Source organism: Pezoporus wallicus, unplaced genomic scaffold, assembly GCF_028554395.1.
Source record: "Pezoporus wallicus isolate ANWC-B61680 ecotype Strahan unplaced genomic scaffold, APGP_CSIRO_Pwel_v1 contig_5879, whole genome shotgun sequence".
Classification (NCBI taxonomy): Eukaryota; Metazoa; Chordata; class Aves; order Psittaciformes; family Psittacidae; genus Pezoporus; species Pezoporus wallicus.
The window spans coordinates 1,513,785-1,657,963 of NW_026637549.1; the positions used below are offsets into that span (position 1 = coordinate 1,513,785).

General features: G+C 38.2%; 1 protein-coding gene and 1 long non-coding RNA gene across 11 annotated transcripts in view; both read right to left on the reverse strand.

Annotated features, from left to right (window-relative positions):
• Nucleotides 1-37,837: 37,837 nt before the first annotated feature.
• SNX13 (sorting nexin 13) lies at nt 37,838-104,157 on the reverse strand. Of its 10 annotated transcripts, none has more exons than XM_057406201.1 (26): nt 103,926-104,157; nt 82,859-82,971; nt 77,929-78,031; nt 74,224-74,313; nt 73,722-73,843; nt 71,300-71,421; nt 71,051-71,146; nt 70,258-70,346; nt 69,791-69,874; nt 67,234-67,372; nt 66,735-66,823; nt 65,441-65,540; nt 63,600-63,793; nt 62,004-62,108; nt 61,323-61,455; nt 60,566-60,603; nt 57,388-57,457; nt 54,691-54,863; nt 50,353-50,460; nt 49,401-49,511; nt 47,971-48,132; nt 46,707-46,778; nt 45,027-45,172; nt 43,219-43,287; nt 41,865-41,977; nt 37,838-41,381 (listed from the first exon to the last, which is right to left on the reverse strand). In XM_057406201.1, the coding sequence occupies exons 1-26, from the start codon at nt 103,935-103,937 to the stop codon at nt 41,134-41,136; spliced, it is 2,901 nt and encodes a 966-aa protein (XP_057262184.1). In that variant the 5' UTR covers nt 103,938-104,157; the 3' UTR covers nt 37,838-41,133. The 10 variants fall into 10 exon arrangements, 9 of the variants coding, with proteins under 9 accessions (XP_057262184.1, XP_057262185.1, XP_057262183.1 ...); XM_057406202.1 differs by having other exon boundaries at nt 54,691-54,830; nt 71,051-71,152; XM_057406200.1 differs by having other exon boundaries at nt 71,051-71,152.
• A 39,718-nt stretch (nt 104,158-143,875) lies between these two features.
• The window catches only part of LOC130597578 (uncharacterized), a 6,223-nt gene continuing 5,919 nt past the window's right edge, over nt 143,876-144,179 (reverse strand). Inside the window, exon 3 of the long non-coding RNA XR_008971809.1 lies at nt 143,876-144,165. This is a non-coding gene — a long non-coding RNA (uncharacterized LOC130597578). The remainder of the gene's footprint in view (nt 144,166-144,179) is intronic.

Sequence of the window (144,179 nt, forward strand, 5' to 3'; positions counted from 1 at the left end):
GAGGCTGTAAACCAAAAGTAAAAGTAGAGCTGGCTCTTACTTAAGTCAATGGTAAAATTCCTTTAAACTGCAGTAAGACAAGACCAAGCCCCAGCAGCCTGGATTCACTACAAAGCCAAGGGAGATTTCAAAAACATAAGTAATAAAAATAAGAAACAGCAAAACAATTATTAATGTTACAAAGTTAGAAATGATGCCTATTAATATTTAAAATACTTCCTCAAATGCACATTGTTTTTTAATTTTAGGATTAGTAGGCATGTTATTAATACAAGGCAAGGATCTATTTTTTTAAGTCTAATTGGGTTTTTTTATTTCACAGCACACATGCAGTGTCAATGCATTCATATTTGTATATATCTTTACCATGTGTGCCTGCAGAGAGGGAAGGACCATAGTTACACGGGCAGGAAACAGAAAATGTTCCATTTTCCAAGCTTATCCTTGCCTTCAAATCATTACAATGCCAGATTTTATCAGGAACGCTGCTTTAAAAAAATTAAAGAGAATTTTAGTTCCAGATGGAGTTTATAGTGATGTTACAAAGATAATATAAGGAACAGAAAGTGGAAACAGATGTGTCATTTTTGCAGAGATGGATTACATTAGCGTAAAACCCTCCAAATGTTATGTGAGTTGTGACATCTGCAGCAATATTTTCAGACCTGGGTAGATCTCTTCCCCTCACCCTGTGGATTTCCTGGTTTGGATGGTCATTTCTTTCTTTACAGCTCCATAGACTGCAATGGGCTATCTAGCCTGACCCTCTCACAGGCCAGGGAATTAATTCTGGGAAGAATTAATTCCCCAAACAGGCTTGCCTTCAATTGCAGCAATAGACGACCCATGACTACTTGCTAGCCATTCCAATGAATGTTTTGTTGTTAGACTGAAAAGACAAAACCAAACTTCTCAGAAGAGCCTGCTCACAGAAGTGTCACCACTTCTGCAGCTCTTCTGTTGCATTGCTGTAACTTTTTATTCTTGGATGATTGACATTCCTGTATGAAAATATTCTCTCTCTGTCTCTCTTTGCATCAGTACTCTGAGCCCTTCTTTTTGTAAGGTTTGCTTTATGCCCAGTCTCAGTGTTCTGTGAAAACCCTATCAGAAAGAAAATCCATGTCTTCTTTATAAGAGTGATGAAAATATTTTCAATGTTAAGGCCAAGAACCACCTGTCCTCTTGTTAATGCCAGTTTACCATTTGAGACTTCATGCTGAAGTTTTAATCTATGCTGTATTACTGATTGTCCCTTTCATGTCTTGACCAGAACACCAAACGCCAAAGCACTTTGGTATCACTGTCTTTATCAACCAAACTTTTTTTCACTTTTTTTAATAAGATATCAAAAGCTGTTTTCTCTAAACCTGTGTCAATTGATGCCGACACTAGGATCATCTCTTCATTTTTCATGTAAAAGTTTTTCAGCAACTTCCCACAATTCCTCCAACTTTTGGGGCCACCCTCCTGATCTTTTAAAATATTTGTCTGGGAATAACTTTTATCAGCTCTAGATGAGAAGAAATATTTAGATAGAGGTTTTTCAGCTGGCTGATTCTAAAATACACACTTTGAACGGAATCAGTTTGATGTCCTTGAATACTGGATGACTGGTGTAAATATATTTCTTGGCTTTTTCTCTGTATTCAGGACACAACTACTCTCTGAGCAGTTCTGCCTTTTTGTCTCATTAGAGACAATTCTACGCTTTATTTTAGCAATGGAATAATACAATTGTAAAATTTCTTAGTATATTTTTAAAATCCCTTCTTACTCTCCAGACCTTATCTGGAGTTCTCTCTTTGTGTGTTGGGATTTTTTCCTTAACAAATGTTGAGTGTTTCCTACTTTTTGACTTCTACCACTGTCAAGTTTGCCTTTCTTCCATTTTTATATAAGTTTTCATTTTTCCTGTTTGGGTTTTTGTATGTGTGTGTGTGTGTGTGTGTGTGTTTCATATCTGTTTCCACTTTCCCTTTGAGCCAGGGTTTTGTTTTGTTTGGGTGGTGTTTTTTAAAAAACAATATGGCCTTCTCTCTCAATTGTGGCTTTTGAAGCATTTTGTAAAATGCAGCTCCCAATTATCATTCACATTTTTCTGTTTAAATGCTTTCTCCCAAGTGATTTAGCTCTTAATTGTTTTCAGCTTTATGAAACTGCTCTTTCAAAGCACTAAGAGAAGGGGTGTGTGAAATTATTTTTTACATTTTTTTCTAGTTCGAACAGTTTTTCTTTCATATGTAATTTCTTTTCTAATATAATATTGCTGAAGAAATATAACTAAGTATTAACTATAGCAGGGCTGAATTTCCATTTTACCTATCAACGTAGAGTGCAGTAGAGGACTCAACATTCAAGAAACATTTTCACAATTAAGAAATGGGTAAAAAAAAAATCCTACAACTTTTATAATGCTGCAAATAGGTATTTAAAGCACCAGTTACCATGGTCTGTCCTGTCACTTGGTGCTGCAAATTCTTACAAGAAAAGCTAAATTAAAGACAGGCTTTGATTTGTTACCTTTGTTATCTGTTATTTGTTACCAGATAAGTAGATAAATCTTCCTGCAAGCCTGGTCAGATCTTTTCAAAAAACACACTCACCACTGCACTTCAGGTGTCCACCATTCCTCTGAAATATTCTTGAAGCATCTTGACTGCTGAGGGATGCTTGGTGAAAAAGCAGGCAGGCTTTTCAGTTGAAGAACTAATCTCTTCGGGGAAACGGGGGTAATGGGGTCTGAGAGAGAAATAGTGCATCAGTTTCTATATTTTCAAGCAATGAAATTTACATATTTGAAAGAAAAATACAATTTGATTTTTCAAATGCATTGAGTGCTGGATTGCAAAAAAAAAAACCCAAACAGATCAATAGTCATCAACCTGAGTTGGCAGATGTTTCTGTTTGCCCAGAAGAATTGCAACTGGGTGGCAATTTTTTGGATTTTAGAATCCACCCAATCCCAAATTTTTAAATTAATCCCATGGTGACATAAGGAAAAATAAGAAGCACTGTCAGAACAACATCCTTCTCTGTGCTTGTAGTCAAATACATTTGAAACTGATATTCACTGCTGATCTGCTGGAACAAGCACAGAAATTTTTCCCAAGTGTTACATAATTCAATTATGAGCTTTGTTTAATGATTCAGCGCACACTTTAGATCATTTCTCCAATGAGCTCCTTAACTAAATAATTACTATTCTCTTCTTAACAGGATTAAACTATATACAGTAACTCACATGAATTACAAGAGAATTAGTTGAAGTAGTCACTTGAAGATACCCTGTGTGGAATAAGCAGAAGTAATTTGGATGCCAAGATCAATTTCCTTATTATTCTAAGGGTGCTGGTGCTTCTGAAGCTAATGACACTGAATTGAAAGACTGTCAAGATTATACTGCTAAACAGTTTTAATGAATTAGTTGGAAGGGGTGAGAGGTGGTCACCAAAAGAAGTAGCTTTCAGTTTTAGTGACACATCAAGTGTTTCCAGGCAACTTTTACAGTTTGGGTTCCCCTCTTCACATAATCAAGTACATCTGTGTCGTGGTTTAAGCCCAGCAGTAACTCAGAACCACGCAGCCCCTCTCCCACTCCCCCCACCACCACCTTGCCCCCTGCCCCTCCCCCCCCCCCCCCGGGAGGTGTGGGGAGGAAAATCTAAAGAATGTAACTCCCACTGGTTGAGATAAGAATAGTCCAGTAACTCAGGTATAACACAAACCACTGCTGCTACCACCAATGATAACAATGATAAGGGAAATAACAAGGGAAGAGAATACAACCGCTCACCACCCGCCGACAGGTGTCCTGTCTCTGCTTCCTCCCAGCTTCCCCTCCTCTCTGGCAGACCATGAGGGTCAGAAAGTCCTTGGTCAAAGTAAACATTACTGAACAGCAACTAAAAATATCGGTGTTATCAACACTGTTCCCAGGCCAAAAGTCAAAAACACTGCACTGCACCAGCTGCTAAGAAGGAGAAAAATGACTGCTACTGCTGAACCCAGGACAATCTGTTAGTGCTGACATGTTTTATCATAGAATCATAGAATGGTTTGGGTTGGAAAGGACCTTAAGGTCATCTAAATCCAATCTCCCTGCCATGGACAGGGACTCCTCACATTAGACCATATCGCCCAAGGCTCTGTTCAACCTGGCCTTGGACACTGCCAGGCATGGAGCATTTACCACTTCTTTAGGCAACCTGTTCCAGTGCCTCACCACCCTCACAGTAAAGAACTTCTTCTTTATATCTAACCTGGACTTCCCCTATTTAAGTTTTTACCCATTACCCCTTGTCCTATCACTACTGCAGTCCCTAGTGAAGAGTCCCTCCCCAGCATCCTCATAGGCTCCCTTCAGATACTGGAAGGCTGCTATGAGGTCTCCACGCAGCCTTCTCTTCTCCAGGCTGAGCAGCCCCAACTTCCTCAGCCTGTCTTCATATGGGAGGTGCTCCAGTCCCCTGATCATCCTTGTGGCCCTCCTCTGGACTTGTTCCAACAGTTCCATATCCTTTTTATGTTGAGGTCACCAGAACTGCACACAATACTCCAGGTGAGGTCTTACAAGAGCAGAGTAGAGGGGCAGGATCACCTCCTTCAACCTGCTGGTCATGCTCCTTTTGATGCAGCCCAGGATACGGTTGGCTTTCTGGGCTGCGAGCACACACTGAAGGCTTGTGTTCAGTTTCTCATCAGTTTTGTCTGTGCCTGGTCAGTAATAATGATGATGAGGGGACCTGAGTGGGTGGGGGAGGGACAGTGTTTTACAGTGTAGGCATGGAGATGTTTACTCTTCAGTTGGAAACACATTGACACATCAACCACTGTTTTGAATGTTCCCAGTCGAGATTTATTTCAAGAACAAGCACAAACTCAGTCTGGTCAGCCACTTCCATTTTGTGTTCCAGAAGAAAAGCACAAAATTTTTCAAAGGAGTTAGTCTTCATTTCACTTCTCATGGCAAGAGATGAATGATTTAAACAGGTAAGCAGAAAAGTTCAAATAATTACTTTTTGCAGTTTGCTTACTGATTTGAAGGAAACAAAACGTCACAGAGTGGTTAAAAATGAAAATACTGTTTTGGTTGAAAAAAATGAGCTTTTTTAGAAGAAGGTGTTACAGACTGAAAGGAAAGTTCCATTTAGAGAGTATTTTTCTCAAACTGTCTGTAGTAAAAGCCTCAGAAACAAAAGCTAGGTTTAAGGAGATTGACTAATGCTTTCCCCTAGTTGCTCAACAAGTAAAATAATGCCCACACCTATAGGGACTTAGGCTCCGTTTATTAAGAATTTTCTACTCTACATCATATAGTTCTTTAATAAATGTCAGAAAAGCCAAGCTGTAAAATGGTATTGGGAAGGGTACCTTCAATTTCCCATTGCATTTCCTTAGTTTGTATCAAAACTCAAGGTAATAATTGGAAATTTCTAGTAACAGATTGGAAATCTGCTTTCCCATCTCCCAACACAATGGATTTGATTATTGGGCTGGAAAGTATTTTCTCTATTTTCTAAGCTTCAAAAAAGATTTAGATAATTTGCATTAAAAAAAACACCACTGGTAGAAGAGGGCAGCCTGTATCAGGATACTTTAGAGAAGGATCACTACAGCACTCTTCCAAGTGCAGGTTATCCATTTTTTGTGTATAATGCTGTGCACATTTTCCCCTTTAGAGTTAAGAAGTGCTTAGGAACTAAATCTCCTACTTTCTGAAAATGTTCTCTGATTTCTCACTATTATTCAAAACATCCACCCACCAGTGTCAAGATGAATCCTGTATAATTATTATGTATTAGAAATCTTAGAGAGCATATGTCTGGAAACAAAATTTTCGGAGAACTAAGACAAGGGGAAGTCAAATTTCTTGACCCCAAACATCACTAAGCAGAAGGCGGGCTACTGACAGTTTAGTCAAACCAGATGAGCTTCTGGTGCACACCCAGTCATCATCTCAAGTGACCAAGAATGGCTTTTTGCCAGGCATCACTAGGAGCTGTTGCATCAGATAGATATGCTCCCAGGGGCTGGATCAGATTTCTAGCTCTCCATCCTCTACTGTGTACCACAATTACAGGTTAGCTTCTATTGCAAGTCTTGCCCACCATGGATTTATTTAAAGCTTTGCAGTTATCAAAGTTACCAAAGTTATTGCTGGCTCTGCACACACAGATGTCTTGAGGAAGACCCAGTAAAACCATTCAATATTCTCCCAGGCTTCTGCTGGATTTCCGCACACCAGCTGTGTGCTCCACTGGAGCTTGACCTTATGCTGAAGTCTCTCCACTAATGAAGCCTGCAACAGTCTTTCTCTAACACCTACATTATTTACACCAGCCCAAGAGTTGTTCTTCACACTATCCATTTCCATTTGATAGGTATTACTGTCAGTCTGCAGCTGCCTGGTAAACTACCTTCTTCCTTAGCATCTGCATGCTAGGCAGTGGTACCAAAATCCTCAATTTTTCAAAAAAAAAGAGTAAAAGGATACTCCTAAGCATATTTTTTTGGTTCCAGTCATCTCCTCAGTAATAGAACAGCAGTGTGATTAAGGACAGGAGAGATGACAGAGGATAAAAGGGAATGGAGGCCTCCAAAGATGGAGAGACACAAATGCCAAAACAAAACAAAGATACACATAAGCAAATAAAAATGAAAGCCAGTAAGAAGACATAACAAACTGAAAATACAAAATCCAAAGAAATATAATAGAAAATATAAAAAAGAGCAACAGAGTGCAAGAAACCCTTCAATCAATCATATATTTGAGTCAGGCTGAAATTCAAAGTGAAAAAAAACACCACTTTTTCTATTAAAAAGTCCTGTGCAGAAAATACTTTTCTTGGTAAAAATATTACAATATGAAACTATATTTTTGTAATGTCTTTAAAAGCTATAATTGTTTTTAATTGTTTTTTTTTCTTTTTTAAATAAAAAGTACTATCAAAAGATATTACAGTTTTTCTGTTGATACAGAAAAATATCCTTAGCTCCACCAGAGTGAATGGCAAAAGTGTTTATGACCATTTCAGTATAGAAACGTCATCCTTGCTTTTACAAAAGATACAAGCAGAGCGCTTCTAATCTGATTGGACTATCAAAACTTGAAAACTTACAAAAGGAGGGGAAGAAATGCAACAGCTTGGAGGAGTTTAATTAGGAGATCCTGAAGGACTGTGTCAGCTTTCCTTCTATCCAAAATTTAACCTGGGGTAAATCTGAAGCTGACATGGATAGAGTAATAACAATTAGGAGAAAATATAAAACAAATGCCCTTCTCATTTCATTCTCACTTATGTACGGTTGTATGACTCAGCTGGCTCTCAGACGGGCAGTGGGAGAGATTTAAGAGAAGTAGCAACTCATCTGAATGGCAGCAGCTTCCTAGAATAAAGAGGAAAATGCATTTTATTTACAAAAACTCAGCTGCTTCAAAGTGGCAGAATATGTCTGCGAGAAAAAACATCTATGGTGAATATAGCTAAGAGACTGAAGCTTTGCAACTAAAAAAGCTCCCCTCTAAATGAATAAGACATATAGGAGATCTCTTTCCTTTGCTGGTAATAGGCACAGACAGTGATGCAGTGACACAGCTGTCCCTCTCCCCATGCCAGTGATAGCAGTGATGCTGCTGATGAAAGTGAGATTTCCCTGGGTGCACATAGTGTCTGAAAACCAAATCGGAAGTGACAGTGTCAATGAGGTTTTTAATAATCATAGGAACCCTTCAGAGATCATCAGGGAAAGGAGGGTTGTAGGAAGACACTGAATTGAAGACTGAAGGTGATGTCTTGAAATTCTGGAGTCAAGGACAGAACTTCTGGCATCTGCAGGGCCAGGAGCTCACCCTCAGCATGTAAAACAGTGAAAGCAAAACTTACTAAAGGGAGAAAATCATTTCCACATCAGAAAGAATTCTGTCAAGGAATCACTGCACTCATTAAACCTACTATGATTATTTAAAAGCAAATCTTCTCATTGCCTCCTAATGGTGATGTAAAGGAAGCATAAAATGACCAGAGAAAGAAGCTTCTGAAATTATGGAATGCTTCATACAGCAGCATGTTAATTTTTGACAGGAATCACAAGACTTCTCCCTGGGCTGAATAATTTGAAATAAACTTCAGAGCACAACAGAGGTATGTCGCTTCTGGCATGTCAAGGGAGATATTGTGTAACTCCCTCTATACACCCATTATTAGTGAGGGTCTTACTAAGATCCAACATAATTGAATAATATATCTGTAACCAATCTTGGTCAGAATATGCATATTAATAATCTTATTTTACCTAGTAACAGGAGTAATGTTACCACTGAAACAAAGTGTTAGGAACACCAGCAACCCAGAAGAGAATTAGCCTGGATGAAAAGCTTACATCCTAGCTTCCAAGAGCTAAAATCTACCCCAGCTTCTTCCCTCTCCCCTTGTTTTCATCTGCTGAAAAGTGACAGTGATTGATGTCTTCTCCCACCCAAAGTATGTTGTGGTTATAGCTCCTTATGGTTAGAATTAAGCTAACAGCCCAGCTCAAACACTCACCCATTTAGATGAAGTATTTATTAGCCATGAATCCCTCTGTTCTTACACCACCTCAAAGTTCTTGTGTACGTCACTGAGGAACACAAAAGGAAGGACTCTGGCGTTCGGCTGGAGGCTCCATTACCAAACCCTCTAATAAGGCAAGCAGGCATGGAACAGCTCTGAAGGCCCAGATGTTTAAACCATATGAAGCTGCAGAAAAAATAAAGAGCAGATGAATTAGAGAGAAGAGATACAATGTTTGTCTATGGTTAAACTACTGTAAACTTTGAAATCTGTATTATTGAATCCATTAGAAAACCCATAACTTTGATTTAAAAGTAATAGTCGTAAGGTTCTTACTTTGCCATTTTTTATGGTATATTGAGAAGGTACATTACTAGAATCCCACAAACTAAATAGATGGATTTCATTAAAAGTGTCCTGATGAAGAGTAGAATTGAAGGAAAAAGGAAATAACAATTTTTATTTGATGCCAATTTATTTTCATAGAGCACTTTATGCGGCAGAAACCTAGAAAGATGAAAAGACAGGAGAAACTTTTCCCTTTCTTCCATAGCAGAGTGGAGTTTTTAATGGTATTTGGAGGGCGGAAATGACCTACTTCCAGTTGCTTCTATATTAAGAATCTGGCTAGATACCCAAGGCTTGCCTGAAGAATCAAAGCAGTGTACAAATTCAGATCAGAATTGATTTGTCAACACATCGGTTAAATAGAAAATTCATTGCTAAAGAATGTGCTGTAAAAATGAGTACTTGAAAGTCTGCCCCGGTAGGGTCCTTCAGGGACATAACTCAGATGCTCGCCTTGCCTCATTTCCTCTCTCCACTCTGATGGCTGTCCTATGGAAGGAGAAATCACAGTAACGTTACAGATTTGTGCCCCTCTTTCGGGTTGACTTTTCACTTCTGCATAAAGTAAATACAGGCTTGTTGTGGATCCCCTTCCCACTGGATTCAAATTGCCCCAGGAGCTCACCCATCCACCCCTTCCCCAAAACTGCTTCTGACACCATGTTTTTTCATAAGACATGGCTCTTCCAGGAAGACTACCATGATCAGAGCAAAGTGACTGACCTATCTGATGGCTTCAATTTCAAAATAAGCACCAGATGAAGGGCAATGGCAGAAGCCTGGAGGCCATACCTTCTCGCTGATAAATCACACTGATGCCTGCCCAGGGTGTGCAATGGAAAGACTGGTCTCCTCTCCCTCCTCCCCAGGAACACTACACAGTGGCCAGTGGCTTATACTCGGACATCGCTTCTGGGGCTGCACTCAGCCCATCTGGAGTGCAGGTGAGAAAAGGGATGAATGATCCAGTGTTTACATACAATTACCTCATGGAGACACAGGAAGGACACAGGCACTCCTGAACTGTTAACTTGTGTTCTAATTAAGGAGATAATTATAGACTATTGTTATTTTTACAGTAAATAGTGGGAGTTCTGTCCCCAAACTCCATCTCTCTAGTTCAACTAGCCAATATCCAGTGACTAGGTCTATGCTGGCACTCTCCTGTACCCTAAATCATGTTTCTGGCATGTTACAGTTGGCTTCCCCAAGCATGCTAATGCCTTTCTTCTTCCAGCCTGCACTCACTCAAGGCAACACGCTCGCCTCCCAGCGCAAGGGACCAGAGCTGGGTGCAGCCTTCCAGATGAGTGCTCAGTCAGCCTCAGGTCAGAGGTGCTAAAGCTCTTCTGGCTTCACTGGAAACAACTCTTCTCTTTGTTTCTAGGCCATGCTTATATTTTTCAGTGACAGATTGTATCAGTGGCCTATGAGTCACTGCCATTAACTCGAGCTTTCTTCTCCTCACTTGCTGCCTAATGATGCACTTCAGGTTTTCTGCTCCTAAGTGTGAGCCTTTGCATTTCATTTTAATATGTAATCCCATTTGGATGACTGGAGCAGTCATGCTCATCCACCTTTGCAGCACTACGTTCTAGGCCTTAAGCACATCAGCAACATTTCCCAAATCTGTGTCACCCACTCATTTCTTAAGGGCCTCTGGTGCACTGTGCTGAGACCCGCAGTGTGGTGGAAGCTGAAGCCAGGAAACAAACCACATCTCACTGAATACCTGCAAAAACAAACATTTTGTTTGTGGCTTTTCATAACAAAGTTACATCTACTGGTGTGCACATGTGCTTCTCAGATGTACCCTTATGTGTGCACACAAAATATGGGCACTGAAAGAGCAGGCTTTAAAACTGCTCAGTCATTTTGGTAATTTCACACTCTCAGCTATTCAACTCATGGCCCGAGCAGCTGACTTTTCTTTGGGATGACATGTTCTCAGACAAACTGTAAATTCAAGTTATAAAGAAACTTTGATGCTCCCATTTCTTCTTCCTATTTTAATGTTTCAAACTGTTGATGTTGATTTATTAGGAGTTAAACAATCATTGCAAGAAAATACGAGCCATGAAGTCCTTTCCACATATTTATTTATTTATTTTAAATCTACAGACTTTTTGACCATCACTGCCTTACAGTGACACCTTCTGGAAAATCTAGGAGAGGGAAAGCTGATTCATAGAGGAACAGAGTGCATGTGGAATGGGTGTGAATCTGGACTGATCACTTTGGAGCATTCATTACTGGCAGACTTCTGGTGTTAAAATACCTGTGAAGTGTTGTTATACCATCCTATGGCTTCAGGTCTCATTGAGAAAATGAATCTATCAGTAAGACATTAATCTGGTTATCTTTGTTTTCTTCCATAAAGAGTACTTAAGTGCAGGGTAGAAGTAGTATCACATTCTTCTTAGCATCTCACAGAAGTAAAAACAAAATCAGCAGAAATTATTTTTCAGGATCAAAATTTATTCTCTCTCAAATACTGTCTAAAGATATTTATATATGCTGAGAGGGATACTTGTGTTAATACTAGAAGTCTTTAATAAGGGAGAACAGTAGCCAAAGTACACAGACTTCTAGCTTGGTTAGGCAGGCAAAATGGGGAAAAAAACCTCAAGATCCATTAAAGGAGAATAGCAGAAGATGTGAAAATAAGTTTTCCATTTCTAGACAGCAGTTCAGCTGCTGACAATCCATGGCGGTGGCACGGCTCACAGTTTCATTTGCTGCTCCCTCAGTGTTTTACTCAGATGGGAGTTATGCCAGCATCAGCAGGAGTTTCTGAGGCTGCTTGCAATACACTGTCACAAAGGGTGGCCATGCTGTGTCTCAGTAGACTTACAAACAAAAAGGGCTATGAGGTTTCCATTTAAGCAAATACAAGTTTTACAAATAAGGTCTGGGATCTGGGCATGGCCATGTTCGGTTCCTTAGCTAAAGAACAGCTTGTGCAGGAATGGTGTAGGAGTAGAGGCAGTTTATTATACAATGCTGAAATCTAACTGAAAGCAGAGCCGTTAGGCCCCCACAAAGAGGATGGTGGGGTAATTTTCCAAATTCTCAGCTATAAATGCACAACTAAGAACTCCAAGATGTCTCAACATCCTTACTCACATTGTCGCTGGTGACCCCAGAAGCGGAAGTCTCCATCCACTTGTATAATAGTGCTAGCTGTAAATTTCCAGCTCATTAATTAGTATACGTAAGCATGAGATGAGCACAACCATGATGATTTAAACCAGATGAGGGTCTGACATTTAGTTTGGACACAGGATCACATGGGAGAGGAAATTGTATTACATGGGAAAGAACCATTACAACTATCAAAACAAAGCATTCATCAGGTGAGCTCTGCTGTAGTCTTAGGGGCCCGAACCCTGTGCTCAAACCCACCAGGCTGGCTGGCACCAAACTCAGCCCAGAGCACAACATGGTAAGTGCTGCTACTGCGAAGCCCTCACCCCTGAAAGGTGGGGCAGGCTGGCAGCACAGCGTGGCAAACCCTGGACTGATCTGTTGCCTGCACCTCATATGGGGACATCCCAGGTTTCTGATTGCCAGAGCAGTTCAGGATGCAAAATTGGCTCATCTGGACCCACTGTGGAAACGGCATGTGGCCAAAGCCTACTTTCAGTCTCCAGAAGCTGAAATTCATCCTGGTACTAACAGCAGAGAGGACTTCAGTCTTCAGGAGTCTGCTGAATTCAGAACAGAGATCGTCCCAATGCTAATTAGCCCAATTATTCATTTATTTCAAAAGGTTTCCATTCTCTTTAGTGTTTTAGTAGTTTCTTTTTCTGATTCCATCTGAAAGAGGACTTCACCAGTCCGCAGGTTATACTTGCATCACAAAAAGGAGCCAGGGAGACTTTGCTGTGCAGGCACCATATCCAGAAGAAAAAAGGAGCAAAGTCTGTGAAGCAATGAAAAGAAAGATCTCGTATAATCAGGGTTGATCACAGATTTAGTCTAAACCTCATGAAATTTCCAGACTTGTGTTTTCCCTTAGCATTGATTGTTAGGTTCTCCAGCCTCACCCAAGAAGGTAAGCTCCTCAGGTGACAAGCCCTCAGCAGCTGGGGGTTTCAGAAATACCAGGTACAGCAGGATTTGCAATAAAGCAAAGAGAAGTCAATGCTGATTTCATCTCTATATAAATCTAACCTCATTATGCCTCTATGTTATTCCAAAAGCTGTGCCGTCACGTACAAACCCACTTCAAAGGAGGTTGCAAGGTTGGTTATAATAGATGTATGATGGGGAGTGTAAGATGGAAGGAAACATAATGCACTCACTGGAATTCATGGGGGCAAAAAGATGAAAAAAAAGCAACAGGAATGATCTGAAACTAGTGAGGAGAAACTACCATGGTGATTTAAATGAAAGGGGCTTGAAGCTGGAATGCAGGCAGATGGCTATCTAAGAATTTGCTTTTCTTTAAAAAAAAACCCCAAACAAATAAAACCCAGTAATCAGATTTGTCACAATAACCTCAAACCATTTTTTGAAGACTTGTAATAGCTGTCCTTGCTGAGACTCCAGAAACACCACTGCAGTAGTCATTAGATAAACTGAAAGAAATCCTCATAAGATATTTACATGTAAGTTTCTTTTTAATTCAAGAAGCAATCTTCAAAAAGGACCCTTTTACTGTAACAGCAATCCATATTAATTTACTACAACAATAACACAAGTCAGTTTGCCAGTTGGTGCTTTGCTTTTACTATAAAGCTTGAAATGGAAACTGTGGCCTTGATGAAAACTGTAAAATTCCAGTAAATGGGATTAGTCATCCTTTTGTGTGCCCCAGTTCCACATATCAAATAACAAGCAGTGACACCCTCAGCTACCAAGTGGAAGCAAACCTACTTCAAAAAGGAAAAAAAAAAACCCACAGAGAGGATGAGTAACATTTGACATTTTCATGTGCAGAATTTCTGTAAATGTTTCCCTCCCAGAGGAGAAATACCTTCCAAAACATTAAGTTCACTGTGGTCTTTTTCTTTAATAGAGTACTGAGAAATCCAGAGGGGGGAAAACCCTTAATGAAAATGTCTTAATATTTAATTAACTCTTTACAACCTGGGGCCATTTAAGGCATTTCAAACTAAGATCAGTATAGCAGATGGCAATGGGGAATGGATTTCAACCTAAAAGACTTGTGACAGTTGTGGAGATCTTCACTGCCTGCTCTTTCCCCATCAGATAGTGTCCTGAGCCTTTTAGTTTCATCCTCAGTCAAAGAATTCCATTAAACAAGAAGCTATTGATCACACAAATATTGTATGCCTAATCTCTTTGGGTTTCATGGAATACAAATTGTATCAGCCTTTGGAAAGTATTACTATTTCATCCTAGGTCTCACTACCCTCACTGGAAACCTGGAAGACCTCTATATTCACTTTCTCCACGTCTTGCTCACGCAGAATATTGAGTCAAAGCCTGATGCATTCTATTGCTTGTGCAGGCAAGGCAACCACATTGAAAAGGTTGCATATGTAAGTTTCTGAAGTAATTGTCAGTTGTTATTGACAAAGCATCCACCTTTCATAAGATTTCAACATACTAAATGGATCTTAAACAGATTTCCAGTGCTAACATGTTTCCAGTGCTAACAAGGTTTTATTATTCTGATCAAATTACAGGACAATAAAAATACATTTTTAAAATGTAGTTACAAATTTTGGCAATTAGCTCAAAATGAAATCAACTGTAGCAAATCCTTGCGAGTGCTTTTGTTATTCTAACTTCTTGCCATGCATCAGAAATGAAAATCCCAACATAATACATCACTAACATCAGTTAAATCCTCACAAAGACTGATAACTCCATGGCATTAGAAACACACAAAGTAATTTATCTTCTTGCAAGAAAGCCAGATTCCACAGCAATCCCACTATTCCTCTAGAAACTCAGCCCTGGATACCTCCCCTTGGTAATGTTTATAAGTCATAATGGCAGAGCTCCAACCTCCAGGATGCCTATGGCCCATTTCAAAGTGAACAACTGAAGCTCAGAGAGTGATCTCTCTTCTGCAATGGCAGGATGTCACCACAAAGGGCCACATCCCAGTTGTCCCACTCTAACCAACTGGTCCAACAAAGCAGTGTCAAGAATGGACTGAAGCCATCATAAAAAAATACACCTGCTCTGCTTCTCTTGGCACCCACAGCCAGAGCAGTAAGTTTACACCTCAAAATATTTTGGTTTAAATAATAGTCCCAGATGGGAGGTGATCCTGTGCATTTGTATTTGTATCCTTGCTGTCACAGGCATCAGCTGCATCACATTCCTATTAGGAAGGATGAAAATTTACCTTGCTTTTTGAGATGCAAGGAAGAATCCATACTATGCAACCAGGTAATTCATTATACACTGCATACAGGCCTTTTGTAGGACTTCAGGTTGAAATCAACAGTATTTCAAAGTGTGATTTTCACAAGTTTATGTCTTACATTTGATTACAGCTCTTTCCAAAGGAGTAATAAGTTGAAGAAAGAAGATTAAGGTACCCTTCCTGGCATTCACTCACAGACCATGCCCTGTAATATCTGTGGATGAAAGCACAGGCTGACGCAGGCTGGCCAAGGTAGCTGGTACAACAGCAGGAAAAGGCTGTGTCTTCCAGGCTCATGGTAATGACAGCAGTGAGAACAGAGAGAGCACAGACGCCTTGCACGAAGTCTGGCAAACCTAAGTGGGGCTGCAGGCAGAGCTGGCAGCGATGCCAGTAGAAAATCCCAAATGCCCTCAAACCTCCCCTTTTAAGTTACAGCTGGTTGCCAACTGTTCAACAGCTGCAGAGAAGATGAGGAGGAATAGGGAAACTTTACAATTTTACAGCATATAGCTTTGGTACAGATAATTTCAGGCAGAAATGCAGGGAGGAAGAAAATACATTAAATGTATATTGTTCTCCTATTATAAATGGAAATAAGAGAACTGCAGGAAAATGACATGGCCATTTACAAATACCAGGTTGCTGTACTAGCTGAAAGATCAGTGATAGCAGAACAGCACAGATTATATTACTTGCTAGAGAGGAATAGAACTGGAGTTCAACTGCCATACAAATATCCAAAGGAGACTCTTCAAAGTCTAAAAACCACAAATGCACAAACCCCAGAAATTTTGACATTTAAAGAAATCAAATGAATACAAAAGGATTACTCAGGACACCTGAATCAGAGCATGATTACCAAATGAGACACAAGACCCATCAGTACACTGCTCTAGGCTCATAGCGTCCACTGATAAGATGTATCACCTATTAAGCTAAATTAAGATGCACAAAGGAAGAGTGGCTTCTGGGATAGAATTTCCAGTAAAGCCACACTGGCATGAGTAGGACAGACCTTATAGTCTGACACAGACCAGACCCACCACAGAACAAAAATTAGTATCAGAGCTTCATGGTTCCCCAGGCTCCCTGCTAAAGGAGGCAAATAAGTAAGGCACAGAAGAGAAAACACAGAGCAGCATGTTACTGCTTTTCTAAGCATACTGATATGGGAGATTTAAACTCATACACTAATGATTTCCTTATTAGAACAGCTCTATTGCACTATTTGCAGGCTAAGTTACTACTCAGCCTGTGCGCTATGTCCCCAAACTGGCTCTTAATAGGAACATATTGATATACACTTCAGCAGATGGAATGCATTAGATGTTAAATATAAAAGTTGGTTTTGTTTTTAGAAGTTTATGTAACTTCACACACACAAAAAATATTATCCCTCAGACTATATATTAATCATGTTTACTGATCTCTGTAGAATATTAGTACACTTTGAAGTCAGCCTACTGTGCCAAGCTTCTGTCAGCTGAAGGCATAAATTTTCTTCTTTTCTCCTTGTGTAACTTTTTTCTTTCTCTCCCCACACCCAATCCCCAATGAAGCAAGGTTAGACTTGAACTAGACACATTTTTATATTAGCCTGCAAGAGCTTATGAGATGTGTGAATGGGTGACTTCACTTTGAAGGTACATGTTGTAGTTCCCAAACCGTCTTTTCCACTCGGTAAACTTCTCAAACGGGCATCTTTTTTGAATCATTCTGTAGCAGAATGAAAACTTCCCAAAAGTACATTCTACCCATATCATTAGTTAGGCAAGCTTCAAGCCTAAGGCTGCAAGTTACCTTTAGAGAGCAGTGATTATGAATAAGGCATCTGAGAGGGAGTTTCCCCCATGTTGTGATATGCAATAATAACACACCTCCTTTAACTGAATAGGTATTTTGTATCAGAATGCAAGAAATATAAATTCCAGTGAGAAAAAAACAAACAAACAAAACAGCTGCTAGAATATAATGAAATTTTGTGCCTATAAAACTGATCAGTTACCCCATTTTTCCTGCCTTAAGACACAATGCCATCTAGCAGTGAAAAAGATGTTATCTTTCAGCCATCATTAGTATCAGGTTGGTGTGTATTCCACGCAGAGTCATGGAATCAGCAGGGACATGGCATCAGCCAGTCAGCTAGGCCTCTCTCTGCAAATCCTGGTACAGTGGGAACATCTCTTAAAAGTCTCTTACTAAGAGTCACTGAAAACTATTACGAATACTGTTTATGAAAGCACTTACTGGACACCAAAGTATAAGCACTGCTTGATAAGAGCAGCTCAGGAAAGTCAGTCTAAACTATAAGTGCTCCCAACATTAATACCATCTGCAGCACAGCAAACAGTAAATGCAATATTGAAAAACACCTAATCCTGTTCCTTCACTCAGAAAAGAAACATAGGCCGCATACAAACAAGAAAAGCACACAGTCTGAGGTGTAGCTCGCATGCAAGTCAAAGTTAAGGGAGCAAGATGAATTTTCCTTGCAAGTTGCATCAGCATAAGTATTTGTGGCTATGCATAGTTGATATCTATATCCATCTGCATTGTATTTGAAATTTAGTCTTCTGATTTTGACCCTCTGAACTGTACAGAAGCTGCTTATCAGCATCCTGAAACCAGTGATGAACATGTATGACCCTCAGTTTATTTTTCACAGTCACCAGCTGCTATCTGACTAGAGTTGTTTAGAACCAAATCAGCTATCTGAGCTGGAAAGGACAAAAATCAAATGGCCTTGAAAGCTTATTGAGACTTTTTCCTCTGCCTTCCAAAAAGACAGCCTGCACATAGCTGGGTCTCAGAAAGAACAGATTTGAAAGGTATATATCTCCACCCCCTTGGAGCTGCCTCTTCTGTGCTATGCTTGCGAACAGTGGGTGCCAAAACCTTACCCCAACCTGGAATATTCATCATTTTCTACTTTGCTTTTTTCTGTCATTGTCTGAGGACAAGAACCTCAGAATTTAGTAAAACATTGTTAAAATATTAAAGAAAAATGCTACTGTTTTGAAAGTCTGAATAAATCATAAGACTTTCTAGCCTGCTGTCTTCCCATTATACCCTAAACACATACACACTGAAGAGGGAAAATTAAATTATGAACATACCCATAAAATATAGGTCAGACTAGTCAGTGTTACATGATCTTGTCATGAAATATCCTGCTACCAAAGAAGATGCACATTATTCCCAAGGGAGTATTATTAAGGTAATGACAAGCCACCCGAACTCTAAGTTCCCACTTTTTGGATTTATATGTGTAATCTAACCTTATAGGAGTATGATTTAGTGCATTAAACAGAACAGCGTCTTAGAAAAAAATAATCACGAGCACACTGCATCCCTATTCTTAGCATGCTCAGAGTACATACGCTCTTCCACTCACAACCCAGTATGGATAAAGATAAAAGATCAGAGACTCTTTTGAAGGCTTTACAATTTGTTTCTACTTTGAACGGGTTAGTTGTCAGGGCTACGATACAGTTCAGAGGCAGTTTTCTGATGAAGCTGAAATGGCCACTCTCCTGGGCTGGGAAAGGATGTTACTCAAAGGGCTCCATTAGTCACCAAAGCATTTTTCTCTTAAATGTACAAGTTTTTGACCTTGGAGGTCAGCAATAGACTGTGCATCTGTTGTTGGTTGGTTTTCCTGAAGACTCGCATCTAAGCACTCTGGCTGACGTTTCCTTAATTGCATTTCCCCTCTGTAACAGTTTGCCATGGCCTCATTCAAGAAGGGTTTCATCCAGCCTGGAAGTGCTTTTTGAGTCACTCAGGACAGAATCTGCTCCATTATTTCTTGTTGAGAAAGACGTGCCAAGCAGAGCAATCACAGACCTTCACATCCCAGTAAAACTAACCAGAGAGATCCATTCAGAGCAGGGGAGGGGAGAAAAAGGAACAATAATAATATGTAACTAAACCAGAGCCATCCCACAACGGGGTCCAGTCAGCATGTGCCAGACAAGGGAGCTTTTATTTGCATTCAACTACAGACAAGGAGCTCGAACAATGGTATAAGAAGGTGAGTTACAGCAATTACTATGAAAATCAACAAAAAATGCAAGACAGACAAACTTCTTTCCCCTAAATAATTAAAAAAAAATGGAATAAAACTACAAAGAAAAATTTCTTCTTTAAGAATCTCTCTTGTTGCAAAAGACAAATACATCAAAGCAGGGAGCAAGCAGTGTGACGCAGAAGGTTATTGATGGTAAGTGTTCTTGTTTCCAGTAACTATTTTGATCTCAAATGTGTGTTTCAGATGGCTTAAATAGAAGAAAGAAGAAAAAAGCATACAAAGCCACTTCAGATAAATACAGAGGGGCAATATTTTCTTTCTTGCTTTTCCCTGCATGTTACTTGAATCACTCCTTTTTTTGTGTGTGCTTATTTCAAAGCAAATACTTTCAAAAACCTGTTTACATTCAGCCAAGTTGTGATATACAAGAAAGGCAAAACACTGAGTATCCTCAGTATATAGCTCCTGCATGTGCATAAGAACTGATGCTTTACAGTGCATATCTCTTTGCAAAGTTGCACTATCAGGCTATGATGGAGAAACTTAGCTTCTGTTTACCCTACCAGCTGAGCATGTCATTAGTAGTAGGATAGTGCATGTAATCACTCAGGATTTCATCATATTAAACACAGCCTCTCAAGGAACAGAAAGCACCCCCCCCCGATCACATACCAATTCGTATTTCAAATCAAAATCAGATTTCAAAGTTCCTTTTTCTTAAAAAACTAAAAGCAACAACAAACCAAACCAAACAAGACAAAAAAAAAACAAAACAAACCAAACCCAAAACAAAAAGAAACAAAGAGGAAAAATCTCCAGCTGCACTTGATTTCCTGTTGTCATATCCTTAAACCCTGCCAGTGAAAATGTCACTCAGGAACAGCATTAGATGCATGTTACCCTGTGTGCATGCTTTAACATAAAACAAGTTAATACAGAATGGGAAACTTCTCAAAGAGGTCATGAAAAATAAATCACACTGGCTTTATTAGAAAATACATATCTGAAAAAAAAAAAACCAACCCAAAAAACTCCATGATGTGATATATATCACCTTGTGGCAATTAGACAAGCCTTATCACAGTACCATGAATACAGTCTGTTATTTGAGGTCCAACAGTTTCAGGCTTGAAATCCAAGGAAAAGAATGTATTTCCTTCTTAAAGCTACTCTTTTACACTTTATGTTATAATTGTAGAAACTGTAAATTTATTTAGTAGGGAGTTCTATAAATTTGTTAATTCCTTCTTATTCAGTAGGTGGCACTACTAGTCCATCAAGCCTATGCTCATCAGTGTTTAGTCCTGTTGAAGCCATCTGTCTGAAAAGCAATGTTATGTTTTTAAGCTTTCATTAAGAGCCCTTCTGGGTTTTAACTTGACATGTAATCTTGAGCAATTTTTCAAAAAAAACTGTAGACATATAAGCCACAAATGCAGCACATTCATATATAGATTTATATTTATGTTGATGTCGTGGTTTAAAACCGGTCAGGCAGCTCATTCACTCACTCCCCCCCTTCTTCTCCTTCTCCTCTCCGTCCCTCCAGGAGTTGATCTAAATGGTAATATAACCACATGAAATGGAAGATCCCCATTGTGGGAGAAGACACTAAAGTGTTTCTGAAGCTTCACCTAATGTGGTTTTGCTTTACATAAGTTTTCTGTGAAGAAATTACTGAAGAATGGAAAAAAAGAAATAATAAAATTCTGAAGCAGCAGAAAAGTCTATCCATTTCTAAATGTTCAATTATGGAGCTTGAGCTGTAGTAATATACAGCAAGGTCGAGTAAAATGCTCTGAAACCTTGTATGATCTCTAATGTTGGCTGGGTCAGTAAGCCAACAACTTGCAAGGCTGAGTAGAAAGAGAAAGCCAGAAAGAAGCTGATGAAAGAAGTGATGGCAAAGGAAAGTGACAGCCCCTGTCACTGTTTGCCTGTGCTGCTTCTCCAGCATCCTTAATGGATTAACTTTTCCTGGAAACCTTGCAGCTTGTCCACAGGCTGTGGACATGTCAGGTACAGCCAGGATCTGGCATGGTCAGTCCTCAGCATCACCCCATGCAGAAGGAAAAGGCAAAGGAAAGCCAAAACAAGAAATAGCTGTGGCACTGCTCAGTCCAAGTGAAGACCCGATGATTACCCATGAAAGGATAGTGCCTGCTCCACTTGGAAGTCTTCTCCTTGCTGTTAAGGTCACAGACAGGTTCTGTTACAAAGCGCTTTTCCACTTTTACAAGAGAAAGGGCCTGTATGCGCAAGGAACAGGTTTTATGTGGTCTGGGTTCTGGCTATGAAATAGAGTTAATGCTGGAGGCTAACGCAGGTGAAACCTGAAGAGGAGAGGCCAGAGTGCCAGGGCAGGTCTGACAGGTAGCCAGTACTTAGGGAGGAGGTACACAAGCTCTTGCAAGGGCGTATGAAGGCCACAATTCACGTCTAATCGGTGCGTCACAGAAAAGAAAGGTCCATTCACATGTGTGTCCCAGACTTCCCACAGGACACACTCCAGCCTTGCTCAGAGAGTAAATCATGCACCAGGCTTCCGAATTACCAAGAGGCCTTTAGGATTATATTTTCAAAGCCACTTACCAGTTTGGCTGCTTCTGAAAATCTGGACCTCAGGTGATGAAATAAGAGATGGGATAAATCTGACTCTTAGAAGGTTTCAGAATCATAAATACTAAAGATGAAAATCCATGTTAAACCATCCCTTCCCTACGAAACATATTTCCAGTGTTTCCATGCGGGGCCTTTTTCTTTTAATCAAATATTAACGTTCACAGGAACAGGAACTTCTCAGTAATTCCTGAGGTCCTTTAAAAGTATTTATTTGAATGTTTTTCTTCTTCCAGTTTGTCACTTGCTCACATATCAGAAGTTTGGGGAAAAGCACAGAGAACCACTGTGCTCACAACCAGCTCCCTGAATAGTCCCTCTGCAGCTGTAACTCAGCAGGAATGTGGAGTTGCTTGGATGTGTTAATTAGTTGGCAGCTCTCCTCAAATTTTCAGCAGTAATGCTTAGTGCTATAGGCCCGCCTCCATGCATATACTTCAAGTTTGCTGTTTCGCCAAGCAGATCCTGTAAGAGGAAGAACAAGCGCTGAGTTTAATAGGAGTTAATGCATTACTTTACAAGTGCTTCATGTTTGGAAGTTTTAAGTCTTCCTTTCAGTGATACGAAACAGCTGCAAAATAACCTCTGCTAAATTGAGTCAGTTAGTTCAGCACAACTTCCAGCAGATAAATAATGGTAGATATATCTACCCTTCAGCTGTTTGACCCAGCCTCGGGAAGGAAACTCTATGTGAGCCTCATCCTGCTCTAGCTGCAGACAAGCATCTATACCTGAGAGCAAGTATTAAGTTCAACCCAGAACTGTGACCTCACAGTCACAGCAGGGCCTGATGTGTCTGTCACACAGCCCCCCTGAGAGCATTAACAGTCTCCAGCATGGCATCAGTTCATGAAACATGGAACCTGGACAACTTTTTGTTCTGTTTTGCGCTGTGTTAGTGGCTCATTGCACCACCTCAGCCAAATACATCTTCACCATGAGGATTTTTTTTATGCTTTATTTCTTTCTAAATTCAAAGTAGTATCTGAAGTGAAAAATCAGCTCCTGATTCTTTTACAAAGCATGATTTCAGAATTGCTTATTTTGTACATTTTATAAGCTAGCTTAAACACATTTCAGAGTGCCATGTTTGATCTCCTCCACCCAGAGTATTTTCACACAGTCCATTACCCCGCACCTTCCACACAACATACACTGCAGGAGGCTACCTCAGCTTTCAGAAGCAGCATTAGACAAACCCAGTCACCTTTGAGCACTGTAAGGGTCAGTTTCCAAAAGCTGGGTTGTTCATTTTTCCTCTGTTTCATCAATAAGCAGTAAATAATTAGCACCTTACCATTATTTCTACCTCTCTTTTCTGTACTCCGTGAACAAGCTGAAAAAGATTTTCATGAATAGGTTTTCTTCTGCAGCTTTAGTTGTACTGATGCCAAATAAATGCATGAGGTAAAAGTAAAACACAGGCACTAACATATTCAGAGGTCAGCTAAGGTTAAATGGAGATTGCCTAGTTTTGTTTGAACGATACAGCATTTAGCCACTTCTTACACACTTTCAGTAAGTGGGTTTCCCTGTAGTTTGGATGTATGTCTATACAACTTCCATACAGGCTGTTTGCTCTTCCCTTACAGTTGAAAAAGAGGTCAGAGGAGCAGCTTCAGATTTCATAATTGAATTTGTAATAGAATGGTATAGCAAAAGCTCCATTTCAGGTATCATTTGAATGTCAGAAAACAGCTGACAGTGAGTGTGGCCTTCAAGGCAACAGGTCAAGAAGGCTGATTAATCTTTTTATGCAAACGGTGAAGAGTCAAACATGTTGTTTATCTCTGTTATTAGTGTCCCAGGGGAGAGATCAGTCACAGCAAGAATCAGTAACTGAGAAACAGCACAAATGTAATTTGGCAACTGGGGAGAGGACTGGCCACTCTCACGAGTGCCCATGGCCAAAGCAAAGGGACCCACCAAGGCAGAGGCTCTCCATCCATAGTGGTCCCAGGCAGCTCTGAAAAAATGCTCTCTTCAGAATTATTAGGGCTATAGTTTGCTTATAAAATACTGTGTTTAAAGGTCTGTAGGCTCACTTTCGTCAGACTGACTTATGCCAACTGTTAAATACGTGCCTTTTAAAACAGTAACTGCAGTAGGAAAACAAATGTGGCATTGTTTTTTCTATGATTCTACGATTGTTTGCTCCACTGGAAAAATGCCAGTTTACCTGACCGTGAAATGATTCGGTTCTGATATTGCACTTTCTGCTTTTGAAAGATGTCCCCTTTGGCTTGGAGCTGAATAGAGCTGCAAGTGTTTACCCACACAGCCACACACTGAATACTGAGGTATTATCACAGTGCTTAAAACTACATTCACTAGCTTCATTTGCAGGCTTTGAATTGAGGAATTAAAAAGAAATTCTGAAAACAAAGTGTTACTGGTAAACTCGCACATTGCACACCACTGTTTTTTCAAAGAGATAGTTTAAAGAGACCAGATCCAAAATATTTGCCCTTTCTTATCCCCATAGGAATATTTGAGGAACAATAATTCTCAATTGTTTATCCATTTTTAGGGCAGAAAACACGGCTCTAACTGGTTGCACTTTCCACACCTATAATTAGTTAATATCTTTAAATTGTTTGGTGTGTATTCCCCCCCCTGTATTCTATGGCTTAAAGGAGTCACCAAGCTGGCTAAACACCCTCACTGCCATTGCAGCAGATTCTCTGTGTGATACCCTTCTCCCTGGGAATCACAGGCTCATTATGAGGGAACTCAGCCTTTGACCAGACATTCAGTTAGCTAGCACATAGCCAGAAAAGTAGACATTAATACTTACCACCATCTTAAACCCATTTAAACAAAAACATCCCAAATTCCAACGCATCCGGTTCACCTCAGGTTCCAAAGCTTTTCCAGAAGGTGGCAATCTTGCTTCATATTTGTGCCATTTCCAGCCAGACTCCGGTAGCACGACTCCAGCCTGTGTGGAAAAAATAGAGTAAATAACTTGATTTTAAACTGGCAGCTACAGGCTTATCATGGGCACAAAATCAAAAGGAAAGGAAAGGAAAAGGAAAAGGAAAAGGAAAAGGAAAAGGAAAAGGAAAAGGAAAAGGAAAAGGAAAAGGAAAAGGAAAAGACCCAACTTGTCTCTAGAGATAAAGATATTATAAAGTTGTGCATTTTGCCTGAAAACTGTATAATTTTAAAAAGTTGTTCTTGGCAGCTACTGTCCTTTTATTATTTATAGCTACATTTAAGACTGAGCAACTGCTCATCAGCCTGTTTTTATAGAGAGAACTTTTTAAGTGGAAGTACTTGCAGTGTAAAGCTTTTGTTTCTTTACTGAAGGTGTGACTTGCTTACCTCACAAAAGAAGCACAGAGGAGCTCTGTACAGGGAAAATACCACAAACTTTGCTTCCTGGAAGAACCTGAAGTAATAAAAAAGTAATAGGTGCCTGAACACACAAGAAAGTTATTCAAATATGTATTTGAAATAAATGAACCAAAGCAATTGAGCCTTGGTCTGCAGAGAAATGATAATAACTTCCTACAAATAAAGGGGAAGGGGTTACTTCTTGCACAGAGCCTAATCCCACCTGCAACACCTTAGTGAAGGGAATGGGAGATTTTCCACAGCAAAGCCTGCTATCTTCATTGAACTGGAGGAAATAGAAGTCTGGGGTGATTTTTCACTCCTCAGGTCTATTCTTCTCTCATGGCTTTTCTGTTCATCTTGGGATGGTTTGGCCATTCTGCCTTTCCAAGGTCCTGGATACAGACAGAGACAAACTCAAAAACAAAAGTGCAACAGGAAAAAGTTTTACCGGGATCTTCTACAGGTGTCACAGCCTGGTTATAGCTTCTCCCAGTGCATGTGCTCTCTGAAGGCATTGCTGTAATATGCGCAATACTACACATAATTTGGTATTTTGCACCCCAGAAATGTTCTCCAGACTGAGGCTGCCTTGGAAAAAACCTCCTTCTCACAAGCTGTGTGTAAAACCCAGAGATCAGTTGCTACAGAGGTCTAATCTGGCAGTAAAAAAACATTTCTGATTTTAAATATTCCAAAACATTTAGTGTTAAAGGAAGAGTTTGTGCACAAACAGCACCAGAAGCTGAAGTTTCTCAGGAGCATGTCATAATGTGTCTGCTGTCAGGATTTCCTGTCATTCACACAGACACATTCTGAGTAAGGCTTTTGGTGCATTAATTTCCTTCTGAAGGCAGCTGAAATGGGTTGTTTTCTCCAATACTCAGCTGTGCCTTGTGGCAGATGCTTTTTCGTCATAATGTAAATACTTTCAATGATCCCCCCTAACACCGTAAGCAGTTGTATTTTAAAGGAAATAAGAGCACACAACAGTAAAATAAAAGCATTTCTGGTTCTTTGAGGCATCATTTTTTACATTCAAGCCATGCTGTGGCTGCTGAATGGCTGAAGTCCTCATCTTCTGCCTCTAAAAATACTGAATTAATTGTTGATATGCAGAGGACATGCTTGTGCTAGTGTCTGCAAGAGCAGCGATCTCTCCATCCTCTGCAAGCAGCTGTTGTTCTGGGCACCAGTAAAGTGCAGTAACTCTAAAGGATGGAAAGAGAGAATTAGAACAACAACTATATATTCCAAAGCACAACAATCATTATGTTGTGCACTGGCATTTGCAGTTAGCGTAATCAAATGAGAGCGAAGGCCCTAAGATCAAAGAGTGTGGATATATTCAATCTGGAGACATGCAACAGCAGCAACCACCCAACTCAAGTAGATGCCAAAATAAATCACAAAGAGAAGATAAGATTTCTCCAGAAGACTGAAAAACACTGGAACATCTGGAAAGAAAACAAAAAAAGACTTAGCTGAATGTGTGTTTTGGATGTTTTGTAGGAAAAATGTCTGCAAGAGACTGTCTTGTCTTTAAGTACTGAATATTGAGACCCAGGATGTTTCCTGGGCATTAATAACTACCTAGAAGAGTTAATGACTCAGAGAAAAGCTGAGGGTCATTAAACCAGTCAGTCATCAGCCCACCGGGAAATGCCCTCTGCTGAAATTTGTTATGGTTGCTGCTAGCACCTGTCCTTCATGGTAAACACAAGAAAAGAAAAAGGTAGCAGCATGCTTCTTTCTGCACAGCCAGAAAGCTCTTCAGCTATGCTGCTGTGAGGAGAAAGGCTGGGGGGGAACCACCATTGTGCTGAGCTTTCCAAAGACAGCAGTAAAAATTCTCCTCTTGAATTTAGATTATGTCATATAAGAACTTGAATAAAACAGCACTTTTTAAAAAGCATTCAACCAACGAAGTACCAACGAGGTATATAAAGAGGAGAATGTCGCTAACAGTGACAGAAGCTTGCTTGCTTTCTCCTCGCTGTTAGAAGAGCATCGTGGGCTACAGGGAAGGGATGAAGAAAAACTTCTGCTGGTGTTTTATGTCTCCAGAAGTGAGCACGGTACAACTCAAATTATAGAGGAGCTTGAAACCTCAGGACCACAGAAACATTTTGAGACCTGAGAACAGTTTCTTCCTCACTTTTGCTCAGCGAGCCACTGGCCCACTCCCGCTTCAGAGTGCTCCCTGCTCTGAGCTGTGCTGCCCATCATGTGGGGAATCAAAGGGACACCCCAAAGCCGGATCACCCCCAGCAGCTCTGTCTCACCTTGAGATTAGGGCACATGTGAGAAACAGAGACCTGCCAGGGCACAACTGGCTGGGGCACCACCAGTAACACACTCAACCCCTAGCAGAGCCCTATGAAAAAGTGAGAAGAAAGAACAACAGCATCATCTAGAATACATGGTGACAGCATACATTCCTTGCCAAATTTTGTGTAACCATCACTTTCTTCCCAGTTCCCTCAACTCTGAGGCATGGAGAGGCACAAAACGAAAAGGCATGTTATAATTTGAAAGAGATTGAATACAGCAAGTTATAGAGCCAAGCAAATCTGTGGAAAATGAAGTATTTCATCCATAAAATAAGATATGTATGATTACTAAGGCATTTACTAGCTTGCAGTTTGTGATACACTCAGTATCTGCACATTTCAAACATGAAAAGTATATTTCAGTGCCCTTAGAGTAGGTATACTGCAGCTGGAAAGCCTCAAAACTCTTCCAGTAAATGCTAGATATCCATTGGTTCAAGAATTTCGAAAGAGCTTCTTTACAAAAAATATTAACTTATTAATAAAGTGTACTTACAGTTATTAATAGCACTTTAAGCTGAGTAAGGACGGAACAGATTTCTGTCTTAAGACAGCCAAATTATTGTCAGTTACTTGAACTCTGGTTTGACAATGAATATTTGGAGAAACATGCTTATTTGCACAGTTCATTTGTCTGAGAGTTTGCCAGTAACAAGGACAAGCAAAAAGATAGGTAATGTATTTCTTTCCTTAGTAATATGTCATGATACTGTTGCAGGAGCCAGCAGCCAAAAGCAAAGTCGCGATTGTTCTGGAAAAGAGGTTCTTTCAGCAAAACCTGCATCTCTGTTTAAGTTAAGGTAGTCAGCAATAAAAACTTGAGGTAGCAAAGTTTCCTTTAATAAGTAGATTCGGTAGTGAAGCATGGCTAATCTAAAAATGCATCTTTACAAAACCTGAGCAGTAAAGAGGCAGGGGGGCCACGTTTAACAAAGTTAGCTGGAGCAAACAGCAGTTATTGGGTACAGCCAGCAAAAGACCTTAAACACCAATTTTAATTACCAGCCATGCAGAAAGAGCCAAGTGGGCATAGGCAATAGTGAAATAGCGCAGGCACTACATGACTGGATTCCTCCATATTGTCTTTAAGACAAATAGCAGGACAGGAAGAACCAGGCCACCTCCTTAAGCAGCAGAGACTTCAGATAATATTCGGAGACACATAGAACCATGTAGGTTGGAAAAGGCCTTTAAGATCATTGATTCCAACTAGCACTGCCACCACTAAATCATGTTCCTAAATGCCCCATCTACAGGTCTTTTAAATACACCCAGGGATTGTGACTCCACTTCCCTGGGCAGCCTGTTCCAATGCTGTGAATCAATTGTTTCATAATATCCAATCTAAACTTCCCCTGGCACAACTTAAGGCCATTTCCTCTTGTCCTATCACTGATTACTTGGGAGACAAGACTAAACCCCACCTCATTCCATCCTCCTTTCAAACAGCTCTAAAGAGTGATAAGGTCTCCCCTCAGCCTCCTTTTCTCCATACTAAACAACCCCATTTCTCTCAGCTGCTCCTCATAAGATTGTGCTCTAGACCCTGCACCAGCTTTGTTCTTTTGCTGCGTAGTAAAAGGGCTACTGAGTTCTTCCCCAGCCATGCTGGGGTGGGCAGTGAAGTTGAGTATGAGCAATTTGAGAAACACAGGGCAGGGGTTGCTCATCTTAGGCAGAAAAGAATTATATGGGCATTGCAGTATCTACTCAGTAGGGACCATCTGGAACAGAGAGGCAATTCTTTTAGAAGTGTCATTTTACTGATTTGGGTAAATTGTTTGGAGCTGATAAAAGGAATCTGTTTCCTCCTGTACAGAATCTTGCTGCACTTCCAACTATGAAGACTTCTTGCTTCTCTTGTTTGAACACATGGCTCCACTCAAGAGAAGCCTTCCACCAAATTTCTCTTCCTCCCCATGCCTCACAGGAAAAGGATGCACAACTTCACCTTACAGATTTTGAAGGTTACTTCTCATGACTTTTCAAGATGTGCTGGGGCTGAAATACTTAGGATAGCAGCTTTTACTGCAGGAAAGGGATAAGACTTGCTTTTAAGTGGCCCTGCTTTTGAGCCAAATGCCTTCATCTTTGGTTGTTTTTTTAGTCATGGAATTTCTCTGCACTTAGAAAAATAAAAGTTTGCCAGGACACAGAAGGATCTTAGGAAGTTCACTCTAGCCTGCTCTCACCAGTACTAATTAGGAGAGTGTATTTCCCCAGCTTTTACTTCCCTTCCAAGCTTCGCTTTCATGTTTTCTCTCTCAGCGAGACAACCTTAGCATCCTTTGTCAGAGAGAATGGAGAATAAATTCAGAAGTGTCCCCATGAGATTAACCTGCTCATGCTGGAGTTTTTTTCCTGGCATTTTTGACATCAGCACAAGTTATTTGCCATATCACCCCTGTGACAACTCTTTGGAAAGGGCAGGGTTCAATGTAAGGGCTAAAATAACCATGGCAAAGTGGGGCAAGGGAGAGAGAAGACTGCCAGTGAGTCAAATCTCTTTCAACATTTTATATAAATCTTTCACTTTGAGTTCAGCTGGAAATCTGTCAAAATAGGGTGCTACCAACCACACATTTTTGACTCAAAATAGTGGCATTCAGAATGAAATATAGGCAAACAAACAAGAAGTACTCAACCTGATAATTCTATTATGGTAAATCTGCAAGACTAGCAGACAGGAAAAAGAATATGTGGAAATTCAAAACAGAGAAGTGTCCAGTTTCGGTGTCATAGTCTTGCCAAACATCAGGAATGACATGGAAAATGAATATCAGTGAAATGAACCTTCATCACTGAGTAGATGGATCTCATGCATTGCACCAGGGTGAATAGGAAGATGATGCCATGAGCAGACCCAGGTCTCCTACCAGCTGCAGCAGCAGCCACCGGACTTCAAGTGAAGTGAGAGACAGCAGACTCTGCTCCACATTTGCTTGAAGAAACATTTGCTGTGGACAGGGAGTGGGGCTAAGAGGAGTATAGAGAAGTACAGCTGAGAGAGTTTCTTGAAAAAAAGGTCAAGTGCAAATCAACCTGAGTTTGTGGAGTATTTTTAAATACCATGTGCCAAAAACTGACAGAGGGCTTTTCAGATGTTGTTGTCAGATCTCCCTGCAGCTTAATTTTTCCTGTTACAAGTACTGCTTCTACAGGTTCTGGGACTGGAAAGACCATGTACTCTGAAACAGCTATAGACAGCAGAAAATTATAAGAGCCTACGTTAAAAGGATGGTCTTTGTGTCAGCACTCTGGAGAGGTAAGATTGCACTTGTCAAGACCAAGGGAAAAAGCAGGCTACAATAACCTATTTGACGGTAGCTTTTACATGCATTTTAAGTTTCAAGCTTCAAGCAGTAAGCGGCTGTGACAAGAGTGACTTTTCTAAAAATTCCTCTTTAGTCATCTTGTGCAAGCAGATACTTACTAAACATCAAAACCTGGGGACTGAAAGATGGTTTCTTCTCAAATATCCATCTTACATCCATGAGAAACCATGTAGAATGAGGGTAACATTTTAAAAGATGTAAGTTCCTTTGCCCACCAGAAGCTTTTACAGGCACGTGGAGGCAAGAAACCGATAGAGAAAGGCAACAGAGAATGACCTGCTGAAGCTAAATGTGATACCAAACAATCCTTAATATAAACAAAGTAATCATTTGGGGTTTTGGGGAAATATGAGTAAGTTTCTAGAGCTTCTTCACACAGTCTCTATGATCTGGTAGGGGTGGTAGCAGTCACAGCTTCCATCCAGGACTAGAAGACCATGTATCTGATGCCTCATCTGCCAACACCATCTGCAACCACAGATGGTGCTGACCAAAACTGCTTCTAAATTCAGTGTGGTTCAATGTTCTTTCTCATGAAGCCCCAAAACCAAAATGCAGCTCCTCAGCTCAGGACCCATTTCAGAAATATGTTTTCAATTTAACTTATTATTCAAAGACAACTGTTAACATATTCACTCTCTGGAACAATTTACAGGGAGGAAAAGCAGCAGTTTCATTTAACATAGGGAATGTTCTACTACACAGGGCTTTCCCCAAATTAAAATGGCAAAGCTTGCTAACAGCAGTCATTCTTGCAACAATAGCAGCAAAATAGTAATGGTGACAATGAGGTTTGTAAGAAAATGATCTTATCAGGATAGAAGTATCCTGAACTGAGAGGCTTCAGTGGTTGTCAGAGCTGGCAGCTTAGATTAGCAGAGCAAATTAATAGCCTATTTATTAATATACACCACCGCATACAACCACTGTAATTTTTACAAGTTCACAGAGCTGACAGAAGACAAGAAACATTTGTTCAGGGGGAACAGGGCTGAGCAATTTTCTTCTTTCTTGACCTGAAACACTGAGATCCTCCACAAAGGGAAGCTCTGGAGATAACACTGGCTTCTGTATCTTGCAAAGTCATCATCTTTCAGTTAATTTTGCCAGACAGCCATGCATCTTATTTCTGAAGATAGCTGTTCTAGAGAGGAAGGATTAAGCTATCATAACCTGAGGTCCAAGAAATTAAATTTGCTACTTCTCTGACCGTCACTTTGGGACTGCCTTAAACTTTTCTGGGGCACAGGGGTGGGACGCTGGATTTCTCGAGCCTTGCTGCTTTTTCATGTGCTTGTACACAGGAGGGAAGGAGAATGCAGCCCTTACACGTGACACCCTCACAGTGCATCTGCCAGCCTGCCCTTCTGCAAATACCATTAGGAACTTTCCCATTCAAAAAAAACAGACTTAAATCAACATTAGCACCGTAATTACTGCAAAGCTGTTGAATGGGTTGCTCTGTTAGCTGAAGCCCATTTTAATCCCAAACCAACATGGTTAGGATGGGAAAGGCTTCTTAAAGGTATTTGAAATATGTATACTCTGTTTCAGGTCCTGGGAATCAAGTTACCAGCCTGTAAGTGAGCTAAAGCAGCGAGAGAGTGCTGAGACCAAGAGCAGCCACAGGACGTGGGTAATTTGCTGAGTTCAGTCCTCGGGCCAAGCAGAGCCCCCGATTACAGCAGCTGGAATGTGTGCGCTGCAGCCCTGGACAGCTGGGGGAGAAAGGGCCGGTCACAAATTAAATTAAGAGGTGTAATGTGGTGTGAGAAGAAAAACAAATTGAGATTGTGAAAACAGGTGCCAGCCGACATTTACCCAGTGCTCAGTCACACTTTCCTTTCTCTTGGTGTGATTAGCAGCTAAGCTGAGTTAGGATAGATTTCATGCTTCTGTGACCTTTGAGAACCCCTCTATGGAAAAAGAAAAACACCTGTAGCTTGAGGGTTTTTCCCAAGAGGGTAAAAGGTCCCAACTACTGTGGAGCTGGGTTGGCCAGACTGATACACAGGCAAAAATACACATATGTTGGGTGATCAGTCAGATTAACTTTTCTTTTCTTAAATTAGTCCAACACGTAGCATTAAACACAGGGCATTAAAGCAACACCAGGGTGGAAAACTAATGCATTTTGTCTGCGTCATCAGGGCTGTCTTAATTGTTGTTCAGAGAAGACTGTGGACACTATCTTGAAGTGCTGGGAAGGACCAAAGCGAGACACATCAGGCCCAGTTGTTCCCCACAGAGCCTTGTGATATTTCTGTGTCGCTGAAAGCAGGACTGACTTTGTATTAGTTCCATTCAGGGCTCCCTGAAAGAGAAGTGAGGGCACAGGAGATCACCCCAATACCACTACACCTAAACATTCCTCCGTCGGAGCTATATCTGGTACAACCACATGGTGGGAAATTTACCCTTCTTCCACTGCCTGGGCAGCCTCTCCTCTTGGAGCCACTCTTGGCTTGAGGGCTCACTGGAGGTTTCTCAAGGCTTCTTCCACTAGTGCCCACTCTGCACAGCCAGGTCCTACTCCGAGCCTCTCTCCTAGCAGGGAAACTACTGTAGATTGCCAACAAATTGACCTCCAAACACATTGGTCATTTCTCTCAATCTGATTCAGATGCCAAGGAGGTCCCCGACTCAAAAGAATCTTCTAGTGTGGTAACATGAAGTAGAATATGTGCCAGGTCTACCTGCTAAATCCAGGACAACCTCCTCATACACCCCCAGCCCTGGCAATTTCAGAAGTGTCACCCCTGAAACAAAATGGTTGTTAGGTGTTATGTAGTGTCTGTGGCTACAGAGAAACTTTCCAAGCAGCCATCTCCCTCTTTCCCAAATGCATCAGAATCATCAGAACAGAGGATTTTGGTGGTATTTACCCATGGCTCCATATGGATATGGCCACCCTGCAGCATGCTTGGCTGCAGCTAATACTCAGCCCCATCCTGTGGGGTACCAAAACACACTTGCTCCTGCCCCCTCAAACCTGCGAAGCATGAACTACCCCCCCAAACATGCTACAATGCGCAGATCCCAAGTGCTTTGGGAGAAAATACTCCAGCTACACCTTCTGCTCATTTTTAAGGTCACTGACTTCCATGTGCTGACATGAAGTTTTGGGACTGTTAAACACAGCAGCATTGAATTAACATTTTTTCCTCAAAACTCTCCACAACTGAACAGATGATGGCAAGCGTGTACCGTAAGACCACTTGATGAAAATATCAGGGGCCTTACAAATAGTTTGCATTCTCTGGCCTTCAGTTTCATGATCATTATCATAGTAAAATGTTTTTTGCTTATTCCTTGCACACCTGCTGTGTGTCAGTTTTCCCCCTTGCAGCTTCCTTACTGCATGCACTGTTCATACTGACATATACAATCACTTTCTTTATACCAAGCAGATCTTGTGCAATTGGCCCATCACATACTGATAAAAAACACAGCACATGAAACGCTTTGTAAAGGGAGAGGAATGCAGGCTGGGAATGTGTTTCAGGGTTAGATTAAATGAGAGGTCTGGAACTTGCTGTCATGAAGTTTGGGATCAAAATGTGTACATATTTCCAAAGTATTTGTTTTCATCTCATACAACAAACTGTTCTTATGAAATGTCAGCAGCAAATCAAGCCAAGAGACCAGCTCCTTGAAGCCATGAAGCATAACCAAAACACTCTGCAGGGAGCAGGAAGGATGGATAGATGGGTGAAAATCCAAGTGCTGCTTCACCACCTTACCTCCTTTTTAACCTCTACAATTCAAGGGTGGCTATATTTGGAGTTTCAGCTCCTTTACCCCACTTCTTCCTCGCTGCTCCCAGTAACTTCATGCCAGTCCAAGATTACCCTCATTCAGCCCTCTACACGTGCACTATTCCTCCAAAATTAATTTGCTTTTAGAAGCATGTCATCCTGGCTGTGCAAACTGGTCTTAGGGATAAAAACTGGTTAAATATTGACATAAAATTGAAACAGAACACATTTTAAATAGTGTTTTATCTGGTTTAAATGCATTTGGAAGTATCTTTTTTCTGTAAGTTGAGCTAGTTTAACAAAAGCCAGTCTCTCATACATACTCCAACCCTGAGTAAACAATAGCTGCTGCATCCAAACCCACTAAGAACAAACAGGCCTAGAAACATCTGGTTTACTTCAAAGACACTAAAAAAGAAGGAAAACAACAAAAAACCAAACAAAAGCAGGTTTTTGTTGTTTTTTTTTTAAACTTGACAAGTTACAGTAAGCATATGTGGAAAATCGCAGGTAGTTATCCATGCAATATTTTCTTCCTGGGTCTTGTGAACTGAAATGACCCAGAAGATGCAGCAGCTATTACTATTAAGCAATACAATTTGTTGTTGTTAATAGTAAAGAGAAGATGTATTTAAATAAAATTATTCCAAGCCCATAGAGACAGGCCCAGAAATAGAAGTCCTAATGGGGTGTTTTTCTCAGTTACCTTAAGGAACTGCCACCATGTAAAAGGCAAAAGCATATATGGTTAAAAAAAAAAAAAAAAAGGATGTTTATACTGAATATGTGTATTTTAGACTTCCTTGTTTTAGCTTTCCTTGGAAGAAGGAAAATGGGATTTGCCAATTGGTAAAAAAAAAAAAACAAAAAAAAATCAGAGAACAAGCATATATTACCTCTGGCCATTCCTAGTAGTGACACTCCGTCCTTTTTGCCTTTAAACAGCAAGATAAATATTTTCTAGCTAAGCTGACTAGGCAATGAAGATTTAACTGACTCCTGATGTGGTTAAAAAGAAGCAGTTTGCAAAGACTATGCAGTTTATTTGCAGTGATCCTGCCCCTCTACTCCGCTCTCATGAGACCTCACTTGGAGTATTATGTGCAGTTCTGGCGTCTTCAACATAAAAAGGACATGGAGCTGTTGGAACAAGTGCAGCAAAGGGCCACAAGGATGATCAGGGGACTGGAGCACCTCCTGTATGAAGATAGGCTGAGAAAGTTGGGGCTGTTCAGCCTGGAGAAGAGAAGGCTGTGTGGAGACCTCATAGCAGCCTCCCAGTATCTGAAGGGGACCTATGAGGATGCTGGGGAGGGACTCTTTGCTAGGGATGGTAGTGATAGGACAAGGGATAATGGGTTCAAACTTAAGCAAGGGAAGTTTAGATTTGATATAAGGAAAAAGTTCTTTTCTCCCCGAAATACCTTTTGTGTTTTTACACTGGGTATAAGCAGGCCTCATTTGTTTGCAAAAACGATGTTAGGGATTACTGGGAAACTAGGGATTTAAATCAACACAGGCAATATAAAATTGATCAGGTAAAACATGACACCATTTAAACAGACTACAAGGAATGTTAAGAAAAAGGCAAATATTGCCTTTGATGATCAAATTCTAACTTAACCTTCACAATGAAAAGTAAGAAACCTGTTACTTGGTCACATGAAATGTCTTCTGCAAATGAAGTTTTGTATGTACCATAGTACAAGCCAGCTATTTTAAGAAAAAGAATAGGCAAGTAGAAGTTTCTTTCAAGTTCTGGCTATTCTGTGTATTGAATAACCAGGTAACTCACAAAACCATCTCCCACATATTCTAAATTAAGAATGGTGTTCCCAATTCTAAAATTTTTATGAGAATCTCTTGCCTAAACCTCCATTAAGTTGCTAACTGAAAATTCCATCAGTATCTCTCAATTCAGAATTACCATGTTTCTTTACCTCATGATGAGAAAATTCAGCACAAAGGCTGAAACAACTACTTTTAAAGCTGTTATAGTAAGAAAGAGCAAGTCTGTTTTTAAAAGCTACATTCCTTACACCAAAATAGTAGCTGTTGATTACCAGTAAATTCAATACAGCATTCTTTATTAAAGCCCAACCTCAGAATTCATTTATGTACTATTCAATTCTAAAATGTCAAATTGAGAGTTCTAGTTGGCCTTTGCTCAACCAGATACCAAGTAATTTAACTGACCCATGCAGATTATCCCAACCCCAACATGGCATAGTAATTCAGAGACATAGCATGGCAAACAGTTATTTCAGATATTTGAATATGAAAGTATTCAAACATATTTCTCTGTGCATGTGGGGGAAACTGCAGTGGCAGTGAAAAAAAGGTGATTTATTTCCAAATACATAAAAATTTATTATATGCTTTCAATATATAATTTCCTTCTAAAAGATGAATCATGAAATCTTTAGTTAAATAAGTCAATGCAGAGTGATGCTGACTACTGATCTTTTTGTGATGAACTTCACAAAAAAACTTCAGCAATCTTCACACATTCATCAGACAGCAAACCAAAATAAACTGGATGTGATAAATAGACTGGAGATTTAAACAATACATGAAAACATATTACCCCCACTAAGCAAATGGCAGATAAAGACTTGTAGAAGAAGTTCATAATGGTGTGGATTTCTTGCCATGAAGTTATCCTAGCTTCACCAAGACCTTGCAATCAGCTAGTGAAATTTCTGAGATGGGTCTATATCCTGTAGCAAAAGTAAGTTAGTGGAAGTGGTACACACTTTACCCCAGGGTCAAAGAACTAACATCTCCATAGCTCAGGACGTCTTTTTGATGAATGTGAAACAGCTGAAATAAATATATCAAGGGTAACAATTGCGCTCCCATGGTAGATCCAGCTGCTGCAAAAATAAACCTGGGGGAAAAAAGCCATAGAGTAAAAAAATGCAATATAAAAAAACCCCTCCTACACCAAACAATCTCACCACTTCTAGATAAATCCTTTTAAAATACAGGACTCTTTGAAAAAGCTGGTTGAAGATGAATGTAGAGATTAACTGGTTAAAAGCAAAACCTTCCAAACACAGAAGGATTGCTTTAAAAGCAGTATTTTTATCTTCTTCAGTGATTTTTTTCCAGACCTGAGGAACATTCGTACCTGTTAGTAAGTTATTTTAAAAACAAACAGACTGGTCATAATCCTGTTAATACTTTATTAGTGTAATTTTTTAGCTTTCTATTGGACAGAACATAAATGCAAACTCAAAAAAAAAAAAAAAATTCAGAGTCTTTTGCTATTCAGTAGAAGTGACCATGGCAGCCTGGTTCATGTTCATTCTTTGTTACAGAAACAAGAGGAAGGGAAAGGGAGGGAAAAAGCATCAATAGAACAATTAGGCACACAGCTGACACTTACTGTACAATGATATGCACAAGTAATTCATAACAGCTATATTCATGAGATGTGCTCTTCAGATTTTTCCCTTGTAATATATGAGCTTTGCTCAGATGAGCAAGGATCACTGAGAACAAGGGTAAAATTAACAAACGAGTAACAAATAAGACTTTTAAAACAAGTCCTTAAATAAACTAACGCAACAACAGAATGCAAAATTGTTCAGCTGAGAAGATATTTTTAACCTAGACTTCAAAATATTAAAAATTCATTTATTTTACAGTTATTCAAATACACATGCAGTAAATGAAAATATTGCACAAAATTAAAATTTAGATTGTAGAATTCATATATTTTTATTTTGGTACGCATTCTGGTAGCACTTAAAATTTACTGTATAGTTCTAACAAACACCAGCAGCACAAGCTTGAGGATGAACCAAATGGAAAATTCAATTGCTTGTTTTCTCTTAAAAATAATTAAGGCTAAAACAAGTGCATTTGTTGACAATGGCACAATTTTCAGCAGCCAGTCACAGCACCCAAAGGCCAGAAGATACACCCAGACAATTAGGTGCTGTATATTAACATTCAGTTTTGGAAACTTTCTGGGATAAGAGGCTGCTTGGGTTGACAGGGTAGGTATTTCAAGCTGTCAACAGGAAAAACATTTAACTAGAGATACACACAAACTCTTTTTAACAAAAAGGTTCATTTCTGATTATTCTTGTCAGCCAACAGGCACCACTGAATTAGGAAGCCACATTCTGTAATTAAGTACAGAAGACAAAACTTCAATACATATATACATATGCACACATAGGTATACAAGTGTGTGTATAGGTATATAGAGGTAATAAATTCATTAAGTAAAACTAATAAACATGGTGTATTATGTTCACTTCACATTCCTAGAGATATTATTTTATTTTTGTATAGAAATGTACCAGATAATAATAAAACAAAAATCCCAAATTCGCACATTATCACTATTCTCTTGAATTTTTTAATGGTACCTACAGATACATAAAAAGTTCCACAGATCTGACAAAACAGTATTTGAATTTCCTGCTTTCATACTGCATAACAAATTCAGTGATTTAAAAGTCATAAATTACATTTGGTAGGCTCAAGGATGTATTTGCTATATCGCCAAGAACAATTGCTGAATGATGTTTCATCAGTCAGATATCAGGAATGCTTGAGCACCCTGACATTAGAGGAAGATACAGGCTTGTAAACAACAGGAGCTGGCTACACTGATTACTTAACACAGAACTCAATAAACTTGTTAAATTCAACACACTTCTACAGAACCTGCAGAGAGGAAGGGGGACGGGTTCTTACATATTTAAGCAACTCGTCTTCCTAGGGACTATAAAAGAAAAGGATTTAATTTACAGTATTTAGTTCTGCAATAAAGAAAAAAAAACAACGAAGTGCACTTGAGTCCATGCATACTGTATGAGAATGTTAACAGTACAATATGATCATCGTTAAGTAGTATGATAAAAGGCTACATTGCATTAGAGTCCATGAGAAAAAATGATCTATATAGAGGCTTCAGCCAATTTAACTAGGTCCTTTGAGAGCCTTCGTCTACTCTTAGAACGCTTTCATAAAAGGTCTATGTTCCTCCCTCATGTAAAAGGATCGTTTGTTCCCATAACGACACAAATTGCTATAAGGATCCTTGATCAATTGCTGTATCTTACCCTGTGCTTAGCGTTCAGAAAAGTACTGGACTCTGTAGGATTACTTCCTATTTATATCCAGATAGCCGTGCTCAAACAGTAGGGGACTAAGGAAAACACAAACTGAGATACGCTGTGGCCAAACAGGATTATTTGGTTGTTACTTTATTTTTAATTGGACAGAAATTCTTCACTGAAACTAAACAGATGGATGTGGGGCCTTGATGTCAAATTTTTATTAAAATTTTACATCAAAAAAATAAAAAAAATATTTAAAAAAATATTCCAGTTTTATCTCATTTTTATTTTCATATATACACTGAGATGCATTCAGGATTTTCCAAGTGTTTGCATATGACTAATGAAATCTTTTACCTGTGAGGAACCAACTAATTTAACGTTTTCCATTCGAGGCTTACACACTAAAAGGTAAGGAATCTTTCACTTATGTAGGACAGTCTTTCACATCCAAAAAAAGTTTCAGAATTTAGTGGGGAGTTGTGTGTAAACTGTGTCTTAGTGCAATTTCCTCATCTTCTAACATGTCTATCCTCTTTTTAACATGTACCCCCTTCCTTCTACAACTATTAACTTGACATGTTCAAATATGTCAACCAAACATAAATATGATGCCACTTCTCCACTGAAGTTACATGCAATATCTATGCCAGGTGCTGTAAGAGCAGAATATGGCCCTTAAGCTACAGAATAATCAAAACAAAAGGTTTGTTTCTACTGCACCTCTGCCTTTACTAAACCCCCCATTAGATCTGATGTTATTCTTTAAAACATGAAAGGTGTTATGAATGAGGCATAAAAGCCACATTGCCTCTATTTTTCTTTAATAAATGTACTTTTATGATAGGGCTATAACTATTTCTCCCCTCTCCTACGAACCTGCTATTCCGGAGACTGTTTTTCCTGTTAGCTCAGCCTTTACAGGAATGTTAAAAGAGAGCCCTACAGAGCCTCAACAGTCATAATTATGTTGAACAATTCCACCCGATTCTCACACATTGCACTATCTCCCAGTGCCAAAACATCCTTTCCTTCTATTGTGTCACCATAGTTGTGCTTTACTTGAGCAGTCTGGCACTTTTCATTGCTGGCAAAACATCGACTCAGGAAAGGAAGGAATCAGCGTTCTTATATATTGGGCCAGTATTCCTCTCAATGTTGCATGAAGACGCACCAAATCATTTAAAACACACAAACCCTTCTGGTAGTGGTTGAATTACAAGTGAAGATGAGAAGATCCACAGGTCTTACAGATGCATTAATAATCTAATATGTGACACTAGAAGACTGGTGCAGAAATAACAGCATGTGAGTTTGAAGCCCCAGAGAATCTGCCCAAGTAATTAATCCTGGACAAACATACACCAGCTTTGCAGGTTTGAAGTGTCACCTTTTCTGTAAGGAAGGCGCTTGAGTAGAAAGTAGTCTCTGCTTATACCTCTGCATCTGCTTTGACCGTGAATGCAGTTTACTGAAGAGCTCAGGGAACTTATTTTGTGGAAATAAGGTTTCTAGGAATCTCTCCAGAAACACGTACACCATTCTCTTGTTCAGCTGAGAGTGCTGGAACATTTCAAAGACCCGAAGAATGCCTTTCCGTGTAGTCTCGGCACCGATGATATGCTTCAATTCATCTACAAAAACAAAGGTTACACACAAGTTTAATCTAAATTCTGCTTCTGTGTTAATAAACTGAATACTAAGTCTTTCAACTTATGTAGCCTGGAATCTGTAGTAACAGTGCCTCTATTATACACAACAGAACTAAACTGAAAGTTCTCTTACAGCAGAAAGGATTTCTGAAAATTACTTCACTTTTACACTATATATGCGTAACCATGTTATTTTACATGTAATCATGGTGCATTGGAACACAGGTATTTCATCTGCTAAACTAAGTGAAGCTAAATACTAGGTGGTTCTAAGAGAATTACAGTTGCAAAGTCATCATACATGTGAAAATATGCAGTGCTTTAATAATAAAAAACCTTTTTATTTAAATACAGTTCATATGTCAAAATTTCTTGTCAACATTTTAACTATCAGTAAGAATACTGACTAATTCCAGCAACAATATATGGTAAAGATTATTAGCCTTCAATTCCAGACTCACTTACCTGGCATTACCTCCAGTAATTTGGTCTTCCCTGCCACTCTTGTTCTCATTCTAATAGCTTTGTCCCTCCGCGGAACTGTCTCTGCTAAAATGCCATTGGGCCAGAAAGCATCTCTGTAACAAAAGCAAATCTGTCAAAATACATAAAAATTTTATCAAGTGAAAGGCTCTTTTTAATCCCTCAAAGCTATCTCATGAAATAAATACAAGAAAGTAATTTGCACACCACCTAACACAGACTTCAAATATTAGAAAAGGAAAAAGGCAAAAAAGAAATCAAAGGCAAGAAGTGCAATACACTCAGTGTATTAGTAACTACCCTGTACTTTTTTAGCACAATAATCTGATGCAGAAAATTGTAAGAAAACATTACACACCAAAAAGCATTCAAATACCACATAGTTGTTACACAAAACGTACTTCAGATTTGCTTCTACCAACCAGTGTCTATCACCACTAACAGACTCTAGGCGTAGGCCTATTAAATGCTTCATTAGATCTGACAGTATTTAGCCTATGAACAAGCTAAAGCTGAGATGTTTCAGTATAGCTTAAAGGCCAGTGCAAAAGACATGACTGCCTGAAAAGCTATTTGCCTCAGTGAATAACATCCTCTTTCTTAATAAGAAGCAGAGATTCTTAGTAGGTTTTATTGAAGAATAACAGAATACCTATAAAGCATGTATTCTAATGGCTAATGTTACCCTACTTTATTTGTATTTTACCTAATATGTTATCCTGTGTTATCTCCTTTACTCCATCAAAATAAAACAACAAAAAAACCAAACAAAAACCAAACAAAAAAAAAAACAACAAAAAAAAAACAACACCCCCCCCCCCCAAAACCCGAATAAAAGAAGAGGCAAGGGAGACAGCTCTTGCTCAACAGTGCTGCAGAAGCCATTAAGACTTCTAGGAAAAGGAACAACAAAGCCTTTGATACAAGGGAACTGAAGCCTGAATTTGAAAGTATGTGCCCACATATGAAACATATTGGCCTAGAGCTAGGGGATTTTCTTAGGAAAAATTGTTTGCCTTTTTAAGGTAGGTCATGCAACTGCCTTCACCAAGGCAAACAAGACACTTGATCAGTAATGTGATGAAATTTGTAAGTATACAGCTCTTTTCGACTGGTTAACGAAGAACTTCTGAAGAAAGAGGACAGAACTCAAAAACATTCTTCTTCATGTGAAATTTACTTTCTCCGACTTAATCCATGTAAAAAGCAGTGTATGCTCCAGCTGGAATTCTGTACACAAACAATTTCCTCACATAAAAAGAACAGGAGGAATACAGAGATACTAGACACCAACTGGCAAGTAGTTCATATGCAACAGCTATGACAAAAGACATACCTGAAGCGTTTCACCGCATCTGCTACTTGCTCAGGAGATGTCATCCAATCAACATGATCGACTATTTTTCTAAAATCAAAGCAAACAAGTCTCTCATTAATTTTTAGAACAGGGACAGAAGTACAGCATTTTAAAGAGCACTCTAGGGCAAAGTACAACTTCAGCTTTCTCCAACTCCTTAAGTAGGTTTCATAAACTACACACTAGGAAGGCAAGTGCTGATTCTAAAGATAAAAATCTGAGGTCACTGATCACTCCTAAAGCTAACACATTTCCCTTTTTAAGTAAATATATGATGACTAAGCAGGCTGCAAATTCAATCCTGCATCTCCCATCAGCATTATACAATTGTTCTGCCTGTAAAGGGCTCCTCTTCATGGAGCACTCTTCAAGTTCCGCTTTTGCAAGCAAAAAGACAACTTCATCTCAAATTACATACTTATCTATGCGCTTACTTCAGAATCTTTAACAGGAAATACAGACTGATCATAAACTTTGACCTTCATTCATCAACACACACAGATCAATATCCAAATCTAGGATATTTACAAAAATTATATACACGTCTATCACCACTATCCTAGGATTATTTCCTGGGAAATAATTAAACGTAATTTAAATTTAGTTTTCTAAGAAATAAGACAATAATACAAAAAAGTAAGAAAAACAAACAAACAAAAAAAAAGAACACGATTTGTTTTTAAACCCCAAAAACCTGACAGGACTGATGAACCTGACTACAACTGATGAACCAGAAGAAGTCATGAGTATCTGGAACAGCTCTAAAGGTAGAAGCAGAATATTTCTGCAGTGAGTAAGCAGCAGCCTGTTATATATTATGGTCTGAAAACAGCAACAACTATTGTTCAAAAAGCCAGCATACTTTTTGAAGCACAGGTCTCAAAATAATTACCTGAAAAAGACCCAGTGCTGCTATTACTATATGGTTGCATCACTACAGGTACCAGAAGAACTGTCTGTATGTTTAAGAGTGATAAAAACATTACAAATATACTTGTGAGGGGTAATAAGTATGGTGAGGAATGTCCTGAAAATGCAGTAAGAAACTACTTCCCACCTGCCAGAAATTAAGCTTTTGATCCATGGCACTAATCCAAAATGGCAATTTAGTGACAATTCTGTTTCTACAAATTTGGGTTTTATTTATATTTTTTTTTACATTTCATAAGCAACCTATTAGAAGGAAAAGCATGAAAACAGATTTCTAAGCTGAGGGTAAGAAACATTACTTATTTAGCACCACAAATTTGCTTTGCATTTGCATGAATAAGCACATATGAATTACAAAGAACACAGGGGGAGAGAAGAAGGAAGGAAGAACAGACCCCATAATAGTCTTTTCCCTTCCTCCCCTCAATCTTTTAAACTGTGAGAGAAAAAAACATAGCAACTCAGTAAAATTCACATAATTTGACAGTGCCAGTGTATCATTTGTGTCACTGAAGAGATGTAAACAGAAATAGCACAGAAATTAATAAATAGTATGAAAGTATAGTGTAAAACACAAGGCAAGAAGCACAGGCACCATCAATATTAAGTTACATTCACACTCTTTCTGATACATTAAAACTCTTTGGAAGCTCTCTGGCATGTAACAGTTACTGCACTCTGTCTTTCAGTAATACCTTATCTCCGTTTTACACTACATTTCTACTTGGTTTATTGATCCTCTTCAAAGGCAAATGAAAGCAGATCTAAACCACAGTAATTCAGTAATATCAAAAACGATTTATAGACACAGTCCACAGTCTCACGCACATAATCACTCTATATAAGAAAAGCAGTACCTATTAATTGTGTCACCATATGTTGCTCTAATAAGTTGCTGAAGCAGGTTTTTTATATTTCTTCTTAACCACTGATTTCTTTCCTTTAAATCAAAGACTTCATCCATAAGGAGGAGCATCACTCTCAGTGGAATATTGTCATCCACCTAACCACCAAGTAAAAGTATAATTAGTAAACATTTATTTCAGTTCAAGACAGCTACAGTATTAGTAGTTACTTCACAGGTCAAACACTTCAGTATAAGCAGAACAATGACAGAAACACTTTGCTCTATATTTTACTGTAATAGGAAATCTTCCCTAAATCTCCTGTAACATCACTAACAGCAAAGAAAGCTTGAAAATTAAAGATGAACTAGGCTTAAAGCCATTGACTTTTTAAAGTAAGACAGAAATAGTTATTTCACCAAAGCTGAACAGAGTTAGGAGTGAACATGTCCTAAAGGGAGAGTTTGTCCGTGAACTCTCCCTTTGTTAGCTATTCTAATTGCCTAATACGAAAGTCTAGAAGGAGCGTTCTTTGGCATGTTTTTCTTATGGATGCACTGTGCCAAATTCAGAACAATTCCAAAGAACAATGACAATTCATTGCAATGAACTGCCTTTTATTTAGATATCATTCAATTCTGCATGGATATAAGTGATTTTACGCTTTAGATGAAAAGCATCATCATTTTACTATTTAATAGATGATGTGACACAGATTAGCTTACAAAAAACAGCTACGGAAATACTAAAACAGAGGATTCAGTAGCTATGTAGAAGTTTTAAACGATGGATGGCATACATTTGTAGAAACTGTCAATATTTTTTCTTTTTCAAATATTAAAATTTCAGGGAGAATTTACTAAATTCTGTAGTATGAAAGTATTAGATTTTCATCTTAGTTGTTATTAATGCTTTTACTATAGAAGCCGCCACCATAGCAGTTATGCACAGGAAGACAAACTGGAATGCTTTGATGTGACCAAAAACCCAAAAAGTGAAGGGCAGAACAGGTGCAGATTTATGACCATAGCAAATTGCATATAATCACTGGTAATCTCAGGGCCTTTCTGTCCTCCTTAGAGATAAAAGGTTTTTACCAATTGTTTTCACATATAAGATCAATGTTTCAATCAAAACAATAGCAAAATACCATAGCTTATGATAGCATCAAAAGCTTAAACTTCACTTTCAAGTTTCTAATATTACTACTTTATACAATTTAGGTATCCACATACTAAGCTTATTATTTAGGAAAACATTCCGAAGATGTTTTCCACAACATATCAAACACTACTCCTGATCAATTAAATAAATGCTTTGTAATAGGTCACATCAGAAATCAGAATCTGTAAAATACCAACTGAAATGATGCTAAATCTGGTACCATACTAACTTTGAACATACAGATATTGGAGAGAGGAGTGGAAAAAAGAAAAATTCAAAACCAAAACCCCACCCACAAAACACAGAAGTTGTAGCATGAGCAATCTAAGTTCTCACTGCTGTGCAAACCATTTTAGTACTAAGAAAGACGGTAATTTTAGAAGGAAGCATTTTTTTTAAACAGTTTGGAACTGTTTGTAAGTGCCTAGTATATTATCAGAAAACAATAAATATGTAGCTTAATACAGAATAAGAACACATTTTTTTGGTTTTAAAGGAGTCAACTGAAAGGAAGAATGTCAGACTCACATTGTCATCAATTGGTGCTGCAACACGGCAATGGTCAGGATCTGAATAGGTTTTCTGGATCAAAGGAGGCACCTACAATGAAAAAATGTAATGCTTATAAAGGAAATAATATTTCATAATACCAATAAATCAGACCAATTTTTTGCAACCTGCCAAAAGTCAGTTGCATACTACTGCAGATAACCACACAGTAGTCCTTTCATCCTCTGCAAATCAAGCCTGTAGGTATTCTCATACAGTTATCCAAGTTACCAACACCTTTAAGACTATCCCCTTGCATTCTCTCAAATGCCTAACGCTTCAACTGGAAAATATCTAGACATTCGTATATGTGTCTGATATTTCTTCTCATATTTCCCCTTTATCTGAAGTCCTGCCTAGCCAGACACTTCCCAGTGAGTATAATTGCAGATATATTGTTAGTCACACACCAGAAACGTTACCAGGAAAGAGAAAGTCCAGAGCCACTCATTTTTTATTGTACAAGCAATTAAGAAAAACCCTAACTCCTCTCCCCCTGCCCCAACCAAACAAAAACAATCAAAAAAACCAAACCCAGAAACCCTCCCCAACACCACCACGGATTAATTATTCCCTTTCATGGTTTAAGGGTTCTCATTTTGGTTGCTGTCCTACATCTGCCACATGTAACTGCTTTGGAAACACAAAATAGAACAATCCCTGACCACCAACCTTACAGCTACACATAGAAAGTGAAGGAATGGAAGGTAAGATGGACATGTTAGGATTATTATTACTTTCATAGGACTTATAAATAGGATGCCATGCTACCATTCCCCACCTGTAAGGTATTATATTTTAGGAAGATGAGAGAAAAATGGCAGGAAAGACAGAAAGAAAATTTAATTAAAAAACAGAATTCAGCAAGGAACAAGCAGAAAAGAGGCTACCTTAAGTTTCAAAATATAGTTGTTGGGGTTTTTTTTCTAAAGAAAGCAGCAGATGCAGCAAGCTAGCTTTATGAGAATGGTTGCTAAAAAAAAATTTCATCAAGAGGCTGCACTGAATTAAGTAAAAAAGTATTGCTCTAACAGTCTGCAGATGCTATCTTAATATGTTACTTAATAGCAATGAGAACTCCGTGTTTGTAGTATAACTGCTGAACCTTATTGAAAGGGTATAAGTATAAAACAAACTTCTGTCTAATGACTTGACTCATTATGGTATACGTAAGTTTCAGTGAGTCAGTAGCTAATCTCCTATTAATTTACTACTATGTATTAACTACCAAATATTTTCTTACCTTGAAAAATGATTGCTTTATGTCTTGTCCCAATCTCTCTGACATTTTACCCATGTTGTCTGACATTTTAGTCATTCCCTCTGCCAGGCTGTCAGGGAGAGACTTGACTGCATTTGATACATTTCTCATAGAGTTACGCAGTGGGTTTACAAATGTGTCCATCTGAAGAGGAAGATGTTTAACCAGAATTGTATAATCTATGAGGACACCAGTGTATTAATACACTATGAGAAGTATCACACTGTTCCAGAGAACGATAATATAAAGAACAACTCAAACTGCATAACTGCATTACAGAAGGTAGAATAAACCTTTTGCTTCACTTTCATTTATATTTCTCACTCCTTATATCCCTACTGTAGCTATTTACATCTTTCAACACTACTATTCTCTGAGTCCCATTTCCAATCCCTCAGCTTCTTAGCTTGAACTTATTTTCCTTTTCTTCTCCATTCAATGCCATTTCTCCCTTCCAAGCTTCCTACTTCCAGATGTTTCACTTCTGCTTTCAACTCTTCATCTCTGACACATGCCTCTTTCAAACAGCACTGGAGTAATATTCTTTAATATCATGGCAAGTATAATTAAAAACAAAGTAGTTTCATAGGAGCTGTTACAATTTTTTTTTTCAGTATATACTCTACATTCAGTTCAAACAGAGGCACAAATACTAGTGTGATGCCTTTAAAAAGTTATGAAGAACCTGATACGCTGGAAATCAAATCCTAATCAGTCATTACATAAACCTTAATAACTGTTTCACGCTTAAGCAATTAAGGCATATAGGTAGAACAACTTCAAGTGACAACGGAATGGCAGATGCTTTTTGTATCAAAACCACTAGAAGTTTAGAAATAGCTATCTTTGCAAAGCAGATGCCCACACAAACTGGTCAACTGAACAAGGAATCACTTGTCTGCTGAGAGTTCTAGTGGCTTAACAAAAAAGATGCACAGCTCAGAGCTCCAAATTCAATCAATGACTTTGAATGGTTACAACAACTAAATACATAATGTGCTTTTGAAGGGAAATGCATTTCATCTTTTGAGCTGACGAGTGGAGAGCATGGTAACAGCAGCAAATACAGAGTAAAGAACTGGAAAAAAGAAATCAGAGAGAACGAGACTATGGAAAATAAACAAAACACAACACAGATGTCTGACAAAGTAACTTTTAAAGTAGTTTTGGTGCAATACACTGTCCGATTTGAAAAATTTATTTCCTTGTCATACAAATAAATTTACATGCTATAAAACTGGCAAATATTTGGTTCCACAGGTCCTCAGAAACTTTGCCACTCAAGGTATTAAAGCAACTCACTTGCAAGTTGTTTTGAAAAACACTATACAGTTGTTCAATCCCAGTTCTCATCTCTGTTTAAATCAATCATTGCACACTAATGAATGTTCTGAAATTCTGTTTAGTCTTACCTTCCTTGCAAAATCCCCCTTCCCTTTGCTGTAGGCTTTATTCTCCAGGAAGTCATACACATAGTGGGCTAAAGCTGGAGAAGCTTTCATCATTTCTGGATTTAACAAGAGCTGAGTAAAATATTAAAATGCTTTTTAATAAATAATGAAAAAGGCCAGACCATTCAGCTTGGTAAAAGTACCATGCACAAACACACTGCATCTTGCTATGCATTTTCTCTTTCATTCTCTAAATTTTATTACAACATTACACTGTTATCAAGATGGAAACAGTGCTTCTTACTAATTCCCATAATTTTGATAGTATGCTAATTATAGTATCTCACAAAAAAAATGCACATATTTATGACCACTCAAACTGCTTCTAAAACAAGCAAACAAAAAGTTTGAAAAAAACCTGCTATTAAAAATAGGGCACATCTCAAAAGAAAAAATATATGCACTCTAAACAGAACAATCAGATTTCACAATGCTTTATTCTTCTTCATTATTTACTGTTAACATGTGCATCGAGTTGGCCAACATATTCTAGTTCTAAATGACCTGACTTCATAAGGACTTTCCGGTAACTGGATTGCTTTTGCTCTGCTAATGCAGGCCTTATCTGAATGGAGAAGCTGGGTGGTTTGCTACGCTGCTGGATTGGGTGCCACACCAATCCTTATGCAACAGCACAAGCAAAGTAACCACAAACACAAGTGTAATGGAAGAAAGTTAATTGTATAGGCCTCAAAACCAGCACAGGTGGATCTCACCAGCTCAGGAGTTGTGACAGAACTGGCTGAGAATAACAAAGAGGAAAAAAAACCCTGAAACAGAAAAAAAAAAACCAAAAAAAACCCCAAAACACCATCACCAAAAACACACCACACAAACAAAACACACTACCATATTTTCTACCTCAGAAAAAAAGAATTCCAACCAAGAAAACCAAAGACCCCTAATAGCTTACCTGCAAATATGCATTTAAATCTTTTTTCCTCTTTTCCAAGAATTCTCTGTCCATATTGTTAAACGTTTTTTTGCCGGGAAGTTTCAGTATATTTGCAAGGTTTTCAAACTAGAAAAAGAAGATTTTTTTTTTTTCTGTTTTCAAAAGTTTCATATCACCACATAGGCTCAGAAATTACAGGGTTCACTACATTGACCTTTTCTCATCTGACAAATAATTTCTGCACCAAGCCCGGAATTCGGACTCCTTGAAAAAGCCAAAACGAGCAGCAAGCCATCAAGAACAAAGGCACAAAACTTCTCAGGAGACTGTCAAGGGCAAAATTTAATTTCTGGACACAGATGCGATACTCATTTTTTAAATACAGGCTAGCATAATGTGCAAAAAGTTTAGTATCAAGATTCATTGTTAAAGTTAATAGGGTTATGAGACTACATCAAGAGAACCGGTAAATCCTTCTAAAACATTTCTCTTCCTCTCTTGATCATACCTACTAAGGAAATGATTACGCTTTTATTCCTAGAACTCATGACAGCACCCAGTTTATGCATACATTATCATACCATGCTTGTTACCTGGGGAAAAGGCACGGGTGACAGCGTAACAAGTGACTGGCACTGGTTGAAATGTATTCCAGTTTTACAGATAGAATTTGTGTTCCAGAGAAGCAGCTAGGAAACAAGAGGCCCTAGCACTTAAGAAGGTTGAACGTATTTGCTACAGTGCACAAAAATAAAAAAGTGACAATAATAAAACTTTAAGAATCAGGATTATTCACATATAGAATCACAGAACAGAATCATAAAAAGGTTAGGGCTGGAAAGGATCAACCCTTCCTGCCATGGGCAGGGACACCTCACACTAAACCATATCACTCAAGGCCTCATCCAACCTGGTCTTGAACACTGCCAGGGATGGAGCATTCACAACCTCCCTGGGCAACCCATTCCAGTGCCTCACCACCCTAACAGGAAAGAATTTCCTCCTCATATCCAATCTAAACTTCCCCTGTTTAAGTTTGAACCCCTTACCCCTTGTCCTGTCACTACAGTCCCTAATGAAGAGTCCCTCCCCAGCATTCCTATAGGCCCCCTTCAGATACTGGAAGGCTGCTATGAGGTCTCCACGCAGCCTTCTCTTCCCCAGGCTGAACAGCCCCAACTTTCTCAGCCTATCTTCAAACAGGAGGCGCTCCAGTCCCCTGATCATCCTCCTGGCCCTCCTCTGCACTTGTTCCAACAGTTCCATGTCCTTTTTATGTTGAGGACACCAGAACTGCACACAATACTCCAAGTGAGGTCTCACGAGAGCAGAGTAGAGGGGCAGGATCACCTCCTTCAACCTGCTGGTCACGCTCCTGTTAATGTAGCCCAAGATACAGTTGGCTTTCTGGGCTGCAATCACACACTGAAGCCGGCTCATGCTCATTTTCTCATCAACCAACACCCCCAAGTCCCTCTCCACAGGGCTGCTCTGAATCTCTTCTCTGCCCAACCTGTAACTGTGCCTAGATTGCCCTGACCCAGGTGTAGCACCTTGCACTTGGCATGGTTAAACTTCATAAGGTTGGCATCAGCCCACCTCACAAGTGTGTCAAGGTCCCTCTGGATGGCATTCCTTCCCTCAAGGGTATCAACCAAACCACACAGCTTGGTGTCATCGGCAAACTTGCTGAGGGCACACTCAATCCCACTGTCCATGTCACTGACAAAGATGTTGAACAAGACCGGTCCCAACACCAATCTCTGCGGGACACCACTCGTTACTGGTCTCCAGCTGAACACTGAGCCACTGATCACAACTCTTTGTGTGCAGCCATCCAGCCAGTTCTTTATCCACTAAGTGGTCCACCTATGAAATTGATATCTCTCCAATTTAGAGACGTGTGGGACAGTGTCGAATGCTTTGCACAAGTCCAGGTAGATGACATCAACTGCTCTACCCCTGTCCATCAGTTCCATAGCCCCATCATAGAAGGCCACCAAATTGGTCAGGTAGGGTTTCCCCTTAGTGAAACCATGCTGGCTGTCACCAAGCACCTTGTTGTTTTTCATGTGCCTTAGCATGCCTTCCAGGAGAATCTGCTCCAAGATTTTGCCAGGCACAGAGGTGAGACTGACTGCTCTGTAATTCCCCGGGTCATCCATTTTCTCCTTCTTGAAAATGGGGGTTATATTTCCCTTTTTCCAGGTGTCGGGAACTTCACCTGACTGCCATGATTTCTCAAATATGATGGCCAGCAGCTTAGCAGCTTCATTCGCCAGCTCCTTCAGGACCCACGGATGGATTTCATCAGGTCCCATGGACTTCTGTAAGTTCAGGTTTTTAAGATGGTCTCAAACCAGATCCTCTCCTACAGTGGGTCTAAGGTCTTTCTCACAGTCCCTGTGTCTGCCCTCCAAGACTTGGGTGGTGTGATCACAGCATTTGACAGTGAAGACTGAGGCAAAGAAGTCATTAAGAATCAAGTCTTTGTGTAAATAATAAATAATAATTTGAAGGTGGTAAAGAGAGAGAGGTATAGTATCCAGGCCTTAAGAAAAAAAAAATGGAAAATGTTCTTATCCTTTTCTCCCTAGGGAAGCCCACAAAATTACAAATTTAAGGAGCGATTTAATTCAGTCCCTGCAAGCTGTGTTTGTGCAAAAACAGCATTAAACTTTGGAAGGTCACAAAGCTCTTGTAACATTTATGGCCTGTAGGAAGCACCAAGGAATAAATTTCTAACTTTAGAAACAAATAGGTCATGTGGGGAAATAACAGAACAGAAAACAGTCTAGTTTTTATTTGGATACTTGTAGTTTAACGGAAACAATGTAAGCAGAGAAAAGCATCTCTTTTAAATAGAGATTGCTACTCCAAATGATTTTTATTACATTACTGACTTAAAAAAATTGATGTGAATGTCTTCAGTACTTTAAGGAACAAAAAGCTCATACAGATACTATACACAGCTAACTTCAATTCCATTTTGGATCAAGTACCTATTTTCTCTGAAAAAAAAAACAAACAATAATCTCTGCCCTACTTGTTAATTTTAAATTAAAAAATCCAAACCTTTACCCTTAATATGTCACCATAATGTCTCAGACACGCACACAAGAAAGGGTGTTCAGTGTATCAGTGACATTTCTGTGCCTATAAACTCAGCAGAAATGTCTATTTTATTCTTGCAACAGAGCAAAATTGTTAGGAGTTTCCAAGATGTCACAATGTAGCACAGGAATTTCTTTACTTTTTTCAATTTTTGTGTTCTAGGATAGCATCTAAATTTTCTGTAAATTCAAAGAAATCAGATTTAGCAACAAAAAAAATCTGAGCTTTTATATTTTGAAAAATTTTGCTTCTGACATATTTTCTAGTAATTTCTTGGTAGACCATTTTTAAATAACTGCCCCACATCAGCAGAACATTCACTCACTATAAGATCTAGGAAGGCATAATTGGCCATTTGATGAAGAGTACAAAAACTGGTATTTCGAATTTAGTGATAGCACACTAACATAATGAGAAATGCAAAGCAGACTTCGCTTATAATACAAATATTCAACAGAATGTACGCTTTTTTCAATAAAGTCTTTTCTATTTTTACTTCTGTTGTGATTTCATAATGCTAGCTTACCTGCACAGAATTTGTTCTCTATGCCTCTCTATGAATAACACAGTAAAGGGACATAATCCAACAATTCTGACTAGTTCAAAGATTATGCAGTCAAATCTGACTTCTCCAAAGGCTGGGTATAAAAGCATTTCACCCTCCTCTTTCAAAAGCACTGCTTTTTTTAACACTTTTTCATATCATCAGGTTTACTTTGTACCAGCTGGTGCATTTCAAGTCTCTATTTTTTTCCTTCTTTCATTTTAGGAGAGTTAAAGAGTCTAAGAATACAACTGCAGCAATAAAAGGCAGATATGTCTAGCAGTACACTGAGCTGTCAACAGCTGTCCCTTTTGAGACCCCACCAATCCTTAGCATTTCACTTAAAACCTAAATACCTATTTCCCAAGCTCAGTTTTTATTTCTTAATCTCTGTGACAAACATATCAAATGAAATACCTAACTGCTGAGGGAAGGAAGATATTTTAAGTTCCATTTTCTTTTGTTAAAGCAATTATATAGCCATCAGGTACTAAACTATATAAACATGCACCTGTAAAATGCTCAGTACAAATAACATATGATATAATCAGTAAAAAAGGTAAGCTTTAATGGAAAAAAATGTAATGCTTTCACTCCACATCTTAAGTCACTTTGAGAAAGCCAATACTCATGCCATGCCATCCCACAGAAAAAGTACCTTTCAAAGAAACCTTGAAAGAATTTATGAGATTAACTACCTGCTCAGTGATCCTCATGTGAAAGTCATGGAAGTCACTGTAGCGTCGATATGTCTTCCATGTCTCTTCGCTGTTTGGATTTCTCCGATGGACTGTGATAGCATACAGTGCGTATGTTTTGCCATGGTCATTGCACACTCCTGCCACAGCATATGGGTCAGAGTCAGCATAGACTAGTAGTTTAAAAACAAAAAACAAAAAAGGAACAAACAGAAAGAAGGAAGACGGAAGGACACAAATGTGAAGTGAAAGAATGTCTGGAATGACAGACTTGAAAGACAAAAATGGACATGCAAGCAGAAGAGCAAGCCATCCCTTTATGCAAAACACCGTATAAGAGATACCTTCCAGAAACTTATTATGTAAACTTAAATAGAGAGATTAAGTAGCTTTATACAAGTTTCACTCTCATGCAAAACAAAAGAATAGAAAGGACTGGAGCTCCTCCCATATGAAGATAGGCTGAGAAAGCTGGGGCTGTTCAGCCTGGAGAAGAGAAGGCTGTGTGGAGACCTCATAGCAGCCTTCCAGTATCTAAGGGGGGCTATAGGGATGCTGGGGAGGGACTCTTCATTAGGGACTGTAGTGATAGGACAAGGGGTAACGGGTTAAAACTTAAACAGGGGAAGTTTAGCTTGGATATAAGGAGGAAATTCTTTCCTGTTAGGGTGGTGAGGCACTGGAATGGGTTGCCCAGGGAGGTCGTGAATGCTCCATCCCTGGCAGTGTTCAAGGCTAGGTTGGACAAAGCCTTGGATGAGATGGCTTAGTGTGAGGTGTCCCTGCCCATGGCAGGGGGGTTGAACTTGATGATCTTAAGGTCCTTTCCAACCCTAACTATTCTATGATTCTATGATTTTAACTTTTAGGAATAGTGAATATATCATTTAAAAATAATTTTAACCTGAAGAATTCAAGATACGGAAGAAAGACAGCTGTGAAATCAAAAGAAATTCCACTTTGCAAAGTACTCTAATTATATTGCAAATGTTTGCCCATCAAAAGAAAACCAAACTAAATCTACAAATACAAGACAGCTCTTTCAAGCTGTAAGCATCTGACTTTATTAACAGCAGAAGTTTACTAACTGCAAGATAAAAAAAATCCTCTTCCGCCTGCATTTAAGTCAACAGAAACTACATACACACACATACGCATGCTTTCTCTGTGTGTGTACATATATATATAATGTATTCTCTGTGTGTACATGCACATGCATGCACAAATTTTTATTGAGAAGTCAGTTTATAAATGGAAAGAACACAGCTATCTTAAAGAGAAGCAAGCATCTTTTTTTCTCCATTGAATATTTAAACTCTCATTGGCATTCCTCCATCATGGAATTCTTCCAGCATAGAATTTGTTTCAAAAACTTTCATTTAATCTACAGAATAACCTAGAACCAATATTGTTTACTCTGCACATCATTTAAATTGATAATATGTTGTACCTCTAAGTACTGAGCCAATGCCCAGCAACCATGACTTTCCAGTGGCTAGATGAAATACATTTTAATCAAGTTCTGTGGATATTTCAAGGCCCCCCACACTCCATAAAATACACTTCCTGATAAATCATCAGCTCCAATGTCCAGCCTTGACTTTTCTCAAGTATAATGACAAGGTCTAGGCAGCCAAGGAGCAGCTCCAGTTTAGAAGCAGCTGCTGACAAGGCAAGAATTACTCACTAGCAAGGTGCACAGTGGGCATGGAGCAGCTTTTCTTTGCCATCTACCCTCTAGAAGAAGGTTGAGTGCTGAATCCCAAGAGAAAAGAGCAAGCAGTCAGGCTGCTGCCAAAAGACTGCCCAGGAAATGGAGCCAGAAAATCCCAGCCTCATATATGCTGAGCAAGCCCTATACTCTAAAACCCACACTGACTGCTCTATTGTGCAGTCACCAGACCACATCTCAGGGGCATTGCTAAGTTGCACCTTCGGGACAAGAATGGCAGAGAAAGAAAGAAATTGTCCCCACCACCCCTTGTGTCACAACCTCTTAATCAGCATTTATTTTGCAACACAAGATGAATCCTCAAAGATTATGGTGAAGATTTTGTATACACCCCACAAGCACAGTAAAGGGTAGTAAGGGAAGAGGAATGGCAGAAGAAAGGAGCCTGTACACAGGTGCAAGATACACCTATTGCCTGTAGCATTCGGAAAGCAGGTACTCATATTTCTTGTTCAAACATGAGGTGAAGAGGAAGAACATGTCCTGTACATACCCCTGGTTCAACCGGAATATTACAGATTCACAGATTCAAGCTAACAGTTATCAATACACACTGCCATTAAGATTACTTCTAGTAAGAGAAGTAAACAGTCAAGAAATATTATTGTGTAACTAGAAAAACAAAAATGGCTTTCAGAATTTATCCTTTAAATCATTGTTAAAATAAATGCCACTTAATATTAGGTTTAATGAATGATTCTCCACATATAGGAAAAATAATATTACCATAAACATAAAAAATTAATCACATTTTAAGTACAGGTATATAGTCTATGACCTACAGCACCAATTCTATAAGGATTTTTATTACACGGACTTCATAGAAAATATTAATTCAAATGTTTTATGAGGCTAAAAAAATTAAAGGATTACGATTCCAAGGGCCTGTAATATTAAAAAACGTAAAACAAATGGCAGAAACCAAGTAAGGTTTCTTTATATAAGTGAATAACAGATTCACTTACCAGTATCTGAGATGTATGCATGAAGTTGAACCGTCTCATCAGAAGGGACATTTGAAAGGTCATCTAAGGACTGTGGGGTGGGGGACAGAGAGGAAAAGGAAGAAATAGGCAAGACAGAGTAAGATCACAGATACATCTCATTTGAGAGAGGCTTTTTGATAGGTCCATTTAATTTTCAAGTTTTCAGTTCACTACACTAATAGAATAGCTTAATGCACTGTAACAATGTAAGTGTTTGTATTGCCTGGTTACTAAAGCCTTTCTTCTACTTAAGAGTGTAGAGCCCTTCATTTCCCCTTCCAGTTTCACAATTTTCTGACCACTCTAACATTTGCCACTTTCACTTGATACCTCAACTCTAATAGAAGTACAGCTTCAAATAGTCTTTTACCGTGTATGAGAAAAACCCCAAAGCAAACAATGTAACCCAGACCACTGCAGTTACAGATGTTGTATAACAGATCTTTTGGGTTTATCTTTATACACTTTTGTTTTCTTTTAATTAAGTGACAGCACTACACAAAAGTTACAGTGCACTAAAACCATTCAGATTTCTCTTCTGCATGCAAAAAAAAATCCAGCTTTTCTCAAACGTTTTCCCTCATAAAAAATGAACAGGTACATCTTCAGCTGGCTAATGCCCTGACTCCCTGTTCAGTAACTGTTGGGACCAAAAGAAGCTCAATGGGTCTTTTAGAGTAGCTTTGCTATTATTTCAAACTAATACATCTGACTACTAAGATTTAACGTGATAAAGGTCTGCAAGATCATTGGGTGAAAAACTTATGTCAAATTAAAACTTCAATAGGCATTAATCAAGTTTCTAAACTCCTGCTGCCTTAAATCTTACAGAATTGCAATCAAATGATAGGTTGGACTTGAAAGCAAATTATTTATAAAGACTCTGCTCTTGCTCATTCTTCATCTGAATCTTTATCATCCCCATGACATCCCAACATAATACTCCGCTCCTTCCTTTTCAAGCTGTCTGGAGGGAACAGCTCTTCTCTGCCTCAACCACTCAGTCTCTGCTAAACATCCACTATAGAAGGCAAAGAAAATATATTTCTGCTATAAAGTTCAGACACTAAATAAATGGTGTCATTAAAAAGGGCTGAAACCATTAACTATGCTTTAACATATTCTGCAGTAAGAAGTCTCCTAAGTATCTCATGATACAACTCACTACCATTACTCCCGTGGCAAGGCATTACACAGCAACAGTTAATATGGGTAAATGAAATGGTTGAAGCTTGAGCAGATAGCACAACAGACAGTTTCTATTTACTATGACCTAATATCTTTGACATTTGGTATACTCACAGGAACACAAGTTAATTAAAAAGCAAAACTGTCACACAACTCCATCTTATTTAACACACTGTCATTAGCTAAAAGTACAGAAATTCCCTGACCTTTGAAGTCACCTTTCCAAGGTCTATTTTTCTTCATATAACTAACTAACACAAGGGAGCTAAACTATGTGTATAGAAATTTGTTCTTGACATGGAATTCAGCCAGGAAAAACTAATCTACCCGTATTCAAACACCTGTAAAAGCACTAAAAACCATAGACAATATGGCCTACAGAAAGCAAAAGCTCTTCAGCATAAATAAAGGATTATGCATTTCTGCTAGAATGCTCTTCATTCTTAATGCAAATAATAAATGTACTATTCTGCAAACATACATTCATGACAAAGAAAACCCCAAACAAACAAAAAAAAAAAAAAAAATCAAGGCCTTAAACTGTAACATGCAATTATCTATTTGCATTGCAACAGTGCTTGATAAAGGTTTTAAGACTTTACAGCTTGGTTTGGAAAGGCCATATGAAACTCAGCGGCAGATAACCACCAGCTAAAGCAGCTACTGCAATGACCAAACCCCATCCATAAAACATGACTTTCATGTCAGAACATTCTTGAAAAAGTACTTGAGACATCTGAAAGATCTTTTTAAAAGCCAAGTCAATTAAAAGAATCTCTCGTGAAATACCAGAGTTGCATGCCAATTTATAAAAAATATGGCTAAATTATGTCTGCATTCTGTATTCAACAGGAGTTTATGTAAATTGTATCAGCTGAATACCTCCCCTTTTCTTTGTATTTCAAAATATAAACAGAGGAAAAGAACAGAAAAAAATCCCAGCTTCAAAAAACAAAAATTATAAACAAACCCCACAACCCACAGGGAAACACGTTTACATTTATGTTAAATGTGTTCCTTTACAAAATAAACTCTCTTCCTCTGCATGCAAGCATGACCTAACCAATGCAACTGGAACTGCTAGAGAGCTACAGTATCTTCCAAAAATGAATTGGGAGCGCGTGTGAATCACATAAGCCAGGAAATTGTATGCAGATTGCAAATCTTCCTAAAACTGAAAGATTTGGAAAAATACTCTCATATGCCCAGCTGAGATTTTTGTACCTTATAGCTCAGCTACATGTAACCTGAAAAACCAAAGGGAGGAAATACATCAAAATTTTCACGATTTTTTTCCTTTTTAAATAGCTGTCGTTTGATTTCTGGTTTAAAACATTTTGAATCTAGTGAGATCTATGTGGAACAGGTTATTTGGAAAAAAGCTGGTAGAATTATACAGTTCTCTTTATACTTATCCAACCGGTGGTAAATGCAGAAGCATATTCAAATTTTAAGTTCATTCAGGTAACAAAGATTCTGACAAACTGACTCAGCCAAGAATTGCTAAAAATCAAAAAAAAACAAAGCAAACCAAAAAACAACCAAACCAAGAACTGAACATCAAAAAGGTCAGATTAGAAAATGCCTCATTTTACAGTTTATTTGAATTTTATCCATCAAGATCTCAATTTCAAAGAATTTTTTTTCACCTGACTTCAAATTTATGTCTATTAAAAAAAGGCAGGAATAAGAAAATATGCTTTGTATAAATTAAATATAGATTATTACACATTGTTTCTGTGAGAAACAATACAAAAGTTCATTAAGAAAGGAAAGTACAAAAGGGACAGTTTTATCTTGCAGATTGATACCTTACATGTGTTTCAATTCAAGAACTTTTTCAGAAATTAAGCTGCAGTGAAGTAAAACCTCTAATATACATAATTTAAGCTATTTTAATAATAATTTTCCTACTATTGGGGGTGAAAAAAGCTAATCATTAAAAAATCATAAAAATCCAAACACTTACCAGATTTATGCTGCCAGTAGGAGACCCATTAAATGATTCTGTGAGCAGTGAGGAAGTAGAAAGAAAAAAAAAAGAGGTTAGAAGATTTTCTCCAATGTTGGGCCACATACAAGAAATAAAAATGCAAAAAACATTATGGCAAATAGTGGACAACTGAATTTGCACAAAATGTCAAGATTTCAGTAAAGACGCATAAAGGAAATGCATGTAAGTTTATACAGCTACAGATATGAAATAAATACTAAGGAGAATATTCCTTTTAACTTTATAGCACCACATGAAATTGCTTCACTGAGGAATCAGTTGAATACTTAAAGAATTTCCATTACATTTGTACTTCAGGTAATCAGAAGAATTATTTTAATTGCTTTGAAAAGCCCCATCTCCTAAGGACTTTCAATTTCTATTTCCAGATGAAGAATATGAATATAGTTATGTATCAGAACAACCCAATATGTTAAAAGAACCTCAAACATTTCTGAAAAAAAAAAAAAAAGAGTTGCACATTTACTTTAGCACCATACTTACTACCAAAGATTAAAAAAAAAATAATGTGATAATAATAAAGTTACTACAGAAAAAAAAATATTTACAAAAGCAGCATGAGAAGGAAACATGAATTTAAACATTAATTTAAAAATCAGATGTGATACTACATGAACTTCTTCTCAAAAGCAGTGTGGATAACTTCCTGATTTTCATTTTAAAGCATAAAAAAATGGTCCAATGAAATCCCTCTTAAAGATATACAGCTTACCTCCTTCACCGTCATCTGACCCTCTGAAACTAGGATCCTTCAGCATATCCAGCTCAGCTAACATGCGCACATACAACACATTCTGTTTGAACGAAGGGTAGAATCTTTCATCTCGCAGCATCAATTCATACACCTGATTAAACGTAAAAAGTATTTCTAAGGTCAGCTTTTTTATTTCTATCAGGCAAGCTTTCCTAAGTTCTGCTTGAACAACTTCTATGCATTCTGTGTGTCTGGGGTTTCCTTTAAAACTCTAATGCAAGTCTGTGAAATTTCAATTCAGGCTTACACTTAACCGAAAGGTTATGAAAACTAACTGTGCTAGAAGTATAAAACAGTCTCTGAAAATATTTAACTAGTAAGACATGCACAGATAGGAAGTGCAACAGTACATGAACTTTAAATGCTTCCTTCCTCTCTTCTTAACCTTTCCAATTGCACTGTAAACATATTTGGCCTTTACCCACTTCAGAATAGGTTCTCTCCGAGTCCTTCTTTGTTGATAAACTATAAATGTAGACCTGCAAACACTTAGAGGGACAAGGTGAGGAGAGGGAGAGGAAGAGAGGGAAGGCACTGCATACTACTTTCCTGAAAATCTCCAGTTCAGCCAATACAGTATAATCCTACCCCACAAAAGGGTTAAGAGTTCCTATGAAATTCAGGATAAATAAAGCATACCTTTCTCTGAATATCATCAAAGATTTCAGGTGTTGGATCTTCATGGTTCAGTGTTTCTGCCAGTTTTGCTACTAAGTTGTCATCAATATTAACTCTCGGAGATGCCTGCACAAAATCAACTTTTGCAGCATAAAAATAAGAAAGCCTCTATTTTCACAAATAAAACACCATACAATGCTGCAATTTTCTAAGTAAACTGAATTCCTTGATTAGTATCTCTAGGACACACAAGAGCACTGTAAACCCTCTTGTCCACCAAAAATTAAGTTCAGAGTTGGTATTAAAACTCAGAGATTTCAGGATCAAATACTAAGAATCACTTCAAAACCAATTTATGCATATTACTTTGAAGCAATGTCTAAACCAGATTTTCTCAGGCCTAAAACCAGAATTTATTTACTTACTTATGAATAGAAAGAGCTAGATTCAGAAATCAAGAACAAGCCAGAAAGCAGATGTACGAATTCCTCAAACATCTGAGGAAAGGCTAACGGTTTGTCAACTCTGACACTTTCTGGAAAGTTTACCAGTAGCTGTAATCATGGTGGCTTTTTATGCAACTACAGCTATCAGCATGCTGTTTCAGCCATCAGACTCCCAGTCATTTCTCGGTGACACATTTCAAATTACTGCTCATTAAGCATTCCTTTAGATGAGCCCCATTTCACACACTTTCCCCATCTTCTGTAATGGAGACAGGGAGCCAGCACTGAATCAGACCCAAAGCAGCTCACTTGACAGCACAGCTGAGAGGCTGACTTCACTGGCTTTGGAATAGATCTAGTGTTAGGTGGCTTCTGACTTCAAACTGGTGAGCATTCAGTTGGCTCAAAAAACCAACACAGCAACCTCTACACAGACGACCATGTCGATAAGACTATTGAGGTGATAAACCAAAGTTAAAGAAATGATGCATTACAAGATATTTGGGGGAGTTGTTGAGGGAAACTTTTGAGTGAGATGTGATTTTTATGCACACACAAATTCAGAACGAAGATGCTTTGTTAGCACAAGTTGACAAGTGTTTTATTTCATAGTAGACACTTACTACAAGACTACTGGAAGCATTCAAGCTTAGCTTATTGAAAGATACCTAGTGGTGGTATTTGAGCAATTTACACAGACAATTGTAGAGAGGAACAGGAAGTTATTTGAAAAACCATTCTTAATCCATGTTTGTAAAAATACTGGGTTGGGTTGTTTCAAAAAACAATTCTTCTTAAAGGCAGGGGTGGAGGGCAGAGCAAAAGGAAGGGAAAGGACAGCATACACAGAGGGACAGAATTTCTTATTCTGTCTTTGTATTTTGTCTAATTTTTCTCCATTCTAGAAAGTCAGCTTCTGAGGAACACGTTTAGTGCATTTGACAGGACAGTCAGTGCTAGTTTGAGCCTTTTTAAAATCAAAGGGGGCTGGGGGAGGAAAACAGGACATGTGCTTAACATAAGGAGGAAGAAGATACACAAGTAATAGCTTAAATGCCAACCTGTAAGCAACTTGTGCTACATCACATCCATTTCACATTAACATAGCCTAATTACCAAGGAAGCATCTGCATAAAGAATAAATTACAAACAATGCAGAAGTTATTCCTACCTTTTCTGATAAATATTGCTCATAAACTCCAAATGCAGCTGCTCTTAATAGACCCTTGGTTTGATTAGTCTGATGTTTTCCATCTTTCTGCCGGCTTTGAAGTACCTCCAGCTGTTGCTGGGCCGTAACCCTGTATCCTTCCACGGTCATCCAGAAAAACAGATGTGCTTGGCCACCAGTCTGCTGCATGTAATCTACAAAAAACAGCCACCACACAATCATAGTTATTCTTGTGCATCTTAAAATAAGAATTCTCTATGATGTTAACTACACACTGAACTTCAGGTTCTGGTTATGCATTCAGAACATCTGACTCTCATCTAGAGTCAAAAATAAAATGTACTACATACATACTGGTGATAATCAGTAAACGAAGTTGGGAGCAAAGTCTAGGAATTAAGCACAGAGTCCTAAAACGCATGTGTAAAAAGCAAAACCAACATTACTGTGTGGTTATAACAGACTTTTACAGTGTGACAGAAGATGAGAAGAAGTTCAAACTTAAATTCTAATAGGTCATGCGCACAGAAACATAGAATCACTTAGGCTGGAAGATACCTTTAAAATCAGAGTCCAACACCACTAATTGCACCACTAAAACTTGTCACTAGGTGCCACATTTACATGTTTTTTTAAATAACTCCAGGGATGGAGACTCAACCACTTCCCCCGGCTGTTCCAACAACTGACAATGCTTTCAGTGAAATGTTTTTCCTAATATCCAATCTAAACCTCCCTTGGCACAACTCGAGGCCATTTGCTCTTGTTCTATTACTTGTTACTTCAGAGAAGAGACCAACACCCACCACCTTGTCTGCTGGCACATGCGAACGGCCTGTTCTGGTGCCTTCAAGACACCTTGAAGAGTGCCCAGCCTTCCTGGACTTCTTTGCCCTCCAGGACTGCCTCCCAATGGACTCTTGTCAACCAGCCCCTTAAACAGGCCAAAGTCTGCCCTTCAGAAGGCCAAGATGGTACTTCTGCTACTCCCCCACCCTTACTGCTCCAAGAACTGAAAACTATCATTTCATGATAGCTATGGCCAAGACAGCTTCCAAGCATCATATGACCTTCTCTGTTTGCAAACAACAGGTCCAGTGGGGAGCCCCTTCCCTAGTTGGCTCCCTCAACAGCTGTGTCAAGAAGTTACCTTCCACACATTCCAGGAACCTCCTGAACTTCTTCCTCTCTGCTCTATTTTCCTCTATTGCATTAAAAGGATTATCACCACCACCAAAACTGACAGATATTCTTGGTAATGACATTAGCAGCCCAATTAATGCACAGAAGATAAACATTAGAAAGTATTAAAAATTAGTTATACAACTTTAATCCATCTATCAATTTCTTGATTATAGGATAAACCTTAAGTAGTAAATAAATTAATGCTCTATTTTAGCTTCTCAAATAGACAACCTTCAGTAGCCTTACAATCTTCTAAGCTTCAATCTAGCATCTATAACCATTAGTTCCAATAGCTTCAGTGAGACCAGCAAAAGGTTAATGACTGTGGTAAGTTTTGGTCATTTCAATTATAAACTTATAAGCAATTCTTGCAAAGATTCTGTCCTAAACAGAACAAAACTTTAAGTGACAGACCACGAAACACTGCAAGAATAGTCTTACAGGGAGATCAGTATTCAAACAAGTTTGATACAAGTTCTTGTGGTGTTCTGAACAGTTACTATAGATTGATTTGCAAAAAATGTTTCAGTTCTCTCTGGCAAGGGGCTTATACACATTCAGCTCTCAGACATCTGTATTTAGTGACTTTGAGCGAACAGTCCTGTGAGTTAGCATATTCTTTACAAATATAATAAATCTGAGAAATTACCACTTACCCATAAAAAATTGTAGTGCAACATTGTCTACCAGAATATGGTCCAGAGGGACTGTGCAAAGTTTTCCAAAGTTTGCTGCCAGCTTCACAGTATCTATTTCCTGTAAGACACAGTTCAGTGGGTTCATAGGCTTTATTTTTTTTCAATTAGCTTTTAAAACTTCTACTTGCCACAAGGCAGAGGTAATAAAAAATAATTTACAATATAGATAATAAAGCAGCCTCTCCATGGTTAATTTCACAATCACTAGTAAGTGAAGATCAAGACCGTAAAGTCATGTTATCATAATTATTTGCTGTCAACATGGATTATTTCTGCTAAATGGGAAACTGGTTTTAAACACTGCTGTTTATGTAATACTATATAGATCAAATTAACTACAAATCCTTCATCAACAGTAACAGTAGTGTGAAAATGAATTAACAGGGTGAACTAATTTTGGTATTTAATGGAGTACAGGTCACCATAATTTAATCTCTGTCCAACTTTCTTCCATTAATGTAACATCATGGTACAGTAATGATTCTGGGTCCAGCTGTAGAAAACTTAATCATGTTAACAGTCAATATACACCAGATTAACATTATCTTGGAGCCACATGTAGGTCCAATTAATAGAGTCAAGAAACCAAGAAAAGTGAAACATACGGACTTTGCCAACCTTAAAATATGAAACGATATATAAAATAAGAAAGCAAAATAACATGAGGTTCACAAACTTAAACTCCAGTCTGCCTTAGGCTTTTCATTGAAAAAAAACAGGTAAATATGTCTAATTAAAGGCAATACATTGAGCCTACAAGTTGTTATGAAATAATCAGTGAGAGGTACATTTATCAGGAGGAAGAGAGAGATTTGCCAAAAAGTAATGAGCTTGAAGCCCACAAGGAATGCACTGGAGCAGCAAAAAAAGAATTGAATCTAGGTGTATAAATACAAAGATGCTTTGCACTTACATAACATTTTGGTGTAACTCCTGTATTGAGAGGGTAAGAACAGTTTAAGATGTACTGACATATTTAAACTACCTAAGCCAGAATCAAAAAAACATCTGAATTTTTTAACCTCTAGAAATTTTTTCAGTACTTAAACTGCAAATACCACACAAACTATAGTGTGTGTGTGTATATATATATATATATATATATATATATATATATATAGTTTTATAATACATTGGCTATAACTGCATGCTTCAAGTTGTGTTTCAAAACACAAGAATTGAAAACCAGACTGAAGTTGCAAGTCACTTGAAACTTTACTCTTTCGGAACTAAAAAATTCATAAACACTTACTTTTCCTGACTGCAACCTCTGAATTCTTGAATCACATACTTTAATAACATATAATAAACTGTTTATTTGATTTTTTATAGTGTTGATATCTGAAAGCAAAAACAAAGAGGATTAAGCAATGCAGATGAGTAAATAAACTCTTTTTCTGAAATGCTGTAAAAATACCATACAAAAAGTGAAACACCACATATAAAACACACTGGCTTTGAAGAGAAGAGGATTTTTTTCAGTTTTAATACCTTACTGATAAAAGTGAACAAGAATAAATATTCTTCTTTTTCCTTTTTTGGATTAAATGTTAACTGACTACCAATACTAAAGTATTACTGAAATTCAAAACCACCAGTCAGGCAACTTTCAATTCAATAGGAAGTATACATACCTAACCAGTTAGTCTATGTATTAAAAAGAAAAAAAAACAAACACCCAAAATCCCAACCCAATAAGCACAAAATCATGTTGGCATCTCCATTTCATATTTTGAAAATATAGCACTAACCATCTCCTGCTGTATCTAGAGATCGGAGATACTGAAGTTCTTCACTTGCTTTATCTTTCACTGCTTCCAACTCTCCTATATTATCACTTAATTTAATAATATTCATAAAGGCCTCATAATTACAGTTGGAATCACGAATCTGAAACAGAAAGTTTTATAGTATAAATAATGTAATACAACTAAAAGCAGGACATGATTTTTCATTAAGTGAATTATTCTGATACAGCACTGCAAAGCATCATTTTGAAAACACTTTGCTACTTCTAAACCTTCCTTTTGGTAATAAATTTTTACACAGACTGAGGAAGAAGCAGCATTTGCAGTCAAAACCTATTTCACGCCATAATTTTCTGTTTTCAAGAAGTACAAAGACACACGGAAATTCATCAGCCTACTTGATGATCTTGTCTAAAACCCCATCAAACATCTTCTGCTATTACCCACCTCCTTAGCTAAGCAGGCAGAAACTGGTGAGACCACTGAAAAAGGTTCCAGCTTTGCCAAGGTCCCCTGCAAGTGTACATGTCCCAGTGTAATGGTTTCTTAAGATACAGAATTACAAAAAGAATGAAAACATTCTACAATGTAACCATAACCTACTGAGAAAAAAAAAAGGAAAACAAAAAAGGAAATTACTGAATTAATAAATACCCTCTCTGAAACCCTAATTTGATAGCTTAATAGTATTGACAAAGGGTATCTCAGTATGTACTGTTTTTCCACTGTTGGCATAGATGGAACCTGCTCAAGAGACTCAGAAGGAATTTGTGCAAGTTGAGAAAGCCTGCTGTGCCACCAGGGTCACTGGAAACTGTGTTGTGAATGCAATGTAGAGATCAGGGAAAGGCTGGAAGCTTTATAGTATCTGCATGCAGGTGCAGAGGGTTGAGTTCTAGGGCTGTCTTTATCATCCAAAGCCACAAAAAGTCACATTACCTACATCTTTTATAAACACTTGTTTTGCTATGAAAATGCAGTTCTTGGCCTGTACTGCAGAAGTGCACTGACACAAGTTGCACAGAGCACAAAGAATGAAGACTAGATACCTTTGATCTAATCTAATGGAAAATCTTACTAGATTTTGAATAGTACAAGCAATACTTGAAATTCAAACATTTTGTAGAAACTTGAATTTCACACTGAAGGGAGACAAGTTTAGATTAACTTTTAATTTTACTGCAAGATAATTAGTATCAAACTGTAGTGTGCCTAGAAACATGAAATTAAACTTCTTACTTTCAGAAACTGAATATATTCATTCAAATCTGATTTTATGTCACAGGTTCCAAAAGAAGCTAGAATTTATTTCAGTCATCTCTACTTCTGACCTTAATTTCTGCTGCAATCTTTACTTCGTAAGACTTCTATTAAATTTTTGAAAGCATTAATTCTTCCTTATCTTTCCCCCAGCACATTTACTTCTGTGTCTCAGAAAGCAATTATGAAAATTAGTATTTGGGACATCACCAACATAACAGAAAGCTTTATAAAAAAACCTCAGAATTCTATCTTTGGATGCAGCTGGGGGCAGTGCTCAGTAAATAAAGAATGAGGCTAAGTTACAAATAAAGAACATGCGTAGGAGGAAAGGGGAAACAAAAATTGAAAAGCTTAGTCCATATGAGCAGCGGTGTTTGCTCTTATTAAAGCTAGGTTGCTGCAGAAAAGCAGCATGCAAACTTTTACCTGAAATTGAACTGGCTGGAATGAAAGGAACATTATACACATACACCTCAGTTCATTCCAGGCATAAGAACTTTTACACTGAAATCCAAATTTCAGCATAGTTTCATATGCTTTGGTTTTCAGCATAGTAATTGAACACACTCTATTAGACTAAAATATACAAATAAAAGTAGAGAACTGGTGGGGGTGGGGGAGATATAACTGTAAGTTTTAACTTGCTCTGCAAAAAATTCAGTAACATGAATTAAAAAGTGTGAATATTCTATTTATGTTAATTTTACTTTACAGTACTACTTTTAAATGTTGGAGTAGGGGGTTGCAGGTGCACTGGAGAGATATCAAAGTAAAGACTTAATTTCTTCCCACTCAGTTAATTTATTAACCTTTTCCACAAATACCCCTAAACCAATTACCCTGAGATTCCTTAGCAGAAGCAAAAAAAACCCATCTCACTCCTTGTCATCCTGGAAGCCTCTTAAGCTTTAAAGGACACATTGCAAAAATAGTCAAGGAAAAAAACTTCCACAGTTACTGCCACACTTCCTGAACAGCTAAGTAAACCCAACAGGAGACTCAGCTTTACACTGTCATTTATCTGTCCTCAGCCAGGCAACTTCTGCCTAACCACCGCAACCATATACAGATAATACACACATAGTGTGAATGTGCGTGTATACATACATATATATTTTTATAACAATATATAAATATATTTTAACATAGCAGCTGTTAAGTTCACCATCCCAGCTGATGTATCCACTGATAACTTTTCTACCAGATATCTATCTGCCATGATTACAGGGAACACAAATAAAACTCTATATGAAAATAGTCTGGAAATATCTCTCATTTTAAACATTATAAATCTTACCATCCATATGACATACTGATTAATATAATCAGGATCACTGAGCTGGTTTATTAATGGAAGAAGAATTCCTCGGGAGAGGATTTCCTGAAAAACAAAATACAACAACTCATTTTATACATTTATTCATAAAGCTAATATAACTGCAACAATGTAGCCTGTGTAGAGACTAAACAAAAAAAAAAATCATTAAAACATTCAGTAGGCACTAGCACTCCGTGTTCCAAGTAATAATAGGTAAATTAATACTTCAAGAAAAACAACATCCATCTTATTAAGCTTCTTTAATGTTGCTAAAGGTAAAAGGAACTTCAAAAACATTTCACAAACGCTTCCCTGATATTCAATGTGTATCAAGATTGTACTGCATTAAAAATAACCTATTAGATCAATTTTACAAAATAAGAAATGCAGTTCATATAATTTATTTCTTTTCATGACACTAAACCAAAGAATTGGAACGCACTTACCCTGACAAAGTATCGCATGATCTTGTTCTGGAAGTCTCCAGGAGGTAGCAATATATACAGTAAAACCTCACACAGATCCCTTAGGAATCCTAGGGAGGGAGAACAAGAAACACTCAGCACAATGTTATATTATTTTGTTTCACATCTTATCTGATATCATAAAAACCGACAGATAAATCCTTAATATTAAATTCAAATATACAGTCATATATATTCTTAAAGTCCAAGTATCACACTAACAACTTTCAGACTGAATATAAATTGCACTGATGTTGATCTGAGACAGGTCTTGGTCTCAAAACCTAGGCAAAAGAAAACCAAACTCCAAAAAGCAAAAATTAACTCCAATGTATTTTTCTTATTTAACATATGGAGATGATTCTTCCCCTCCTTCACACTTTATAAAGACAACTGATTTTTTTTAAATGAAGATTACAGAGTAGCAATAAGGAAGGCCGATTTAACAAAAGGCAGTGAGAATACACAAACCCATCCACTGCCTCTCAGGCATATTTCTATCTATCATATTTATCTCTAACATATTTCTATATTAAAATTTTCTCAATGAAGAGTAGCTACATACATACATACCTCTTTATAATTTACAGCATTAATATGTACAAATTAGAAAACATAAATTAGGAAATATAAAATATACATGTAAAGTAGATAATCACACTTTGAAAGTCACATGTTAAGATTTCAGTATATTTCATATTGTGAACACAACTGTTAAGTGTTTTCATTTAGTCTGCTATACTAAAAGCAAGTACAGAAGGTAATATTGAGAGACCTTCTTCATCTTTGGGAGAAGTGCAGACTAGATCACGACAGACTTCTTTTTCCATTTCCACTTCAACCTCAAAGAATGTATCTACAAGTTCCTCAGCTTGATCTATACAAAATAAAAAGAAACATACTTTTTTGTAAAGACTAGAAACTTGAGAGTAAACCTGAATTACAAAGCTAACTGTATTTCATATATGTAAGACACCTGCCTACTCAGACTTAAATAAAAAATATCTTTACATCATTACGTTACCTTTCATCTGATCGCCTTTCTCTGCTATTCTTTGCTGAGCTTTTCTGAAAACTCGAAGATGAGTGCCAAAGTCATCAACAAGTCGTGTAGTGAAATAAGGCTGCCAGTCTGTTTCCTTTGACCTATTGGAAAAGGACATGCATGAAAATTAATTTCTTTATCCTGAACACAAAGAATAATAAATTTCTACTTGCCCTTCCTCCCTGCCAAGAGGCACACAGATAGTAAACATGGAAAAGCAAATAAATAAATCTGCTTCCCAATTGCCTATCCACTCAAAACAAATCAAATATTGTAAAATACCACTCTCGCACCATATTAATATTTATGCTTGAATTACTTTTAAGGTCAACTTTAGTATCTGGAATAGTGTTCTGATTCATCTGCAAAAAATCTTGATGTAAACAGTCTACAACCTAAAACTACAATACTCCCCAGGTCTTTTCCAACTGTACTTCCTATTGTTTTGGAAGGCACTGAAACAAAATAGTTGTCTTCTGAATTTGCAGTACACACGAGTGAAAAAACATATGTTTCTCCTGAAACTACAAGTGACCTAGTATTATCAACAACTGGTTCCACAAGCTTGTGTAAGGGGTAATTTTTGTTAATCTCCAACAATGCACACAGGTTAGTTGTCATAGTCACAGTTACATCTTCATATAACTATTTCCTCAGTGGTATGAAGAAGATACAGAGAGATTCCGATGATGTTCATGCCTTACTAGACAAAATGAAAAGGCTAACAAAGCTTGACGTTACTGATGGCTTTACTCTGCATTAAGGATTCCACTGAATATTCCACCTGACTTCTCTCCACTTTGTTATAGCAGAATCCTTCTACAACACTTCCTTTTCTGTGTTCTCACCCTCACCTTAAAGACAGAGAATAGGATAAGGAGCTCTGGAAGAGAGGGAAGCCTACTGCAAAATCTAGATGGGGAAATAAGAAGCAGAGATGTCCCAAAGGGCAGTCAATCCAAACCGTCCACACAGTCAATGAAACACACAACAGCACTAGATGGCAGCATTACATCAATCTCCCAAAGGCATAACTAACAAGGAAAACAAACATCAAAAAAAACCCCCACAATATCCCACCGCATTCATTCTCTCCGGAAGCTCACTGGGTATATGAAATATACCCAGATGATGGTACTAAGACTACTACAGCTCTATCCAACCACAGTCATTGCACTACATCATTTTTTCTTAATAACAGCAACTGCTGCAGCCCTGTGAAACCCATTGTACAGAACAATACAACTGCACAGAACAAGTAGCTATTTTTGAAGAGCTATAGTACTGTAGGGGAAAAAAAATAAAATCAAATTTGCTATAACTTGACCTGCTTTGACACAAACCCAGTGCTTGATCCTGTTCAATGAAGTAACTCTGCCAAATAGACAAAAACACTGAAGCCAGGTCCATTTCACGCAAGCACTGGATTGCTTGCTGCAATGTACATTTTATTTAGCCTAGCTTTCGCTATTTCCAAGGTTTTCCATTATTTCTCAATCAGTAAGATTTTATTATAATAATTTTTTTCAAGCTTAAACCTAGCTCTCTGTTTCAGACCTTGCCAGAAATGCACAGTGATTTATATTTTCAAGTAACAGAGGGAGGAACAGCAACTCATCAAAATTGCTAAGTTTATTACATTTAGGTGACCCACAAACACTTCTGAAGAGAAAACAGACAACGATCAGCACAGTGGATGAATACCTGAAATCAAACCTAACAAACGTGTAGACAGATAAAAAGGCATGTGGTACTTGGGCTGAGAAATAAGTCATACTAAAGATGATAAATAATTTCCCAGATGAATTTCCTGACTTCCTACTACTTACTTAAATAGCAGAAAAAACATTGTACAATTAACAAACTATCCATTTCTTCTGAATCAACCCTGATTGAAAAAAATCATTTACATACATGTCATATCATTTTGTTCCCCAGACTACCATTCCTTTAAAAATACTTATCGTTCTTATATATTGAGGAGTAATGCCACTTTAAAAAAGTTATCAGAGCTGATAGAGATGTTTGAATTAAAGGCTTATTTGTCTTATTGACTTACCTTTGGAATAGCCCTGCTGTTTATGAAACAAACCTGCATACAAAAAGGTGCAGATTACTGCAACTCCATGCTTAAGTTGCAGGAAAAAAAAAAAATTCACTAATTTCAGACATCTAAATTTTGAAAAAGACCATGACTACAAGGATCATCTCCATTCATTCTTTAAGGGACGAGCAGAAGACTGTAGTTCTTAGATTATGATCTTAAAATTTTACATATTCTATAAAATGCTCTGAACTAGCTAATAGATAAACTCAATCATTTATCTACTACCATACATCCCACAGAGGTATGTGTCCACTTGTTTAGGCAGTGTATTGACATAAATACAGATAATCTTACCTGGCAGAAAACTGAACAAGTGCATACTGAAGAGCCTGCCTGATTTCCAGAAGGAACGATTCATCATCACTTAGTGTGTAATACCAATACTGCACATAGTCTCTCAGAGAAAACTGGATTACCTGAAATCAGAAAGGAAAAAAATGAAGATGAACTAATGAACACACGACAACAAAAAATAGCTTCTTGTGCCTGATAATACAACAGCAACCATATTAAAACATAGTGAACCATACAACCCCCTACCCTTACGAAACTGTGAGTGAAACAATGCAACTTGCATAATACTCTTAAATATAATAGAGTTTCTCAACTTGTATTTGTATCTCAAGTACTTGGCTACCACACAGTCACTACTGGGGGCAGGGGGGGGAACACAACCAAAACCAAAAAAACAAACACCCCCCATAAAAAAAAAAAAACAACAAAAAAAACCCAACCAAACAAAAGAACAACAAAAACCCCAACAAAACAAAACAAAAACAAACCAAACCAAACTTACCTGCTGCAAAGGCTCATCAATTATATTCGCACCCGTCAGTCTTCTGTCAATCTTAATTGGTCTGGCTTCGCGTTTCATTTCTTCTATGCACTTGAAAGAGATTAGGAAATGTAACTCTACAGGTTTTATCTATAATTAAGAATCAGCTCTACTGATCATGATATATACATATGTACACACTTCCAGTAATGACTTTATGATAACATGAAATGTAGAGAGTAATAAAGATATAATCATAGCATTATAGAATGGCTTGAGTTGGAAGAGATAAAAATCATCTAGTCCAACCAAATGCAATGAGCAAGGACATCATCAATTAGATCAGGTTGCTGAGAGTCCTGTCCAATACCATCTTGAATGTTTCCAGGGATGGGACATCTACCACCTCTCTGAGCAACAATATCACTATATAGTAAATAATGGTGAGGAACTAACCTGAAAACCTACTTCTTACCTGTTTACTGTAAAGGAGCAAGCTTGCTAAAATACTAAATCAGAAGGAAATAATACAATTGTTCAGCTGTTTGGGGTTTTTGCCTCTCAATTTCTTCATCCATTTCAGTTTACTGAATATGCCAGAAGAAAAATTACTCTTTCGTACCATCACTACTTGGCAGATGAGTCTTTAAAATGTAACTGATGGTGGAGTAAAATATCTTATAGCAGGACATGCAACTCAGAGCAGTTAACTCTAATAACAACTTCATCAGAGCAGACTTTTTGCAAGTGACACACTGAAAAATACCCTTTATCAGTGCTTCTCTAAGTGGAATAATGCAGTGTCAATCTATAAACTTAAGAAGAAATCTGCAATAAATCCCTTTATTTTCACAGAAATAATGACTAAATAGGTCGCACTATTATTCAAAATAAATCAAGCTATTTTATTATTTGATATAGAGAGAAAGTTATGACTACACTGGAAACACAGAAGAACTGGCAAAAACCATAAATGAAAAAATTATAAACCATATAGCCAGTATTTCTAATCTACATGGCTTTTCCTAAGTAGCTCTCCTTCAAACCTGTTAAAAGTGAATGGCAGTGAAATACCTGAGGCCAGAAAACATTCCTCTTCTTCCTACTTAACCAGTTCTGTATCCCAATGCAAAAATAGTATTATGTTGGAAAAATCTGTATATTTTTAAACTTTCAAGATAAGGGGACAGTTCAACACTACTTTAAAATGAATAATGTTGAGTCATTCAAATACTCCCAGTTATACACTAATGAATTGGCAAAATATTTTGTCTTGACAGCGCTAAAATTACCAAAACAATACAGAATGGCATGTTTAAATATTTCTACTAAGCACAGTAAAGTTCAAATTGCCAAAAAATTGTGAAAAGAGCCTAAATTGTAAAATTTTACAATTGTTAAATTGTAAATATTGTTTGCAGTTTGAGAACTGCATACATAAAGCCGCATTTGGAAACCCAGCTGCAAAATAAAAAGCACTAGCAGATATGTCTAAAGTCCTTTCTTGAAACTATGCTTGGTAACTCTTAGATATGAAAAATGCCTCATTTGGACTCTAACACTATTTCCCAAATTGCATACTTGCAGTCACAGATTTCTTGAATGCGCAAAACACAGAGGACTTAAAACATCTGTATCAATCTGTAACATGGTTCTCATCCCCAAATAACCAAAACCTCTACAATCAATAAAACTCTGATTGACTTTGGGGAAAAGAGCTTCTTAAAAAGAACCTACGTTATCAAATTACTTCTCAAAAAACAGTATCACAAAATAATTTCATAGTAAGGAAAATTCAGTTCATACTTGGATCATGGAAGATGCATAACATATACACTAGCCACTTGAAAGAATATTTGCAGTTCAAGACCCCTTAGGGCCACAAGGGTTTTAAAACATGGAAAAAAAAATTAAAAAATATTACTTTCCAATAAAGGTAACTTAGCAGACATTTAATACAGAAATGGCAAAAAAGGGATTCCAAGCAAACTATATATTTGGTTTTGGCTAGGACTGCTTTTTTCTTGCACTGCTACTGAAAAGCTCTGCTACACTACCTAATGTTCTTTTAATACAGTGGCAAAAAAGAAATACGAAACACTATTGCAGAAGATAGATTTCACTTTGAAAACAACTTCAAATACTATTTGGTGAGCCAACTAAAAATAAGTACCTTCATAGCGCAGAACTTAAATGCAGAGATTAGCCAAAACAGGTCACTTGAGAAGAGTGATTTGTCAATAATCCACACTCAAATCAGAAGTCAAACTACTAAACTGGCAAGGATTAAAAAAAAAAAAAAAACAACAAAACAACAAAACCATAAAAAGCCCAAAACAAAAAAAAAAAAAAACCAAAACAAAAAAACCAAACCAAAACACAATTAAAAAAAACAACCAAACCACAACATATGATTCTTTTATTTAACCAGAGCATACATACATACTAAGCTCAAAAAGTAACAATATCATAATAAAAAGTTTCAGCGATGTAGCCGAAATTTAAAAGACGCAAAACCTAGTAAATCTGCTTTCAAAACATGAGACATAAGCAATACTCCACAATCCATTTAAGCACTAATGTCTATGTAACATCAAGAACCTTAGTCCCCTAAAATGAGGTTTCATTAGCAGAATAGAATCGTTACCTGGTTGCCCTTTTTCAGCCTCAAACTATTATTTTTCATTTGGATCAGTGATATTACTTTATAGGTTATTTTATACGTAAGTTCCAGGTTTATCTCAACAGATTGGAATCTTATGTGAAAAGGTCACCTACCAACTGAGCTATGAACCGTTGACAAAAAAAGGTCTGTGATTAAAAAACATACTGCTGAATCACAAAATAGATTTCTATGTCCTACAGATAAAGTTAAACACACACACCCTTTACAGACAACATGAATTGTAATGATCTGACAGCTAAGAAAGGGCAGGACATTTCAGTAAAAACAGTTGTGAGAATAAACACTTTAAACTCTGGGTTAAAGTGTTCTCTCTATTCTGATGACTGCAAATGGATTAGGCCAAGACATATCTAAACTTCCAAGTTGCCAAGATATACTGGCTCATAAACCAGGAATTCCTAGAGTTTCTGCCTCTTGGCTATTACAAATTTGAAAGGCGGATGTCACTGCTGCTCTACATTTATCTATGAATTTGCAAGACTTTTGCTTGTCTTAAAGACAGCCAAAGATGGTAACTTCTACATCCCTGAAGTACTGTAAATCTAGACTTTATTACAGTTTAAACTTCATAGTTAGGCAAGCAACTTTCTGACACAGACAACTGAAAGAATCAAAACTGGAGCGACTACAGATCCAGTGACAGAAGAATCCTAAATAATCATGACAATCTTACAAGAAAAGGCAAGGAGGAGCTATCACTCCCACCAAAAAAACCCAACACACACAGGGAGTCTGTAAAGGAATGGTTTAATAATTCCCTCTTAGATAATATTAGCAAATCACATCTTAATTCATTTCTCACAATGAAGCCCGAAACAATATTTGAAACAAACATCCCATAGTGCTTAAAAAGCCTGTATTTCCAAAAGGAAAAATCCTGCATTTTACTTGCACACTGCAGCTGACTCAAAACATAAAAGCAGATTCTTTTATCCTGGAAAATGGGTGCAGTCCTTAGAGTAACACTGATTCTAACATCATTCTAATATTCAAAGTTATAAAATCTGATCTAGAATTGAAAAACAGTAAGCTCTCCTTACCTTAGGGATCCCAACTGATGTATAAGGAAGAAATGAATGTTCACACTGCTCAAGATATTTTTCTGAGTTGCTTTTTCCAAATAAAAGAGTAACCACAAACCCCCTAAAATGAAAAAGAAATACCAGGCAGAACAAGTAAACTTTTACCCCCTCTAGAAAATATTTCACAACAAGTTATAAAATAACAATTCTCACTGTTTACTCTCCTAGTACAGTGCTCCTTCACAGTGTCACATGAAGCTCAAAACAACTGACAAAATATTAAGTATAAAGTTTCCCAGCCTTGTATTATCACAACAGAAGAACACACTCAAGGTATAAACCTAGAAGAAAACTGAAGTCAAACCCAAGCTGCTGGTTTTTGGGGGATTGTGAATTTTTTGGTGTGCTAGAGTTTTCTGGTGCCTTTTTTGTTTTGGTTTTAAATCAGCATATAAAAATCTAAATAAATGCTCTCCTGGACCATTTATTTTAAAAGAATGTTAGATCAGAAATGCACTGACTTCTTCCCTCACAATTCTACACTGATATTTAAATTACGACTTATAGTTAAATAGGTTAATTTCATTATTAGTTACTTTTATTATTAGTTAATTTTATTATTGTTTTCTTTACGATATAATGAAAGCATAAAGGAAAAATCAACCATTACAAAAAGTTCAACCTTGTTACAACAGCAGTAATTTGTTTACGGGTTATGATACTAGGGTACTAAAACATAAACACAGAACTGGTTTTACTAAGAAATAGATAAAAACCTAAAGGCTGTGCCAATTATAGTATAATCAAAACATGTAACCTTTAAAAAGCCAAACATTTAAAAAAAACAAAAAGGAATATGAAGTTACTGCTGCTCAGACTAGCCTTGGGAGACTAAATATGCATAGATTTTTACTGAATTTCAAAGCATTCAATTTAAAGGAGAGCTGACCAACATTTGTTACCACAGAACTCGCAAAGTTATGTCAGGTTTGAAATGTGTGGAAGTAATACGTTTTTTTAACATAGATTGCTGTTGATATACAATACTCTTATTTATATGATTAGAATAAAATTGTCAACCAAGCTAAAAATATGAAGGTTTTGATTTGAAGGTTTTGATTCCCAAGCCAGGAATCAGCCAATGTACTCCAGAGGTTCAGTAATTCAGAAGCAGGTAGGTAACAACTCCAAGGCAACAACAACAATAAAAAAAAGCTACACAAAATTATAACTTGGTAATAGATAATAAAATTTCACTTGATACTCTGGTTTCCTTACATCCAGCTTTATCTGTTTTTCTACATATGAGAACAAAAAATAAAAGCAGGTCTAACTGCTCTTCTGCTCCAGATACTTATAGATAACTTTAAAATCTTAACACCAATGATGTTAGTAGCACCATAATTGAGTTCAAGGGCAAAAACCTGCTTAGAAAAATCTCAGTATTACTTTCACTATGCTTAAAGGATAACTAATGTTTTGGTTTGGGGTGAGTTGTTTTGTTGGGGGATTTTAACTATTAAAAAGCTAGGGTTTTCTTTTTGTTATCTATTTTCTATTAGAAACCTTAGTTTTCTTTTAAAGAAAACAGTATACCAAAATGCATTTTTATATATGTATTTTTAAGCCTAATTTTTTTAATTTTTTTTTTTAAGCCTTTTAGTTCATAGTTTTAACTTCAAATACATGCCAGTAACTTGGAGGTAATGGAGAAGGCAAGGACAGGAAAGGTGCTTCTCTTCTTTCATTGAACAGGATTTAAGCCTTAGAAATAACTAGAGATAGATAACACATCTGTTGTCTCTTGAATATTTTGACCCTTTTAAAGCCAGTGACATTTAAAAATACTAATATTCTAATATGCTATTGTTTAAATACATGCTCATCTTCTTCAATGCCTTTATGTATTTTCACTTCTAAACTAGAAATGCTAGGAGCTTCTGCCTCTATCGCAGAAAGTAATATATTTTATTCTCTAGATTAAAACCTTGTGTGCATTAGAGAAGGATACATAACCTGACCATTCAGTGTTTCTGTTAGCTAACCAGAAGCTTCTACCGTAAATGGCTAATTCATCAAGAGAATATTCAACACAGCAAATGAGAAATCATTTTAGTCTTTTCTCTAAATGAAAAGCAGAAAAAGGAGAAATTTATATTTTACTTATATTTTTATTACTATCTTTTTCCCAATACTAATTTACGACCAGCTTTGCACAGGGACAGATTAACATCACAAGATGAAAGACAGGAAAATGAATACTACAGATCTACCACTTCTCCCCCCACAAGTCTGAAAAGCAACAGCCTCAGCTGAATGCTTTCTGAAAGGCAAAAAGCACTCTCAGAACCACCACCTATTTGGTCAGCAATTAGAAACTTCAATATAGGCAACCAATCACATATATACAGATGTGATTAAGTATCAATATGCTTTTTGATGATAGAGCCAATTCCTTTAAATGGAAAAGCAGTTGATGGTCCAAGAAATTTCATTTCTCACACCAGAAGCCTAAAGCTGTTGCCAGAGCTGCAATTAACATCATTGTTCTTTCACTTCCTTAGGACTGAAAAGAGGGAAGAAGATAAAGAAATATCCACAGCACAAAGAAAAGGCAGATGGTAAACAACAGGCACAACACTCAGTATAAGGGGTTTCAACCAGTACTTGAAGTAGAGGTGAAAAATATTTCATGAATATTAACACTTTATAATAGCCTTGGCAACACAGGTTAAACAACATTTGTCTTTTGCCTCCTGCTTTTGGTGGCAAGAACTCAGTTCCCTAAAATCCCTCAGATCCTGAATAAAAGAGAGGTGTCCTAAAAATCAAAAGAACTAGCATTTTATAAATCAGTCTTGAAACAACACAAAATGAAACAAGAACTTCCAATTTAGAGCTTTTATCCATATACACAAAGGGTTTCAGTACCCTTCCACGCATGCAATCAATAGTTCACTTTCTACAAGCTATCTGTGCAAGCACACAATTCAGAGTATATCAAGAAGAAATAACTGAATAGCACATAACAGAAGTGAAACGGTATAAACAGATTGAATATGTTGATACACCTATGGCATCACTATTGTTTTCCTCCACAGTTCAGATAAGGGTATGCTAAATATTAAGGACACTGCCGTAATCATGAACCAAAATTAGATTTTTTATTTTCTAAAGTTATATTAATTATGTTATCTACTAACTATAAGAGAACAAGTTACTTCTTAACATGAATTTTGGTTTGTTTTTACGAGACACTTGACCAACCATTTTGCATAACTTCGTGGGAATTAATTTAAAAAAAAAAAAAGCAGGCAAGAATAATTTAGATATAAAACTATCTGACCTAGTTAGCACTCATGGATTTGTATGCTGAATGTTAAAACTTAAGTAGGCATGTCACTGAAAAAGATTAACAGTGTAAAAAAAGGCCAGATTGCAGCCCTTGCCAAAGAGACATGTATGAAGTAATGAAGTAATGACATTCTATGGGAAGGGCTGAGACTTCGTATCTCTGTATAGAGGTAAACACGTACTAGGGAGATGAATACAAATTCTGCTTTAATGGATACATTACCACAAGAGGAACTCATCCCTAAGAAGATCAATGTTCACTGGCTACAAAAATGTATCAAGGCAGCAAAAGAATTACCGCAAAGAGATATCAGAACTGACTTGAGAATGTGCATGCTCAAGAACTACAGGCAGCCTCATGGTGGCAAACGGTAGCTGACTTCAGACATATCCCGTGACGGACTGCTTTGACTGTTAGCTCTGAAAAGCTAAGCAACTGAAATTAAGCAAGAAGGAAGGCTAAGCTTTTAAGAAATTATGATACCCCACATGATTTTTCATACTCCAGATACTAAGGAAGTGGTAATACGAAACAAGCGTAAATGGACAAACTCTTGCCCTTTGGATGAACTCTTCGCCTTTTGGTCTGGAAAAACAGTCAGCAAAATGCTTCAATCATACATGTATCAAGACTTAACAAGACAAAAGCATTTACTTAGAAGTCAGTTTTACTTTAACTCACTTTAATAGACTATTTTACTTTCTCAGAGGTGGAATTCCAAGTTTAATACAGTTGAAACCCAAGCATAACAGCTCTAATTCTAGCCACTAAACTCTGTTAATTTTTTTTTTGGAGACATACAGGACTATGCTGTATCCAATAAGAAGGTTAAAAGAGCATTTCAAAGGAAGGTAAAAAATAAAGATACCCTGAACATCCCATGAAAAGTCAAGCAGGTCTTAAAGAGCATAAAGATGTTACTATCCGGCAGATATATCTTATGAATGAGACGAGGGAAGAATATCCCACTAACATATTTAGACTTGGCATTAAAAATAAAATTTTTAATGGTTACAAGGCTGAAATAGGATGTAATAATGGCGCTAAAGACTGTAATATCATCACCCCCTTGCTCCCTCCCTGTCAAATGACATGTCTACGGCTGCTGAACTGATGCTCCAAGACGTAGCATCATTTCCACACAGCCAGGAAAATATCCACTCACCTTCCCCATGAACCAAGTATTTTAGGTAGGAAAATGAGATTGTTACAATGAAAGGGGACATAATTTCGTAGGTACTGGGAAAAGAACTGACAAGAGAAACTATGAACTGAAGTTAACATTGATTTTACATGAGCATTTGTCCTCTAACACTCAGTAGAAATAGATCCTCTTTTTTGTTTATTTGTTCAATCAGATTTTTTTTCTCCTGGACAAAGGTAGTACAAGCACTATTCAACGGCAAAAAAAAAAAATTACTTTTGATAGAAAACTTTAATAAAAATAATTTTGCTCATAAAGAGCTACTCAATTGCGGGAATATTAATTACATAAAAATAAATTCAGATTTTCAGAGCAAACTATTTTCTAATATACACACTGAAATTTTATGTTCATAGTAAATCATACAAAACATTGAGTAGTATACTTACCCACCCACAAAGCAGAGGATATAAAATGCAAAGTAAAATATAGCGAAGGGTCCAAAAGTTACTAGAAAAAGCACAAGGCCAAGACTTCCCCATCCCCATATGGAAAGACTGGTCTGTAAACAAGAACACATGGAAAAGAAATAATTAATATGATATTCATGCAACTTTAAGTCTTCAGTATTTGCTGTGTCTAAAAAGCTTGAGACATTTTAACTATATACAAAAGAAATTTTGCTTGATGAATAAAAATTACCTTTATTTTTTAAAAGCATATTGCTATCCAATTATGCTGTAGGCTAGTAGTCTAGTTAAGCCAACATCAGAGCATTTTTCTATCAAATATTATTCCTCATTTCTCTTCAGATGCAACTATTGCCCTTTAATGTGCAATTTCTTTCTTCTCTATTCTTATTTTGTGCACTTTGTTTCTTGAGATACCTTTTTTCTTCCTCCCTGAGAAATTCTCCGCTATTTCCAAGAAAAATGTAGGCTTTGTAACAAAACAGGAGGAGATGAATACAATCTCATTTTATACAACTAAACATGTCATTTTTCACAACCAAGGAACACTACACCTCTTCCCTAGATCAAAGCAGTTGCAAGACCAAAAAGCGTCACTTTCTCCAGTCAAGTCTCAAAAGGGCTAACAGGTGGTGTTTACTGCTCAAGTTTTATTTTTTAAATACATTTTCTCCACACAGGTACCATCATGCTCCTAGAAGAGACCTGGCTTAGCCGGTAGGACTGATACTTTGGCAGCAGGGGACAAGGCTTGTTTGGGAAGCCCCTGGTACACGTAAAATCATCCACAAATGCATCTGGGGGGCTGGTGGGACTTTGGCTGGTACCCTGTATAACACAGCAGACAAAACTTCCTGCACTGATGGATTCACCAGGAGTATGAAATAGCAGTGAGATTCAGGTTATTGTGCCACTGTAGGTTATAGTATGCGTGCATTCATAAACATATACACACATACACACTTGATCTATCTGGACAGACAGACATATGTCTGTATGTTCATATATACACATATATGCAGGGAAATCTAAAAAGCAAGGTAGGGAAAACAAAGCTACGATAGTTTTGGACCTTCACAATGCTGCAATGCAGACAACAAAGATTATATGAATTTAATTCAATCTAGTCTCTAGTGCAATATGGAAAGCATGTTACAGTCAAGTCCAAAAGCATGAATCTGATGATAAGTATTTATAGGCCATCAAAACTCTTCTAGCTCTAAGGTTCTCAACTTTTCTTTTTTTGTTGCCTAATTTACGCCTTTCCTACCAGTGATCAAATGACACCCTGATGGGAACTCAGACAACTGCTATGTCAACAAGTAACACTAAGAATGCATTTAAATAAACTAGTCTTGCAGTTTGACATTTAGAAAACAAGCAGAGATCGAACACCATATTTTTTGGAGAGCCCTGTTTTAGCTTTTAAAACAGAGGACAAGAGAAGCTTGCCTAAAGTTCTCTCATTCCTCTAAAGTGACTGTTTACATTACATCAATCCATCTTAGGCATGGGATTCAGAAAAATTAACTTCCTCACAAAAAAGCTTCAAAAATCCTATAAACAATGAAAAAGAATATAAAATAAGGCTCCTACATAAAGTATCTTCAATTCTTTCCTGAGAGCAAGACATCGGGTTGCCCAAAAGCAAAATTGTAGCTCTAAGGAGAAACGGTTTCATAGATGTAAATTGTAATTATCGGAGCAATTTAATTCTTCCTAGTTTATTATAAGTTTAACAATATTAAAAAAAATTCTGCTTTCTTTCTACATAAGGTTTCTTAGCAAGAGACAGAAGTTATACTTTTTTTTTCCTCTTAGTGTTTGAGACTGGAAAAAATTACTCTTGTCTACATACTTATATGCTCTTTAATTAAAAGTGTTGCAATTATAAAACTGGTCTGCAAGTTACTCAATTCTCTTTAAGGTGAAAAAGTGCATTATTAGATGATATTCACAATACAATCCACACAGCTAAAAGGCTGAATATCTGTGCTATAGTAAATTAAAAACAATTTTTGGCCACAACTGAATAGAAGATTTATTTGGCTCATAATAAGCAAATGCAGTAAATAAACTGCACAGAGGGTGGGGAACAGAAAGACATTGATTTAAAAAAAATTGCAAATACAACAATTAACTAAAAAAGACATGAGCTCTCATTATACAGCTACATTTCAATACACAAAGAAGATCCCTCATATTCATGCCCTCAGAACTACATTTAGAACTTCTGCAGAGCACTACAAGCAACAGTAAGATATGCACATAGAAGATAACATTTAATTGTGCTCTTTTTTGTCAAAAAAAAACAACAGTATGCTTAATGGTATTATTCAAAAAAGTTCTGAATATGGGGTTAGTACTCTAAATGACTTAACAAAACTTAATTAAACTAGATAGCAGGACACATATTCAGAGTTGGATGAATGCATAATTAACAAAGAAAGTTCTGTAAGTCTAACAAATAAAACAGTGACCTTTTGTCCTATGCTCTAGCTTTGCAATTCAGCCTATGGCTACAGAGATTCAAATCTCATTTGATATTTTAATAGGATTTCTTAAAACTTGCACAACTCGGTAGACTGCAGTAAGTACAAAAGATACTGTCCCAATTCTCTTATAATTTAGGTAAGTGGTTTATAGCCTAACAGACTGTGGGACATTCAAAAAATAAAAAGAAATCATTAGTATAGTTCCCATTAGGCTGACTATAAACAAAACTTCCCCTAGCTTCACAGTTCTTAAAAGGACTTCAGCAGTATAACTCCCAGTCAAATATTAAAACTTTGTTTAAAGTCCCTTCAAAATATCAAAATGAACTATCAAAAGAAAGTCCAAACATTACACAGGTATAACTCTGCAGCTGGTCAGTATGGAACTAGCTCAGGTATTTAAATTCAAACCCCACTACTTATAACTTAGCTCCAAATAAGTTTCATTTATAATGTCAATTCTTTAGAAGATTCACAGATTTACTGAAGCTCTGTCTAGCCTTGCTGCAGTTATTTAAGTGCAGGGTGAACATATATTACTTGACAGAAAGAACAAGCCAGTCTTCTGAAGAGATGGTACAATGCTGGCAGACTCTTTAAGAGAAGCTGACATGGCCTATGCTGGGAGGGCTAACATCCAAACTGAACTATCATAGTACTATTTACTGAACTTCAAGAAACTAGGGATAGTTACCTAACTATTGAAGAATTTAGGCCTTAATCCCGTAGCAGGCATATATGGGTATATACTGTGTGCATCCACACATGTGCACACAGATAAAGGACCTTTATTCCACATCCACAACCATTCCATCATTTAGTCATTTTTGGTTACCATCACAACAGATGCCATACACCAGCCCCACCATCACCACTTCTTCTCTTCCATATGTGAGATAATACAAAGAATGACTTCTGCAGTGTATTTGTAAGGTCAAATATGCAAACAGCTAATATAGCATCAGTTACATACAGTAATTTTCTTCCCATAGTATGGAATTGCGTTAGCAAAATAAACTGCCATTTAAGAAAAGGGCTGCCTGTAAGTCCAAAGAGACACTGAAGAGCTCATCGGGTGAGAGAAGGCACACCAAGGTAATATTCACATGAGCTTAATCCAGATGTTTCAGATAACAAGACTGTCACCTCTCAACAACACCTGGTGTTTTTTTTGACTAGAATATTTTTTCCACAGTATACAGCCAACTACTAAAAGTGTTACACAAAAAAAAAAAAAAAACTTTTCCTTATATACACGATTTTCTGTTCTTTGGCTTGTGCTTCCTAATTAATGCAGCCTTTTGATGGTCCCAGTTGCATGCTGGTAGTGCTGAACTAAGACTATGTGACTTATCATGATCATTCACACAGGAGCTTATGTAAATCTGTAAAATTCACTGCCTAGAAACCTAGGCCATACAGTCTTCAACCAACAGTTTAAGAAAAGAAAAATCCCACTGTATTTTAGTATGCAGTTATACATAATTTAGTAGTTTTGAATTGAGTATTTTGCAGAAAAACCAATGGGAGTATGACAAAGATTTAATGTATCAACCACAACGATTTACTCCAGTAACAACTATGTCTTACTATACTTCACAGGAGCTTCAATAGGTTTCTTGTTTGCCTAATCCATCTGACATGCTTTCAGAGCTTTGCCTCTATCTTAAAGCAAACTCCTTGCTTGATACAGGCAAAAATCAAGCCCATACACTTGATATTGATACACTTTCACTAAAATGATTCACCAGTGTAACTATAGGTTTGTTGTCTGGATTTAAACTGGTCCTGTCAATTTCAGCTTGTAGCTAATAATATGATACATGTTTCTAGTTTAGTGCAAAACCACTGCTACTCCGGAAGTCCAGCCAGTAGGTATTCCACTTCTTTCTATCCTCCCCACTGCCCTCAAACAGCAATCACATCCGTTTCCTCTCAAGAGGCTCTGGGTTCCAGGGTCCTTCCACTGCAGCCAGAAGCCCCTGTTCCAGGTACTCAGCTCTCTTGCCAATTCCCTATCATGTTCAGGGTAGTTACGATTTAAAGTTTGGACATAGGGAAAGAGCAGAAACAACATCCGTACAAGGTGACTGGGTTCTGGAATCATCAGTTTGTCAATCTTGAAGCTTTATCAGAATACTGCATAGGTCTTACACCAGTAGCATCCAGCAGGCTCATACCACCTCTGGAGATTGCCGTTTGTGATTATTTTCAAATATAATAGCTGCAACAGAATAATATGAACATTGAAAGAATAGCAAAACCGAAAAATAAAACCACACTACTTTGCTCATTTGTCCATTCATATTAAAAAACTACAGCAGCTGACATGTCCCTAACTAGACATTGATAAGCAAACCGTCATTTGCCATTTGGGTGGTTTAAACTGGATTTTTTCTTTTAATATGATGTCTTGCCAAATGTATTTAATGTCACCTCTGGGCTCACATTTTAAAAAAACTGTCAAGGATTACATACACAGTAGGTGTCAAGTTAAATTTCGTTAATTCTACACATCTTTTAATTTGATTTCCATTTTGAGTATAACTGGAACATGTTCATATATAAACATTTCTATAATTAAGGTGAGTGTCCTTTTTGTCAAATGATTAAAAACATTATTTTAGGATTCAAACTAGTGTCTCTTCACTAGCCTGACAAGTAAAATTGGAAAGTTGTAGCAACGGAATGCCAATTTCATTTGCATTGAAACTGCTATATTACACTGCTAGAGAAATATTTAACAATTGTGAAATAAGCCATTAACATCTTCGTAGTTACATTCTATTTGCAAAAGTTGCAGCAATCAAGTGAAAGACATGTTCAAGTGGGGTTTTTGAAAAGTTCTGCATATCCTCATTTCCTAACATCACTAAAAGGTCTCTTTTTAACCTCCTCTTCCTTATCCTTTTCCCCTTTCCTTCCTAGCCCAAAGAGGCAAGGTAAAACAAAACCCTAAAGTCCATTCCTACTTCACAGTACACAAAAACAATTGTAGTGAATCTACACAACAATTTACTGCAGCACTCATATGAAAACTCTTGGCATTTTTTAACAGGAATTTTACAGAGTCTATCTTGGTTTTACTGTTCCAAGTTTTGATTTTTTTTCCCCCAAAGTAACCTTAAAGTATAAATATATGCAGTAATCATCTTCTAAATAAAGAAAAGCATTACACAATTTCAGAGTTAAGAATTTAGGCCAACTAAGTTTCTTCTGGCTGTAAATTCAGTATTCCTGCTGATCCCTCCTGGTTACAGAGGCCGGGAACAGTCCTTTGCTATGCTATGCGAGAGTACATCTGTCCCCTCTCTACCTCACCTCCTCCTCTTCCACTCAACATGCGCTTTCTATGTCAACTGCCTTAACTGGTTAGCAGTTGGATTAATTCAAGTGCAATCACGTCTAGCTATTTAGTCTGCATTTTCCTGCTGCTCCTCACATTGTATGAGGCAGAAAAGCCTTGAGGATCTATTTCCCCTATCCTTCCCTACAGTTTTTACAAGGTGGTGTAACAAAGCTCTTACGAACAGGGAATAACCTTCCATCTAAATTCTAGAATCACAATTACCGCACTGTTTCGACTATTCACCAAACTCATTTTTAGAAGTGCAAACCTTTAAATGAAAAGGTCTGCTACATTTTCTTAAAATACATAAGACTAAAGTACAGCATGTAACTGAAAAGTTTCAAAGCTATTGTGCATATTAGTTCAATTTCAGCACTTACTGAGAAAGCAACAAATTCTAATACTAAAACCTGCCCACTTGCTATAGTCAGAATATTGCTATTAAAGTAAAAATGAACAACTTATGTTCTGTATTTTGATATAACTGGCTTGTGTAATAAAGCTCATGAAGAAAAAGAACAGTCTTTTGATTAACACTCCTAATTTTTCAGAAATGGTATTTTCAACAAGCTTTCTCTTCAAGTGAGGAGAAAAAGAAGAGGAAGGAAAAAAAAAAAAAAAAAAAGTAAAATTCAGCCTGGATTCCAGAGTGAAGATTTATTCTTTTTTCCTCCTCCTCTCTCACACCTGCTCTGACACCGTTGCTGATTTCACTACATGAAAAACAAGTCCACTTCCTAATTCCATTTTACTAACCTTTATTTTCAGTGCTAACAGCTATTTTATTATACAGAACTATCATCAAGGGACAAAAAGCCTCATTTCACACAATCTTATTTTGAAAGTAAAATTTATTTTATCACGTAAAACAAGAGGCCACCTTCACAGACACATACACATGCTTTCAGACAATGTGTTTGCATTAAAACCTACTCTGAATTATAATCTAGTTTAAAAGGATAGGAAGTCTGGGTCAAGTTTAAAAGAAACACTTGAGCATCTTAGATAACAGTGGGAAATAGGAGATGCAAGCCCATTTTCACCCACTTTCTTAAGTGCAGAAGCGAGATACTCAAATTCATTGTTAATACAATTCAAATAAAGTGATACTTTTTCCTTTGTAACAATCCATACTAACTTGTATTTAAGTTAGTTTAGCTATATGGATAGGTAACAGACAAAAAGAATGAAAGCACTTTGCATCACCTTAGTCAATCGAAATGGAGCCAGGCTTATTCCTTGACAGGATCAGCTAAGGTGATCTAAAATGAGAAAAAATAATCCCTCTAACTCTAGTTTGAATTCAAGCCAATGAAATCATCTAGACTGTTCTCTGTTCAGCCTCTACATGAACAGATTACATCTATTTCAAGTTTCGCTAGTGCAAAACATTGGCAAAGGGAGTAGGGAAACCCCCAAAATCTTTATCAAGTGATAAAAAAAAAAGTCTGTTCTCCTAAATGGCTAAAAATAATGAAGTCACCTGATCCCATTAAATAAATTTAAGCAATCATCAACATCCTTTCTGGAACAATTTCTGCTTCTTATGATTCCAAATATTTATCTAGACAGAAATAAATTAAATCAGCCGATCTCCATAAGGGTCAAATCTAGCAGGCCATCTCATTATGTTCCACCTAATTAAAAACTTGTGGCCAGAGCTGAGAGCTGCTGCAGAAACAGTTGCAACTGTGTCCTGTGTCACACAGGACACATTTTTAAACGGGTTTCTTCATACTCTACCAGCCATGCTTTTTGAAAGTAAAAGAGAAATTTCAATTTTAAGATCATGTTCCATAGTAGTGGTTAAATTCACACGAGCATCCTTCCTGCCAATCAATAAGCAGCTGCCTATTCCTTGACCTCAAAATCTCCCCCATACTGCCCAATTCGTGCCATTACCTGTATCAGTTCATACTTCCTAAGAAAACATACATCAAAATTATCATCTACCTGGACTTGTGCAAAGCGTTTGACACTGTCCCACATGACATCCTCATCTCTAAATTGGAGAGACATCAATTTGATAGGTGGACCACTCAGTGGATAAACAACTGGCTGGATGGCCGCACGCAAAGAGTTGTGGTCAATGGCTCAATGTCCGGCTGGAGACCAGTAACGAGTGGTGTCCCTCAGGGATCAGTGTTGGAACCAGTCTCATTCAACATCTTTGTCAGTGACATGGACAGTGGGATTGAGTGCGCTCTCAGCAAGTTCACCAATGACACCAAGCTGTGTGGCTCAGTTGATAAGCTGGAGGGAAGGAATGCCATCCAGAGGGACCCTGACACACATGTGAGGTGGGCTGATGCCAACCACATAAAGTTTAACCATGCCAAGTGCAAGGTCCTACACCTGGGTCAGAGCAATCCCAGGCACAGCTACAGGTTGGGCAGAGAAGAGATTCAGAGCAGCCCTGCGGAGAAGGACTTGGGGATGTTGGTTGATGAGAAAATGAACATGAGCTGGCTCCAGTGCGCGCTTGCAGCCCAGAAAGCCAACCGTATCCTGGGCTGCATCAAAAGGAGCATGACCAGCAGGTTGAAGGAGGTGATCCTGCCCCTCTACTCTGCTCTTGTGAAACCTTACCTGTAGTACTGTGTGCAGTTCTGGTGCCCTCAACATAAAAAGGACACGGAACTGTTGGAACAAGTCCAGAGAAGGATAATCAGGCAACTGGAGCACCTCCAGTATGAAGACAGGCTGAGAAAGTTGGGGCTGTTCAGCCTGGGGAAGAGAAGGCTGCACGGAGACCTCATAGCAGCCTTCCAGTATCTGAAGGGGGCCTATAAGGATGCTGGGGAGGGACTCTTCGTTAGGGACTGCAGTGACAGGACAAGGGGTAAGGGGTTCAGACTTAAACAGGGGAGGTTTAGATTGGATATAAGGAGGAAATTCTTTCCTGTTAGGCTGGTGAGGCACTGGAACGGGTTGCCCAGGGAGGCTGTGAATGTTCCATCCCTGCCAGTGTTCAAGGCCAGGTTGGACAAAGCCTTGGATGAGATGGTTTAGTGTGAGGTGTCCTTGCCCATAGCAGGGGGGTTAGAACTAGATGATCTTAAGGTCCTTTCCAACCCTAAGTATTCTATGATTCTAAGATTATTTGCATAAATGGTTTGAGACATAGCCTCCTGTTCAAAGGCAACCTATTCTTCTCCATGATCTTAAGAACATGGAAAAAGATGGATCATAATAGGTCTGATGAACAGTGATTACATTTCTTACTACAAAACCATTATTCCTTCCTCATAGATACCACACAACTCTACAGCAGATGCTGTGCACAAAATAGTTTCCGTAATCTTAAACTGATAGAATTAGATTAAGGAAAAGAAAAAAAAAGTATGTACACAATGATACAGTATCTACTTTAGGAAGTCTCAGAAACTTCAAACAATAATACAAAAAAGAAAGTGACATGAAGTGAAAGTGCTCTGCTTTTGCAAATACAGAACTGTCAAAGACATGAAAGTACCAAATAAGATAAATTCCATAATACTATGAACATTTTGGAACTAGACACTGCAGCAGTAATTATGCTTTTTTTATTTTGCTTTTTCCCAAAAAAACTCACACATGAAGCAGCAGACAGTACCTTCAAAATTTTACACTGAAAAAGGATAAATTTTTTGTTTCTACCACTTGATGACTTGCTTGAAAGCATCTATAAACAAAATATTATTCTCTCATTCCTTAAAACCAGTAATTTCTTCCAAAAAGACTGATAAGGCATATGTTTCAACGGCATAGCTGCAGGATGTCTGATTTTTTTAACTGAGAATTAAACTTATTATGTGCTTATATATATATTTCATATTTATACACATATATACACACACACACACACACACAAAAAACCCTAGCACTTCAATCTACTGTAGAAAGATAGAGGCGTCACCTTCTATATGACCATTTACTACCGTAGCTTCCATAGGCTCCAAAATTAGTCATCCAAGAGTTTTGTTTAAATCTTTAATCCATTAGTAGTATTGTTTCTGCTGTTTGAAACACAATTTTCAAAGTCCTCTGAACTACAGTATTATCCTACCAACTTTAAGATGAAACCGCTTTGGATGCAGTATAATATTTTACTGTGGGTTTTTTATTCTTTTAGAAATACGTACCACAATCTGAAAGTTCCCAAATAAGCAACACTCCTCATCTAAATGAAAAAATTGTTTGAAAATATTAAGTTAGCAGCATAATTTTAGAATATTTTTGAGACTAGACTAAATATAGAAACTCTAACTGCCTTATTAAGCCAGGTTACAAATATGAGAGAACATAAGCAGAAGTCCTCCAGTAACAAACATGCTCAACACAACTGAAAATTAATTTCTACATTGTCCCCAGTGATCAAGGTTGTTGTCTCTAACTAGAGCCAGTCATGTCACATCCGTTTGTGGAAATAATGTTCTTAAAAGATCCCCATCCCTCTCCACCCCGGGAAAAAAATAAAAAAAATATTAAAAGGGATTAAAAAAAACCCTAATAATGTAGAGCTCAGAAAGGAAAACCACACTGAGTTTTTCAGCTGTAATGTCACATGGCATCTTGACTACAAACAGTAGTTCCACCAGTATTATAGAATCCAGAAAGCCAAAATTCAGCAGAAAGCCAACATAAATGACTTCCCAGATTATACTGGCAGCTGCAGAAAATCTGCAAGAAGAAAGGTCCAGGCCAGAAAGGAAGTAAAATACACACTAGTCAGCCTCGTCTCAGTCACTAAGAGTGTTGCGAGCAACCAAAATGGATTTACCAAGTGCAAATCCTGTCTGACCAACCTAATCGTTTTCTGTGATGAGGTGAGTGATGTTCAGGTCAAACTTCCCCAACACTCTTTAAAAAAATATGGTGCTTTTTAATCAGCATCACAATTAAACTACAAAAGGAAACAGATGCAAAAAATAGAGGAACCTCAAAGATGATAGTATGCACCACAAAGAAGCAGTTTTCAATAGCCAAATAACAAGTAGATCCCAAGTTACAAATACAGTACATTTGCAAGAAAATTATACCCACTGACAGACTACTAGCACCTTCCTCTGAAGATTAAGTTGGTCCACTGCATCTTTCTTAAGTTTAAACTTGCTGCAGTTCAAGTGCCAGAAGTTTTCTCCAGTACAAAACACAGAACCTGGTATGACCACTGTTTCACTACAGATTCCCAGTAGTCTCAGAGTACATCTGAACTCCTACAAAGCCAAGTTTCCTATGAAGCATGCTTACTGAATGAAGACAAAATAACTATGGAAACACATGTTATACAAAACAACGAAAACATTTACAAAGTTAGAGTAAGCCTCAAAGCTGCCAGTTCTTGCAAGTGTTTTTCTGGATAGAATATCATCCAGTTGCATAAAACGGAGAAAGAGATTAGTTTAGTGTCTCCAAATGATTCCGTAGTCCACAACATGCAAAAATGAGTGCAACTTCTTTAATGAGCAGTTGATACTGAACTCTTGGCAGAATGGGCAGTAGAATGGGTAGAAAGGAGGACTTTGAGGGTACTTTGAGATACTTAAGGGGGGGGAGGAAAGGGAACAATATTTAAACACTTTTTTCAAATGGGATAAATGTAATGAAAACAATTCAGATCTTTCCCTTCAAGCATTTAATACCCCCTTTCCCAATCCTTTCTTCAGTCCCTATTACTTGTCTCATTCAACCACACACTTCCAAGAGATGACTGAAAAGCATGACTGCTCTGTGCATCTCTTTCATGGTCCCCTGTGCACTTTTGCCTTTTCCCAAATACTGAGAAAACCATTCTGCCTGCTGTCTCCGCAGCCCCTAAGAAACTTCACAAATGATTTGCTACGTAACACTGCTGACAGGCACTGCAGTGCCTAGCTCAGAAGCAACCCAATAAGTGTAAGTAGAGTGAAACCTCTTACAATTTCTTTCAAGACTCTGCTCCATAACCTCTATCTGGCCTCACTATGGAAGCCAAGAGCCTGTCGAGTATCCCAGATGCATCTTTCAGCCTCCAGTAGTCTTTCTCTCCTTCCTCACAAAAAATCTGAGGCCAAAGTCACTGTGCCTACTACTCCCCAGGTTATCTCCCAGGTATACACACTGGGAGCCACTGCAACACTGAAGAGGAAAAATCTGCCAATAATATTCTATGAACTCAGTGGAACACTTCATTACCAAACATCAGGGCATGGAATATTTCCAACAAATTTAAATTGGGGGGGGGGGGGGGGGGGGGGCAAGCGACAGGTAGTCACAGAAATGGTGTATCAACTCTTGCTACTAATACTTCAAGATTACAGACTGAAACTAATTATAGATTAAGCTAATTAAGTAATTTGAGTATCCAGCTCTTTAGGTAAGTTTACAGCAGACATCTAAAACCCTCAATCATTGCCACCTAGTCAAGAACATCAAAAACAAAAAGTAAACCTAACCAAAGTGGAGTTAGCTAACCTTACTCCTAACTTTTCCTGGAGGCAGAAACGCATTCAGAACGCACAGAAGGAATGATGGCATTCCCCATTTTCAAAAGGACAGGAATTATTTTAGATATCGATTCACTTTAGATCTAAACAGAAGGAAATGCAGGAAAGCACTATGCACTTCCCTCACACCAGACCACGCAGCTGTTGATTTGGCAGCTTCTCCAGAGTTCCCACCCTCATGCCTCCCCAGAAGACTGGTTCACCGAGACAAAACAATTCCTCGTGCAGTTGATAGGCCTGATAACAAGCAGCAGCATCACACCAGCTTCTATCTGGTGGAAGGAAGAAAATCTCTTCAGTGACAGCCCAAGCTAGGTCCAAATAAGGCAAACAGGAAAGGGCACTCTTACTGACTTAAATTCTTTTATGCATTCAGGTTATCAAAAGAAAAATATATGGCCACCCCAGTGACAGCAGCAGTAAAAGAGAAATATATATGGAAGAAAAATAAAGTAAAAGGGCACACACAAGAGCAAGCAATAAACAAATAGCCATACAGACAGCAAGGTGGAAGTGTTCATAGACTAACCAAGGTATACTATTCCACACAGCAGCAGTGTAGTTACTTTGATAATTGGAAAACAGAAAAATGTTTTGCATAATGCATAAAAAATAGAGAATAAGAGAAATAACAGTTATGGGCAAATCTCTAGAAATCCAGAGAAAAATTAAGAGTGCAAGGATTATTAAAACTAATTTCAAAGAGAAAACAAAAGAAAAGAGGGTATTGGTAAAATAAAGCACAATTAAAAGAAACAGTAATGGGCAACAGCAGACCATCATTAGTTGGAGCATTTAGTAAATACCCAATTAAGTAATGGAAGAGCTTAAAAACATTCACAGAAACATTGTTTGCCTTTGGTCTTACTATTGCTAACTTGTAAGCTTCTTAAGAATTCAAGAAGCTATAGGAGGGTAACTGCCAAATGAAAGATGCAAGACCAATACTACTTAAAGTCCACAGCTTAAACCAAACATGAAGAAATAAAACCTATTTCTAAGTTTTAGTCACACTTGTGAGTCAAATTAATGCAAGCATGAAGCACAAAAAGGAGAATGCAGTATATAGTTGCAAGACTAGAAACCAAGGTGCTAGTACTAAATGCTTGTGCACACAAAGGAAGAATAGATTATGTTTAGCACAACTACCACAAAGGACTCAATTTACAAAAAAAAAAAAAGTTGACTGTAAGAAGGAAAACTGTGGTAAGATTGAGAATTTAAAATACAACTTTATTCTCCTAGCCTAGCATTGTAATTAAATATCTTCTTCTCAAAACAATGAAAATTATTTTTATATTTAAACAGTGGAAGTTGAGGTTAGATATAAGGAAGAAGTTCTTTATTGTGAGGGTGGTGAGGCACTGGAACAGGCTGCCCAAGGAAGTGGTAAATGCTCCATCCCTGCCAGTGTTCAAGGCCAGGTTGGACAGAACCTTGGGCAATATGGCCTGTGTGAGGTGTCCCTACCCACGGCAAGGGGGTTAGAACTAGGTGATCTTAAAGTCCTTTCCAACCCTAACTATTCTATGATTCTGTATTCACGTAAAAGAATTTGTTTTCCACAAGAATTTTAAAATTATATATAAACAGTAAATGAACTATAATAAGTAATTCCCCATTTCATTGTATACATAGATTATACCTGTAATTAGAACATCACAAGACTTAAGATTTCCACAGTAGGAGATTTTACTTTACTAAATAAATGAAAATTCAAGGTTTTAGCATTGTGATCAGAAATACTAAGTTGGTATATAAAACATAAAAAAAATTTATCTTCTAAGTATGCTATGAGAGGGTAGATACCTTACTCAAACATAATTTCATTTAAAATTATTATATCTATCAGTAACAAATAGGCCATGATATACTGGGGGGGGAAAAAAACAAAACAAACAAATATTCAGCACAACAAAACACCACATACCAAAACACAAGATGCAATTTCAAGCACAAATAGTTCCTTCAGTGGATAAGGAATACCTATTATTACTGATGCTGTTACTTTCAAGATGTCACAGAAATCATTTCATATGCTTCAGAAAAGTGAAACTATACAACGTTATATCAAATAGTACAATACCTGGTAAAACAGAAAATAAACAAAGTTTATTTTTTTATAATAACCTAAAGGATATAGAATGCACAGGTTTAAGCGAAGAAGTGCCAGGCGTCAAAGAAAGCCTCATCAGACATCTCTCCTCAGCCTGTAGCAGCAATTGTTAGAACAGCAGCATGGCAACCAAGACGACTTCATTATGCCTCCAAGTCAAACTGTCCAAGATCATTTTGATAGTCAGCAAAAATTTAAAGCAGTCGTTCTTTCTACAGTTATACCGGCTGGACACTTATTTCCTAAAGCATGTACAACACCAGATTTTTAACTCATTCCTGCAGTTCAGAATGCCAAATGCTGGATAGAGGATGATTGGGAACACCAGGCACAATCTGTCCCAGTGCTTTCAGGCCAATTAAGAGCTACAGGAGAAATGATCCTAAGTCCAAGGCAGTGTTTCATAATCAGCTGGTTAACTGTGGAAAGGATTTTGCTATGAACTTAAGAGTATTTTCTACTTGACCTTGTCTGACAGCACTGACTAGAAGCATGGAAATGCAGAGCATCCTACAGGATATGTAGCAATTCAAACTTCCTGCTCAAGTTTGTTCCCTTACATGACAAGATGTAGCCTCAAGGGTACCAGCAGAAGCATTGAGCACAGTTATTTCTTAGAATTGCAAAAATATATTGAAGACCAGGAATACATGATCTTAAAATAGTAATAATTACGAAATAATAGCATTCTGACACAAACAGATTAAAATAGAACTGGGATCACTCTGTTCCTCTCCCAGAAGCATGGGATTAAGGGGAAAAAAGGCAGAAGAACAGACATAAAAAATAAAACCCACCCTGTAACAGAGCACAGCTCCATTTAAGCAGCCAATACTCCTCAAAGTAAGCCCTCAAATTTAGGACTATCCTTGGAAAGAAAGTATGTAAAAAGCTCATCTTCCTACCTGAAACTCCAACTGCAGTGGGATACCAAATCAAGAATTTTGGACATTAATGGACATTTTGGACAACAGGTTTTAATTAGGCCATATTATCCCTCACTTCAATAAATACAGTGCTATTTCTACCTGGGAAATAAATAAATACATACAGTTCTTGGTATTTAATATTTCTGATTATCAAAAATTGCTTCCGAGCAAGTCAAGGCACAGAAAGGACATCATACAGGCCATCTGATGCAGGAAGGGACATACAAGCAAGCATAGATGAGTTTATCCCCTTCTCCTGCTACCAGCTGGTGGACTGACCAACTGCTGAGGTTCAAATCAACCTGGTCTTATGCTTACTGTCCAAGAAAATATGCAAAGCAGCAGGACTGAATGAGTTTAAGGGCCACTGGTGAAATAACTTCAAAATAAACTACTGAACTAACCACTATGGCCAAACTGTATGCTGTATGGGAAATCCCTGGATTTTCAGATAATTTCACTTAAACAAAAGTTAAATTTTGCTGGGCTTTTTAAATGTAAAACACCCACAGTAAACTATAAGAATAAATTTGACTCATGGTGTTTTAACTGCAGTACAGAGATCACATTTCCTTCCATGCAGAAAACAGAAAAACAGTTAACACCATTTGATTTCTTCAAAAATTCACCTTCCCCCTCTGAGGATTTTACAGCTACTTCTGCTCCAGAGAAAGAATAAAGTCTTTAACGGGTATTCCCAAATTCTGACAGTGTAGAAATTTACTTACTTTCCAAAATAAACAGTAGTTATAAAAGGAGTCCCCTAGCTGAACATACGTATCATATATGCTTACTCACATTAAGAGTAAATGCCTGTTTCACCTCATACCTATAATCACAATCGCACAGTCATCATTTTAAGGTGTAACACCATAGAAATTACATAAGCAGGGTTAGGGTGCTCTTGCGAAAAAATGCCTTGGTTTTTTCCAATCAGAAGTCAGACATTACTTATGGGTATGAGGGAGAAAACAAGCATCTCTGCCCAAGAGCACAATGCCTTGTACTTCTTGAAGTTTCGCTCTCATGTAACTGCAAGTGCCAATCACAATTGATTTTTCTGCTGTTCCAGCCTTGCTGCTCTCGGCCAAGTTACAGTGAAAAGTGCTAATGGGACTTCAAATTATTAATTCTTCAAGTGTTGCCAATGACTTACGACACCAGTGGTTTCTTGTTCCTAATAATAGCAACTCTCCTAATGCTAGCTCAAAGGGAAACATGCTTTGTCATCTTTGCAAGGGTGGGGAGAAAGGGACAAACATATTTAAAACAGAGATAATTCCCTCGAGTGTAACCAGACAGAGGAAATGATCATTTGGAGCTCCTTCAGCTATTTACCCAGACAAGCTATTACTATTTTTACTGAACTATGCAACTTCACACTTTTCTTTGATGCTGTTTTGGGGAATGGTCCACACTGACATTTTAGAGTTTGAATGCAGAGTTCTGCAACCTCTCAGCAGTTTAGGCCCAACTGTAAACTCTAAGAATAGTCCTGAGAGTTCAGACACTATCTTTCACTAATATCCAGCAAAATATAAAAACAAATACTATTAACAAATGACATCCGTTCTTTGTAAAAGGTTAATTTTCCTAATTCAACCATTCCTCATGTAATTTTAACTGAAACTCCACAGAATACGGAGTTATTAAAAGAGCTGTCACAGCAACAATTAGGAACGCAAAGCAGACCAGCAAAAAGGCAGACTTCATTTACAAAATACACTGAAGAAGAGATAGAGGCTTTTTCCCTCTGAGGGCTCGCAACTGAAGTTCCAGCTAAATCTTACCTGGCAAAGCACTAGCACCCAGGCAAAGCTCTCTCATAAAAGTTCCACAAAAGGACAGAAAACTAATTTCTTTCCATGCCCTGCTAATTCTCTACACATTTGCAGCTGTCTCTACTGGCAAAACACAGTTCAGTCACATGAAGCATCAGAGCAACTTTCCCAAGCCATGTATCAAGGAACAGAAAAAATGAACAATGCTGTAGTTTATCAAGCAGTTAACTGCATTCTGCATCTTTCAGAGCTGGACTTGGCATTCCAGTACGGCTAATTCATTATTATTCTAAAGCAAGTTAAAACTAGCTTCTGAGTCAACCTTTACTCTTAAAAATCAGGCTAATTTGCTTGCATTTGCTCAAAAACTATTTCTAACAGCTAGAGGCTATCAAAGTTTATCCAAAAAGTTTGTTAAGAATCTTTTAAAAACAAAAGTAGATTGTTTAACAGAAAGGAAATACTACATGTTAAGGAATTATCTTGACTTGTTGCAACAAGAAACACCAACACAGAGCTCATTTTGTGTGAGCTTATTTTTATTTGTGGACACGGGGAAAAAATAAAATAAAAATCTTTCCTACTTTGTAAAATTTTAAAAATCTTCGCAACCATCACTACTGCTGCAACAAAGTACTCTTGCTAAACTTAGAATTAAGTTGTTGAAAACATAGCCGTAGCTGTTAAATTCAGAGTGAAATCCTCACTAAGCATCTCAAAAGTTTAATGAGCAACTGGAGGAAAAGAAACTGGAAAAAGATCTAGTTCTCACTTTTTCTAAAGTGCCTTTTTTAAAGGCAACACAGGCTGCAGATGCAGACAGCACAGGCCATCAATTTGAAAGACATTCTAAAATTTATTGTAAATGAAGTCCCATGAAAATCCTATTTAATGTTTGTTTCCATCAAAACTTAAGACATATTGACCAGCTAGAGCCAGAGTTGTAAAACATCTGCTGCCTCACTGTAGCCAGGACAGTACAGTTGCTCTTGCAGAAGAGGCAAAAAACGGTGAAGACAGTTGTCTGAAAACATAGAGCACTGCAACTGTCCATCACGGCCTCATGAGATGAGAAAGTGCTGAAACAGTAAGTCACATGGAAACAGGCCACATTGGGTCTTGAAAAGCAAAGGAGACAGCTGATGAACAAGAAAAGAGGAACAAGTGAAAAGGCATAGAAAGGCTAACCCAACAGCCCAGGGAAATGATCACTGCAGCAGGACTCAGAATGCATATGTTCAACATGACTGCAGAAATAAGTTCCAACAGCCAAGGTGATAAAAACTGCGGAATGGTGTTGCTGCTTCAGTAAATAAGTATATGTGTTTGGCATCCAACAACATGATTTCTGATGCAACCAAAATCGGAAGACCTGCAGGGAAGGCCGAATAAAAAACACCATTTTTTTTTTTTCCTGACAGGAAGTGCAATCTTCCCCTGAAATTACTGATAACAAGGTCCTAATCCTAACTGCATCCACACAAAACTGGACTGAAGCTGCTGGGGTCTGCATATATGGATGCATCAAGGATGCAGGAAACTGATCAGGAGAAAGTTATGTTTTAACTGCATGATAACAATACATGTCAAACCAGATTCTGCCTTTCACGTTTACATAGATTTAAGAACAATATTGTCTACATTTATAATATAAAAATTACAATTTTTAATGGCTCACTAAATGACAGTGATTTTGGCCATTCTAAACAGTGGCAGACTACACAAGTCTGCAAATATCCATTAATTTTCACCCCATTTCACTGTATGTCCTTAAATAAAATAGTTACTTTGAAAGAGAAGAAAAAAACAAACCCACCATGAGGACTTGCTGGCTGTCCAGTGTTCCCCTCCTTGAAGTTATTAAGATAAATTTAGGCAACCTACAGATACGTACAGTTATTACTACTGCCCTACTCTAATGTCTGCCACACACTCCATCTCAATTTTCACATATAAATAAAAATAAAAAAAGGGGAGGGTAGACATTTAAGTGTTTATAGAATACATGTATCAGTAGGCTTGAAGCAATCTGCATCTTCCTATAAAGTGTGGAAACAGTTCATGGGTGTGACCGCACAGTTTTCACAAGGTGTTTTAGATACCAAGTCACCACTGGAACACCCAAAAAAGCAAGCTGGAAAGGACTTCCAGTTCATGTCAGGTGCGTCCTCTGACAGCCAAGAGTTGTCTGGCTGTTTGAAGAACTCCCCACAACTGCTCTTCAGGCAGGCAAGCAAAGCCTCTCCCAAAAAAAGAAATTTAAAGTCACCTCCTTGACACCAAGCCTGCAATATTTTACCCTGAAGCATCCTGTCTACAAATATTTTATATAGAGGTACTACAAGTAAAGGACATCAGAACCCAGTCCTCCAGAGACCAAGGCTAAGTATCGTAAGTGGTCATCACAAGCGTAAGGCCTAAGTTTTACCTCAAAAACCCAATGGAGCAAATGTCATCCATGCTGCTACACCAGAAACTAAAATAATTCAATTCCAAGACAATGAAGTGTCTCAGATAGGCACATACAGCCACCATCAAACAGAACAAACAGTCTGGTATGAGGCACTGACCCAGAACATTCTATGCCACCTTCAAAATAATCTAAACTACTCTGGTTAATACTTATGCATCACACTGACCAACACCATATAATGAAAGTTGGGTGGCATGGTTTAGTGGGAGGTGTCCCTGCCCATGGCAGGGGGTTTGGGACTAGATGATCTTAAGGTCCTTTCCAACCCTAACTATTCTATGTTTCTAAGTTTATTAATCCTGACCACTCACTAAATATCCTTCATGCAAAAATAGGTCATGTACTTTTACAGGTTTAACTCACTCAGCAAATCTTACCCTCCCAAGGAAATCAGAGCTCATAATGCCATGAAACTCGGAACTGATGTAAACTGAAAGATTCAGGATACTCTTTCAGCTACCACTCAGGAAAGCAAAGCTAAATTTTTCAGGTGCCAGAAATTAAGCCCTCACCCTTCACCGTTTAAGACAATCCAGTTTTGGACAAATAACATTCACTGCAGGATACAGCAACAAAGTATAAACCACAGGTAATACAGTCGTCATGTTAGAGAGGTATCCGTGTGCCAGACATCTTACTGACATATTAAAAAAAGAAAATCAATCAGTCTTTATAGAGAAAACTGAGTATGGAGGAAAGCCTCATTTCCAGCAACCAGACGTTGATGAGGTTGGGAGCACCTTTAGACACAGCAGCCATTTCTAGCCCATGCTGATCCTCAAATACCTGCTTGCCTCAGCTTAGTTGCCCATCTACTTTGGGACAGAAATCCCCTGCCAGAGAGGCGAACCCAGGCAGCTAACTTCCACCAATTACCTACAACCACAAACTCCCGCAACAACAAAAATGTTCGTTTTAAGAAGAAAAGAAATACAGGGCCTTTTAGAACATACCGCAGAGGAGGAGGCCAAAGGGTCTGAAGCTGGAGCCGGCGCTCGGGGCCAGGGCAAGGACATCCCTCCGGCGAGGCCTGCGGCTCAGATAGGCTCCCTCCTCCCAGGTGCGCTCCCCCAAAAACTGGGCCCACCGCGGCGGATCGGCCCCTCACCGGCCGGGAAAGCCCAACCGCCGGCAGACCCGCCAGCCCGCCCCGGCCGGCTGCCGCACGCTGCAGCGTCCCCGTCCCGCCCGGCCCTGCCGGCCCCTCACTGGGAAACGGCGCCTGTCCGGGGAGGAGGGAGAAGTGATAAGAGGGCCCCGGCGCTGCCGCCCTCCCTAGCCAAAGGGGAGGCTGCCTGTACCTATGCAGGTCAGAGGCCTCGGAGCAAGACAGAGCCTCTTCCCCATCACAGGCCGCGGCCCACAGCTGCCCGATGGGGCGGACAGAGCCGCTCCCCCGCCGTCCCACACCCCGCCGGCCGCGGCAGGGCACTTACCTCTGCTAACATTATTACCACGCTGCGCTGCGGCGCCTCGGTGGCTCTAGCCCCGCAGCATGGTGAAGCCTGCGGCAGCGCGGAAAGCTCCCCGTCACCCCGCGGGGAGCCGAGGCGAGCGCCGCCAGCCCCCAACCGCCGCCCTCAGAGGCCGCCTGCCACCCCCAGCCCCGCAGCCTCTCTCGCAGCTCGGTCCGGAGAAGCCGCCATCTTGGGAGAGCTACGTGCACCACCACCGGCACTCCCCACTCGTTGCGACCGCCCATTGGGGCTGCGGGACGCGGAGCCGCCCCTACCGGGACCGCCTCACGCCCCGCCTCGCCGCGGCTCAGGCTGCCGTTCTCTCTACCGGCAGCTTTCCGTGCCCGTAGCTTTTTCTGCCTGTGTTACCTTTCTGTCTGGGCCGGAGGAGCCATGACCAGCACAGGCGGCCCTCTCACAGGGTCCGGCCGTGTGGGGGCCGGGAAGGCGCCGAGGACCCTCTTTTCTGGTGAATCCGAGGCTCGGGTACGGCTCGGGGTGTCGGTGCCGGAGCCTGTTCCGCGGTGCAGCGGCCCTGAAGTCTGCGCAGCCCGCAAGGGAGAAGTTGAGGGCAGCAGAACTTGAAACGCTGCTGTCAAAGCCGCTCTGCTGTTTGTTGGGTTTTCTAGCCCCGGCTCCCGTGAAATGGTGGTGTGCCTTGTCTGAGCTCTCCGGTGCCAGGCAGCTGCTTGGAGGACGCTAATTGAAATACTTTGTCAAATTTTTGACCAAGCCTCTCGCCCACCAGTAGTGTATGCGGGTCTGCATGTCTTTCCCTGCTCTAGATACACATCTCAGAAGCAGAGTTGTGCCTGCAACAACTCCCTGCTCATGGGGTGACATACCCCACAGCTCTGCATTTGAATACACAGAAAGCTTCCTGGTTGAAACTTGTTGTTTTTCCTTTAAAACACTCTTCTGTGGGGTTTTGATTGCTTGCTTCCTTCTTCGCTAGACTTCAAAGCTACGAAGTTAACCTTGGGTGCATTAGGAGAGTAGAAGCAAGGTGGGATTTTTTTTCACACAAGATGCACACCAGTCATTATAATTAGCAGTGAAGATGGAGGAAAAGCAGCATTACTATTATGATGTGATGAAAACCAATGCTCTTCAGTTACAGGGGGTTTTCTCCCCTAATAAAAGCAAAGTCCCTTTCCTTGCAGAGGTGCAAAGGGCGTTAGGCAGCTCTTAAGGCTGGTGAGTTTTGCAGAAGTTCCCTCATTTTCCCAGGGCTGGTTAAATACTTAGCACTTCAAGGTTGCTCACTTCTTACTTTTATCTGTGAGTTTCAGTTTTACTCATACAACTGTTATTCCCCTGTTGGAAACCCAGCTGTTAGTCATATGAATCGAAAAAAGCAGACCCTCAGTATTCGTAATCATTTATTTGCTGTCTCTAAATAATCCAAAATACTTTTTTTTAAGCTTGGTACTTCTGAGTCTGTGTTTTTGAATGTTTCATGGTAACATTAATCTTCCCTTCAAGCTGATCCCTCAGAAAAAATCCAAATCTCACAGCACACACAAAAACTCTGTTTCAGACAATAGGTTTAACAATAACAGAACCATGCAGTGGTCTTGCACATGGATTTTCACCATCTTGATAAATTAGAAATTGTTCAAAAACATTGAGCAATGGGAGTGTGAAATACCAAATCCATTGTATTGCTTTGGTCCCCTAACATTTATTTACAACATGCTGTAGATGCTTATTTGGAAGGCAGTCACATATATATATATGTAATCTGCACAGCTATGGTTCATGGCTTTCATCAGACTTCAATTCAGCCAAATAATGCCCTGTGCTCAGGTCTGTGGAAGGAAACCCTGAAGGGATGTATACTATAGCAGAATGATCAGCAAATCACCCATTGTGTAACTATGCAAAAACATCTACGCCTACTAAGTAAGAAATCTAGTCATCAACGGAAGCTAGGTAGGAAATAGAATCAAAGTACTTAAAACACCAACTGTTTGCCATATCACTTAGTCATAAATCCATTCTCTGGGGCAGACACAGTATCGTGAGCTGGAAGAAAATCTCCCAGTCTATAAAATGTAAAGGGTAAACAGGAGGTAAAATTCTCATGATATAAATATGATATGAATATATATAAATACTAGTAGTTAAACCAAGATGATAAATCTAGCAGAAGAAACTTTCCTCTTGGCACCATATTTCTTTACCTTCTTCAGACACATCAGGTAAGGTTTTCAAGAGAAGTAGTCACCTCTGAAAACTTACTGCAAAACTGAATATATCTTAAGTGTGCTAGATGTGAAAGAGCAGCAAATCTTACGCAAGTCTCACAGCAAGATGAAATCAAAATTAATACTTTGCACTTGGATTTAAATTTGCCCCTACTTCTGCTTAAGATTTGTCAGCCCAATAGTACACCAGTATGGGAAGCACTTTTCATTCTTCTACTGCTAGATTAAACCTACCAATACTTCTACTGAAAACTGTTCTCTGATTTTACACTTGTCAGCATAGATTTAATATTGTCACAGAGTAGTTACAGATGTTCTAATCCATGGCTTTAATTTTTGGTTAATATCATCTCAGCTACAAAAGGGCAAGGTCATGTAATTGCAACAGCAGCAATGAGGCTGTGAGGGAGGACTGAACCACACAAAGGTAAACTCAAGGCAGAAGAGGCAGCATCGTAAGGAGAGGTGAGAAAAGGCAGACTGTTGGAAAGAGGGTGATATGAGGGACTTCTTGAAAAAGTAGTCTGCTGGGAGTAGCACAAAGGAGGAAAAGAAAGCTGCCTATCACTGAGGTATTGAACATTTATGTTGCCTGTTTGTGTTCTTGGAATAAATAGGGGGAAAAAAAAAGTTTTTTTTGTTGTTTTTTTTTTTTCTTTTTGTTCCCTGGGAAGGACAGTGTTACTAAATTAGTATGAGTAGGTCTGGAAACAAGTCTTCAACAGTGATTGTTGAGAGTTTTTTCAATGGTAGGCCAGAAACACTTGAATACTTATTTCTCTGAGCCCATCTTCAAGTGACAGTAATGCTATTAGACCTTATGAGTCATCCATAAGAGAGTCCTTACATTTTATTCTTGTACATTTGTTACACATAGGGCTTGGGACTGGTGGCGCAAGGAGCCAGTGTACTTGCTAGTGTACTTAGTGGAAGCAATGCAGCCACATGAGCAGTGTTCTCATCCAGGCAGAGCAGCAGTCACATTCTTTCTCTTGTCACTTTCACCAGCCCAAAAACACTGTATGAAAAACTGTGTTAGGGCATGTATATATGCCTGTAGTCAAATGCAAACCTGGCAGAAAGTTTTTGCGTCCAGTCCTTAAAATACTCAACTTTATTTCCCATAAACCTAGAAAAATGTGTACTTCAACTAGAAGTACCTTAATGATGGCTGCAAATGCTGTCTTACTTAGAAAACAACTCCTATCTGCTGCCAAATATCTTAGTGTTCTTCACATTTATTGTAATAAATATAGTCTCTTTTCACAGACTGTAAGCTAAGAAAGTTGTCTGATGGTCTGTATCCACATTTTGAAATCCCACTGCAGACATTGGAAGGTGCAGGGTTATCTACTGAAAGTATGGATAAATGAGGCATTAAAATCTGAACTAGAACAGGAGGGGATAGAGATAGCACCGGCAGGCTCTCCACCCTGAAGTTTATAAAGATTTTTATGAACTGAAGCATAGTGAGTGCACTAAATTAAGAGACAGGCTCAGAGACAAAAATATAGTCGTGAGAGGGTGGATGCAACATACACAGAAGAAGGGGCACAGGCAAGATTTAGCAATAAAAGAGCAACTGTGCCAACTTGCAGCAAAGCACAAAAGAGCACAGATTATTTTCCAGCCTTGAAAGGAGGGCAGTCCCACAACCTAAATAATTGTTAGCTCACTAACATGAAAAAAAGGAATTGGTGACCTAATTGCCATTAAGGTAACCTCTGAAACAGCAGTAACCTGCATTTGGAGACCAAAAGGATGTGTTCTCTTGGCATAAACAAGACAAGTGAAGACTAAGGAAAGGGGAAATTACAGGCAGGGTTGGGGGAGGGAACCTCTGAACAAAAACTGACCAATTTTGCTTTACTAAGCAGTTTCATTAGAATGGCTACAAGACTGTTTCTAACTTCAGCAACAAGCCTGAACTTTTTACCTTTCTCTACAGCCTAGGAAAGATCTTTTTATAGAATTATTTCTGTATACTATAAATTAACTCCAATTATTCATTACCAAATGACATAGAACAAAGTTTGACTTCTTCTTGTCCGTAGCTCAGGCTGGCAGCATGGTTAGAATTTATGTGGGGTTGTTTAGTTTGGGATTATTTGGGGGGGGGGGGTGTAAAGATGAGGTGGAAGATGTCTGAAAACTTTGTAGTCATTAAATGTTTCAAGCACTATGTCTTACTGTTTAAAAGCAATTATCTATGGTTGCAATCTATTACATTCCAAATTAGATGACCCCAAAAGTCTACATAGCAATATGAGTGAAAGGGGACTCAGAGCATCTTTTACGTGGGAAATTTGCATATTGTGTTACTTCAGGATGTTGCCTTTTCTAAGCTCTTTGGTCTGAGCTGCCTGATGAGAAGTTTTGCTGGATCACTACTCTATAATTTCCTATTAAAAATCTCATTCACTTTCTGCTTTCTCAGCACTCACCTGAGATGTAGCACAGACAGAAAATGCAAGGATATATGTGGAAAGGCCACTCAAGACAACATGATGTGAATATTGGGCATTAGATAAATAATTACTGAAGAAACATCAGGTGTACATCCTGCTTTAATGTTTGCAATAAGGATGCATTATCTGCCCAATGTTCATGTTCTCAGAATTGTTTATTGTAGGCTGAAATTTCTTTTAAAGCTTTTCCCAGCTTATGTGTCTACTGTAAGTGAACTTTCTGCTCTTCGAACAGCTGTCTCCAGCTAGGGCACACACTGTTTTGCCTTATCAGCTTAATCGTAGTTGTCTAAGCAAGTATTAGAATAAAGATAAACTTTATTTCCTAACACAAAGGGAACTCTCTCAAAATTATAGTGGTGTCTCTTTCAGAAGTCTATAATGACTAGAATAATCTCAGAATCATAGTATAGATGTTAGTCATCAGCTGCTTAGCTTCTGGCCATGAATTTTCTATGAAAATAATGCACACAAACAGAAGGCTTCCTATGTTATTTGCACACTGCTGCTACAGCAGGGAGGAAGATAAGATACAAAACATTTAGGAAAGTCACCTTAATTCTTAAAATTCATTTGGAAGCAACAACTGCAACTCTATCTAAATGATACAATAATGTGGCTCCACAAACATTAAGAAAGATGTTAAATACTGTAAGTTATAATAAATTTATAGGACTTGACAAAAACTGTGAGGATACTGGAGAGCTTATTATACTTTTTTCCTTTGTGTGTCACTGATGTTTGTGTCTTTTCTCTGGCTGAAGGAGTTTATTAGCACTACATATGCTTTCAAACCTGAAGCTGTCACTGCTTAGACCTTCGAGGTCACTTTGCAAATTGGACTTCATTCTTCTGGTCATTTTTTTTTGCTGCCCATTTGCAGCAGTTTGTTCATAACAAGGACTGATGCAAAAATCTTCTACAAAATGTAGAGATTCACTTTAATAATCAAAAAGAGCCACAGGAAATCCAAACTCCTGAAGTGAAAGACTGCTTGTAATGCATTAGGAAGAGGACAATACAAAGGAGTACAATAATCATTGCTTATTTGAATGATGACATTTCACAGTATCACAGTATCACAGTATGTTAGAGATTGGAAGGGACCTCGAAAGATCATCTAGTCCAATCCCCCTGCCGGAGCAGGAACACCTGGATAATGTTACACAGGAATGCGTCCAGGCGGGTTTTGAATGTCTCCAGGGAAGGAGACTCCACAACCTCCCTGGGCAGCCTGTTCCAGTGTTCCGTCACCCTCACTGAGAAGAAGTTTCTTCTCAAGTTTAAGTGGAACCTCTTGTGTTCCAGTTTGTACCCATTACCCCTTGTCCTATCATTGTTTGCCACTGAGTAGAGCCTGGCTCCGTCCTCGTGACACTCCCCCTTTATATATTTATAGACACTGATAAGGTCACCCCTCAGTCTCCTCTTCTCCAAACTATAGAGACCCAGCTCCCTCAGTCTTTCCTCATAAGGGAGATGTTCCACTCCCTTAATCATCTTAGTTGCCCTGCGCTGGACTCTCTCCAGCAGCTCCCTGTCCTTCTTGAACTGAGGGGCCCAGAACTGGACACAATACTCCAGATGCGGTCTCACCAGGGCAGAGTAGAGGGGAAGGAGGACCTCTCTCGACCTACTAACCACCGCCCTTCTAATACACCCCAGGATGCCATTGGCCTTCTTAGCCACAAGGGCACAGTGCTGGCTCATGGTCATCCTGTTGTCCACTAGGACCCCCAGGTCCCTCTCCCCTACACCGCTCTCTAACAGGTCGTTCCCCAACCTATACTGGAACCTGGGGTTGTTCCTGCCCAGATGCAGGACTCTACACTTTCCCTTGTTATATTTCATCAAGTTATTCCCTGCCCAACTCTCCAGCCTATCCAGGTCTCGCTGGATGGCAGCACAGCCTTCTGGCGTATCAGCCACTCCTCCCAGCTTAGTGTCATCAGCAAACTTGCTGATAGTACACTCAATTCCCTCATCTAAATCATTGATGAATATATTAAATAATACCGGTCCCAGTACTGACCCTTGAGGCACTCCACTAGTTACAGGCCTCCAACTAGACTCAGCCCCATAGACTACAACTCTCTGGCTTCTCTCCTTCAGCCAGTTCGCAGTCCACCTCACTACCTGATCATCCAGTCCACACTTCCTCATTTTAGCCGCGAGGATGCTGTGGGAGACTGTGTCAAATGCTTTGCTGAGGTCAAGGTAGACCACATCCACCGCTCTGCCATCATCCATCCACCGTGTTATTTCCTCATAAAAGGCTAAGAGATTGGTCAAACATGATTTCCCCCTGGTGAAGCCATGTTGACTGCCCCTCATAACCTTCTTATCCTTGATATGCCTTAAGATGGTACCAAGGATAAGGTGTTCCATCACTTTCCCAGGGATGGAGGTGAGGCTGACCGGTCTATAGTTACCCGGGTCCTCCTTCTTGCCCTTTTTGAAGACTGGAGTGACATTTGCTTTCCTCCAGTCCTCAGGCACCTCTCCCGTTTCCCAAGACTTGGTAAAGATGATGGAGAGTGGTCTAGCAATGACTTCTGCCAGTTCCCTCAGCACCCGCGGGTGCATCCCATCTGGACCCATGGATTTATGGATGTCCAGATTGCTCAACTGTTCTCTAACCCATTCCTCATCGACTAAGGCAAACTGCTCCGTCGACCTGACTTCATCTAAGGTCTCAGGGGTACAGGGCTCTTCAGGACTGCCTGCAGCAGAGTAGACAGAGACAAAGAAGGCATTCAGTAACTCTGCCATCTCTTTATCTTCTGTCACCAGGGCACCCATCTCGTTCATCAGTGGGCCTACATTGCCTCTGGTGTTAGTTTTGTCTGCCATGTATTTAAAAAAGCTCTTTTTGCTGTCCTTGACCCTTCTTGCCAGGTTAAAAACAAACCCAGAATACCCTCTCTTACATACTTTACAACACAAGTCAGTTACCACTCCCCTGAAGAAGGGTTAAAACTGGCCCTGCGTCACTTCCAAATTGTTCTTCCTGTATTACAAAGAGCAGGTCCCCCCTTCACCAGAAAAACCTGTTCCTCAGACACTCCTCTTCCTCATAGTTAGACACATAGTCAGAGAGGCCATTATGAAGAGTCTTTATCCGGGTGGATTTTATATGCAAAATGTGTCCTTGACTAAAGATTTGATACCTCTGACTGTTTCTATGTTTGGTTTGGTTTATCTTTGACATTCTGTTTTTCTCCCCAAGTTTTTCCACAAGATTTTTTTTTTATTTACTTTTTGAAACAATTATTCTTTCTGATTGTAACTCCCTCTACCAGGTAGGAGACCTTCCACAAGACTACTGCAGACTGTTTAGGATTAGATTAAGTATCATTACACTTAACTTCAACTCCTGCACATGTGAAAAACCAATGCTGCCTTTTCCTTTGATACAAGAGAGCATCCCATCTATCCATCTGAGCCACCTAGACAGGAAGATGTGAAGTGGAGCCCGGCTTTCCTGTGTGGGTTCCTCCTTCGCTTTACCGAGGGGACTAATTGCCACTTGTCCGTTCTCACAATTTGCATGCAGTTTTCAGAAAGAGGGGTTTCTCTACAGTTTATTGTGGAAGAACTAGAAAAACCTATGCCACCACTGCTGACATGAGGACATCAGCAATACATCCAAGGTCATGAAGGATCAGTAAAGGCATAATCTTAGATAGGCTTTTGCAGAGTGACTCACTCATCTGAGTATTAATCCCTGCAGCAAAGACATATGCTAAGGTAGGATGGTGAAATTCTCCATATTAAATCCCATCATTTCCTTATAATTCCCATTCTCTCTTGACATAGTTCCTCTGGAAATGACAACTTGAAAAAGGATTTGTAAGCCCAAAGTGCATGTTTCATCTTTCCCTTCCTCCTTGATGTCAGTGGGTCTAACAAAGGGTATCACTTTTTCTTCAAGATGAGCATACAGTAGTACAGGCTTATTTTTGCCTCAGATTACAAGCAGTACAGATGCTGCAGTCATATTATGTCCTCACATTAAATCAACAATACAATGACATAGATTTCATTTGAAAACACTGAATGTAAACATCACTTGACCCAGACTATTCTGGAGTCAAAGTTGAGATTGCAAAGTAACATACTGAGCTGAATTCTTTTAAACAGCTATGCACAGGAGTCTGCAATGCAGTTTTGAGTTGAAATTCAGATCTGCTTAGTCAGCCTACTGATAAGAAATTTTGGATTTATGCAGATTGATTAACAGGCTTTTATAAACCTGTTCTTATTAGATTCCTACGAGGATCGTCATTTCACTTTTGAGATATGAAATAACTGTGAGAAAAAGCCTGCTTTACTTCAAACTCACTGGTGCTTTGGGGGTGAGAGAGGAAAGGAGAAAAGATGTGTTCCGTCCAACTGTGATACATTACTTTTGTCTTTGTTATTTTGAATTTTTAGTCATCTATTGAATTAAAAACTTGCCAGTTAAGAAAAATATTATCTACATCATGTTCTTCCTCAATGCAAGATGCAATTAAAGACTTATTTAATATCTTCAAGTGTTTCCAGAGTTAATACCCTATCAGCAGATAGTTCTGTAATTTGAGCTCCCATTTATCTGACAAAAATGACAAAGAGCAAGGCTGGAACAGAGATTTTCCAGTTACAAAACATAAATCAACTGCAGTAGATCTTTTCCCACACCTTTCTGGAGCAGTTTAATGAACACATAGCTGCTAAATATATCAGGGGAAAACAACAAAAGGATATTAGAATAATATATTTATTGCACAATTTTAAAATTAATAAATAAATAAATTTCAGTCCCATATACATCCAGCTGTGGAAAATAAACATCTGCCCTGAGAAGTCTCTTAGTATTCACTTTCGTCCATCTGTATTCTCTCTGCTTACCCAGTGCCATGTTTTCCTTTGTTCCTCACCCTGCAATATCTTCACTTACTACTTCTTTACTTCTATTCTTCCTTTTCCATACTGAGAATATGCTTCCCTCTCCTTTTTGCTCCTAGGCCCCTAGAGTGGCAACATCTCCATGTTCCTTACAGAAATACCTCTTTCTCACAGCTGAGCATGAATATGGGCTGATGTCTTCTGCTTTGCACCTGGGGAGGGTGCCATTCCAAGAGAGTGAGCAAGCTGCTAGGCTTTGTCCATCTTCTACCTCTCTCTCAAGCCCAAGAGCATCTATCTCTGAGAGGGAAGGTGCTCTGGAATAAAGCTCATGGTAGCTACCAAAAGCACTTTTGGATCTAATATATCAAAGGACATGTCTGCTCTGTGACTTTAATTTGTATAGCTTTTCAATAAATATGAAATAGCTTTAAATAGACATGTGGAATACATTTACAGTTCATGATTATAGCAGGTCCTGTGTTTGGTTTTGTTGTTTCACCTAAAGCTGCCGTTTGAGGAGTCATGTGTCTGAGCCATGTGATGATGAAAGATTCTGCTCTAGGCAAGCAAGTTTTCATCCTTCCTCTTGACACAGAATTGCTTGCGTATGTGAATCCTAAAGCCTTAGAAAACCAGGGAAATACAGAAGATGAATTTCTGGTTTGTGATACAGATATCCCCCGATTCAAACTCCTCATCTTTGTTACTCCTAATGTTTTGAGCCTTCAGAACCTTTGGATTTGTTAACTGTGCTACTGGAATAAATTTTGTAATAACACAATGCACAGAACTAAAGCAAACATGTGTAAGTGTCTGTAGGATTGTGACCAAAACGCATTTAGACATCTTCTGACATCTGTCTACTGGCCAGGATTAGGTAGCTATTCCAAGCAGTGCTCCACAATCAGATTAATATTTCAAAGGATGTCATTAGTATTCTTCTCCAAAATCTGGAGATTTCCAGAATTTACAACATCTCTTTATCACATTCTGTACCCAAAAATAACTAAAGAGACAGAGATTTGTTCCCTAAGGATATTTCTTCCATGGATAATAAAGGAAAATACCTTTCTTCTCCTACTTCAGGTAAGAGCTGTGACTAGAGTTGCATTAATTCACAGGATGCACATAGGTAGGACTGGGCTAGTTACACAGAAGTTGTCATAGCTTTGTAAACTCCTTAAATCTTTATGTTATGTCTAGAGAAAGTTCAACTGTGGAATGAATTGAAATGAATCGGATTGAATCTAGAACAAATTAGATTGCTGTACTGGATCTAGGGAAAGCAAAATGACATCCATTTCCACTGAGCTTTTTTTTTTTTTTTTCCTTTGTAGTTAACATTCTCATCATGTATGTTAAGTACACAGCTGCTGATTAAAACATTGCAAAGGGGATGTGGAAAATAGATCTTCTTAAACATACATAATGAAATAGTCTAAGTGTCACTTTGTGATTTGTTTTCCAATTAGGAATGACATTTAATTTTCAGAGTTGAACTGTTTCTAAGATAACATTTTGTTGGTTCGGGTGCATATGCCCACTACTGTGATTACTGACTGTAATTTTCAAGATTTTAGGCACAGAGTAGGTCACATGCTCCCTTGTATCTTTTTCCAGTAGTCCCAGTTTTAATGTGTAAGACTATACTTTGAGTGACACAATCCCAAATTTATTTTTGTTTCAGTTTTTATGTATTTCTAGCTGGTTAAGGAAGCTGTAGGTTTTAGGTCTTCACTGACTTCACAAATACTTGCTGTAGGCCTCTCTCTTCAAGAAGAGCAAGAGCAAAATCAGCTTGTTATGCAGATCATAAATTGTCCTAAGGTCAGTTTTGAGGTGTGCATTAGAATTTATTTGACAGTTTTCTTGTTAAAATACAATGAATGAACTAGTAACATGTATGTTTTCATAATAAATAGTTGTAAGTTACTTAGTTAAAAATAGCAAATGTTACAAGGAAAATACCCCTTTTAAAGTACCCCAACTGTATGAAATGCTTCATAGAAATAAGTAAAACTACAAATCTACTGCTAACTTGCAAATAAGAGGCATGCAGCAATGGCTATAGGTTCACATCAACCAGCCACAAATTGACTCTGCCTCCCTGTGTGCCTAATTGCTCACTCTCATCGTATTCCTTATGCTGGTACAAGCACTGAGGCTTTCAAGTGGGCACACTCAGACAAGTTAAGGAGCACGTGTACCCATTTGACAGCAGCATTTAATCAGCAGGATTTAATCACATTAAACTGACTGTATAATCATGACCTGATTCTGCAAAACCATAAATTTGAGGTTTTCATCTTAAAAGACTGCAAATTTAAATCATGTATTACAGCTTATATGATATTAAGCACAAATCCAGAGACCTATGGAAAAGAAATCTGTTTCCACTTCAGTATGATACAGCTGACAGTAGTACTGAAGAAAAACTTTGATGAGGGAAATAGTAAGTTGGACATGTGCTTTTCATACAATATAAAAGTAGGTGTGCCACAAAGTAAAAAGAGGAAGTACAGGGAACCAGATTATTTCCTGTTTTGTTTTCAGAAAATTGTTTACTTCAGAATGGTTGCAAATCTTTAAAAAATGTTTTAAGCAAACTGCTTGGATTAAATCAAAAGAGTAATTATGAATTACTGAGTTATCCTGTGTCTTTTAGAATGGAGGCTTTGATCTCTGACATGCTATGTTATATTAGGGTTTATCAGAGACCACCATAATCTTACTAGACAAATAGGGAATCTTTCATTGTGCTATGACTTGCAAAGTTAAAGTATCTTGCTGGGACTATAAAAATAACCTTTTCTGGTATATAAGCTTAATGTTATATTTCAATTTTGTTTTTCATGAGCAATAGGGAAATTTTCCAAACCAAATACATAGTCAGCTGTTCTTTATGTATTTGCTGTTGTATAACATGCAGATTACTGCTGAAGGCTTTGTTTTATATTGTATTTTCAGATTTGTTTTTGAATGATAACAAAGTTGCCTGTGTAGGCTCATGTGTGTGAGTGTGCATGCATCCACACATGCCTGTTTATCTATCAGTTTTCCATTAACACCTTTGAGCCCTTTGGCTAATTCCAACCAAATTAACTTGGGCCCAGAGTTCTAAAATTAAATGTGTTCCGACAAAGCTTGAAAAGTGGCCAAGTAAAATAAGGAAATCTTATCAATGTCCTGATTAAAGTCATGGTGTAAGTGCCTACATAATTAGACACTAGAGAATCTACCTTGAGGACACCCTGCATAAATAGCTTAGATGTGGAAAAAAGGGACTATTTGGCCTATGCTTAAACTGGATGGTGTGTGTTATGGTACAGTCTACATGTACAACTGTCTGGTTTTATGTCTTCTTTGTTTACCAGTCTTGAGAGTGTTTCCAAGTCCTTCGTTCATGTCTAGCCTTTGATGTTACGGATGTCAGTCCCTAGAATACCCAGTTTCATAAAACTACTTGGAAGAATTTTAAAGGATTCCTGTTGCCTCCATTCAGCCTGTGTAGATGTTTGTTGCCCACAGACAGCAGCGCAAAGCAGGCAGAGCTTGCTACAGGAATATACATCCAGCCCTGCTACCCTGTCTTCCACAATCTGAGGTCCCCCTGTGCTTTGTAGGAATACTCTGCAATCAGATAGCTGACTGAAAGGTCTAAAGGTAGATTTGGAAAACTTTCCTATCCCATTTTCACCTGTGAAGTCATAGGCCTGTTTCCATTGGCTAGCAGAGACTCGGTGCTGCCAGTCACCTTCAAAGGTCTCCAAAGCACTAGATCACATAGGTTAAAGGAACTGAAAGTGCATGAAACTTTGCAGGATGTGCCCCAGTTGATACTTCACAACTGTTTTATGGGGAGGGAAGTTATTTTCCATTTGTCTGATACTTTCAAGCAAAATACTATATGGTAGTATGAAAGTGAATGCTTTCTTATGAATCTTGCATGTGTCTCAGGTACTTTTCTCAAAGCTTTTAAATGTTCATATATGATATTGATTTTCTTAAAAAAGACAAAGCATAAATTTCTTAATTTTGTAGTTGAAGAGAAAACTTCAAGGAATAAAGAAGATGTAATGACAAAAAAGCAAATCAAAATAAATAAATAAATTTAAAAAAAACAGCAAAACACACAACCCTGCATTTACAAAGGTAATCTCAGATTGTTTGTAGACCAGTCTTATGATATTGACTCATGACTTTGAATGTCCTTGTATTGTCCTTGTATATTAATAGTGTATCTTAACTGGACAAAGAAGTCAAAGGCAAACAGCAGTCAAAAATAAGTGGATTATGTAATTTATTTGTGTAGCAGTATACGTATCTAGTAAGAATTTTGAAGCTTTTATGGAGTTTATGAGCTTTTTGGAAATGTTGGGTTTTCAAAAATATTTTACTATGGAAACTCATATAGAAGACAACTGATGATATATAAAGCAGGATCAAATTAAAAACTTCAAGTACCTGTGAATTAATTCCATAGTTCAATCATAAAAACATGTTTATAGACAAGCCGTTTTATAACTAATTATATTTACTTAATTTCAAAGGCTAAAATGCACATTGGAGAAAAGGTATCTTGTTAAATATGCATCTTCTTGCTATTTCAGTTAAGATACAAGATTTCAAAATTAAATGGTTGAGGCTCCTGTAACACCTTTCCACAAGACCTGGAATTACAAACCTTAACATTCTTGAAAATTTTAAGTTAAAAACGTACTTTCAAACCCTAGTTCTAAATAATGAGGAGAAAAACAAGCTGTCTTAAAAACTGCAATTCATATTAAAATTTGGGTTTGTGTGGATTTATAACCTAGTCTTGCATATATTCTAATAATCCCATGTTGTCCAGGTCCATATAGCACACCCACTACAGAACTCTGGTCTTCTGCAAGACCTTTGCTGACTTCCTTCATAGCACTATCTCCAATGTCCACCATGATCTGCAAATATAACCCAAATACCTCAGTACCCATTGTATCCTAAATCTCTTGTTTCACCTGCTGGCTGTACAAGACAAAGCACTTGGTATGACTAGCTCAGTTATGCGTGTGCTGGCCACCTGGTCAGTGTTTGTAGATTGGCAAACCACTTCTGTTATGTAGGATGTAAAATTTCTGCATTCTTCCTGTCTTTGTTCTAATGAACATTAGTGGCAGTTCTCTTCCTAGGTGTCTTTTTCACTGCTCATGAGGATGCATACCAACTGTGAAACCTCAGTGCCTTTGGTGGTGTTGATTTCTCTTGTTTCCAAGCTACCAGAAGGGGAATTTGGTGAACCATGACCTTTTCATAATCCTCATTTTCTGAGGAAAGCACACAAGAACCAAATTCAAATTTAAAAATGTCACATTACCTTCTAATTGTCTTCCACATTTTTTCATTATGGTTTTTATATTAAAAATAAGAGCAGTTATTATATATGAGTTATTCTGAGCATGTTCTTTTTGAGGCCCATGCATTTCAGCATAATGCATTGGCTCCTAAAGTGAGATTGGATTGAGTATATGCTTCTGAGCTACTACAAAAGTGAAACACCATGCAGCAGAAAAATGAGCCTCTGAATCAGATTATCTGTTTTGGTCAGATCATATTCCATGGATGTGTATTCAGGGGTGACTTTAATGTATGGCTCCAAATGTAAAATACACTAGGCCTGCTATTTCCATAGTAGTTTTGCTATCCCTAGATTTTGAGTACAGGGTGTCACTGATGAGCATTTCAGTTGTGAGGCTTGTTCTACATTGTCTCTGTCAATCCAATTACAATTAATGTTTATTCATGAAAATCTGTAGTAGTTTCTGATGCTTGCCCAAGCTTCTAACATTAGTGCAGGAATACCGTAAGATTCTTTATTTTGCCGACTTTATAACAATCTGTCTGAATTTCCTCTTAATCACATTATCTTCTTTCTTGTAAGCCCCAGGAGGCCTAATTTGGTGTATTTTATCTTCTACAGTGATGGCTTTATGCTTAGCTGAAGAACTGACTAAAAATTAAAAATATAAACCTCTACAATCAAATAAGAAAGCTACTAATAGGTGTATAAATTCACAAAATTATTTAAAAATCATAAAGTGTATCTAATACAGTTGCTATCTGTCAAGCAGACAATGCCAGAAACCACACTTATAAAACCTGTAACAAATGTTTTCAAGAATTACTGTCTTTTATTCAGCACGGCAATTGCTTACTATAGAGTCTCTTGAAGACTTGAAATTGCATTCTCTGCTGCAGTGCAGGTTGTAACTAATAGGAAATAAGTACTTTTTCCAGTCTTTGTCCCAACCAGTGTTACTAATGTTTATAAATGTATACCTATGTTCAATTAGCTTTTTTGGATAATTCCAAGAGGATGTCAGAGGCTGTCTGGTTGTTTAATTATATCAGTTGAGCCATTTCAAGACAATATTTTTGCATTACCTTTTTTCATCAGGATAACTGTAGTTCTGTAACAAAAGGAATTATTCTGGTGAATAAAGGCAGATGGTTCATGTCAAAGCCCTGAGTGCATAAAGAAGCTGCAATTGCTGTGAGAGGACTCACTTGAGACCTTCACTCACACAGCTACTGCCACTGACCCAAGTTCTCCTTTTTAGCTCTGGTCCAGGCCATTAATCTCTGTTTGAGCTCAGCAGTAAGGGTCCTTCTTGTCACTTCTGTTTGTTGGGGCATTAGTTTGTTTACTTTTTGTAGGTTAAACTTGGATTTGTTGTCTTTTCTTTGCCTGATGATAGCGAGGTAGTTGGTGAAACAGTTTTGTCATCACAGTCCCTGTTCTGCTTGCCCTACTGTGGTGTGGGTGGCACTGTGCCTTGCTTGCTTGCCCCTTCAGTGACCAGCCCTGCTTAAGCTGCTTTTTGACAACTTCTGTTTCAGTCTGCTGGCTACCTTAACTTCCTGGCTTGGATTTAGTTTCCTTTCTTCAAATAGGAAGTCTGTCTATAACATAGTGAGTCTTCATCTTAGATTTCATTGTGCTATTTAAAAATGAGAAGAGGAAAATGCTCCTGATTTTGGAAGAGTATTGGCATATCTCTGCTAATTTGAAAACTGCTGATGCAGAAATCTTAGCAAAATTAGCCAATTACTTTTCTTTACTGACTGTATTGATCAGTCATTTATTTACTAAAGTGTCAGCTTAATATACTGAGCGATGCCCTTTCAAGCCTATTACCATATATTAAACAAACTGGAAAATGTTTCATAGTGAAAAATTGCATAATGTGCTATTTTGGTATGTCAGAAACAACAAATGTTTGTTTTGTCTGCTCACTTTTAATAAGAGTATAATACTGAAAAAAAAACTTGGTGTAACCTTGCCTTGTTTCTTGTTTGAAACTTAAGGCTCTTACCATTGACTGTGACGGATGCAGAACTATGCCAAAACTATGTGTTTTTCCTGCATGCTCCCAACTTATTTCTTCTAAAGCTCTCTTGCTCAACACCTCATAATAGATCTAATAAAAGAAGTTCCCTGTCTAAAAGTCTACAACTAATTATTTGTTTGATCTCAATTTCCACAGTAGCTTGTGAGAAAATAGAGAAAGAGGGGGTGAGGGAAAGCCATGTGAGTAAAATAAGCAAGAACATCTTTTGCTAGAAGAATCAAAGGTACTGGATGTTTTCTTATAATTTAAAAGGTCTTAGGTGGTTTTTCGCTCATCTGACAGATGATATTGGTTATGCTGCTTTATTTATCACATTTAATTCTGAAGGAACTGTTGGAAAATGTAGTGCAGTGTTTTGTTTTGGAATGTGATAGAACATAAGATGAGGTTTCCACTTCAGTAGAGCAAGTAAAAAACTGAAACCTAGTCATCTATTCTGAGAGCAGAGCTCTGCTTACTGCAGAAATGCTTTATAGGTACTGAAGGTATTTTGGGTTAACAAAACTAATTTCTGCAAATGAGGGATCATTTAAGCATGAAATCTAAAGGTCACAAGACAAGTGTGGAAGGAGTGCTATCATGGGGAGCAGCTGAGAACTACAGCTGCATATCCAGGAAGTATAATGTATTATCTGTCGCCTCTCCATTGAAAGGTGTAACTCCAGACCAATGCTTTGGTTTTGTTTGCTCTGTGGCAGTTTTAGACAGCACTTCTGAACTTAAGAAATGCCAAAGGCAGGAAAACAAGGCTGCTGTTTCTAAGACATCTAGTTGAAATTATTGCTAAGAACTCTTTCCAAAAGCCATCTCCCATCTTGCCACACATGCTGGTGCTGTGGCCTCTGCTAGCACACTGTAGTGATGCTCAAGAGGGCCAGCAAAGCCTGAGCATGGCTGCAGGGCAGGAATCGGGCTGGGACTCAGCAGTCCATTTTTAACCCCAATTCGGTGCCAGAATAGGCATGCTTTATCAAGACTTTTTGTCAGAAGGTAGGTTTTTTACTAAATAAACCAACCAACTATTAACTGGTAACACTTCAGTGATCAGTGCTTGGAGAAACAGAACTTAACTTGTGAAATTTAGACATAAGAACTTCTTTCCTCAAGTAAGGACTTTATCCAGATTAATCTTGCATTGCTGTCAGTATTTGGTGTATGCATTAATAGTATTAGAATATTGGAAGGAGTGTAAGGAAAACTTGGTATGTGTTTGGGTACTGTGTGTTCTTCATTGTAAACTTATCTTTATCTCAGCCTAGTCAGTGACAACAGAAATAGGAGTGGGTTATTAACTGCTTCTTTTACCTAAGCTATTTGACTTCAAAATTGCAATACAGAAGGTTCCTTCAGCCAAAGGCATATTCAGGGTGAAGCAACATCTTTCTTCAGTGCAGCAGGATCTTCAGTGTCATTTGTGTGATTTCAGTGGTCCTAGATGAAGTGACTTATGAAAGTGACTTAGGAAAGTGACTTATGAATCAACTCAGCTGCAGCAAAACTGATAGTGTTTGGCAAACAGAGACATGTATATTTCACTCCCTCTTGTCTTGCAAGATGGGACTGAGGTTCAAAATTCCAGACTGTGAAGGTCATAGGTTGTGTTTGTTCTCATTCGAATTGAGTCATTACAGTTTATTTTTATACCTCCTATTTCTTATCTTGTGAGCATTCAGGCTGTTTATTAAATAAAAGCTGCATGGGCTACTGATGGAGTTAGAACCCAGCTGCTGCATAGATTTTCGAAAAAGAAAAAAGTGATCAGCTAAAACCCTATGTTTTGAAGTCATTCAGTCATCTGATGAAAAAAAGTATGCTTTTCCATGATGTTTTTTTAGTAATTTGATAGTTGTCTATCATTGAATTTAAGTACAGAAATGCACAAGTAATTAATAAAATCTGACTGTAAATATTGTAGAAAAAAAGCAATTCTGCAGTTGAAAAAGATTATATTGACTTGCTCTTAGGGAAGAATCATGCATCTGTGGGTAGTTTGCTTGTCCTAGGTATCTGAGGCTTTCAAGGCTGATTACTTTGATAAATGTAACTGTTGTTACTTCAGTATTATCTTGAACCTCATTATGTGGATCATCTACAAATATAAATGTACTTTTAATACAAAGTATGTGTTTATAACTTTTTGGAAACATGTCTCTTTTAGATAATATTAGAGGATGTTAAATGATTCTGAATATCCCAGGTATACTGAGAAGGAAGAACAGGATGCTTTAGTTACTGTAGACAAGAAACATCCCTTAATGACATTGCCTCTTGCTCTTCTAAATTTAAAGAATGCTAGCAATAATGAAACTAAAGAAACATTTCCAAATATGTGAAATGGATTATCTGCCACTACGTGTCCAAACCTTGTTTTCAAAGTCACTGGACTTAGACAAAATTAGGAGGATGGGAGGAAAGGAACTGGTGTGCATGAGGGAGGCAGTAAAAGCTTGAAAGCAGAGCAGAAAGTATGGAAGCAGTCATTTATTATAGTATAATTATAGCTTGATAAACAGTTATTGAACATAAGCTGAACTGCATGTTTTCCCTGTGAGAACTCAGTACTTCAGTTGCAAAAATAGATGTAACTTTTCTAACATCTAATGGTTTGTAATGAACTTTGGGCAAACTTGTTTGCTACTTCAATATTTGTGATGTAACAAGCCTTCACAAACCATGATCATGATATAGCACCAATAGCAGCATGGCTTCAACGAATGCCTCTAAAGTACTAGTGACAGAGTTAATGCTGCACATCAGCACTGTAATGGGAAGTAACTTGATTACATGTCAGTTACTGTCTGAAATAGAATTTAATGGTGGATTTGAGACTTGCCATAAGCTATTACAGAGAAGAAGGACATTGTGCTTCCAGCACATTGTGGCAATACAGCGAATATGCACAAAGAACCTATTTTAAAGCATAGCTATTGCTGTGCAGCTGAAGAAATAAACTCCCTATACTTTAATTCCCATTGTTTGGAGGGAGAGGATATAATCCTGGCCAGGATGATAGGTGTTAAAAAGAGGGGTACAGACAAACAGAATGTAGCACTCTCAGAAGAAGCTGGAGGAAGAAAGAAATGTTGATGCATTTGAGAAAGGGGTCTGTGTATCCTATACCTAGTGGCCATTTAGAGTGAAGATGCAAGGTGCTTCTGCAATACAAACATGAAAACTTCTAAATGAATAATGTTACTGATTTTTTTTTATTTAAAGGTACAATGAATGTCTTTTATAGCAATATATTATTAGACTGACAGGATTTTATATAAGGAAAAAGTGTTTTCACTGACATGATTTTTTTTTCTTCCATTTTGGTTTGTATTGTGGACTACAAGGCCAAATTTCCAAGACAATAAGTTCAAATATCAAATTCATTCAAGACAGGTCAGTTCCAGAAGAACTTAAGTATTCCTACTGAAATTAAGCAAGCCTTGAACTCTTCTGTTTGAGTCAGGAATGCAAGCCTGCTGGTATGTAATTTAAGATAAACTGCTTACATGTGATTTTTTTGAGACACAAAGGCAAACACTGTGAAAATGAAAAAAAGTAAAACTCAAATTAGAGAATGATATAATTATTTTGGATCCTTTATCTGACTATTACAAGTATACTAGACAGGTGTATCAATGGGATTGTTATTAAAATTAGTGCAGTAGCTTGTCTTTACCAGTAAGAATGTAAGAATGAAGACCTTGGGCCCACTGTAGGAGAGGATTTGGTTTGAGACCATCTTAAGAACCTGAACGTGCACAAGTCCATGGGACCTGATGAAATCCATCTGCGGGTCCTGAAGGAGCTGGTGAATGAAGTTGCTAAGCCGCTGGCCATCATATTTGAGAAATCATGGCAGTCAGGTGAAGTTCCCGACACCTGGAAAAAGGGAAATATAACCCCCATTTTCAAGAAGGGGAAAATGGATGACCCGGGGAATTCCAGACCAGTCAGTCTCACCTCTGTGCCTGGTAAAACCTTGGAGCAGATTCTCCTGGAAGGCATGCTAAGGCACATGAAAAACAACAAGGTGCTTGGTGACAGCCAGCATGGCTTCACTAAGGGGAAATCCTACCTGACCAATTTGGTGGCCATCTATGATGGGTTTACAGAACTGATGGACAGGGGTAGAGTAGTTGATGTCATCTAGCTGGACTTTTGCAAGGCATTTGACACTGTCCCACATGACATCCTTGTCTCTAAATTGGAGAGACATCAATTTGATAGGTGGACCACTCAGTGGATACAGAACTGGCTGGATGGCCGCACACAAAGAGTTGTGGTCAATGGCTCAATGTCCAGCTGGAGACCAGTAACGAGTGGTGTCCCTCAGGGATCAGTGTTGGGACCGGTCTTGTTCAACATCTTTGTCGCTGACATGGACAGTGGGATTAAGTGCGCCCTCAGCAAGTTTGCTGATGACACCAAGCTGTGCGGTTCAGTTGATACCCTGGAGGGAAGGAATGCCATCCAGAGGGACCTCAACACGCTTGTGAGGTGGGCTGATGCCAACCTCATGAAGTGCAAGGTCATGACAAGTGCAAGGTCCTACACCTGGGTCAGAGCGATCCCAGGCACAGCTACAGGTTGGGCAGAGATTCAGAGCAGCCCTGTGGAGAAGGACTTGGGGGTGTTGCTCGATGAGAAAATTAACACGAGCCGGCTTCAGTGTGCTCGCAGCCCAGAAAGCCAACTGTGTCCTGGGCTGCATCAAAAGGAGCGTGACCAGCAGGTTGAAGAAGGTGATCCTGCCCCTCTACTCTGCTCTCGTGAGACCTCACTTGGAGTATTGTGTGCAGTTCTGGTATCCTCAACATAAAAAGAACATGGAACTGCTGGAACAAGTGCAGAGAAGGGCCACGATGATGATCATGGGACTGGAGCACCTCCAGTATGAAGACAGGCTGAGAAAGTTGGGGCTGTTCAGCCTGGAGAAGAGAAGGCTGTGTGGAGACCTCATAGCAGCCTTCCAGTATCTGAAGGGGGCCTATAAGGATGCTGGGGAGGGACTCTTCATTAGGGACTGTAGTGATAGGACAAGGGGTAACGGGTTAAAACTTAAACACGGGAAGTTTAGATTGGATATGAGGAGGAAATTCTTTCCTGTTAGGGTGGTGAGGCACTGGAATGGGTTGCCCAGGGAGGTTGTTCATCCCTGGCGGTGTTCAGGCCAGGTTGGACGAAGCCTTGGGTAACATGGTTTAGTGTGAGGTGTCCCTGCCTATGGCAAGGGGGTTGGAACTAGATGATCTTAAGGTCCTTTCCTACCCTAACTACTCTATGATTCTGTGATTCTAAGATAGAGCAAGCCTGCAAATCTAAGATTTCTTCCCCAACAGCTCTGCCTGTGAACATCACTAATCATTTCTTGTCAATTAATGCCTTAGACTTCCACCTTTATCAAGGGTCAAATGTGTTTAACTGAATGATCACTTTGCCATTATTCCATTCAACAGGAATATGTGCTGATAAGCCCCTGAGCTTTCTCTTCTCCAGGTTCTATCTGTAATAGGGGGATTTTTTTTTAAATATAGAATCTGTGTAATACGCTACAAGAAGTCAGATTACAGAAGCCATCAGTGTCTGGAGAAGCTAGGTACTCACAAGACTCCGGGCAATGACAACATGCTGGATTCACTGCTATCCTCAGCTGTCACAACTGCCTTAACATGGACTACTTTTCTACAGTACAACACCAGATTTATCAGCAGTTCAAGTTACTACTTGTACAGAAATTGCTGGGATGGAATTAACTTTCCCCATAGAAGCACCTATAGCGTTGTGCTTTCTGTTTGTGGGTAGAGTGGTGTTGATAACGGAGCAATGTTTGGCTATTGCCAACTGGTGCTCGCACATCATCAAGGCTGTCTCTTCAAACCCCACCCTGGCAAAAGGCCACCAGCCTGGTAAGAAGTTGGGAGGTTGGGACAGCAGTTTCAAGCTGGCCAAAGGGATATTCCATAATATGACATCATACTCAGAATTGAAAGTTAAGTGGGGTTGGGTGAGTGAGTGGAGGTGGTGTTGGGGGATGGGGAAATGCTATTGATATATTTGATTGCACTTGGTATTGCACTTATTATTGATGTATTTGTCTTCTGAAGCAACTGTTGTACATACAAAGGTCATACTTCCCTGTAAGGAGCTGGACATTGTCTGCTGATGGGAAGTAGAGAATAAATATTTCTTTCTTCCATGCGCAGCCTTTGCTGCTTTCATTAAAGTGTCTTTATCTTGACCCATAGTTCTTATTTTCTCCCTGTTTGTTGAGGGAGGTGAGAGAACAGCTTGGTAGGCACCTGGAAGCCACCAAGGCCAACTCACCACGCTTAATATTTTAGTTTAAATACATGTGAAAATGAAGTTCTGAATTCTTTCAGTAGGTAGAGACAAGTAGATATTTATTTGCTTTAAAATGTGTCTATAATTAAAGGAACTAGCTAAGAATTTGTGGAGACATGCTAATATATATGCAGTACCAGTGGACTGAAGGTGACTGACTGCCAAAGAAAAAAAATTTACCTCTTTACAATAATACTTGCTTGTCTATTGATCAGCATTAACAGGGTGAGAATAACATACGCTAGTAACTTCTATGTATATGCTAGTATCTAATACGCTAGTAATCTCTAGTTCCTTAGTGATGTTTTTGTTAAATAGATTGATACTTGTCAAATGAAGTGCATCGTCAGATTCAATTCGTAATCTGTCAAATGTGTACTCACTTTGCCAGTGTTCTAAGATGCCACTAACTTGTGGTACCTGAGTCCTGCATATTGTAATGCTACAGCTGTCTGTGTTTAGTATAAATATAACCAATATTAACATCAAGGATTTAACTCTAGGTGGCAGTTTATTCCTTTTTTTTAAATAAAGGCTTAGCACAGTATATTGATCAGCAAGCTTGTGTAAATGCAACATTATAAATGCTGAAAGAGAAAGCAAATCAAGCTGTGACAACAGCTATTCCGATTTTTTTTTTAACTATATTTCTTCCTATAGCCAGGTCATTGTGCAAATGGGGCTTAGAGGACATGACTTGAATTTTACTGTCCTGAAGATTGCTCTTTCCGATAAGTCTGAGATGGCTGGGAAGGGCCTGATCCTGGCTCCAAAAACCCTCTGCCAATTAATTATTCTTTTTACCAAGTTTGGGGTCAAAACAGTTAGTAACTACTAAATATGTTGTCTCTAATATTGTTACTGCTAATTCAAGTACTAGGTGTTGTTTGCTGCTCCTGAGCCGCCTGCATCCATTTTTACCGCCCCTTGCTGGGGTACTTACTGCTTCAGGGTAACCTTTTCTTCTCGCTTTCTGCAAGCCATCTGCACCAACGCTGTGGATTCACAACAAACTGTTTTGTCTGGTTGCACTTGCTGAGCTCTCTGTAAAGCTGCTTCCTTTTTAAGAGATAAGGCTTAGAAATGTTCTTTAAAAAAGAAATAAGACATGTGAATTACAAACAATTCAGGGGAAATGAAGATCACCAAGTGATGGTATAATAACACTGTATTGTCCTGATCCAATTAAGAGTCTGGAGGGACTCTTATCAGGTCACTGACATTTTGATGCAAAAAGTAATTAAAGATTGGAGAAGTTAGGAACAGTGCAATATATAGGCATTATGATGGAAAGTTATTGGCAGACTTCTCTATCATTAGAGTTGCAGAAGATAATGAGCTTTCAGCACTATTTTGGCTCTTTCAATTTTGCACTTTGCCTTTTGATTTTGCAGGACAGTGGTAAGCGTTTGTTGTGTAGCAGAGTCCTCACAAGTCGTACACACCCTCCTAGGTAGCATGGGATAAGCAATACTACTACAGTGATGTAGCACATGAAAGCTATACTCCAGTTGCTTCTAAAGGTCAGGTTTACTGCACACACCACTAAATGCAGTTTACATGCTTAGGGAGGCAAACTGTCTGGGCTACATAATTGAAATAAGTCAATGAAGGCTTGTACAAATATGGGTATATTCCCTACTGACCCCCACAATGCTTCAAATAGATCGCTATGTTCTGCTCATTCTCAGCAATTTGCCACCAATGTGGTTTCAGATGGGTCTAATAAGATGAAAACTAATGTAAGCACCAGTGGATAGGTGGCTGTAGAAAGGATGTTTTCATGTGAAGAAGAAAATAAGACCATAAAGTAATTCAGGCTGCAAAAAAGCCCTGAAGGGTTGTAGCCCTATCTCCTGCTCAAAGCATGGTCAGCCAGGAGTCAGGCCAGGTTACTCTCTGCTCTGCAGAGACATTCATTTTGCAAACTGATGACTTTAGCGTTGAGTTACACATGCAAAGGAAGCCAAGAGAAAGGAATTGATCTCCTTCATAGTCTTAAAAATTTCTTCCTGCTAATGACAGCATAACTCATAATTGAGAGAATCAGTGGATATTGTGTTACTTATGAGAAAAAACTTTCCCTCTAGCACATTTTCCCTTTTCTCCTACATACACCTGAACTATATGAACTTTAACAGTAGTCTTACATGATATGCTATGATACTTCAGGCATATACACTCGAAATGCAGTAATGAGCTCTGATTTTCAGTTGAAAAATCTAGTGAAAATTCTGGCTCATTTGGTTTTAAATTTTAGAACACCTTTGCAAAACCATCTTCCACTGGCAAACATCAGTAGAAGATATATTGGCAGGCAGGAACAGTGGAAAGGCATAACTTGTAAAAAACCCAACACCACCCAAAAAAACCCAAACAGACAAAACAAAAACCCCAAACCAAACCACCCAAACAATAAATTCCAGCAGTTATTATTGAGAGATCAAAGTCTCATTTATCTTCTAAGCTAGGTATTTATTTACATGAAGTAAAACAATTTAGTTCAAATGTCTGCCTGGCTACAGAAAGCTGTGTTTTGTGAAACACAGCTAAGAGAAGAGCAAATGTTCTAGTAACAGCTTCTGGACAGAAAAAAAAAATAAAAAAAAATCAGCTAATTCTTTGGATTTCATAGAATCACAGAATCATTTAGGTTGGAAGAGACCTTTGAAATGATTGAGTCCAGTCATTAACTCTTCCAAGGCCATCACTAAACCATAACCATAAATGCCACATCTGCATGTTCTAAATACCTCCAGGGATGGTGACTCCACTGCCCTGAGCAGCCTGTTCCAATGCTTGGCAACCCTTTTGGTGAAGGCTTTTTTTCCTAATTTTTTAATCTAAACCTTTCATGGCACAACCTGAGGCCATTTCCTCTTGCCCTATTGCATGTTACTTGGGCAAAGAGACCAACACCCACCTCTCTACAACCTCCTTTCAGGTAGCTGTAGAAAGTGATAAGGTCTCCCCTTCAGCCTCCTTTTCTCCAGGCTAAGCAACCCCAGTTCCCTCAGCTGTTCCTTGTAAGACTTATACTCCAGATCCTTCACCAGCTTCATCTGCTTTTTGTTGGAAGAAAGTAAGTGCAGTGTGATATATTCTCAAGCACTAAGCATTTGATAACTGGGAAATTTATCGATTTGCCTGGTCAATTGTTTTCTGTGTGTGAGCTATAAATGAATAAATATCACTTTCATAAATTACTGTATAAATAGTCAAATTCTTGGTATGGTTCATCAAAGGAAATAATCTAAGCAAGTGATACCTGAGGAAAAGTAAGAAATGTATAGTGTGAGCTTAAAAAGGACATCAATAGAAAGTAGAATTAAAAGTTTGAAGTTAGGTTGAGGAGTATTAACTTGGTATACTTTGAAAGTAGAAGCCAGAGAAGGAAATAAAAATTCCAAGAAAGAAACCGTGTATCAAGTTTTTTATTTGTCTTTTAATTGATTCAAAAGCAAACGATCCCATCCTGCTGTAATTGATGCCAGTGACAAAATATTCAGTGACTTCAGCTGTGGCCAGATCAGCTTCACTAACTCCAGCATCTTTAACTGAGGTGAGAACAGATGTGTGTATACTGTACCAAATCCATATGCAGGGTGTACCATATGCTAGCTGTTTAGTTTAGCGTTGATTGGGAAAAATCCTCAGACTGAAATGTTATTTTCTTGCTTGTCATAAACTCCTTTTGGGACAGTAATTCAGACCTAATATACTTTTGGATGGTGTTCAGTAGTGCTGAAATTAGCTAACTATTCAAAAGCTAAATATTGCTTTCAAAAGCAATTAAACAGAGGTTAGTGGAGAGTGTAGGGAACTGTGTGTGTCTGCATTACAGCTGATCTAATCCTGTTACATATCATGGGTTTTGCTGATAAGACAGACAGCTTCTCATTTCTAATTAAAATAGCTTTAGGAAAGTAATTTAAGTTTTGGGGGAGCTATATCTATTGTTTCACAATGCAGTGTTGCATATTCATCAATATGCAACCCCAAACCTTTTTCTAATTGAGGTGAGCACGATGACTAAGGAACATAAGAGATTGCTGCCAGAGAATATGGAAAGTAGTCCCAGCAATTTATATATCTGTTTTTCATTTTACCAGTCAGAAACTTTCTGTGGATGACCACTGAAATCATTGCACGCAATCTAGGTGCTTTAAAGTTTGTTCAGGAATGTGTTTTCATTTTAAGTACTTCTGTATTTGAAAGTTTATTGGACTGTACACAATCTAGATTAATGAGAGCCATAGCACCTAACTGACACATTGGGTACCTAAAATCTGACTTAATTTTCACTGTTCATGTAACTCCTGGTTAGATGCATGCAGTCACCAAAGTCCAGTGAAGGTCTGATAACTAAATCCTGACAGATCTGCAAAACATGCTTTATTTTCCCCAACTTCTTTCTCTCTCACCCCCACAGCAGTTGGGAACATGCTTGGCTACCTGATGTGACAGTGCTGACCCTGATGGTTTAAACCACCTCAATGGGCTTTATACAGAAGCAACTGAGACCCACATGCATATCCTGCACTCTAATGCTTCCACTATAGGGTGAGAGTGGCAGGACACAAGGCTGCAACAGACACTTGAAGGAGCAGTGGTGTCTCAGTTTTCACAGCCATTTGCTAAGCAAAAATGTGTCACGGTTTAAATGATAGCTGTGAATGCTTATGTTTATCCCTATTTCCTTTATAGGCACGTATTGGTTCTTAAGAATGTATATAACTGGATTTTGTCTCAAATGAGACAGTTAAGTAATAAGAATCTTCCAAAGGGTAAGGATCTTCCACCGATTCTACCTAAAGCATTTCTAATAAGTCTAAAACAAGCTTTCCTATATATTTTTTTCTCTTACTTAAGACAATTTAAGTCAAGGCAAGATATAAAATCTACTTCAATCATTAACTCCTTATGTGCAATCATTAATTATCTCTCTTTGCAAAATCCCTTTTCTCTTTCATTACCATCAGATGTTAAGAGCCTTAAATGTGGCTGTGGAGGCCTGCTTTTGTGACCCAAGCACTGAAAGCACCACTGGTTCTCATAATGGTGTCATTAAAGGTTGGCAATTTTGTTCCAATGCATTTAAAAGCTTTCCATATGGCATAGTGCTCTCCTGAGGTTCAGCTACTGCTGCTTTTTTGGTTTTATATTTGTTGTGAAAATGTTGAAATCCTGAATTCTCAGGCTTCTGGCTCAAAGGTTTGCTACCAGTGTTTCTTCTATCTCTTTTTTTTCAGATTTAGAAATTCAGCTAACTCCCTTAGATGAATGCCTTTATATTTGGTTATACATAATGTCACGTAACTTTTTCCTCAAAGATATGTGCTAAAAGAATTGTGGGCCAGTTTAGGCTGTTGAGTGCAAGCTCTAGGTGGTACTTTGTCAGTTTTGCCAGGTGTGTGCCTACATAAGGATGTGCTAGAAACTTCATTCCCATAGCAAAGAAGCCTGATGGTAAAGCACAATTTACCATGGACTGGATTTCCCTATGATTGTCTTTGTAGAGAAGTTAAGGGCCCCAGAGCTGGTTTTGTTTAATGCACTCTCATTTTAAAGCACATAGGTATAGGTCACAGCCACTCTAAGCATTAATATTAATTACAATTATTTTATTGTTTTATCATTACTATGACTCATCAAAACAATGTCCAATTCTACTGATTCAACTGCTGAAACTGCAGTATTTGCATTACCACATGAAGAACACTTTTTTTTTTTTTTTTTCCAAAAGGCTATCTAGGAAAGCCACAAATTTCCATGGAGAAGCTAATTGTTTTTAAAGTGACTTGGTAGTTATTTTTATACTCTTCTACATTTTAGACTGTCTTCCTTTTCCCCTGCATATTCTGTTAACAAAGAAACTCCCTGACTTCACACCGTTACATAAGCACACTTCAGGAACTTGTCATCAATATCCAGAAATAAGTAGTCAAAAAGATAAACTCAGCCTAAATCAACAGAACAAGTCTCCCTCTTTTTCCCTCTGTGCTTAATGTATTTACTATAGCTACCACTGTACCTTTTCCCATGCTGTAGAATTCCTCCAGAGGTGTACATCCTCAAATAGGTTTCCAGATGTGATAATAAGAAGCAGACTTCTTTGAGCAGACTTATTTTCCATGGCTGTAAATGAAATTTAGAGGGAAAAAAAAAAAATAGTCTGTATTCTAAAAGAGCAAATGAAGTTCGAATCTGAGACAGCTTTCTCATCTCTTCTTTAAACATTAGTGTGGAAACACTATGCTATGTTATCTTCTGCCCAGATCAGTGCTCTTAGCATTAGGCTATCCATTGCATGTAATGCTGTGGTCTCTGTTATGAAAATAAGAAGCTGTAATAGACTTTATCTGCCTTTTAGGTGAAACTATGACAGGCCTTGTTTTGATAGAACTGTTTTGTGAATTGATTAATTGATTCCCCTTTTTTTTCTTTTTTTTTTTTTGCCTACTTTTACTAATATAAATTAATAACTTCTATTTAATAATTGCTATATAATGTGACTGTTTTCCATACAAGTTTGAGATCTTACTGGTCTCAGGGCTATTTTGCGTTGATATATAAAAACCCCAAGAGCTGTTGAAAAATAGGTTTAATTTAAAATATTCTTTTTGAACAATAAATAATTACTAATTCTGAAACTGAGACATCAGCTGTTTCTATGAAGAAGGACTTGGGCATTTCCAAACTCTTTGTTTAGATACAGAAGATAAAGGGAGAAGGAAATGTCTCTCTAAAGCAGTGGGAGTTATTAAATACAGGCTCCAAGCAAAGAAAAAACTTGATCAAAATGTAGTTGTTGATATCCTTATAGAAAAGCAAAAGCAGATGCCTAAAAGTGAAATGTCTGGGCTGTGACTTGAGCTACAGGTCAAAATAGAGGTAATTAAGAAAAAAAATCTGAGCTAATTCAAGTATTAGGTATTAAAATTTTCTGACTCACTCTAAAAAGTGATGGGTTTTTTTTTTGTCTGGAATGATGTGCCTACCAGGTTCTCAAGTATCCCCAGAACTTCTCAGTGATCATTGGCACTCAAACCTTTACAAATCCTGTAGCAGATGAGTACATAGGCCTTTCTGAAAATGTCCACCTTAAATCACCATCTCCATGACTTAAAGGGAAGTTATTTTGCTGAAATAAAGCAAGTATTTTAACAGTGTACCTCACAGTATTATAAAGAAGAATAAAGGCAACCTTGGAAGGCAATTACATCAATCTGTCTGGGCAGAGCAGGAATACTATGCTAGGTATCCTGCAGTCTCTTTTGCTGTTAATTGATTCCAGTGTTACATTTGGCTTTTTCAACTCAGGCTCACCTTCTAAGAGGATACACCTCTGCTCTTATTTCAAAGTAACTTTACCTAAATATTTTGTATTTTTTGCATTCTTTGTGGCCAAGCATAGTATTTTCACTTCTGTAATAGTATTTCATCCTGGTTTTCATGTTTCCCTGCTAATCTCTCAATATAAATTTCAGTTCTGATCTTCTCCTCCATCATACTTATAATTCCTTCTAGGTCTGTCTTTTCCTCAGATATAATAACTTACTCTCTATTCCACCACCTAGGCTGGGAAAGACATAGACTGGAGCATGTGACAGGCCATGTTTACATCTACTATGTCCCTTCATTTTTCCAGTCAACCAGGTACAAAGATGTGTTTAGGTATCTACCCAAACAGGTTGCACCAGGTTTTGATATTTGTATCTGGACCATGTTTCCCCTGGTTCCATAAAAGAGTATACTGGACAGTGTGATCACCTATTTACACCGATGTTTAGAAATCTAGTTTCCTTCCCCATAACTACAAAGCCTGTCCTACAGGAAAATGGACTAGTTTGTCCAGAAAATGTAATTTGTAAAAAAATGAAATTGTTGTTTGCACTTATTATTTCTTTTGAAATACACAGTTCTCAGTTTAACAATTTTGTTTATTTCATAATTACTTTGAATATAAAAGTTAAATTAAGATCTCTAGAGTTTATCAGCCTTTAATTATTTTTAAATTTAGGTGTTATGCATGCCTTTTCCCAAGTCTTCTAGAAAGTATTCTATCCTTCACAAGTTTCTAAATACACTTGTTAATGGCCTTGCAATTATGTTGATTAGGTCTTCATGAATGTGAGGAAGTTCATCAAATTGAGATTTAAGTACTTTCTTACCTGTTCTTTCCATTCTCTAACACAGAAACCTTACTCCTCTGTTACTGGTATTAATTTTCTAGGTCTTTGCTGTCAGTGGGTGGTCTTAGTAAAAACCATTGAAAGAATTAATTCATTAAAAGACCTTCCTTGTTCAGTAGCAGACCAACGCTCAGTTATCACCTCAATATTGCTTATAAAATTATTTCTTCTTTTTGCAGATCTGTGCTCTTTTATTCTGATAATTACAAATTAATCTAGTTTCTATTTTCTCCCTTTCTTATGGTTTATGGTTGTAATTAGTATTATCATATATCTGAGAAAACCCTCGTTCTGATTAATTTTAGCTTGTTGTTTTCTAAGATTGATCTTAGATTATTCTTTTTTTAAAAGTTTGTTTTGGTTTGGTTTCTTAACTTTTTTTAGGTCATTATGATTTTATCAACACAATCTCTAGGTCTATGACACTTCTAAATCTCTAAAATGTGTACTTCTAACAGGTTACCTGTATCTCAGTGATATTTCTATGATATCACATATTTCTGTGAAGGTACTTGCATGTTAGGTTCCTTTATGGTCAATGTTGTTATCATAAAAAAAATCCAACATGTTTGTAAACTTTTCTGTGCAGTGGTATGAGTTTGTTTCACTCCAGCATCCATTTGCCTTCTGAGTAGAATACTTGGGATATTTTAAAAGATAGTGCTGTTATTTCTGTGTCAAAAAGCATTCCCAGCCCAACTCAGTTTACTTCTTATTTAAAAAGCCTTAGCCACAATAACTGAACTGCTAGCTTATTTCTTACTGCATCACTTTTGTCTGTGAAATAGAATCTTTAGACAGATCTAATGGCTTGTGGAAAATAAGCATTGAATTACTGGGCAGTGTTGCTACATTAGTGCAGTGTTCATCTCAGAATGTGTTTTACTTGAGGTAAACTTGCATATCCTGAGCCATTTTGTTCATGGAGCTGAACATTACAGAAGCAGCCTTATGAGAAAACAACAATGAACAGCACCATTTAAGCAAATGGTTAATTTTATCTTTGTTTTGCCAAGTCACAATTCATTGTCTGTCCTGATGGCGCAAAACTAATTGTCTCTTATCACAGTTACATTACCTCCAAAGGCAAATAAAATTAATGCAAAGTAAACATCACCATGATCAGAGACTGACTGATTAAAAGGGAAATAAACTTGTATGAAGCTGATGCTGAAACCCACAACAGGATCTCAGAATTATAAATCACTGAGTTCTCCAGGTTATGAGCTACTGTTCCAGTTTGTTAATTTGCATTCTTTCCTTTAACCTTGGGTGGCCGTTAATGCATTGCTCTGCAGTGATTAATATGACTGATGAAAATAAACTATGGAAGAACAGTGTTGTAGTGCATTGCTGTATCATGTTACTTGTTTACAGCTTTTAAGAAATGTGTTTGTTCGTACAGATAAATCAAACCCTTCTAAGCTCTGTTCTGTATCTGAAACTATCATGTCTCACTATGCAACTTCTGAGAGGAGTCCCTCACTTTCAAGGAATTATACTCTGAATTGCAAAATGTCCAGCCTTCTTTTTTATTTCTTCTCTTTAGTATTCAATCCCTTTAGCATTTGCCGTGTTTGCAGGAAGGTCCTGTTTGAGTGTGGGAGTTATTTTAATTCTTTCTTCACAGTTCACACTTTAAGAAATCTATACACTAAATTTCTTCTAGGAAATCTAAAGTAACTTTATCAACAGTCAATTGCTATTGAGTCAGAATGAATCAAGGAGTATAAGACATGACTATTGAGGTCAGGATCATCATCTGCCATTTTAAGTTTAAAAACCGAAAATGTCTGACTTTATTTAATCCCAGTCTTCAAAAGAGTGCAGAAACATTTCTAGGAAAACAGACATTTCAACCCAAGGAAAATTTTATATTTAGTCAAAAGTTGCAATTAGTTTTATGTAAAGCAAGTACAATTCTAGAAAATGTGAAAGGTTATATATACATGGGTTTTGAAGACTTGACAGTAAGTCAAGTACAGGATAATTGATTTTTGGTGAATATGATTCTTAATTGAATGGTATGGCTTAGTCTCTTATGGGGAAAAATGTCTAAGAGTTGTTAAAACTCACACAAAAGCACAAAAAAGTTCAGAAATTGTGTTCTACAAGCTCATACATTGACACCAACTAGACAAATATGTAGAAGACTATTGTAAAGAAAAAAAATAACTATTTCCCATGTGCATTGGTGGTTGGACAATTCTGGAGGTTAAATTGTGAGAGAGAGTACTCACACGAACGTATACATCCCTGGAGGGCATGGGAAACAGGAGCTTCTCTTCAAATTATTCTTGGACAAGACAAAGCCTATCTCTTCTCAGCAAAAAATACAGTAGAGAGGACAGGGTTAATTAGGTGTATCTATAATAAATATTTAATATATGGCATATTAAATACCTCAAAGAGAATGTGTCAGGACATTGATGTGGGAGTCTGAGTGAATCCAAAACACCAGGCAAAATGGGAATTGCGAGCCTCCATTCTCTATCTGAACATATGAAGCAACAGCAAAAGACAGAATCTAGAGGATGGAGTTACTTGGGGAATGCAGTGAAATATCTGTATGCAACTTTCTGAAGGAACAGTTTATGATTGTAGGCAATGTTCTGTTTATTTCACACGCACTTTTTCATTTCCAGTCCTTCAAATGGCAATCTGTGTGTCTCTTAGTATGTATTTATATATATATAAAAAAAAAGAGTAGTTTTTTTTTCTTTTTTTTTTTTTTTTTTTAACCAACAGCTTTGTCTATTTTCATATAATGTGGTAGGTGGGTTATTTTGCCACAAGTAAACTGTCTCATCAAAGGCATAAATGGAGTGCAGGCAACCTGGAAGCAGCTAAATTGCAGGGGTTACCTTTCGTAAGCTGAGGGTCTGGACAGCATTCACTCGTAGTTCCCAGAAGCTCATCATGGAGGCTATGTTGTCAGATACTAGCTTTGAGGGGTTTTTGCTAGGCCCAGGGAAGTGTTCCTCTTGAGTCACCAAACTGCCCTTCTGCAAAACAGCAGAAGAGAAAGTTTAAAATAGAGAAGTTCACTCTTATGGTGAGGATTACCAAGAACTAGAATAGATGTCCTTGGAGATAGTGTAATTGTTGTCTTTAGGGGTTTCTGAGAGCAACAGTAAAGAAAACCTCTCTCAAGTATGACAAGACACGGCTGATGTATTTTTCTGATACATATTTTATTTTCTAAAATCTAACACCTGTAACATTTACAGAAAGGAAAATGCATTACATTTAATATTGTTGTCAAAACAATAGTTGAGGTGTCAAAATACTCACTTCCAGTTGATCGTATTTCGCACAAAAAACTAAGCATGTAATAAAGATGAACTGAATTCTTCTATCTGTTCTACTATTTTTCAATTAGTTTCACCTTAGGAAAACTGTAGAACAGAATTCAAAATTAATTTTTTTGCCATTGGACTTGTATAGCCGTATTATTATGGTCACAGAATACCATCATCACTGTATATAAGAGCAATAAGCAACCACGGCTGCATTCCCTGCAATTGAATGGGTAAAGAGAAGGTGAAACTTCTTTCAAACAGCAGGAGAGTCATCCTGTAACGAGGGAATTTATATGGGGCAAACATATTTAAGAAACATAGAATCATAGTTTGTGTTGGAAGGGACATTCAAAGGTCATCTAGTCCAGCCCCCCTGCACAGACATTTCAAATAAACTTGTTCTAGGTTAAATGCAATTTCTTTCTTGTTAATGCATTATTGGCCCATTCTGAAATCTTACTGACGTCCTTTTTATGTATTTACCAATCCTTCTGTTCTTCTGCAGCATGTTCTGAGGATTAAAGAACAAGTCTTTCTCTCCCTTTCCATCAAGATCAGCTTTTTACCTCACATGGAAAAGATTTCTTACAAGAATGTTTAGCTGTGGCTTCTGGCAAGCACCAAACTAGAACTCTCCACAGGCCTCCTAACAGGTAGCTAATGCTGGGCCCTCTGTGCTGCTCTGGTGACCATTAGCCTGTTGGCTTAAAGTTAGCATCTTTGCATTATAGCAACACAAGAGAATGCTAAGCATCAGTAGTACAACAGTGTTTTGTTAAAAAGAACAGTTGGAGAAATCCTGAATTGACTCTTAGGTTTGAATGATCTTTATGTGCAAATTTATGAAGCAGGTTTCTCACATCAGATACATAAATAATGGTATTTGAGCATAAAGCCAATTTCTAGATGAGTAAAATGGCCTCTTTCTGTCTTAAAATGTATGACTACATCACCTGCTTTTCAGTCATGCAAGGAGAAAAAAGTTCACAATGTTATTGTGATGAGGCCTGGTCAGCTGGTTATTTTTAGCTTGAGCTTGCACATTTAGCAAACTCCCACAAGAGGGAACATTTTTTACCTGCAGCTGATCAGCATTCAGAGCTGCATGATGCCATCCATTTAAGCATCAAACCAGCTATTTCAGTCTTATTTTTGCAACCAAATACTTGTTCAGTACTGGGGAAAAGGTGCACTCATAAGAAATGGCATAATGTGTTTCTGATTTCAAAAGCTAAATGCAAATACTGATTTATGAAGCCTCTGGCACTGAGTAATAACCACATAAACATTAGCATATGTATCCTCTGTCAATAATGGCTGTAGCCATTAAAATTATCCTAGAGTAAAGAATGGAATTTTCACTGTATTTATTAAGGTTTCTTTTAATTTTTTCATCTCTACGTAGTTAAAATTTTACTAGAAGCTCCTATTCAACTCTAAACCCCATTCTAGTTAGGGTTACATTTTAGGATAGGCAGGATCTCTTCTAATTGTGCTTGATCACTTATAGAATCATAGAATATTTAGGGTTGGAAAGGACCTTAAGATCATCTAGTTCCAACCCCCCTGCCATGGGCAGGGACACCTCACACTAAACCATGTCACCCAAAGATTTGTGCAACCTGGCCTTGAACACTGCCAGGGATGGAGCATTCACAACTTCCTTGGGCAACCCATTCCAGTGCCTCACTACCCTTGCAGTAAAGAACTTCCTCCTTACATCCAATCTAAACTTCCCGTGTTTAAGTTTTAACCCGTTACCCCTTGTCCTATCACTACAGTCCCTAATGAAGAGTCCCTCCCCAGCATCCCTATAGGTCCCCTTCAGATACTGGAAGGCTGCTATGAGGTCTTCACGCAGCCTTCTCTTCTCCAGGCTGAACAGCCCCAACTTTCTCAGCCTATCTTCATACGGGAGGTGCTCCAGTCCCATGATCATCATCGTGGCCCTTCTCTGCACTTGTTCCAACAGTTCCATGTTCTTTTTATCTTGAGGACACCAGAACTGCACACAATACTCCAAGTGAGGTCTCACGAGAGCAGAGTAGAGTGGCAGGATCACCTCCTTCGACCTGCTGGTCAAACTCCTTTTGATGCAGCCCAGGATACGGTTGGCTTTCTGGGCTGCGAGCGCACACTGAAGCCAGCTCATGTTCATTTTCTTATTGACCAGCACCTTCTCCGCAGGGCTGCTCTGAATCTCTTCTCTGCCCAACCTGTAGCTGTGCCTGGCACTGCTCCGACCCAGGTGTAGGACCTTGCACTTGGCATGGTTAAACTTCATAAGGTTGGCATCAGCCCACCTCACAAGCATGTCGAGGTCCCTCTGGATGGCATTCCTTCCCTCCAGGGTATCAACCGAACCACACAGCTTGGTGTCATCGGCAAACTTGCTGAGGGCGCACTCAATCCCACTGTCCATGTCACTGACAAAGATGTTGAAGAAGATCGGTCCCAACACTGATCCCTGAGGGACACCACTCGTTACTGGTCTCCAGCCAGACACTGAGCCATTGACCACAACTCTTTGTGTGCGGCCATCCAGCCAGTTCTTTATCCACTGAATGGTCCATCCATCAAATTGATGTCTCTCCAATTTAGAGACAAGGATGTCGTGTGGGACAGTGTCTAACGCTTTGCACAAGTCCGGTTAGATGACATCAACTGCTCTACCCCTGTCCATCAATTCTGTAACCCCATCATAGAAGGCCACCATATTGGTCAGGTAGGATTTCCCCTTAGTGAAGCCATGCTGGCTGTCACCAAGCACCTTGTTGTTTTTCATGTGCCTTAGCATGCCTTCCAGGATAATCTGCTCCAAGATTTTGCCAGGCACAGAGGTGAGACTGACTGGTCTGTAATTCCCTGTATCATCCATTTTCCCCTTCTTGAAAATGGGGGTTATATTTCCCTTTTTCCAGGTGTCGGGAACTTCACCTGACTGCCATGAGTTTTCAAATGTGATGGACAGTGGCTTAGCAACTTCATTCGCCAGCTCCTTCAGGACCCACAGATGGATTTCATCAGGTCCCATGGACTTGTGCACGTTCAGGTTCTTAAGATGGTCTCGAACCAAATCCCCTTCTACAGTGGGCCTAAGGTCTTCACTGATTGCTTCTTAACCTGCCTGAGGAGGTTCACACCCCAAAAGGTTCATCTTTCTCCCTACCTAGCTAGCCAGAAAGAGGTAACCCAGGGTAATGCCATGTTAACACCTGGAAAGGCTTGGAAGTATGCTCTACAGTTTAATATTATTATATACCTTAACAGAGTCATGTGGGGAATGTTCTCAGAAGGATCCTCACAAAAAACCCTCCTTCTGCTTGCTGGTGTCTCCTGAATTCATTCCAACTTCAGGGTGAGATGCTGTCTGAATTAGTGGATATATATAAGGAATCATAAGAACAAAGAGAGGGACAACCCAATGCTTTGTTTAATTACTGCACTGCACAGGTGTTACAGTTGATTAGAAAGGTGAACTTCAGTCCAATATTTAAATTGTTCATTGTTTACCAGGAAAGAGCCAAACTCTCTTTCCTTCCCTTCAAAGGCAAGGCAGCCTACTGAGCATTTGTAAAATATCTTTCTTTTTCTCTTTTAGTCCTTCTTGTAGATACTCCTTGATAATACTATGGTAAATTCATAGTTTTTCAAACCTCACATCAAGGGGATTCTGTCATTCACTTTGCAGTTGCTGAAGGTGCTGAGCAATGCATTTGTCAGAGACTTCTTGAGGTCCCAGTGTGCCATTTTCCATTCTCATTCTTTTTAAAGATTTCCTGAAATCTCCTGCCTCCTGTCCACTTCCCTCTCAAGAACTCCCTGCCCTTTTTCCTAGAATCCCAGTCTAGTATCCTTAATTTTTAACTCCTTGCCAAAGTTTCTGTATGTGTTCTAGGTGGTTCTTTCTTACCCTCATTCCCACAGAAAGTACTTCCATTCCCTACTTTCATGTTTGCATTTCTCTTTTCCGACTTCCCTCAAACATTTTTTTTTTCTTTTTTTTTTTTTTTAGGTCATTCAGGATGCTGATGTTTAAAAACTGCACAGTACACATCAACAGGGAGATGATGAAACTACTATTCCTCTGGAAGGTGTTACTGGCTGGCAAAACCTGAGACATCCATCTGCCTTCAGTTACAAAGGCACTTGAAGCTGCTGGGTATCTGACCGCAATGTCAGATATCCACAGAATCCAAATTTTTCTATATTTCTATCATTTTCTCCTCCAGCTTCCATTGATCCCAGTAGCTGCTTAGGGGTTGAACTCAAAAGTTCTGTTACATTATATACAACAGAGGAATAAGAGCACATAGGTAGGAGACCAGCTTTGCTAAGTCAGCAAAATCATTGAAACTTGAGAACGTTAGAAAGTTCTTAACAGACAAGGGATACATAATCTGACACAGATGCCAAAACAACCCTCACCCAACCCCCTCATTGTTAGTTGCTCCAAGTAACTAAGTCTGATTTTTGGGGAGATGTTAGCTTTAAATCTAAACAGAATAGTAGTACTTGTAATTTTGTATGCCCAGATATCCCCTTTATGTACTTGGTGCTTCTTAAAATAAGTTTAACAATACTCCTTACAAAAAGTATGCCCTAACATGTAAAAGCTGATAGATGTATGAATTAATTCTGATGTCTTATTGAAGGCTATGCAACATTCATGGACGTTGGTCTGTCCTCTTCCATTATATTTAAGGAAACGTATGTGACTAATAATAGTTACTATTTTTTTTGAGATTCTTCTTTCTATTTTCTAAATTGAACCAAACCACCTGTTTGGTGGGTGTCAGATTATTATTTTTGTGACTTGTTGTTTGGACTGAAGCTGGGCTTTGGACTGACTGTACAGTGTGGCATTCTTATCTGACATTCAGGTTTGTAGCGTGGTGTTACTGTGAACACCCATTATGGATAATTATCTGTGTGAGAAGGAATCAATAATGATTGTGATTCGAGTGTAAGCATCTTAACTGGCAGTTAAAGAATAGACTGTATAGAAGTCTTGCAATTAGGAATGAACAGGTGGAGAAAGTTAGTTAATGTAAACTTGTGCTCTCACTTGTACAGCATATCTTTTCCTTTTGGCTTCCATGTCCATTTTGAAGTCAAACTCCAGTCAGAAGGAAATGTTTAGTGCATTTACTGACCCCCCTAGCCATCAGAGGAAAAGTTTACCATGTTCGTCCTGAAAAGCCCCATGTCAGCACAATTACAGATATGCCAGGTGCCAAACACTAGTGCCCCTGGCAAGGGCAGGCCAGGCAAAAACGAGTAGAACTGGATCTGGTAGCATCAGCTCTTCCTATGCATTCCTGCTTCTGTGTCCCTGCCTCATCTGTCATATGTGGGAAAAGTACCACTTTTATCATCAATGCTCTCCAAAGCGCAGATTTTTTTTAAATTTTGTGAATATTCCTGTGAGTAAAATT

Bases quoted from the DNA above. Each gene is read 5' to 3' on its own strand.
- SNX13 (XM_057406199.1), bottom strand. From the start codon at position 82,989: ATGTGTTCTTGTTTACAGACCAGTCTTTCCATATGGGGATGGGGAAGT. The intron at 60,604-61,322 runs GTAAGCTGTATA...CACTGCTCACAG, and splicing joins GTCAGATGACGGTGAAGGAG to AATCATTTAATGGGTCTCCT. The intron at 49,512-50,352 runs GTAAGCTATTAG...TATTTTACTCAG, and splicing joins ATTTAAATGCATATTTGCAG to CTCTTGTTAAATCCAGAAAT.